Here is a 144,179-nt window from a genome sequence, read left to right as displayed (position 1 = left end):
TACTTGTTTTTAGTAGAAGATTACACTGATAGAAACTGCTCAGAAATGTCAGAATTAGATGTACATATCTGAAGAACTTGGACAGAAAAAGATAACACTGGAAGTTAAGATATTCGAGAAAATCATATAAATGCAAAAATAGGATTTATATGTTAATAAATTCAGTAAATTCATTCAGTAAATCATGAAGATAAAATAAGAGACTTAAGTATCAGAATAAAAATACACAGAGGAGGACATTTTAAGCCTAACAAGAGACTTTATTACTAAATTCAGAATACCTAACACATGAATACTAGGAGTTTCAAACTGGAATAAAAGGACTGCCATAATTAAAACTCAAATAACAGTCCTATAAACAATAAATTCAACAAATTACAGGCTAGATTTATAAGAAACACACCTTAATACATCTTCAGGTAAGATTTTTAAACTAAAAAAAAAAAGATTTCTAAACTCTAAAAATAAAAAGAAATCATCATAAACTTCTAAACAGAAAACAAGTTGTCATTTAAGTCAGATTGTCAGTAGACTTTATGTCTATACTAATGGAAACTAAAAGTCAAAAGAATAACACAAACTATTGGGACAAAAAGATTATTCAGAAAACTTATATACTTGCAATATGGTATTTAGATGTTATGCTAAAAATATATCTTGGTAAATATGCAAAAATGTAGAAAGTATATTAGCCTAGCACACAGGAAAATACTTAGAGAGGGAGGATGGTCCTTGAAAAGTTTAATGATCCAGAAGAGTTTTAACAATGTGAAATGAAAGAGGAGAGAAACAGAAAATACATGACCATAATAAAAGTGCAAAATAAAAAAAAAAAATAGAGACTATTAAGCTAAGCAAAATAAGTCAGAAAAAGACAAATACCACATGATTTCACTTACATATAGAATTTAAGAAAAAAGCAATGAGCAAAGGGAAAGGGAAAGAGAGAGAAAGAGAAACCAAGAAACAGACTCTTAACTAGAAAACAAACTGATAGTTACCAGAAGGGAGTGGGTTTGGGGGATGGGTGAAATAGGTGATGGGGATTAAGGAGTGAGCTTGTGGTGAGCCCTGGATGTTGTGAGGACGTGTTGAATCACTGTATTGTACACCTGAAACTAATATCACACAGTATGGTAACTAACTGGAATTTAAATAAAAACTAATAATAAAAATTTAAAAAAAACTAAACAGACAAGAAATAATGTAATAATAATAATTGGAATAATAGTCTAAAATTTAAGACTGCACTATCTAAGCAAAAATTTAAGTTTTCACAATAAGAAAGGCAAAAGCAGTTCAAGAGATTCATCTAAGGAAGAGGAATATTAATATGAGGGGAGGAAATGGAGGGGTTACTGTAAAAATCCTTTCTTATTGTTTATCTTGTGTTATGTGGGGGAAGAGGCAAATATAGGCATGGAGGTAGAGGAGGTGAATTGGCATCCCTGTGGATCAGAGATTCATCTTGTCTTAGTGGGCAAACAGTCAATATTGAGAATTACTACTTTGTTAAAGAATGATGCATTTCTTCTGAGTTCAAATGTGTACCATCAGGGTTCCCATTTTTATGCTATGTGATTTTAGAATGTTTTTAAAAATTCCCAAAACTGTGGCTAAAATTATTTTCTCTAATCTATATTGTCCAATTTTTCTGCATTAAAAAAAAGTACTCAAGTTTTCAAGGCAGTTATTTATTCATGTTTACAAAGAAATATCTTCTAGATAAATTTGTGCTTTTTATTATTTATTTGTTTTCTATTCAGTGATATCACTTTGTATTAGCAACATCTCTGTTATTTATAACAGTGTTCTCTTTCCTTCTCAATTTGAGTACTTTGTTCCTTTAATTTTTGATCCTTCTTAGGATTAAAGAAACTTTCATTTATATGTGTTTTTGTTGTAGTTGTTTTGTTTTGTTCTGAAGTTTTGTGGTGACAACTATTTTGGTATGTACTAAACTCCATGTCGTTGCTTTCTCTCTAGGGTCTAGATGGTAGCAGTATCTAGTATCTTTCAAAATTCCTCTTTGATCTCAGTTTTTTCAAGTTATGAACTTCTTAATTTCCAAGCAATTTTTTCCTGTGAAATTATTATTATGTATTTCTCATTTGATTATATTTTCATCACATAATTTATCCAACTAAGGGTCTACTTTTGATTAATTATATAAAACTTTTTGACTAGTTATTTAGTTAGTTAGTTAATAATCTATGTACCTATGGAAGTGTATAGGTTCTACTTAGATATGTGAGGCTGGTTCTATAAATATATAATTCAGCTTGGTTAAATATGATACTTAACTCTTCTGTCTTTATTATCTTTTGTGTATTAGAGTCTGTCTAATTCTAAAGCGATATATTGATGTCTTCCACCATACATGGGATTTTTTTAAAGATTTATTTGAGAAACAGAGAGAGTAATGGGGAGGGCAGAGGGAGAGGATCTTCACACTCCCCGCTGAGCACGAAGCCTAACACAGGCTTGGATCTCATGACCCATGACATCATGACCTGAGCCTAAACCAAGAGTTGGCCACTCAGTGGAATGAGCCACCCAGGTACCCCTATATATAATATTTTTTTAATCAAGTTATTTTTGTGATCCAATAGTTTTTGGGTTATGTGTTTCATACATATAATTTGCAATGGTTAACTCTTCTTTAGATTTACATCTCGTTAAATTAATGTTTACTTATATTCTGTTTATTGACTAGCTTACATGTATCCATAGTATCCTAAATTCTTTATTTTCTACTTTCCTTTTCACTTTAAGAATTTTTTTGTGTTTAGCAATTTTATCAGGCTCTCCACTTTAATGTGAGTTTCTAGTCTATTCACATTTAATACATGACAAGTATATTTTGTTTTTACATTTTACAGCTTATATTGCTTCCTTCATTTTTAAAAATCATTTTGATACGACCAAGGTTTTCTGTACTATATTTTCCTTAAGTTAGTTTATGAGAACTTCTCTCCTTTTAAACTTAATTTTCCATATCATACTTATTTACAAGATAAAATCAGTGTAGAATACTTTATAACTGGAAATTTAGGGGGAAATTTATGTATTAGAGAACCTAGGCATGCTTCTTCTTAGATGGATGTCATTTATAGCATTTAAAGATAAATGTTGACAATTCCTTCCCAACCATGATATACTTTTCCAGATACCTCCCCCGCCCTATCATGGGAAAAGATGAAAGATTAATTTTGGCTCTTGAGGTATCATCCTGACAAAATGGTTACCATCTGTATTTGCGATACAGGGAGGCACCTACACGGCAGATTTATAATAACTGTTCTACCCCTTATGTGTTAGCTGTCATTGCCTTAATCCATTCTTATAGGTAAAACAATGTGTTAGAGCCTATAACTGGTTAAAATACATGCTATTCTCTTAAATCTAAAGTTGACATAACAGAATATTAACAAAATTATGTGCTGACCTATTTTTAAAGTCCTCATTTCGAGATGCATCACTTTCAAAGGTTCCAAAGGATCTGCCCTATATATTTTTAGGTTAGAATAGCAGTAGAAATAAAGGTTCTCCTGATGGATGAGCTAATTTTGCATTTCACTAAAACACAGTTATAAATAGTTACTAATGATTTTTTGGAGGCTTTGATGGCTTCTAGCACATTATACATATTAATTATCTTATCATTCCAAGGTCTTTGATTTTTCTCAAGAGTAAGGTGGTACAGGAAGTCCAATAATTTATAGCTTGTGCCTGTAGATGCATTAAATAGACCAACATGGGTCACATGGGTCACATGTGACAGGCAAAGCTGTGCAATGGTGTGTGGCAATTGTGCTAGTCATACTGCATTAATCCAGGTTCTTTGAAAGCTCACGTTAAAAAAAAAATACATTATAGGGACACCTGGGTGGCTCAGTGGTTGGGCATCTGCATTTAGCTCAGGTCATGATCCCAGAGTTCTGGGACTGTGTCCCCCTCGGGCTCCCTGCATGGAGCCTGCTTCTCCCTCTGCCTGTGTCTCTGCCTCTCTCAGTGTGTCTCTCATGAATAAATAAATAAAATCTTTAAAAAAATACATTATAAAACTGTGTTGCCATTCCAGAACTATGGAAGGAATGCTACAAGCTCTTGAGGCAGAGAGAGAAGAAAATGTGAATATATTCACCAGAGCAAACCAGGTTATGCTGTGGTAACAGGCAATCCCTAAATCGCAGTGCCTTCTACTACAAAATATTCTTTTCTTTTATTTCTTCTCTCTCTATTTTTTTTTTCACATGACTTGCCCTGTGCAGTTGCTGAACTGTCATCGATATCATGGTCATTTGAAGCAGTTGGCTAGTGTAAGAGCAAAGTTATTAAATATTGCCTGTTGCCCTGTCAGAAATAAGAGACTTCTGGAGAGTCTCACACTAGTAATCAAATGCTCTGCTCACATCCTCATAATATCCATTTACAACTCTTCTACTAGAAATGTCCATGTGACTCTCTACCCACCCACAAGTGGGTCATGAAGTGCAATTCTTTGGTGATTAGCACTGTCTCACAGCATATATGCACAAGTTGTTTTGCCTTTATATTTTGCCTTTATATTTGCTTCATGAATATACTAGACTGAGTTTTCCGATATGCCTTACTTATGTTAGTCCTTTTTTCATGGACACTGTGTAGCAGATAACTGGTCAAATACGATCCAGATAATCATTACCTGGAAGGACCATGAGATGTTTCCTTAAATTTATCTGAAGTAAATTATGCCTGTTTGATTAATATATGACAAAGAACTTTAGGACTTTATGAAAACAAAGCTTTTGGTAGAAAAGAAAAAAAATATTGACTAAAGTATAAATAAGTGTAATAAAAAAATAAATATAACCTGCATATCTCCTTTCTTTGTTTGTTAATAAAAGACCTAATAACTGTATACTATCTCATTTAATATATGCATCACAATTTATTAGCTCTCTCCTATTTTGATGCTTTTATGTTTCATATTTTCAAGGTCATAGACATTAAAACGGATATGTAAGTGCAAAGTGTTTTTTTCTGAAATTTTAGGTTCTTCACATAAGATAAATAAATAGAAATGAAATTACCGAGACAAATATTAGTATGTTCAAAGCTCTTTGTCAAATTACTTAGCTGTTAAATTACTTATTTATTCAAAAATATTTATGGAAGACAATGCCATGTGCCACTTTCCCAGTTGGCTACACACACACACACATACATACATACATATGCAAACAAACAATAGAATGATCTCTGATGTTAAGAAATTTACATTCCAGTGGAGTAAAACTAATAATAAGAAAATAGATTGTCAAGATCATTTCACACTAGCAAAAGTGCCCCCAAAACAGTATACCAAGATACTACAATACAGACTGGGAGACTCTTTAGGAAATGGGGGCATGGGCCTCTCTAAGGAAGGTTTATTTGAAACTTTGAGCTGATGATAAACGTTCATGGGGGCAGCCATCGAAGTGAAAGGTTTATGTAATATCTGTCACAAATATATGAATGCAAGTTTCACTGTATAGGGACAGTTATAATTATTCTCAGTTATTTAACTTTGTAGATCTTGGGACGCCTGGGTGGCTCAGTGGTCAAGCATCTGCCTGAGGCTCAGGTCATGGTCCTGGAGTTCCAGGATTCGGTCCCACATCAGGCCCCCGCGGGGAGCCTGCTTCTCCCTCTCCCTGTGTCCTGCCTCTCTCTGTGTCTCTCATGAATAAATAAATAAGATAAAATAAACTTTATAGATCTTATGGATGAAAATGTGTGCATGATTGTGTTCTCATTTGACACATAAATAGTCCTAAGAGGGAGAGTAAATCAAATGATCCCTCATTCACATCTGGTGTAAACTGATATATCAAGTCCTAAAATAAAGGACGGGCAAAGTGGGATTCTGATGATAGAGAGTAGGTCTGGAACATGCGATGCAGTGCCTGGAAAAGGCCAGACTGGGAGTCAAGCTGATGAAAAGACATCTGAACCATAGGAAAGAGTGACTATAAAAACAGATGAGAAAGCAATGATTATTTATTCTCTGCCTTGCATTTCAGCCAAAGAGAGGCCTTGCCGCTTAATCTGTTTCCTTTATTCTTTGTCAAATTTTCTCTTTGCACATCTCTCATCATCTCTCCCCCTCATTTTATCGATATCACAATTTCTTCTTAGGTAAAAGTGCACTAAAAACACATCATTACCACTCTGCTCAATTATTAAATTGTTCTTCTACCAATTCGTAAACATCCACCAAAGCAATTATCCTCAGGTGAATAAGCAGTGGTGACATTCTGAGACTGAAAATTTTAATACAGGATTTCTTTAAATGTCTGAATAGCTTCAGGGCATCTTATTTACTCATTACCTTAAGGTATCTGGATGCCTGATTTAACTGAAAATCGTCTGTCCTTCCCATGTATACAAATGACGAACTGAAATATCATGGTAAAATTAAGCCAATAAGTCTTCTCTGGAGAGGCCACCCATCAGTTTTCCTGAGAAGACATGCTCCTCACACCTTCAGAATTCATAATCAGAGATATTGCATGTAGAAACACTGCCCATGGATCCATCAGGCCTTTCATTACTAGACAATGTGAGGCTCTAGGTGGACCAAAGACCTACATGGATTCCCTGTCTGTATCACAGAAATAACATTTCCCTTGTCAAAGTTGAATGCACTGAGTAGTTAAGATATAAAAAAAATTAAAATAAAAATGGTTAAGATAGGCATTAAAACTACAGTAGAATTGCTTATTTTCTTAGAAATAATTTTTATTTTGAAAGGGTTGTGCATATGGATTAAGTAATTGTAAACTTCTGTTTGGTACCTAAAATATTTAAAAATAAGACAGAAAATACTTGGTCAAATTTAATATATAAATAAAAGAGCACATCTTGGAGAAGACCCCTTGAGAATCAGATGTCTTTCGTATATTTAAGTTGTCATTTCCTCAAAAGAGCTCAAATTCAACATCTAAAGTGTACTCACATTCTCCTACACAAAATAAATTTTCATTTTTTATCTCATGTACCATATCCTCCCAATATTTTGAGATACTCTTAGTTAATCATTGAGTTCTTTTTCCTAAAATAGTATATCCAGCTGACTAATTTTTGCTGTAAATCTTACCTTTTTAGTGTATCTAAAGTAAGTACATTCAGTGTAACCAAAATACACCGATTTTTTTTTATCATACAGAAATTCTGATTAAAATTTATTTGGTTTATCTCTTTTGTTTCTTTGCTGAAACTTTCTATATTTTCTTTTACTTCGAGAGTGAGAAAGAATGCATTAAATATAATAGATTTTTCCTCTCCTTGAGAATTTTGTAATCTATGATTGATAGTTGAAACCAAAAAGTTAACATGATCTGAGGGAGTTTTTAATATGAGTCGGAGTATATAAATAGGACCACTGAAACAAGAGGGAGAAAGTAAAAGAATCTGTAGTGTGGAAAGTTTTTTTATATACTATTTAAAGTGGTACAACATTTCTTCTAAATAGAAGGTGAAAATTATGTACATATTTTGTAGTCCTCCATAGAGTCCATATTGTAGTTACTAAATAATGAACTGAAGCAACAACCAATGAGACAAAAAAAATCACTATGCAAAACGGTGAAGTAAATCATACAATGGATACATTAAAATGGAGTACTAAAAACCATTGAACTGACTCAGAATAAGGCAGGGAAGTGGAAATTGTCAGTCAAGAAACAAAGGAAACAAAGAGAAAACAGTAATAAAATGTTAGCCCTAAATTCAAATGTATCAGTAATTCCCTAAAATGTAACTGGTTTAAATGTGCCAATTTAAAGACAGAGATTGTTATAAGGGATTTAAACTATGAACCAACTCTATTTTGTCTACAAGAAATGCAATGCTAATATATACCTAAGCAAGTTAAAAGTAAAAGAATGGGAAAGAGGTATATCATGTGAATTAGTCTGGGTTTTCTAGTGATATAGATATAGAACTAACAGAAAATCTCTCTAGATAGATGATGATGATGATAGATAGATACAGTCATAGATAGATGATAGATGATAGATGATAGATAGATGATAGATAGATAGATAGATAGATAGATAGATAGATAGATGATTGATAGATATCATATAGATGTAGATAAATAGATATAGGGAATTGGCTCATGCATTTATGGAGGCTAAGAAGTCCCATGATCTCCAGTCCACAAGCTGGAGACCCAGAAAAGCCTACGGTATATTCCTGTCTGAGTTCAAAGACTTGGTAACTGGTCAACCAACCAGTGCATGTACCTTCCTATCCAAGCCTGAGTCTGAAGGCAGGAGAAGGCCCGTGTCCTAGATCAAAAGCAAGAGAGAGACTGCTTCCTAATTCAGACATTTTTTTTTTAATCAGACTTTCAAGTTTTGATGAGGCCCATTCACATTAAGGATGGCAATGCTGTACTGTCTATGAATCCAGAGGTCAGTCTCATCCAGAAACACCCTCACAGACACAGCCAAATAATGCTTAACCAAGTATCTGGGTCCGGATATTTTGGCGTAATAATTAAGCTGATAAATAAAACTAACCATCACATTATGCAAATTGTAATCAAAAGTAAGCTGGAGTAGCTATAATGATGTCAGACAAAGCAGATTTCAGAGCAAAGGGAATCACTAGGAATAAAAAGGAAAATTGCATTCACTGTGTTGTACACATGAAACTAATAGAATATTTTATTTCAATGATGCATCATTAAAAATAAAAATAAATTTTAAAAATGAGTAGAGGAAAGCCATTAAGTTTATTGTCACCATTTTTCATGGAGACTTCTTCACTTTTTACGATACTATTTTCCCCATCAGTTTTAGCAACATTGACAGCAATAATAAGTGTAAGTGAAGGGATATTCGACAACGAGAAGTAATATAAATAAAACATAAACAAGTGAAAAATCCAGATAAGTTTAATCTGCAGTCCACCGTGCAGGGAAGATAAAGGTACTAGAGTTAAGACACGAAGTGGTGGAGTAGAGTTTTTGCCTTCTTATTACCTACAAAAGGTAATGAGTGAGCACCCTAGGATTTTGCCTGGAAGTGACTCTGGCTTTCAGATGGGAGACACAGATTCCTGGGAATTTTGCTAATGTAGACTCTATATCTCCTTTCTTTCGACCATTTAAATGTAACCATTGTGTGAAGCATATTGACCAAGACAAAACATGGCAGGTATCTGTACTTGGCCTCAAGAATTCCTGACTCCTTCTGTTCTTTGATACTTATCACGTTAGCTTCTTTAATTCTCCTTCCATATTTAATTTATGTTTAAATTAAAGCTACCGAAGGACTCCTGTCCCTTTGGTGAGGGCTGAGCCCTATAATTCACATTCACTGCTAAGCCTCCCACTGTATGTTGGAAGAGATCAGATGAATCCAGATAACCAAAGATCCATTTTAGTTAATGATATACTCGCCAAAAATATTCACATTCCCATCTATAGTGCTGTGGAATCTGATGAGTCAGAGGCAGTAGCATTATCCTCTATTAATGATGAAGAAAAAAAAAAAAAACCTTTCTTTTCAAACTGAATAATTAATTCCCTACAGAGTAAAAGAAACACGGAATTTGAAATTAGACAAACATGTATTTAAATATAAATTTTGCCTTTCACTTGCTGTATGGTTTTGGAAAACTACTTAACTCTTAGAGTCTCAGTTGCTTCAAGACAATACCATAATAGCAAACGAATTATAGAGTTTATATGAGGATTAAGAGAGAGAATAATTTTACTAAAGAATCTTTGAACAATCTGAACACCAGGTGAGTTGCAAACTATTGTAATTACCATTTTTCTCTGGCATTTGTAAAGCACTTTTCAAAATAATCCTATTAGATTATGTGCTTTCTCTTCCATTTTGTCTAAACAATGTACCTTGCCTCAATAAACTGCTATGGGAGGATATTGGACTTATCCATTTACAGTTCTGAGTATTGATAAAGGTATATTAGAAAAGCCCTTTAATGTTTTTTGCACTTTATAAAAGTGAAAAGCCATAAAAACTTTCAGCCATCTACACAAACTATTTTGAAAAACTATACATGTTGTCAAAAATTTGTATGTGGCATGTTTTAGTGCATTCAGTTTGACAGTCTTGTCTGCTTTCCATGTGATGGACTAGATTTTGTGCCTAAACTTTAAGAATAAATGATTGGTTATCTTCTCTTTAATAGTCTTTGTATAGCAAAGACAGAAAGTTTATGGTAGAAAGAAGGAAAACGTACATTTAGTAATTATGGAACTTATGACATTTGAGCGGTTGAAGAGTTTAAATTTTAACCAGGCTTTATCATATAGCCCAATTTACCTGCTCATAGTATTGTTGACCTGATAATCTGGATAAAATATCAAGTATTTCCATGTTTTTTTTTTTCATTCTTAGCAAACACATTTAAAAGAATAGACTTACAAAATTCACAGGGGCCAACCTGTTAAGAGGAACACATTAGTTATAGAGTAGGAGATAAGGCTTTCTGTGCCATGCCACTGTAACCAATATTAACATTTACTGAGTGTTTAGTTCTGTGCAAGGAGTTTTATGTACATTTTAAAATTTGATTTTCACAATAATCTAATGAGAGAGTTATAGTGATGACCTACCTTTTGCAAATATTTCTAGGGATTTGCAGGTAGTAATTGCCAAAGCTGGGATTTGAGACCCAACCTAGCTGACATCATGTCTGCACTTGAATAAGAGGGTAGAGCCATATGCTACTTCTTACCCTTTTTCTTTAAATATTTTATATATTTATTCATGATAGACACAGAGAGAGAGGCAGAGACACAGGCAGGGGGAGAAGCAGGCTCCATGCAGGGAGCCCGATGTGGGACTCAATCCTGGGTCTCCAGGATCAGGCCCTGGGCGGAAGGCGGGTGCTAAACCACTGAGCCACCCAGGGATCCCCTCACCCCTTTTCAATCCCAGAAAAGTTAGTGGCCTACCTTACAAGCTGGAAAGTACCCGGACAACCATGTGCAGAGGTCCACTACTTACACAAAATTTCCTGTTCATTTGGACATTTGTTAATGTATCTGTTTTGCTCCATCTAAAATTATTTGACAATTTAAGCAGCTCGTCAGAGTAAAGAAAGAGACACTAAAATATTTCAGAGGGAATCATGTATGCACCGAGAGTCTATCTCAGTGTATCTGTGCACAATTTAGTGGAGAACCATTTTACTTCTTTAACACTTTTATGATCAGAAAAACTATGTTAGATGTAGCTGGGAAGATAAATTACTCCAGGTATAAACTACATACCATGAAAAATAGCAGTCATCCCGTCTCAATTGATAGGGATAGATTCCCTTACCATCTTTTCTTGTAGTCTTCTCTCTTCCTCTTCAAAGGCCTGTCACTGTAATTCAACTGTTCTGTAACCCTCGTGACATTTATAATTCCATTGGGATGTCAGGAGCCCATAATGTGTGAATTGGGACAGTTCTACCATATTGCCTTGGGCACTGTCTACCTTGTACCCAGTTTATAGAGTGACACTAACTCTTTGCTTTCTGTGTAACACATTAGTGAAATATTATAGGTTCATTATATAGTGGGTTATATTTTGCTGTTTTTGTTGTTGATAGTAACTTTCTATCCTTATCCAAAATTGCCAGGTGATACTAAGTTATAATGGGAGTGATTTATTTTTTCTTATTTTTTTTTAATTTTGGGGGGGCAGTGATTGATTTTTGAAATGATTTTGTCAATTTGTACCCCATACATTTGAACCAACTGAATTATGATTGGAATAAGACACAAAAATACGGCTCCAGCCTGCAAGAAATTCATCCATTAGTTTGATAAGTTGCATAAAAAAGAAATAAATCTGGTATTCTAATAACTGTTTAATGGTAGAGGGGAGGTAAAATTAATATATGGCATAGACAAGGGACAATCATGATAGACCTCACTGGAAATTTTGCTGGACAGTGGTGGGATTCAATGAAGTCTTACACTATTCTATGGAAAGTAAGTGGTAAAAGTTTGTATGTATTTCAGAAAACTATTTTTGTATAATTAAGGCAGAAAATATCTACAAGGTCAATGTTTTCTCTGTTGCTTTTTATTTTGTATTTTGTTTATGTTTAATTTTTAGCATAATATAAGTCTGCTTCCCTCTTCAATTATGGTCATTATTATCTGGAATACTTGACAAGGAAGACGGAACATGTCCTTCTCAGTAGATTGGACTGAATAGTCAGGTTATCTTCTCATTATCATTTTTAGCTGCGCAGGCTAGCAGATCCTCAACAGCATTACATCTTTGACTAATTGAATTAGTCAATTCATTCAACACTGTTCTAATAATGATCTTGGAATATAACAGAAGAATTAATTCCTTGCTTATAGTCAAATGGAGGAATCAAGTAGCCACAATAAGTCAAGTCTCATGTAGACACTGAAACATTACCACATGCAATGTTAAGGGTGTGGCATTTGCAAACAGAATACATAAATAATATTATGTAAATATCTTTTTTAAATATAGGGAAATTATAACAATTTTTTTCTCCCTTGTCCTCTCAATTTATATGCTAAATAGTAGTAATACAAACTCTTTTCCCACTTTTTGGGCAAGTATTTTGAAAATTTTCATGGAATGGGAGGTAAGATTCTGTAAGAAATGCTTTCAAGTAAAAAGTATGTAATTGCTAAACTACTTTCTAGGGCTAACAATAGAGCCAGTAAAATTCAAGAGTTTGGTCTCTTAAGTATGTATACTTGTGCAGAGAGAAATGAATCAATCTGAGCTGTAAAGAGATTTTTTGGAGAGAATATCTTCTGAGGGAGAAGTTTGAATAGGAAAGAAAGACAAATCTCTCAGTTAAGAGATGATTGAAAAGAGAAGTTTACAGTTGCATATTTAAAATTTTAAATTTAAGGGTGCCTGGGTGGCTCAGTAAGGTAAGCATCCGACTCCATCTCAGGGTCATGAGTTCAAGCCCTGCATTGGGCTTCATGCTGGGCGCGGGAAAAATTATATATATATACACACACACATTATGGGTATATATGGTGTGTATACATATAAATAAGTAAAATAAATATTTTAATTTCATAAATTTTGCACATAACAATTCTCCAGTCAATCCTAAAGAAACTTCAGCACCCTTGCCTTTCAATCTGTTTCGGTATTAATTTGCTTCTGGGAATAAGAATAAAGAACTAAATTCTGCTGTAGGGCTAGCACAGGCCAGATCAAGCACTGTCCTCAGAAGGCTCTACACAAATAGGTAATGTAAAGTATAAAAAGTGTTCTTGGAATTAAAACACCCTATTGTACTGCTGTGTTTAAAGAAAAAAAGGAAAACGCGGGTTTATTTGATGAAGTTACGTCTTAACCTAAAACTTAGTGGGCTTCCTTAAGTTCTGTTCGTGTAAGGTAGCTTAATGATTGTAGATTTTTTTTTAAAGAAAACTGAAGCTTATTTGCAAAGCTAGATTGAAATGCAACAAATTAGTTAAACATACTAGTTTAAGCATAAAACATACGGCCCACGTAACAAAAATGGTTCATATATGTTAAGAGATAATTCGAGAAAAATATTTCCTTCTCTTGAAGAATTTGACTATTATATTAGAAGACATGCAATTCTCAAAACATCCTTAAAAATACTATTAATTTATTGACTCTCCTGCTGTACTCCTAATTTTTCAATTAGGTCATTATATTACCCTTTATGTAGAGCTTATCTTTAGACACTCTTTCCACAAAGCATATTTTATAAAAATGTTATGAAATCATATTTATTTTAATGTATGTTTAAAATTAACAAAAGCACTTATGTTGAATAAATAGTTCCCTAAATGGGTTCTAAAAGAACTCTTATACATAAAATCATTTTTTTCTTCTGAATCAGTTTCATGTCACACACTAAAAATAACATTATAAATAGCATATGGCCACTCTGGTGATAATTTTCAAGTAGACTATAAAATTTCTATTAATTCTCTAAATGTCTAAGATAGAAGAAGTTAACATTAGATATTAAACTGTTAAAATATAAATGGATTTGTCTACTGGCAAATCAATTGTTTAGAGTAATAGCCGATCTATTTGATATACTCTTTGTAAATATAAATCAGTTTATGGATTTTATATCCTAACATATAAAACTTGAAAAAAAATAATTTTAAGAACATAACTTTTCTATTTAAATTGCAATAGCGTTTACAAATACAATAAAGAGTTGAAGTCAGATAACATTAATGCAAAAATTCAAAACGAGAAAGGTATTTCTGGGGACCTGCGTGGCTCAGTGTGTTAAGCATCTGACTCTTGATTCCAGCTCAGGTCATGATCTCAGGGTCTTGGGACTGAGACCTGCATCGGGCTCTGTGCTCAGTGCAGAGTTGGCTTGCGATTCTCTCTCCCTCCCTCTCTGCCCCTCCCCTGGCTCACACACACACACACACACACACACACACACACACACACACTCAAATAAATAAATAAATAAAACATTTTAGAAAATAAAGATATTTCTAAATAATTATAAAGGACAAAGTACTTTTTTTTTTTTTTTTTTTAGGACAAAGTACCTTGATTCAAAAGCTCTAAGAGGCCAACTCCCTTACAAGGAAGAGTTTCAGATACAGTTCATTCTAGTGTTTTGATGGTAAATGAGTATTAACTATGCCCTGTTAAATAATAAGGAGAACTGAAATTTGGACTAAAGAGAATTAAACTCTGATTTAAATAATGCTCAATATACTCTGGAAAGGTCTTTGGACCACAGTTAGTTTGATCTCCATGAAGGTATTTGCAGCGTATTAACTCCAGGAAGTTTAAGGATGTGTCATGGGAATGGTTCTTTGCAGTTACCTGAAACAGTGCTGATGCGTAAATGCCAAAGAATGTTTTAGAGTAAACTATGAAAAATATATTCTATTGACGACTTTACCTTAAGGACACTCATTGTATGCACAGAGATTTCAATTTTAGAGGATATTATTTTTCTTGACGCTTCCCACTGGGGCCGGGGGTGAAAGGAGAGGACCCAACGGTGCTGCTCTGCTGTTTCTTCTCAAAAATAAAATGGCACAATGCAATCATGGACACCTCTCTAACAGGTGCACGGATTCCTTTCACTTATGACTATTCCTGCCAATAAGAGGGTTCTGTCCATAAGAGCGCTCGTGCAAGATTTGTTTTGTCTTAGAACAGAATCAAGTAACAACAGACCTTCAATGACCCAAGTAACTCCCAGGCCCCAAGAAATCCAATCCAATCTGTTCTAAGCATTACAGCCCCTGAGACCTGATGATTTCCTACTGGTTCCTTAAGCACATTGGCACAGAATGAGTTAGGAACCAGGGAAACAGGCCTACTTCTGCGCTTATTGGAATACATAGTCCTGTTTATTCAGTTTCTTGACTAGTACGTGCTCTTTCTCCCCAGCCCTCCCCCTGCTACCTGGGCACATATACGTGGGCTTCAAGTCTCAGTTTAGATAGTTCTTCTTTCTCCTGCAGTTTTCCAGGGACTCTGAAGCTGGGTTCCATGTCCCACTTATGCTTCCCCAGTACCTTGTAATTATCATACTTGCTTACGCGTGTCTGTGTCTGTCTAGAGCTTTCTTCCACCAAACTATAAAGCCAAGTTTACTGCTAGATATTCAACGTCAAGCACTCTGCCTGGTGTCATAGGAATCAACACCCACTGAAATAATATTCACTAAGGGGATTTATAATGATTTGTGCTCATTCAAGAGATGGAATAATTGAATTATCTGGACTGTTTTATGCCATCTGTCCTCTATTACACTAGCTTATTTCATCGTCTGCCTTACTCACAGAAGGTGATGTTCCCAGACCAAGCATGTGACTGATGCTTTTAATCTACTCTAACAGTTAGCGAATGTATACACCAAGGAATAAACAAATGAGTGACTTTTGCTGGATAGCTATAAATAAATAAATAAAAATTTAGAGAATCATACTTATTTTCTTTACTCCATATTGCTTATGTGCAAGCACGTATAAGGTATAGAAACTCACAAGACAATATTTCTGGCTAAGGAAGCATTCAGAAAGAGACACTGCTCTTTTGGGGGAGAAAACAGCCAGTGTTTGGAAAGGATGCAATTAGATCCAGGACTTTTTTTTTTTTTTAATCTCAGCACTTTTTTTAATACTTTATGAAGACAACTAGAATATTTTTTTTGAAAATTATTTAACTTGCAATATTAAATGAGCACAGATCACATATTTGCTTTGAAAAAATAACCTACGGATACATACAAACTCTGGTGTAATTTCTCAGATTCCCTTGAGTATTTCTGAACTTTCAGTGAATCAGGTAGTATGGTACTTTTAAGAAACTTCTGTGTTCTGGGACTCCTGGATGGCTCAGTCTGTTGAGCAACTGACTTTTGATTTTGGCTCAGGTCATGATCTCAGGGTCATGAGATTGAGCCCCAAGTCAGCTCTGCATTGGGTGCTCAAGATTCTCAGGAGAGAGAACTCTCTCCCTCTAACCTCCTGCACACACACCTGCTCACAAATGTGTACTCTCTCTCTCTCTCTCTCTCTCTCTCTTAAAAAAGAAGACTTCTGTGTTATTTTGCTTTTTCTGTTTCTGGCTGTTTGGGGCCAGTTTGGGGATGACCACTTATTTCTATAGGTATAAACTATAACCTAGGTTTTAGGTGCTGAAGAGGATGTGTTTTTGCAAAGCTAAATCCAGTTGGTGTATATGTATACAGAATAGGCACCAGGCTTATGAACAAAAGAACAAAACTGTGAGAGGATCAAGCTTGAGTATGGTAGACAATCTAATGCTAGAGTCCCAAAGAAATAAAGCCAAGGAAGAGGTCTAAAATGGTAGCTTTGGCAAGTGATCCCCTTGTTTCTTGTTTCACTTATAAATGTCTCCTGTACCTGGAATTTCACACAGTGTTGAATTCCTTAGGAATTCCATATATGTAAGTTTTCCAAGAAGAAAACCCGTTTATAGAAGAGATGTGAAGATTCCACACCTTCCTCCTCTTGCCTTTGGATGCTTTTGAATGACTGATATCATGCTGGATTAAACATTAGTCTTCCTTTTCAATAATGACCAGTTATCTTTTACCAAATTTGTATCATCCACATTCTCTACTCCCTTGGCACTAAAGAAAATAGATTTTGATAAATGCAATCCTTCTGTTCCTTCAGAGGAAGAATCATGAAACCAAGGTCATGGTCCAGATCTCAATCTCTACATGTCTCATAAATAGTTTCATTGCAATATGATAAGACTTATTCCTTTACGCATTCTTTGTGACCTTTTACCAAAGACAGAGTTGAGTAGTTGAAATAGAGACTATATGATGCAAAATTCTTTTTTTTTATATATATATTTTACTTATTTATTCATGAGAGACACACAGAGAGAGAGACAGAGACAGAGGGAGAAGCAGGCTCCATGCAGGAAGCCCAATGTGGGACTCGATCCCAGGTCTCCAGAATCAGGCCCTGGGCCAAAGGCAGGCACCAAACCGCTGAGCCACCCAGGGATCCCGATGCAAAATTCCTAACATATTTACTATCATTCTTTACAGAAAAGTCTCAAGCTAAATCCTTTATATCAAGTTGAATTATAAAACATCTCTCTTGAATGTAGCTTCTTTATTTTTCCTTGATGTTCTTTCATCTGGTCACTTCAGAGAGAATAAAATTAAGATAAGAACTGAACACATGCATTTGATACTAATGCACCCATGCACGACTAATGCACCCATGATTAGTATGGGATTATTGAGGATTTTCCATTTATAATATTTTCATTATGTGACACCAGACTGTATTGTAACAGTAATGCAAACTTGTAAGAACAACCCAGACTATATCACTAATAGCTTTCTTTTTTTAAAAAAAGATTTTATTTATTTATTCATGAGATACGTAGAGAGAGAGAGAGAAAGAGAGAGGCAGAGGGAGAAGTAGGCTTCATGCAGGGAGCTTGACATGAGACTCGATCCCGGGTCTTCAGGATCACACCCTGGACTGAAGGCAATGCTAAACCGCTGAGCCACCCGGGCTGCCCCCACTAATAGCTTTCTACAAAGAAATGCCTTCTCATTTCTTTAAGCAATTGATAGTCTATAATTTTATTTGGTTGCACATGGACTGTTAACAGTTGTCAGACAAGCCCACATAAAATGACTCATTAAAGTCATGTTTAAAACATTAAAAAAGGGGATCCCTGGGTGGCTCAGCAGTTTAGTGCCTGCCTTCAGCCCAGATGATCCTGGAGACCCAGGATCAAATCCCACATCAGGCTCCCGGTGGATGGAGCCTGCTTCTCCCTCTGCCTGTGTCTCTGCCTCTCTCTCTCTCTGTGTGACTATCATAAATAAAAAAAAAAAAATTTAAAACATTAAAAAATAATTTAAAAATTTTAAAAAGTAAATAAAGTCATGTTTTAGAAAAGTCTGACCAACTGTTTTGTTTCTTATAGTTAGTTACTGACTAACCATTTTGCCAAGAAATTTCTCTTTCAGCTTCATGGGTTCACAGAGAACACAAATACTCATGTGATACGGGTTTAGTCATACCAGGGATATTTTTAGAATCCAAAGTTAAAATAAGTATAATTTAGATTGATTCGGTAAGCATGTGTGTGTGCACATATGCAAAAGGAAGCTATGCACATGATTTTGTCAACTTTGAAATACAGAATTTTTATTGTAATATTCAGTTGATTTCCATTCAATTCAGTTCTCTCTGTTTAAGAATAACTTATGGATAATTTAATTCATAGTTAATTTTTAATAAGAAAAGTTTAGGTAAGAATGACTACACTGACATTTTGATATGAGATCAGTATTCATTACATGGTGTATTATGATGCCTTCTTCCTTAAGAGTTAGTAATAATCCTTAACTTGTATGATCAAGAAAATTACCCTAAACTGAGTCTACCTTGCAAGCTTTTTGGTGTGTGCCAGGATATATTAATTAATATACCATTTCCTTAATCACATGACCTTAACACTAATAGCAGAGTTCAAAATTTTTGTATTATGCACTCTTTCAAAGTAGTATCTATTTATCATATTTTTTAAATTAATACAGTCCCTATATTAGTCAGTTCAGGCTGTCATAATAAAATACCATAGATTGGGTGACTTAAACAACAAAAATTCATTTTCTCACAGTTCTGGAGACTGGAAGCCCAAGATCAAAGTTCCAGCTGTTTCAATGACAGGTGACAACTCTCTTCCTGGCTTGTATATAAGTGGTTACCTTCTCCCTCTGTGTCCTTAACATGGCCTTTCCTTAGTGCAAGAAAGAGAATGAGTACTCTGGTGTCTCCCCTTAGAAGGACACCAAATCTATTGGATGAGGGACCCACCCTTAGGTTCTCATTTACCCTTAATTATTTCCAGAGAGGCCCCTTTTCCAAATACAGTCACTTCGGGAATGAAGACTTCAGTATAGGAATTCTGAGGGAACACAACCATTCATTCTATAATAGTCCTATATGAAAGCTTGTTTCATTCCATTTGTTCTGCAGAATTGGAGTCATCTGCCCTACTTGCTAATGGAGTTTCTTTTGCTGTTTTATCATAATCTCTATTGAGGATTTGCTATTTGTCCTCTGACAGATGCTTTTGTGTCAAAGATCAAAGATTTGATGGGTTTATAGAAATAGAAAGGGCATCTGAAATATTCACAGACAAGGATAAGTGTTGCCTGAAGTGTATGATGAAAGCAGGGGTCCAACTGTAAAATACCATGCTACTGTCCTGGCGTAATATTAAATCGCCTACTGGAAAAAGTGTCTTGAAGAATTTATTCCCTTAAACATTTTATTACCTCCAAATTATGCTAGAAGACCTTACTGCATTCCAAGCTCTTATAAGCCAAATGACAAAGGTAACACTCTACCATATTTCTAGAATAAAATTTAGGATTATTTCATTCTTTAAGAGTCTTAAGTCTTTGTAAAAATGAATGGAAATACTCGTGTTATGAAATATGCTCAAAAACTGTGAATGATAACTGAAATTAAACTTATCTGTGGGAGTTTCAAATCTGTGAGCATTTTTCTGGGGTAAAACTGCTCACCAATAGAATAATTGAAATAAGAAGACAAATAACTTTCAAGTAGTCCTCTTGGTCACTGGAAAATAAATGCTATGTGATTGGCAGGATGAAAGCAGTTTTCACATTGCTCAAATCACAATTGCATTTGGCTTTCATGGAAGATCTCAAAGCTCTTCAGTTGGAAAAGTAATACTATGGTTAATTCAATTCTATGACTTACTGAGGAATCTTGTACAAATCATTTGATTTAGGCCATATTATTGTCTAAAAAATAGTAGTGATAATGTCTGTGCTAAGATGATATAAATAAAGTCAGATGAACAATACTCAGGGGTACTGTAATATGCAGCTCTTTACAAATAGTTGGTGTTATTCACTTTATCTCACTCAAAATAAATAATATATAGATTCCTGATACCACAAGTCAGGTTTTAGAGTGTTTATTCTCTTTTCCTTCAACTTGTCAATTTGTTCTGAATTTAGGGAATACTATCTCTCTTGAATAATATTGTCTTATTTTGGGTAAAGAACAAAAAGGAACTAAAATTCTAAATTTAAATCCTCAATGACAATAGAGGAAAGACTCATTAGACATTTTTCAAGAACAATAATTTCTTCAAAACCATAAATTAAGTCTTCTATTTAATGTACTAACTTCTCACTCCTTAAAAACATACATTTCCCCCCAGAAATAATTAAAAAAAAACTAAGAATAGTGTGTTTTTCCTTCCTTTTGTAAAATCATCACTTTGAAATAAGATTTAGATTTATGAAAATGTAATCCAAAGTATTTGAATCCAAACCTGGAATTAAAAACAGTTGAAGGTAATCCTTTTGACTGGGTGAAATATGCTTTACCTAATGGATAAATACTCCTATTAAAAGTTTATTCTTAGATTTGTGAATAAAAAGAGAAGTTCAAAGTCGTATAATAACTGCAGAATTGGCTCACTTTGGTACTTTAATTTTAGGGATAAAAAAGGAGAAAAATGTATTCTTATTAAATCATTTCAAGTTTACTAGCATATTAATTTTTGACTGATTTTCACTATAAAATTTAAAAGAATTTAAATACTTATACAAAATCCAAAGTGGAAAACATTTCTTGGAAGTGCAATGAGGATATGCTTGGATAAACTCCAAATATTAAAAAAAAAAATGAATAAGTAGAAAAATTTTCATGACACTCTCATACAAATAATAAATGTATTATTGGAGAAATGACTTAAGATTGCATGCATGGGATCTTTAGGGAAACACGAAGGGGAACTTTTTCTAAGGGAAACATTAAAAAAAAGAAAAAAACAATTAAACATTAAAAATATATTCAGAGACACACAGTTTTATATGACAGTGAATATGTGAATTAAATCCACAAATTGGGATGCTAATTTGTAATTTTTAGATAATTAAAATGCCCAAATAGAAAGACATTTTGCATTTAATATAGCTTTTTTTGCTAAATTAAAAAATAACTTTAGAAATTAAATTAAAAATTTAAGTGTAGAAAATCTTCCCTCCCCTAAAGATAATTGATATATTTGATACAAAAAATATTATACTTTTACTTATTCTTACCTTTCCTTGTATTCTGGGTAGTAATAGGTGACTCTATCAGTAGTAAGATAGTCTAACTTAACTTTTAAAGCCATCAGTAAATCATAATGAGAGTAAACATTAAAAATCATTCTCTTTATAAAGGGGAAGAAAAAGGAAGGATACAATTCATGCTCATTTTCCTTCGAGGTTTGCTATGTGTTATATATCAAACATTTGTATGTAGAATGCTCTGGGGAAAATCAAAGCAGAAACAAATCATGACATTTATAACCATTTACTAACACTTAGCTAGATTATTTCAGGCTGTTGTGAATTTGTAGAGAGTCACCATCTGTGCCTCCTTAAAATTTATAACAGTGGAGAAAGGAGACTAATGCCTCAAGACTTCAGGGCTTACTTCTCAGGATGCCCGGCGGGCTCGGTTGGAAGAACAGGCAACCCTTGATCTCGAGGTTATGAATTTGAGACCCAGGATGGGTGTAAAGATTACTAAAAAGAAACAAATAAACTTAAAAAAATATCTTACAAACTTTACTTCTCTACATGTGTTTGAATCATCTGTCTTTTGCCCCAAACCCAGAGACTGTATGCTTGTGATTTTGCCTACTTGCCTGTCAACTTCTACTAAAACCCAATACAGATGTTTTACAGTACAGAGTCCATGTGTACTTAGTCTCTATTTGACAGTTTAGAAATCATCTTACCTCCCTGCTATTTCATTATTCTCTTTAGTATGCATGCGCTCTTATTTTTCCCTAAGACCATATGCTTATAGGAAAGATGTAATTCCAACTAGTTTGTAAAAAGTACTCGGTAGGTTTTGATGTGACTAATATGCTTTTTAGTTCTCAGTACTTTGAGGAACTTGTTTTATCATAAATGAAATTTTACATCCCTTCAGTAGGAAATGACAGTGATAACAGCTTGAAGACTTTTAATTTTAACCATTTTAACTTCAGTACATAAATTGAAAGTACAGAGACAGAGCAGGAATACGATTTTTCATTTTCCCTTAAACAATTTATCACTCAGATTATTTTTTTAATGCTCTTGTTACTTGTGAACTGCTTCTGAAGTGAAAATGTCTCCTGTGATATGGGGAAAGTGGGTAGGCACTTGTAACTATGCTGAAGAAATGAGCTTTTCAAAGGTCAGTAATTTTAGCTTAGCGTTAGAGGATTATCTGTATTTTATCTTTCTGTATTTTTGATTTCTGTATAATTGTATTACTGGAATAATTTAAGGATAGCCATATTCTATAGTGCCTATGAACAAGGCTCTTTACTTCCAACTTAGTGATCAGTTGCTTAGCAACTATGTGGATGATAAAACCTATCAGATCTGATGTCTGTGTCTGTTCAGAAAATGTCAGAAACTAGATGGAGTAGATTAGATTTTTCAAAATATTTTAGCATTTTACAGTCTCTGAAGGATTAGTAACTAGTTTTATTTTATTTTCCAGTACATTTTATTTTTGTTCTTCAATCTTTTTTAAACTTTCATTACTTGGAAGTTAAGTATAACTTTTTACTCAGTTGTCAAGGATATTATTTCTAAAATTTTAAGTTTTCCATGTGTTAGCTCTTAGAGAAATCAATCAATCTTTGTAGCCAACCAATCAGATTATTTTAATTGAACACCTGCTGTGTTCAAAATATAATGCTAGACTATTTGGTGGAGACAGGCATGATTTCTACCTCCACCAAAGAGGTTTAAAATCTATTTGTACTCACGCATTTATATACTACAATTAACAATAGAAGACAATGTTGATAAGTGATGAAGAAGTATTTCCATACTAACCAAATTAAAAAAAAAAAGGAAGGAAAAATCATCCTTGGATGTATTCAAGAAAGATAATTATGATACTGTTTGGATGCTCCAGATAGATGAGAGAACACAGACTTTTCTAGATGGAGAAAATACAACTTTCCTCAATGCCTTTTAGATGAATAGAGATACATAAAAATGACAGCATTTGTAACAGCATTGATATTTTTCTCCTGAACCATTTTAGTGCAATTAGTATGTTATTTTTTAAAAATTGCTATCTTTTACATGTATTAATATCATTAATGAAATAGCTAAAATGGATGGTTTTTCTCATCAAGTAACACACGGTTCAGATATCTACAGAAAAAAAAAGTGCTAATGTTTTTGGAGATAGATATTTTCTACAAAGTCAGAATATGATAATTCATACTCGGGGTTAAACAATTGCATTCACTCATGTAACAAATACTTACTAAGGACATGGGATCAGGACACCAGGGTGGCCCAGCGGCTGAGCATCTGCCCTCAGCCCAGGTTGTGACCCCAGGGTCCTGGGATCGAGTCCCACGTCAGGCTCCCTGCATGGAGCCTGCTTCCCCCTCTGCCTGTGTCTCTGCCTCTCTCTCTGGGTCTCTCATAAATAAATAGATAGATAGATAGATAGATAGATAGATAGATAGATAGATGATAGATAGATGATAGATACAATCTTTAAAAAAAAGTACATACCATCTACAGAAATTGGTGCAGGCCATGAAGAAATGAGAAGCAGAGGTATGACAGTGTATATGGCATGTTTAAGACTCTCAAGCAACGGCATAATTTTACCTTTCAGCCTTACATCTGGAATATATTACACAATTTTTGTTAGGTTTCAAAACATGTTTTTTCCATATACTGGTCCAAATAATCCAGAACCTCTCATTGAAAAGTATTTTTTTTTTCATTGCACTGTCCATTTTCTCATAAATCAGATCTCTGCTTGTGTGTTTCTTTCCAAATTCTCCATTCTGTTCCATTAGTTGTTTTTTCTATCCTTGTATCTTTGAATCACTTTCCCACCATAATGGTTATTCTTTTCTTTTCTTTTTTTTTTTTTTGGAATAAACCTTATTCTTAATAATAAAGCACTCTTGCCTAAATAATTACAATATATTGGACCTATACTTTTCATCCTACTTAATGTTTTATGTCTTTCTTTCCTCATTTTTAATTTTTTTTGGAGTGAAAAAATATTTTTAAAATGAATTTACATTCATTATTGTGTTAGTTACACATTCTTTTGCTGATTACCTTGGGATTACTCTCTTCCCTTGAATCTAATGAAAACTATTGCTCTTGCTAGTTTCCAGACATTGCTTGATATTAAAATCTTTACTTATTCTGTTCCATTTTGGCATTCTTGCTGTGGTTTTTAATTCTCTCTATACTTTAAATCCATAAAGCATATGATTTTTACATTATCAGTCAACAATTATTTTAAGTATTCACATTTTCTCTTTTCTGGTGTGCTTTATTCTAGTGACATTTATATAATTTCTACAGTAGCATTTATCATCTTCCCAAATTACTCCATTTAGTATTTCTTCTAGCACAGATCTGCTGAAAAATAAAATGGACAGTGTTAGCTTGTCTGAAAACTTTTTATTTTCACCTTCACTTTTGAAGAATATTTTTACTTGATGACAGTTATCTTTTCTGGATGCTGACAGTCTTTCATTCCATTTCCTTCTCTACAGTATCACCTTCTTTGAAGTTTCTCATTTTCCACAGTTTTACTATAACATTTTGTGGTGTGTTTTATTTTTTGTTATAGCCTTTTCTTTATTGTTTATTTATGTATATGTATGTATGTATTTGTTCTATTGAAGTTTTCTAAATTTTTTATATCTGTAGCCCTTTAATGTGATGCTTTTCATTATTTCGTTATTTTGGCCAATATCTTTTTTTTTTTTTTTTTAGCCAATATCTTTTTGAGTATTTCTACTGTTCCAATCTTCTCTTCTCTCATCCTGAACACACACACATACATACACACACACACATGCACACATACTATGGCTCACATGATTTTCATACCCTACTTTTTTCTTGTTGTTTTAAAATATCCTTATAAATATAGAGTCCACTTTACAGGTAGAATGGGAAAACTATCACTTTCTCAGGGGAAACCTGGAAGACTGGTAACAACCTGTGGTCTACATAAGGATGAGATATGCTAGCTAGTGATTTATAATGTGGTTTTACTTCCATCGAAGTTTCCTATGTGGGAATCAATCTTATACTAAAAAGTGATTTGGAAATTTTCTTTATCTATAATCTGGAACAATTAAAGTAATGTTAAAATTATCTGGGGTCTTAATGTTTGGTAGACTTTCCTGTGAAAGCATCTGTATGTAGTAACACTTTCATTGGGAGGATAAAGAAGAGGCAATGAGCAGTTCTTAGATAATTTTACTTTATTATCTTTTAAATTTCATCTATTTATTCATGAGAGACAGAGAGAGGGAGGCAGAGACACAGGCAGAGGGAGAAGCAGGCTCCATGCAGGGAGCCCGATGCAGGACTCAATCCCAGGACCCTGGGATCAAGCTCTGAGCCCAAGGCAGACGCTCAGCCGCTGAGCCCCCCAGACCTCCCGATCTTTCATCCATTTTGAGTTACTTTTTGTGTATGGAATTAGTAGGGGCCCACCTTCATTGTTTTGCATACGGATATCCAGTTTGCCCAGTACCACTTATTGAAAAGATTACCTTTTCTGTATTGAATGCTCATGTCACTCTTCTTAAAAATCATTTGATCATACATGTGAAGGTATATTTTCGGGGTCTCTATCCCATTCTCTTGGTCCATATGACTGTCTTATAACAGTACAATTCTGTTTTGATTATGTAGCTTTGTAGTGCCCTTTAAGTCAGTAAGTGTGACATCCCCAACTTAGTTCTTCTTTTTCAAAACTATTTTGTCTCATCAGACAAACCCTTGAGATTTCATATGAATTTTAGGAAACTTTTTTTCTGATTCTGCCAAAAACATTTGGATATTAATAGGGATTTCATTGAATCTGCGGACCACTTTAGGTAGTATTGATGCTTTAAGAATATTAAATTTCCCAGTCTAAGAACATAAGATGTCTTTTCAGTTATTGGAATCTTCTGTAATTCCCTTTATTAGTTTTTTATTTGTTTGTTTTTCTTTATTTCTTTTTATAAATTTCAGTGTAAAAGTCTTTTTGCCTTCTTGGTTAGGTCTGTTCCTAAGTATTCTATTGTTTTTGTTGTGATTGTAAATGCATTTTTTTTCTTATATTCCTTTTCAGATTTTTCACTGTTAGTATTCAGAAATGCAACTGATTTGTATGTGTTGAATCTGTATCCTGTAACTTCGCAGAACCCACTTATCAGTTCTATCAGGTTTATTTTTGGTAATTATTTTATAGGTTATTTATAAAACTATGTCATCTGTGAAAGATCATCTTCCTTCTTTCTTTCCTACCTGAATGACTTTCAGTGTTATTATTTTATTTTAAAATATCATTATTTAGCATAATTTGTCATTTAATTGATCATTAAAAGTTATATGCAGTCTGTGACTATCACAGGGCACCTAGAAAAAGATAATATTTTTATCCAGATTTAACATACACTTTGAGAAAATGAGTTATAATGTCAAATTATTTTTGCAATCAGATTCATCTCATGAACCTACTTCCTGAAATGAGTTTTTAACTGGTCATTTAAACAAAAAATCTCTACATGTTATCAGTTTACATAAAATGATCACAGCTGCCCTTCTGCTCCATACACAAACATCTAAATTGAAGTAGCCCTCAATTATCATGATTCAGGTTATATTCTAGAAGGGACAGCTGACCTACACTGCATTACTTCACATTTATAAAGAAATCCAAAAGGATTGAGTACAGTGCTTTGGAATTGGATATTCTTGTTCCATTCCACTTCAGGGCCAGATCTTCCCTACCTAAAATTGATAAACATTTAGAACCTTAGGTAGGGTATTTGCCAAGTGGAAACACAAAAATGAACCTACATCATCTACACATGCTTTATCAGGGGATAAAATAGTGGATTTCTGTTATCCTTAAAATTATATATAATTTTCATTATATACTTTTGTGCCTATTTTACTAAATCATACACACTTGTATATGACATTTAAGCCTTTGAGGCATGAGAAGTAGATGCTAAGCTGATGATAAATTTGGACATGCAAAACTTTTTCCCATGAAGCCTTTTTAATGTGTGTGGAAGATGATATGTAGAATAGATCCAATTAACTACATAAATTAATTCAGTCTGAGTGTATTTAATTTTTTTTCCATTAATTTGACTTTCAATAATTTTTCCTACAGCTGCAATAGCATAAAGCATGCAAAGGTATATATATATATATTTATGGATAAAGGATTTCTCTGCAGATATTGTTTATGATATTGATATTTTGAAACTGCTATATAAACAAATATTAAATGGTAATCAACCAATCAATTAGCATATATCTTTAAAATAAAATATTATGTATGTATTCCAAAAATGTGTGCAATCTTGTCAATTTTAAAACGGTTGAGAAAATATGCATTTTCTAAAAAATGTATGTGTTTTGTTCATCTAAATATTACCCACAGGGACACCTGAGTGTCTGCCTTTGGCCCAGAGCGTGAACCCGGGATCCAGGATCAAGTCCCACATCGGATTCCCTGCATGGAACCTGCTTCTGCCTATGTCTCTACCTCTCTCTCTGTGTGTCTGTCATGAATAAATAAATAAAATCTTTAAAAAATATATTACCTACATTTATGTTAATATCCAACACATTATATTAAGAAACAAAAATCTTAGATACATAATATGTTTTAATGTGATTACGTGTCAGGAAAAGTTTTGGTGTGGAAATATTCAGAGCAATTTTGTAATTGAAATTATGTAAAATTTTAATAACTTAAATGTAGCTTTTTAATATATTTTCCTTCTGCTGCTGCTAATGCCATATATGAAGACAGTACCTAAATCTTATACCCATCTACAGGTATGAATATAAATGTACTCAAAATGGATTTCAAGACAACTGTTAAAAATATTTACTCTTCAATACTGGTGCAATCTACGAATAACCTTTACCTAAGAAATATATTCTGAGGCAGCTAGTGTGGCATTTTTTTAAAGTAAAAGATTACAAAAGCAATTGTACCATGAATAAGTTTACATCAGGTCTCTGCTCTACCCTGGATTTAAAAGGATCATTAACTTCATTGCAAATTTTAAGCAGGTGGTATGCATCAAGGATAAACATTCTAAAATATGAGTCCATTGAGGATTCTCATGTAAACACTGTGATCGAGAAGCTAGAAAAGTAAATATAGTTATTTGCTTTGAGTTTGCAGCAAGCCAGGTGGTGCAGCTAAACCTTCTGCCCTGAAGACTACGGGTTCTGCTCCCACCTCATCTGTGACATGGGAAAGCTAGATGACAGCCTCATGGTTTCTGCTTGGGGATCATTCCTGACAATCCACGTTCTTTCTTCCTCAGGGCCTTAAGAAAAGTTTTTGCCCCTTCCTCTTTCTTGAGGAACACTAGTTAGCTGTGATTCTGCTATATTTTAAGCCTCGTGTGCTGGGGAGGGGGGTGAGGGTCTCAAGGAGCCCTGCTTTGTGATGTTAGCTGATTTCTGTGACATTTCCCACAATGGCTACTAGTGTGAAGTCACTGAATGAACACAGAGTTGGAAATAGATGTGAAACATCGGCTTATATAAGCATTTCAAGCTGGCTCCGGCATATCACAAATTTAAGATGCATTTGGTCTCTGCCTCTTAATAGACTCTGAGACTACTGTTTCGTTAGATCCTTACATGACACTTCATTGTACACAGTGGACATTCCTGTGTCCGTGTATGTTTGTATGAATATGTACCGTGTGCCCACGCATGTCTGTATATATACGTGTTTATGTATGTATAATATATATTTTTTTCTCATTCTTTCCCATAAAGAGGCTGCTGAAAACACCTTAGTCCCTAAGTGAAGGGGGCATGGAGTAGGACTGCAGCCGAGCCACCGTGGACTGTGTTATGAGCAAAGATAAGCCTTTGTTGTTGCAAACTAGTACTCGGGAGCTGTATTTTGTGACACCATAACTAACCTCCAGGAATGATACGAATTTATTATCAGACTTCTGTTGAAGCATTTGTTCAGGATAATTATAGATCAATTATAGAAAAAAAACACAAGGAGGAATATATATATAATATAGAAAATTACACACACAGTGTAGTTTCCTCGCCTGCCTTCAAAGTCAGAAGTCCGAAGAAGAGCTTGAGCTTAGCCTTTGCCCTAAATGACGGCCCTCGAAGCAGTTCAGACCACGCCAGATGGTCACTGTGACCTGATAAACTGTCCTGGGTGAGAACAGCAGGCTGACAATGACAGAGATTAGGTTCAAAATTTCCTACTGGAAGAAAAATAATCTTTCTAAAATTGGTTTGTAAAGTGTCTTGCAGTGTGGCCCCTCATATTTTGAACTGTACCTTTCTCCTTGTTAAATATCTGAGAATTAGAAATAACGGTGACAGCTTACAGTATCTTTTTAGGTAGATAAGAAGTTATTCTCATAAAGGGCTTTACAACACAATCCCAGCTCAAGTAAAATTTTATTAACAAATCAGATAACTTGATTTCCTCTTTAAAGCATCTCTGAACGAGGTATGAAAGAAGATCTTTACTTAAGTTGCCATAATCCCTCTTACAACAAGAAGCCTAATGCATAAAATAGACTTAAATGCACTGCTGATCTCTCATCAAGACAAGCTTAAAAGAATTACTCTGCTGTCAGCACTCCCTGGCTACTTTCTCTTATGAAAACCTAGGATTGGTCTTCCCCTGGCTGCCATTCCTACCATGAACCTAGGCCTTCGTGGCTCCATAAGGATGGCAGGTCGGGAGGGTATTGTACGGCTTGCTACATTTAAGAAGGAATCGCGAAACCCCTCAAAACTCTACCAGAAATACGACAGTGTACGTCCAGGCTCATTGAACTAGACTCTTCTTCCAGCTTCCTTTATTTAAACTCTGTCTCCAAAGTCTCCAAGTCGCCCATGTGTCTATACATTTTAGTTTGGCTGATTCCTATTAAGTAATTTTTCCTCTTCAGGGTAACAATTTTTAGTTATTTTTTAAACTTTCTTTCAATTTGCTTCTCCTTTCCTCCAACTTTATTGAGATGTCACTAGCATGGGGGCATTGTGGAAGGGTAAGGTACACAACATGATGATCTGACATATGCCTATATTATAAGATGATTTCCTGTCCGGCTACCGTCAAATAGACAACGCGGTATATTCATTATAGTCATCATGTTGCACATTATATTCCCGGGACTTAATTCATCTTACAACTAGAAATTGATACCCCTTGACCACTTGTACACATCTTCCCTCTGCCCTGAAACCACCAATCTATTCCCTGTTTCTATGAGTCTGGTGCTTTAGGTTCCATATATGAGTGAGATCTTACAGTATTTGTCTTTCTCTGACTTATCTCATCGAGCATCCAGAATATTGCAAATGGCTGAATTTTCCTCTCTAGGGCTGAATAGTATCCCAATGCTCAAAAATGCCATATTTTCTTTATTCTTCCATCCATTAATGGACACGTAGGGGGTTCCCATGTTTAGGCTATAATGAAGAATGCTGTAAGGTTCCTTTCAAGTCAGTGATTTATTTTTCTTTGAATATATACTCAGAAGTAGAATTGCTGGATTTTATAATAGTCGTATTTTTAGTTTTCTGAGGAATTCCCATACTGTTTTCACAGTGGCTGTGACAGTTTACATTCCCACAAGCAGTGCACAGGGGTTATCTTTTCTGCACATTCTTGTGAAGACTTGTTATCTCTTGTCTTTTTGGTGATAGACATTCTAATAGTGAGTTGATACTTCATGTGATTTTGGTTTGCTTTTCCCTGATGATTAGTGATGCTAAGCATTTTTTCATGTACCTGTTGTCTGTTTGCATATCTTCCTTGGGAAAAAATCTATTTAAGTCATTTGCCCGTTATAACTGGATTATTTATTTATTATTCTTTACTATTGAATTGTATGAATTCTGTATATATTTTGGATATTAACCCCTTATTAAATATCTGATTTTCAGTTATTTTCTCCAATTCAGTAAGTTTCCTTTTCAATTTGCTGACCTTTTTTTTTTTTTTTTTTTTTCGTGTGCAGAAGCATTTTAAGTCTGGTATAGTCCTACTTGACTTTTTGTGGGGTGTGTGTGTGTGTGTGTGTGTGTGTTGCTTTGGTTGCTTGGAGTGATTTTTTTGTTGTTGTTTTTAACCTTGTACATATTTAATTTTCTGAGTGATTCCCTCTTTACCTCTACCAAACCTTTAGTTCAATGGTAGAAAAATGAAGGGGGGAACAATAAAATTCATTTATGGATATTGACTTAATTACAAAAATCTTTAAATATTTCCCAAATCTGAAATGTCATCACTACATCTCAAGCTTATTAGGTGTGGGTAAGGTATTAGATGAAATTTTAAGACCTCCCAAGTAATGTTGGTATGCCCATAATTAAGCCACTCTCTTCTCTACTCCCTGAAGCTTCCAGGAATTCTTATTGCTTTAAATTTGCAGTTCTCCAATTTGGTTGCATCAGTCAGCAGGAAGTCGGCCTGAGGATTCTCTCTCCCTCTTTTTCTGCCCCTCCCCCGCTTCTGTTTTTTTTTTTTCTCTCTCTCTCTCTCTCAATTAAATAATGAAATAAATCTTAATGTGTCAAAAATCTGAACAGTTCTTATGTCTACAAATCAGTCCTGAATGCTGAGCATCACAATCTTGGAGAGATTTCAGAGTATCCAAAGCAAATTTATTAACTTCTAGGTCTAAATTTTAACACAGTTCTTTCTACATGTAAGTTCCTGGTAAAATTCATCTTGCCCAATATGCATATGTATCTTTATCCATCAGTCTCCAATGAGCTCATGAAGATCATTGTGCCTCACATTCAATAATTCATCATCTAACACTAATAATCACTTGTTCTTCTATATAATTTTTTTAAAAACTCCTTTAATGCAATGATATTACTCCTCAGGTGACCCTTCATTCAGTTTCATGCTCTCTTTAACCACTTTTCAGGTTCATGCTTAAATGACTTATTTTGAAATCTTACCTCTCTGCCCCTGGCAAGGATTCAGGGATCTCAAATTTCTGAAAATAAAAAAAAAATAAAAAATAAATAAATAAATAAAAACAACTAGAGCTACATCACATTACAACTGATACCACTGAATTTAATGTCTCTCTTTTGGTTACCATGCAATAAAAAGTCCTAAAGGCAGCTGGATCGTCTCTTACCTACCTGAAAGTCATCATGTACACATATTGAAGATTGAATGTTATGCTAGGTATGTGAGAGTAGGGGAAGAAAATCAAAATGTTCTAATTTTATGTTACCTTTATCAAGTATAAAACTAAAATTTTCTTTTAAAAAATCATGGAGTAAATTTTATATTAAAAACAAAACAAAACAAAACAAAACAAAACAAAACAGGGAAGCCTGGGTGGCTCAGGGGTTTAGTGTGGCCTTCAGCCCAGGTGTGATCCTGAGATCCGGGATTGAGTCCCATGTCAGGCTCCCTGCATGGAGCCTGCTTCTCTCTCTCTCTCTCTCTCTCTCTCTCTCTCTGTGTGTGTGTGTGTGTGTCTCATGAATAAATAAATAAAATCTAAAGAAAAAAAGAATAAAAAAAACATAGCATCTTTTTCATTCTGCTACAAGTAATATAACCAACACCACAGGACATTCCTCCCTATGCTTTCTGTCTCAGAGTAGAGAGATATATAAATATATAAATGAAGTGTACGTGTTATTACCTAATAAAGTGGCAGGTGGGGTGGTATTTAATCTATGAAATATCTTAAGATGATTCCATGACTTACGTGAGTTTATCCTAGGAAAGGCGCTTCATAAATACATAGACACTATTTACTATGATAAATCTTTATCCAGAGACATCTTGTTTAAGATTTTATTTATATATTCATGAGAGACACACAGAGAGAGAGAGGCAGAGACACAGGCAGAGGGAGAAACAGGCTTCTTGCAGGGAGCACAATGCGGGACTTGATCCCAGGACCCCGGGATCATGACCTAAGCCAAAGGTCAACGCTCAACCACTGAGCCACCCAGGGATCCCTCCAGAGACATCTTGTTTTGGGCTTTTAAAAGGTAAGGACAATCTTCCTATAAGCTATCATTGGTCTACCTATGTGGAGTTCTAGTTAATTTGTTAACAAATAAATTATGCTGAGTTGCTAAACTTCTTTTACTTTGAACATCATGTCCCTGCTTACCTACTCAGCATCAACAGCAAAAAAAAAAAATTTAAAGTGTCCCAGGTTATATGCTTTAACTCCTTCTTCTCTGTATGAATTTCCTGTGTTGCTGTAACAAAATTACTACAAACTCAGTGACTTAAACCAACATAAATTTATTATCTTAAAGATCCATAATTAGACTTCTGACATGGATTTCATGGGAGAATATCAAGGTTTTATAAGGGCTGGTAAATTTGAAGATATAAAATAAACCATCCAAAATAATATACAAGGAGAAAATAAAATCTGAAGAAAAAATTAAAAAGTGATGTGTGAGAGAAAATCAAGCAATCTATTTAGGTGTAACTGGAGTCCCAAAAGGAGAGAAGAAAGGGGAGAGAGAGAGTGTGTGTTGACAAATATTTGAACAGCCAATGGCTGAAAATTTTCTGAATTTAGTATTATAAATTCACAGACACATGAAGTGCATGAACCCTAAGTGAAGAAACGTAAAATTACACAAAGGCACTATATAATCAAGTCGCTAAAAATCATTGATTTAAAAAAAAAAAAAAGAAATCTTAAATATAGCCATAAAAAGTGTATAGAAAAGACAAATAAATAACGGTAAAATTCTTATCAGAAAATATGAAAGCCAGAAAATAACAGAACAATTGTAAGTGGAAAAGAACCAAAAAAAAAAAAAAAAAAAGCCAACTTAGAATTATATACTCAGAAAAAAATTCAGCCTAATTCAGAACAATAAAAAATGACTTTTTTATTGGCAAAATTTCAGTGCCAGGAAACCATATTTGACAAAGTAGACTTCAAGGCACTAACATGATTAAGGAGAGTGGGTATATGATGATTAAATATTTTTTTTAAAAAATAAAAATAAACAACGACAAACTTTTATAATAAAACTTAGCTTTTTCCTGAGCAAGTGGAAGGATGGCATTGTCATCTTTGTATTGGGAAAAACTACAGGATGTACGGGTTTAGAGACTTTGATAGGAAGTAAATTTATGACTATGTTAACTGAGATATATTTAGACATGCAAGTGGAGGTATTATGTAGGCAGTTGGATTTATGAGTCTGATGTTTAAGAAAACATTGTAGGAGACATGTACTTATCAGCAGGAGTCACCCAGATGGTAGGCAGTGGCTTGAGACCAGATGAGATCAACAAAACAGTGACAGGCTGAGGTGCCTCAGTGGTGCAGCTGTTTGAGCCTTAGACTCTTGGTTTCAGCTCAGGTTGTGATTTCGGGGGTCATGGGCTGGAGCCCTGCACAGAGCCCTGCACTCAATGTGAAGTCTGTTTAAGACTCTCTCCCTCTCTCTTTCTGCCCTTCCTTGCCCCCCCCACCTCTCTCTCTCTCTCTCTCTCTCTCTCACAAATAATTATTAAAAAGAGAGAGATAGAGAGTGAAAAAACCAAAGACATGATTTGGGGCACTTACATGAGAAGAAATCAGATAAAAGAGGTGAGCGTAATAAATGAGATTTGGATAGAGAGGCCAAATAAATAGAAAAAGCAGAATGTGACACCTTGAAAGCCAATTGAAGAGAGTTTTTTCTAGAAGATAATGATCAACTACCCTATGCTGGTGACAGGACAAGTACGGTGTGGTCTGAGAACTAACTGTTGAATTTAACAATCACATTTTATTTATGACATTGACGGAGTCATGGTGGAATGGTAGGAGAGTCGGACTGAAATGGGTATAAAAGAACAGAAGGAGAGAATTTAGGGACAGAAATTGTAAACATCTCTTTCAAGAAGTTTGAAGATGAAAATAATTTATTCAAGGTAGTATTTATAGTATGATTATACATAATGGGAAGAATGCAGTTGAGAGGAAAATTAATGAAGGAATTAAATGGGGGTGGTTGCTGGGACAGAATCATGTAGGGGAGAGGAGATAACAAATAAAATGATTTTCTTTGGCCAGTCCATACATTTCATCTTTTTTGTTTGCTAGTTTCAAGTTTTTGTTTAAATTACAGTTAGTTAACATACAATGCAATATTGTTTTCAGGAGTAGAATTTAATGATTCATCATGTACATAGAACACCCGGTGCTCATCACACGTGCCCCCCCCACCCCATAACCCCCATCACCGATTTAGCCCACCCCCTCACCCACCTCCCCTCCAGCAACCTTCAGTTTGTTCTTCATAGTTAAGAGTCTCTTACGGTTTGCTTTTCTCTCTTTCTCCTATGTTCATTTGTTTTGTTTCTTAAATTCCACATGAGTGAAATCGTATGGTATTTATCTTTCTTTGACTGACAGGTTTTGCTTAGCATAATACATTCTAGCTCCATCCACATCGTTGCAAATGGCAAGATTTCATTCTTTTTGATGGATGAGTGATATACCATTGTGTGCATGTGTATGTGAGTGTGTGTGTGTGTGTGTGCGCGCGCGCCACTTCTTTATCCATCCATCAGTTGATGGACACTTGGGGTCTTTCCATAATTTGGTTATTGTTGATAATGCTGCTATAAACATCAGGTGCATGTGCCCTTTGGAAACAGTATTTTTGCATCCTTTGGGTAAACACATGGTAGTACCATTGCTGGACGATAGGGCAGCTCTAACTTTTAGAGGCCCCTCCACACTGTTCTCAAAAAAAAAAAAAAAAAAAAGGAAAAATGGCTGAAATTAGAGTACAGATGTTGGCACGTGCATAAACGTGGCGGTAGGAATCTGTGGTGTTTCTCTTCCTGCCGCTTATATCTTCCAGTAAAGTGGAAAACAAATGCATTAGCTGACAGTGAAGATGGGGAGAAATGTTGGAAATTTAAGGACAGGACAGATGATGTGAAATAATTGTTTAAAGGAGGAAATATGGCATGACTGCCAGACAACCTTAACGCTCAGTTTACATCCACAGTCATAATTTAAAGCGGGCTAATCAGTGTCATCTTGTGTTTGTATCAAACCACATTGAGCTGGGCAGATGCGGAGTGGCAGTGGATGAACAGTTAAATTTAATCAGGATTGCAGGTACTTCATGGTCACATCCATAATCTATAGAACAAAGACTACTCAGTGTCATTTCTCTTTCTGACTCAATTTTCTAGCTCACTTATTCGAGCCTAGAGTAAATGAAAATATATTTGGGACTAGCAAGTGCCTTCGGTATGGGAAGATAGAAATATCTTGGAAGCCATAGAAAAGTATTTCATCGTGAGCTAAGCCTCATACTTTCTGTCATTTATTCTAAATCCACTGAGCTGAAAGTAAAAGAAATTGGATTACTATTGAAAATTGAGAAAATAATATAGTATTCCAAGAGCAGTATACAGCTCTTAGTTATATATATATTTTTCTGACAAAGTGTTTAAAACAAATAGAAATTTCCCCTCAAGAGTTCATTGTGCTGCAGTGTCGTTTTATTAGGCAGATGGTCAGCAGTAAAAAACAGCTATAGAATATGCTCTACAAAGTCAAAACACACTGCACCGCTTTATCAATTTTCTTCCTACGGTCGTATAATTCATTATTGTTTATTCAAGTGGTGAGAAATTGCATCAAAAAGTTACAGAAATAGCTAACATAAACCTGTAACTTTCTTCTTCTTTTCTTTCCGTACTTTGTCTTACTAATTATTCAGTTATTGCTAAATTCCTTTTTCTTCCTATTATGGTCATATATATATATATAAAAAAAAAAACAACCTCAACTCTACACTTGTATTATGATCCTCTTCTAAAATTTTTAAATTTAAGCCCATCTCTGATGCTTCCAATTTAGCAGCATTGTGTCCCTTCCAATGACATACAAACAGTGGGTAGTTACAACTCCTTTCTGCACAGTAGATACTGTTACCATGGCAACGGTGGACAACAGAACAGCAGCACACCAGTAAGTTCCCCGCACTTTAATAAATGGTTCTCTTTTATCTATTGCTATATTCATAGCCGATTCAAAATTTAAAATCAACAGGATGCTGACATCTGCAATACCCATATAATAGCATAAGAAAACGTCATTCTATTTTCCCTCGACTTTTTATATACCCTCCATACTCGGTGCTTTTCAGTATGCAGATGACTCATCACTACAATATCATCGTTTGCTAAAATAGAAGAGTGGAAAACAGCAAGCAATGTAGACTGAGCAAACACCTCAGTATTTTATGTTTAGCTTTTGTGAGTGTGTGTTTGTGTGTGGGCATAGATCTCTTTCCCTGAAATTCATATGGATAGAGTCAAGGATCCGACTCCATCAGTTTGTTTTTTTTTTTTTTTGTTTTTTTGTCCTCACTTGCATAACATAGGACTTCCAGGCCCCTCAGAGTCTCACTGTTATTTCTGGAGGTGTCCATGAAGGAGTGTCACCTGTACAAAATCACTTTTTTTCAACCGTAACAGCAGCAGTGACCCACACTCCAATGCACTTGAGGTCTAACCCAGTCTGATCCTCAGACATGCTTTGTATGGTCTCATGTACTGATGTCACCAGTGCACAGGGCCCTCCGTGGTGCCTTTATTTCCGTCTGATCTCATACCTCTGCCCTGATGCCTATACATTTTCTCAGTATGAGCTCCCTGTGGTTTTCAAATGCTGATCCTTCTCCCTAGGATGGTGTCCTTGGACTCATATACTTGGGGGATTTTCTGTTCTGCTTTACGAGATCATCCATCACCTCATCCAGGAGTCCTTCCCTGACCCACCAACCCCCTCACCCCTTGACCTGTGAGTGAACACTCCCCTTTTAGACTCATTTTTAATGAGATTTCTACCTCTGTTAGAAGTGGAACCACATTACCTAGCTAATGATTACCTGATGGCCTTAGCTAGAACTTTGCTCCGGTACAATCTTGAAGTGATGAAAATGAACATCCACTTTTTGTTCCTGATCTTAGGGAAAAGCATCCAGTCTTTCTCCACTAAGTATGATGCAGTCTGTGGGTTTGCATAAGTGCCCTTCATCACGTTGAAGAATTTCCTTTCTATTCCTAGTTCCTTTCTATTCAGTGTTTTTTGTTTGGTTGAGTTTGTTCAGTATATTTATCACAAAAAGCTATTGATTTTGTCAGATCATCTATATCTATTCAGATTATCCTGTGATATTTATTTTTATTTTTTTTTACTGTACTGATATGATGTATTACATTGGTGGTGATTTCAAGATTTTGAACCAACATCACATCCCTGGGATAAGCCCCATGTGGTCATACTGTATAGCTCTATTTGCCTATCTATGTATATTTATCAGTATATTTTTGTGGTCATATTAATAAAAGCTATTTATTTGTAGTTTATTTCCCTTTGGCTTTAGGGAAACACTCCAATTCCATACTTTGTTGCTAATGAGGTCAATTCCTTTGAGAAGAGATTAGGAGTTATCTGTTTTATGACCTGAATTTTCCCCCAAACAAATCTCTGATCCAGGGCTCCGAATCTAGAGCTGGGGACAGGAGCAAGCTTCTATCTGAATATCTTCACTTAAAAAACTGAGTACTTGGTTGGGGGGGGGGGGAGAAGGGGCCTATGTTCTTCTTGACACAAGTGTACCTACTTCTAAGCTTATAGAAGTGCTCTTGGGTCCTCACTATTCTCAGCATGTCATACCAAGTGTAGGGCCTCCAGTCTATTTGAATGGAAGAGGGACAGAAAATAGAGCCTTCACCTATTGGCCACACTCATCTAATAATTAGCCTCAGCAATAGGTACCTGGGGGCAGGATGAGAAATGTTGGAATCCAGCTCCTCCTGTGAAGAAAGCCCTCTGGCTGGGAGCTGGTAAAGGGTGAATCTCTCCCTCATGTTGTAGTACTCTGGAGTGCAGTCACCACCTCATTGAGGGAGGCATCAGACCTCATTCAAATATCATAGATTCTTGCTTTTCTTACTGAATTTTTGTAGATATTTTCGATAGTTTTTTTTTTTTTTTTTTTTTTTTTTTTTTTTTTTTGCCATTTGACCTTAGGCTTTAAGTGCTTTTTGTTTTTATTTTGCTTTGTTTTCATTTTTATCAGTTTCACTGGGGAATGGCTCATTAGAATTCCTCACATTGTCTTGCTGGAAGTCCACTCAAAATTAACAACAGAAGTTTAAACAAAACTATTCTAGGTAATAAATACTAAGATTTCATTCTAAAAGAATTTCAGGAGATATCACAACCACAAATATAGGCATTTTACAAAGAAATAAGAAAGGAATATAAATAATGGGAAGTGGTAAAATGACATACGACAGTAAAGTAGGATTTCCTAGGATTAAATTCTGGTTTTGAAACTTATTTGATCTGTAAAAGTTGGTTAGTTAATTTAGTTCCCTAAGTCTTACTTTGTATAATTATAAACTATAGTAATAATAATAACCCTTTACTGATAAGAGTTCTATCTGGATTCATTGAGATAATAAAGATAAAGCACTTAGTATGGTGTCTGGCATAGGTAAATAAATGTTTTACAAATATTATCTACAAATATTTTTAGTAGAGTACAACCAAAGCTTTAGTTAAAGATAAATTTATAGAATTAAATATTAAGTGAATTATTACATTAAGAGGAAACACCAGACTGGTTCAACTCCAGAAGGATGAACACATCACTAAAGTAAAATAATCAATGAAAATTTAATCTGAAATTAACCGCCAGAAGTTTTTAAGTGTAGATAAATCTGCAAGGTGTGACAAATCTAATTAAAAATATTGAGAATGAATACTCCAATTTATGAATGAAACTATGAAATAATTGACCACTGAATATATAAAGGACATTTCTGCTGGGACATAATACAAAACCTATATTAGAAGTAGAAGTTAAGAAAAAAAAGAATAGAAGTAAAATTTGTTCATAATTAGTAGCCAACAGCCCTTAACCCCTTACACCTGGGTATAGTGTATTGGGACGTTTCCTAACTTTAAACCTAACTTGAGTAAAATGACCTAGAAAGCATTTTTAGAGACTTATGTGCATTCTCTTGTTGCATGTTGCCTCTTCATCAAGAGAGAAGTGTTTCATGGAGACAAAGACCACTGTTTGCTTTACTCTGGCAGCTTGAGCCGAGGTTTGGCTGACTGCTGCCTGGAAGTTCCAAAGGAAAGAGTGAGAGACTGGCTGGCTGCTCTGCTGGCAGAGTCAATGAGACTGCCAGATTGAGAGGAGCATATATTTCCTGAGTTTGCCAGGACAAAGAATGGGTGGAGCCTATGGACCAGATATGGAGCCATGCATCAAAAAGAGCCGATATCTTACAACCTGTTGGAAAAGGCTGCCTTTTGGGGACAAATATACATGATCATAGAGAAGATGGAATTCATGAACATCCCTGTGGTCTGAGAAGAAAATGAGTTACTAGAAGAAAAAAATAAATGTATTCATGTCAAGGAGGCTACAGTTGAGAGATCCCAACAGCTGGGGAGAGATTTCCTCAAAACACTCTGAAGATGCTCAGGAGAAAAGAGTCTGGCTATAAGCCTATCAGTTTCAGGGAATCCCAAGGTTAAAACTGTAAGCTTGCTGGCCAAAAAAGCAAATTTCCACTTACCTCATCTATCTTCCTTCCAAGCCTCAATCCTAGTAGGGACAGAAACTAAGGTTAAATGGATGAAGTAGGCAATGGTAGCAGTAAGTGGAAGAGAAAAAGAAACCAATTATACTTCCTTAATAGGAGGCTTGAACTTTATAAAAGGAGGAGGAGCATACTTTGTAAGAGTGAAGAGAGAAGCTATCTTCTTAGATATCTTCTTAGCTATCTTCTTATCTCCTTAGAAAAGTCTAAGAGGCAAAATCAGAACCAGATAAAGAGATTTGAATAAGGTTGACTCCTGGATTATAGAATGTTTATTAACTATACATAGTAGCTCTGAATAGGAAATAAGTTGCCTATGAAAACACATGGAGAGAAGCTTAAAAATTGTGAGACTATTACAAACAACTTCATGCCCACACAATTATCAGGAATTTTATTTAAAAAACATTTTTTGTTGTTAATTTTAGATAATGTTACTTGCTCAGGAAAACAGGCACTCAAAAAACATTTTGATTTAACTGATAAATAAACAAAGAAACTTTAGTGAGATAGTTCCATATTAAAGACATGTATCAATTAATTTAAAATATAGTTAATTTTTAATGTTTCCTAAAAACATTAATTAAACCACAACTTAAAACATGACCAAAAAATATCTATCTTTAAACCAAAAGAGAAACCCTAAGAAAATCTATAGGAATAAAACCACAAACTTCATTTTTAGATGAAAGAGAAAAGCTTACTAGAATGAAGGTTTAAAGAGCATGTTCCTGGTGGAAAAAAATAACACAGTGTTTTTTCATTCTTCACATGTCTGACTGACCTAGAAGAGCAATTATAATCAACATCCTAAAGAGATTCTTCTACCTGACTATATTATTCCACTAAATTTGGAATTTAAAAACTGCAGAGAAAAAGCACAACAAAAATTAAATTTGTCTAATGGGATAACTTCATATAATATATAATTTCATATAATATATGAAACTTCATATATATATAACTTCATATATAATTTCATATAATTAGAATCACACAATATGTAGATTTATGTGTCTGCATTCTTTAATTTAGCATAATCTGTTCACCTGTGATGACTAAGTCATCAGTTTGATTGGGAGATGGGAAAATTGGGGATTTGCAAAAGCAAAGCAAAACTGCTCTGAAGAGCTAAACAGCTCCACATAAACCTATACAATATGTTGTTCCTGTTGTTATAGAGTGTGTTTCTGAAGATTATGTTCCATTTTAGAGAGTGTATTTGATATTTTTTTTTGTTCCCATGGAAAGAATCTATACGATTAAAGATAATAAATTATAACATGAATATCTGTCCCTAGATTGTCTCAAATTATGTCTTTCAATTCTCTACATGGTCTATATTCAGATAATTTAAGGATTACATGTATGGTGAGAAATTTAGCATTTTACCCAATACCTACAGCTCTCCTGGGGAAGGCAGGCTTAATTCTCTTGTTATTTTTGATTTTATACATTTCTCCCTTTGGACACTATTCTAAAGTCCTTATTCTTCAAGCTAAAGTGGGCTATTAAAGGTGACATAGTTTCACTTAATTTTGGGGATTTTTTTTTGGGGGGGGGCAGTGGGTTATACCTCTATGCATCACATCCAAAAGCTAAATGGTGAAAGTTAAGCCATCCATTTTTTAAAATCCATTAGCCATTACTTCCTCCAGGGAATCTTCTTTTGGGGATCATGCCTTCAACCATGTTAATGGGGACATTCTATCTCAATGAACTCCTTTCATCTTTATGTCTCTTAAGACTTTAATATGCTAAGAAAAACATGATACACACTAGTGCTGAATACATACTAGCATTTGGTGGTGGTATGTCTTGCTGCCATGACATGTTAACCATTATATGTTACTAAACAAAGGATTTTTAAGCCTTGTGAGTAATTCTGATATCAACATTAAATTACTTCTTTCCCTTTCTCTGTCTCTCCTTTTCCCTTAGTCTCCCTCACATGCATGCACAAGCCTGACAGTAACTTAGAATAATTGTTTATCATATATATTAAATCTCTATTCACAATTTTTATAATAAAAATGCTTTATTTTGCATTATTTTTAGAATCAGAAAACTGTTCACCTAATTGCGCCAAATGAGAATACTATAGAATAAAGCTTAACAAAATGAAGTCATCAATTTAAGCATCTTTAGGATAAAAATGACATGAATTCCTCCTGCCTCTTCAGATTAGTTATTCCCAAGTCAGTTCGCACTCTGAATATGAGGTGAGCACAAAAGATCTCTAGCTACGTTTTTGCTGGTTGCAGTCTTGAGGTCAGAGCAATATCATCTTGTAGACTAATTGCCTCTGGTCACATGAAATTAGGTTGAGGCCCTGAGGACCACCCCCCACCATTCTTGTTCTAAAATTTTGCTGAACCCTTTTTTTTCCGCCCCCAGGAGCTCTTGATGTTCATTCTTGACCTTATTTCTTAGATTTTAAGGAGAGGGTAGCAAGTTTTACTGCATGCAAATAAAAGATGTTTCAGAATTAATGTACACAACAAAATGTCTTAAAATTATTTTCTTAACTTTTGAATGAAGTTATCCAGTGTAAAAAAAAAAAAAAAAAAAAAAAAACCTGAAGCAAAAAAAATAGATCAAAAAGACCATTTATTAAGGTGAGGAAAAAGTAATATTTATGATTTGATGCTGAAGTATAAGCACAGATTAACAGAGAACCACAACAGATTAGGGTTAAAATATATAAAAGTCATAATATCTTTATTTTTACCAAAGAAGATTTCAGACTTATTTTTTCAAATTTCAGATAAAATTACTCATTTAAGAGTAAAAACAGCTCATATGCTTATGATATATCAGTTTTTGTTTTATTCAGAAATATTGTTTCTGTAGCAAATATTATCTTAGTTTATAACATTATTGAACATATATGTAATATTGTATCTTTTTATCATTCTGTATCTAATTAAAACAATTAACCAAAGTTGAGTGATCCTAATACCCTAATACCTGGTTTCTACATTTGTCACTATTCTATGACATATGGGGAGTTCGGCAATTTTCATTTTCAAGGAGCAAATTTAACCTTACAATATATGTTAGGCATTTTATTTTCTTTGAGAGATTTCTTCCAAAAAGTTTATCCAGTACAATTTAATGAATCCAGTGTTATAGAAGTCATGTTAGGTTACTTAAGGTTTTCCTTTTATACTTTTGTAGAGAATGTATATAAAAGCCCTTTTGAACATACGTAGTTCTAAAATACCCTTTCAAAAGTGTAAGTGATGGGTAAAATCATGAATAAGCCACCTGAGGTATTTCTTGTCTTTAAAAGTAGATCAATATTTCAAAGAGATTATGATTTATAATAATTACTCTGAGAAGCTTTGACTTGTATATAGGATGAGCCCATGTTGAGCTTTGAGCTAAAAGTCTTACTTGAACTTCAGAATGAAAATATTCTGTTTTTCCAAAGTAGCAGATTCACAGCCTCTCAGCATCTGCAAGGGCCTTAGAGATTTTCTCAGAGAAAACTTATTGAATTCCCTTACAGAGTCATTTAAGTTTTATGAGCATTTTTGACAGAATTCTTTCATTATTTTGAGCACAAATATATGTTCATGTAATTTCTAACTACTCGGTGCTACTCTCTGAAGTTACACAGAATTATAACCCTTGTGACAATGTTTTAACGATTTGAAAGTAGTTATTGTTATATATGCCCTACTTCATCTCTTCTTCAATATTTTTGTTATTCTTAATCTATTTTCAGTGCCCTTTCGAATGCCATGATTACTCACCTCCAGATAAGCTGCAATTTATTAATGAAGTCTTAGAATGAAGTTTCCAACAACAAATTGAATAGGGGTACTTAGGTAGCTCAGTGGTTGAGGGCCTGCCTTCTGCCCAGGGCGTGATCCAGGGGTCCTGGGATCAAGTCCCATGTCCGGCTCCCTGCGTGGAGCCTGCTTCTCCCTCTGCCTGTGTCTCTGCCTCTCTGTCTCATGAATAAATAAATAAAATCTTAAAAAGAATTGAATATTTTAGGAATAGCCACACAATAGACCAGAGTAAGATTTCCTTTTTTCTTCATACTTCATTTTCTACTAAAAGATTGATGGTGATAATTCCATTTACTCTGTGGCAACAAAATACAAATTATATCAATCTAAGAAATTGCACAGTAAAAAAAACTAGCAACAAATTGAAAAGACAACCTACTGAATGGGGAAAAATATGTGTAAATCATATATCTGATAAAAGGTTAATATCCAAAATATATAGGGGACTCAAAAAATGCAAACAAAAACAATCAAATTAAATAATTTCAAACAATCTAATAAAAAAAATGGTCAAAAGCTCTAAATAGACGTTTTTCCAAAGATAACATGACTAATGGATAACATCACCAATCATCAGAGAAATGTAAATCAAAACCATAATGAGATATCACCTCATACCTGTAAGTTCAGCTATTATTAAAATGACAAGAAATGATAAATGTTGGCAAGGATGATGAGAAAAGGGAACCCTAGTGTACTGCTGGTTGGAATGTAAATTGCTGCAACTACTATGGAAAACAGTATGGAAGTTCTCAAAGAATTAAAACCAGAAGTACTATATCATCCAACAATTCCACTTCTGTGTATTTATCAAAAAAAGACTAAAACACTAACTTCAAAAAATATATGCACCCTCTTGTTCATTTCAGCATTATTTACAATAATGTCAATAATGTAGGTTGTTTCAATAATGAAACAACCTAAATGTCCATCAATGGATGAATGAATAAAGAAAATGTGATACACACACTCACACACATACTAGAATATTAAGCAACCATTAAAAAAGAATGAAATATTGTCATTTGTAACAACATAGATGGACGTTGGGCATGTTATGCTTCATGATGTAGGTCATGAAGTAGGTCAGACAGAAAAAAATGTCATATTATCTCACTTACCTGAGGAATCTAAAATTAAAAAGGAAAGATAAGCTCATAGATACAGAGAATATATTAGTGACTGTCAGAGGTGGAGATTGGTGAGGTGAGTAAAATGGGTGAAGGGGTGAAAAGTTATAAACTTCCAGTAATAAAGTAAATAAGTTCTAGGAACGTAATGTGCAGCATGGTGACTACAGTTAAGAACTCTGTGCTGTATATTTCAAAGTTGCTAAGAAAGATCTTAAATGTTCTCGTCACAAGAAAAAAATGTGTAATTATATATGGTGACAAATGTTAACTAGACTTATTGTGGTGATTGCTTCATAATGGATACAGATATCAAATCACTATGCTATTGACTTGAAGCCAATATAATGTCATATGCCAATTACACCTCAGTTAAGAAAAAAGAAACGACTGTGATAATTTCATTTACTCTTACTGCGGAAAGACTAACTCATAATAATCCCAAATGTAAAATACAGAGTGAGGTGGAAGTCCACTGAAGAACCATTATGTAGAGAGGTGAAATCTGGTGTGCTGATGAGTGAAAGTAATGAGTGAAACCTGAAATTATATTAAGAGATTTCTTTTAATATTTCCTAATAGTGCTTTGGAATAGTTTTATTTCTAGGAATGATCTTTTGATGGACTCCTATTTTAAACTGTAAATAATGTTTTGTAGAATAGAATCGCATTGAGAAGACCTATTGCTTTGCACAATATTTTTCTAGGCATAACTTTATTTTTATTAATCTCACACCTAGAAAAAATTGAATTATTTTATGTGAGGACATATAAGAACCTATTCTTAAAAAAAAAAAAAAAGATCTTATTTATTTATTTGAGAGGCTCAAGAGCATGAGAGGGGTAGAGGAAGAGAATTCTCAGGCAGACTCTTCGCTGAGTGCAGAGCCAGACTTGGGGCTGGATCTCATGACCCATGAGATGGTGACCTGAGTCAGAACCAAGAGTCGGAGGCTAAAACAACAGAGCCACTCGGGCGCCCCTTTATATAAAAGCATATTCTGAAAAAATTTTCATGTTTTGTAAGATACAGTTCTTAATAATGAGTCAAAAATGGGCTGCCTGGGTGGCTCAGTTGGTTTAGCCTCTGACTCCTGATTCTAGCTCAGGCCATGATCTCAGAGTCCTGGGATCCAGCCCTGCACCTGGTTCCATGCTCAGTGGGGCATCTACTTGAGGATTCTCTCCCGCTCCTTCTGTCCCTCCCCCATTCATGCTCTTGCTCTCTCTCAAGTAAATAAATAAATATTAAAAAATATTTAAAAAAGAATGAGTCAAACACTGTATATTCTAATTCATGATATAAAAATGTGTCAAATCACTAAATTTCCATTTTTAGTGAAAATGTAATTTCTATGAAACCTATCACTCAATAGACTTTTTTTTTTAATTTTTATTTATTTATGATAGTCACAGAGAGAGAGAGAGAGAGAGAGAGAGGCAGAGACACAGGCAGAGGGAGAAGCAGGCTCCATGCACCGGGAGCCTGACATGGGATTCGATCCCAGTTCTCCAGGATCACGCCCTGGGCCAAAGGCAGGCACTAAACCGCTGCGCCACCCAGGGATCCCCTCAATAGACTTTTTAATGAGTATTCATTTACCAAACATTTGATTTCTCATTGATTTTTAAAATTTTTATTTATATATGGATGGTACACAGCGCAGACTTCAATCTGATGCAACATATATAGTATAGTCATATAGAAACCGTGTGTGATTGTTTTTTCTCTTTTAAAAATACTTTTTGAAGAAAGGTACTCTGAAAAGAAGGTTCAATGAATTTAAAATTCGTGAAATATAAAATGCAAGTTTAAGAATATATTTTATTAAAAAATTTGAAAATAATAGAGCTATATTTAATATTCTATCTTCAGAAAAAAAGCAAATAACATACTACTAAAGACAAATAAGTCTAAGAAAATGATTAAAGTATGTAAATGCCAAGTCAATTATTCTTTTGTTATTGCTTTTAAGAAAGAAGTAATCAACTGAATGAAGGTGGATTTTTTTTCCAGGTGGAATATAGACAAATATAGTTAATTACTTATTTTTGGAAATAATTTTAATTCTGAAATGGGATTTGAATAGACTTACTTTATAGCCCCACATCATAATAAAATTAATTTTGGACCATATAAAATATGTTTTAATTATACATACTTATTTTATGACCTCTCATACTTTTAGAAATCTCCATATTTTTCAAGTTACACCGTCACTCTATCTATAGACCAAATATTGTATTTAACTTGTACTTTTATTCTAATCTTTAAAAAGAAATAGTGTTATAGTAAGTTCAAACAAACTTGTGATACTGGTTTGCTTATTCTCTCTTTTGGCTGCTACTGTCCTACTCACAGGCATTAATTCAAACAGTAAATATCCATCAGTTAAACACAGAAAATAAACCAGTAGGCATATAGGAGCCTTTTTGTACATTGAGCGAGAACTAAATACACATTAATGAAGACCTTGGGGAAATTTAAGGTGAAATGAAGGAGACAATAGGATAAGATAAAGACCATTATTAACTTTAAAATGGTATATGTTTATTTTAAGATTATTGTAATGTTTATACATTCCTATTGCTAAATATATTACTGGAGAATACAGAATATTTTTTTAAAAACTAGTTTAAAATAAACAGATTTAACTTTGATGACTGAAGGGCCTGGTAGCCTCTGTGTGAGACAAGTCTGGTGCATTAGCCTGAGTAAATCCCTCAGTGTGGTCCATTTTATTACATAAACTCCTACTTAGAAGCCTGTGGACACTCTTCCCGGATCTGACCGGCAAACGAACCCCAGGTTTTAATGCAGTCATTTAAATGTTTTGTCTTTAAAATATTTTCTGTATAACTTTAAGCATCTTGTTTCTCTCTTTGAGCAATACATTGAGGAAATTCATTCCGCTCAACTAATTTAGTGTAATTCATTTTCTTAGCGTTTCATTATATTTCATGGTGTGGAAGTGCCAAGATTTATACATCCAGTTCCTACTGCCGTACATTCACACGTTGCCAGCTTTTAGGCTGCTACGATGAACAATAAATATGCTTTAACCTATGTGCTTATGTGTTTGAGTTTTTATTTCTATGAGATGGAATCCAGGAATTAAATTGCTGGGTTGAAGGACATATGCCTTTTCTACCTCTTTTTAATTAAACTTGCCAGATTATTTGCCAAAACTACAAAACACATTCATATTACCATCCTGTGCCATATAAATACATTTTTTCTCCAAAATCCACTATCATTTGGAATTTCTTAAACTTTTTCAATATCAAAGGCAAACAGTATTCCTTTTTTTTTTACCTTAGTTTAAATTTATTTTACTAATAGTGAGTTTGATAGTATTTCATATAAAATAACATATAGGCAATCCAATTTGATCCTTTACTATCTATTCACGTACTTGGCACAATTTTCATAATTTTTTTTTTTTTTTGCTTTTGTCTTTGTTTTTATGGATGGTTGGAAAAGCTTTGGTAAAAGTTGTGCTTTGTCTTCTCCATTACAAATATGTTTTTCATAGTATATCATTTCCTATTTACTTTATCTTTTTCTGAAAGATTTAAATTGTACATATAATATAGTCAGGTATAAACATATATTCATTTACATAAATAATATATATTTTTCAGACACATATCTATAAAAATATATATAGTAAGATAAATAAATTTTTAATGACTAGACTTGTATTTTTATCACCTTATATAACAGTCTCCTAGCTTTTACTTAAATTTTAAAATTTCACTTTCATGCTTAGTTATGTCATTGATAAGGACTTTATATAGAATTTGGTGTAAGTGCTCTACTTTCACCTTGGACCAGATAGAGAACCACAAAAGCTATCACAATTCATTAGATAATCCATCCATTCTCTCTGATTTGAAGTCCTTTTTTCCTCATAAATGAACTCTCTTTTCCATAGGGATCAGTTTCTGAAGATTTTTTTTTCCTGCACTATTGATTGATTAGTACTTTTCATTAAAAAAAATATATTTTTATTTCACTATGAAGTTTGCTTTCATTTTTGTCTATTTCTAAACATTTATTCTTCCAGATAAACTTCTGAATAATATTATAATTGGAAGATAAACTCTATTAGAATTTTAATTGAAGTGAATGAAGCTTAAATACTAATTTTAGAATAATAGACATTTCTGTGATGTAGGATCTTTCTATACAAAAATGTGGAATGTCTTTTCATTTGTCTATGTCATGTTTTAAATATTCAATAGCATTTTACACCTTGTTATGAAAGTCTTGAGCCTTTATCACTAAGTGTATAACTTAATGCTTAATCATTTTAACTGACTTACTAGGTGGAAGGCAATTTCCTCTTTCATTTCTTCTGCTTTTTTGTATCATGCTAGAACATGTAACTGATTTTATATTCAGTACCTTCAAAATACTCTCATTCTAATTTATTTTTAATAAATTCTTTTGGGCTTTTGATAGTTTATATATTTATTATCTCATCATAAACTTTCTATATTTATTAAAAATTCAGAGCCAATGTTGAAAAATCATGGTAAACATACCTTATAGCTCCTGTTGGAACTGATTTTTTTTTGGTTCAACCTTCTTTGAGGTTTATGTATTAATGACGTACTTGTTTCATAATAGTAATTAAGCAAGTGCTTTCATACACAATTATGTGGAGTAACTTATAGAATATTTGAAAAACCTCATCTTTGAAAGTTTGGTAGAGTTCCCTTATGAAACCTGTTTCTGGTTTAAGTGGAGGTATAGCCTTGACAATTTTCTAAATTTATTGTATGGAAATAAGATAATTTAAGCTTTATACCTCTGGTAGAGTAGGCATTAGCAATTTGTATTTCTTTATGAAAATATCTATTTTGGGGGGTTTATTTTTTTGCACAGAACTATGCAAATTGACCTTAGATAATATCATTTTAAAAATATTTTGCATTTCCAATGTCATTCCCCTTGTCATTTGTTATTTTCTTTTTTTGTGCTTTGTCTTATGTTTTTCTTCTTTTCCTTCTATGTTTTTCTTAATCTAAATTTGTGATCATCTCTTTCGTTAATTCTTTTTAAGAAAGCCATATGGCAAGCTGTTATGCAGCTCTACTCTTTTTCTATTTTCTGCCTAATTAGTTTTTGTGTTTGTCTTTTACCATACTTTTTAAATTTTTATTTGGTTCTTCTTTTTCTAGTTTTTAAATTAGGCATTGAATTCACTCATTGTAATTTTTCTCATCTTATTGGTAAAGTTGCTAAATGCTGTAAGTTTTTCTTGAGTAAGTGCATCCCATGGGATTTCAGATGTATGACTTTTTTACTATCAACATATTTTAGAAATCCTGCAATTTCAGTTTATTTTAAATGTGTCACCTACCTTGCTTAAAGAAAAGTTTTAAATATTCCGGTGGTAGAAGTTTTTTGTTGTTGCTTTTTATTTTACTTTAATAATATTATGTGTGTGTTTATGTGTGTAGCTGTGGAAAGCAGGCAAAATATAGAAAGCAAATAATTTAAACAAAAATAAAATTTAAAACCTGGTTTTATGATTCATTCCTATTAACAATATGTTGTTTAGAGACAAAATCAGGATTATTAAGTATTTCATAATAAATAATCTCTAATGTAATGCTAGTTTTTATCATTGCAATATATTTTGAATTAAATTCTCATGTATAGCATCATAGATTTAATAAATATCCTTCTAAAACAAAGGAATGCATTACACAATCAAAAGTCTTAAAATATAAATGTTATCAGATTTAATTTCTGCCAAGGCATCAAATTAAATTCTTGGACAAAACTTTCTGATATACCTAGATAACTAAAAAATACAATTTTCTGGCCTACAGAAGCCAGAACTGTTAAGAAAATGCTCATTCATAGGGAAAAAAAAAAAAAAAAAACACTTGTAGATAGTATTTGCCCTGTGGTATTACTGATATCTCATGGCCTACAGCTTGAATTTTAATAGACCATATGCCAACAAAGGGAGTTGGGTGAAATTATACTAAATATTTCTGCATTAAGCTCTAGTATCTGAAGGGGAATCTTTTAATAATTAAACTAAAGAGAGGGGAAAATAGCTTATTCTGTAGGGGGAAATAATTGAGGATAGTTGCCTTTTTCTTTTTTAGCTTTTTGTAGAGTAAAAGATATAACTATTTCCTCAGAATTTCTTAACACAAATTTATATTCACATATGTTTGGGACATAATCCCACTTGTATACTTGGAAAAATCACATAACTTTAATCTTCCTATACTCTGGATATTCATTCATACATAGTCACATTTTGTAAATGTGTCTACATCAGTTAGACAGAGTCACCTAATATGAATCACTACATTCACAGTTCTTGGTTAAAGAAGCCTCAGATATATTTGGAAATGTGTGAGTATATTTCTGGTTGTCACAATAATAAGTGTATGTGTGGCAGGAGGGAAGACTACACCTTGGCCCTCATTGAACGTGTACTAAATATACTCAATAGCAAGCAAAATGAAGTATAAATCTACACAAATGAAGAACTACCCTGTCAATGGCTCAATAACACCCACATGGCAGAGTTTAGCTCACTGATACATCAATAAAATTTGATATCAACCAATATAATCTTGCATTCATATATTCACCCAGAAATCTTTTATCTTATTTTATATTATAAGCATTTAATTATTCAATGAAGATAAGAGAGAGGAAAACTATTCTTTTTTCTGAAGAGACTAAACATTTGTAAGAATGGATGGAAAATGAAAAAATAGTTTATATATAATTTTTTCTTTTTAATAAGAATGATTTAGGCACAATTTTCTTCTCTTTAAAATGTTGCGGTCTTTTTGGTATGTGTAACAATGCATGTTAAGGTAATATACATACATATCCTTTTTATTACTTGCCTCTATCAATCCTAAATCGCGGACTCTCATCTGACAAAATAAGAAAACTTTGGAGTACTTTCATTCTATTAGTTTACAGCCAAAGATGTTGGATTTTCTTTCCAGGTTGAAATATTAGGATAGCACAGAACAGTTTTTTGGATGATAGACCATAATGGTCTAAAGACAAGTCTACATCAAAGTGATTGCTTTTTCTTAAGAATAGAAACCACATCCTATAAGAATATAAAATACTATTTACATGCAATAAATACATTTCTTAACAACTCATTTGTGCCACACAGAATTCTTAAGATGGCACCAAGGGTCATGTCCCTGGTATTCACATCCTATATAATACTGTCTCCTTGAGTGTTGACAGAATTGATGGAGTTTCTTTCCCATGATAGTTTAGGTTATATGGAAAAAAACAAAGAGATTTGCAGATATAATGAAGGCCACTAATCAAAAGTTTAAACTAATCAAAAAGAATATTAGCTTGGGTAGCCTTGCCCTATCAGATATGTACCTTATGTTTAATACTGTTTTAATATTTTTAAGAATTTAAAAATTGTATTTTATTGTGGTAAGATCATTTAACCTGAGATCTACCTACTTGACAAATTTTTAAGTATACAATACATTATTTTTTACTGTATTACAATGTCATACATCAAATCTCTGAAGCTTATCATCGTTGTGATATTCTCAGACAACTCCATAATAAAAGAAATTGGATAATAAATAGAATGTGATATTATTTCACTTATGGAAAGGTTGTTACATAATTAAATAGAACTTTGAGTTAAAATCTTGACCATAATCAATTATTTCCATATAAGATAGTTACTTTATCTGAGTTTGTTTTGTCATTCACTTTAAAAAGTCAGAATCTGGATAAATCAAGTCATTGGGCAGAGTTTCTAGCAAGAATTGGTTAACCTCCATTCTTTCTCCATTGTTCCAGTAGAAAATACTCAAGTATGCATGACCCCCACCAATTTTGGAGTATATAACTTCTAAACTTTTCCTTACTGTGCTCCCTTTTAACATTCTTTTTAGAATCTGTAAAAGCTCTGTACTAGTGGACTTAAGACTTTCAGAAGCTTAGAGTTTTGACAGGCATGCACAATAGTGTTACTATTAAGTTGGATAAAATGTATTAGAGCAACATTAAATACTTAAATTTTTTTAAAGATTTTTAAATTTTTACTTATTCATGAGAAGAGACACAAAGAGCAGAGACACAAGCAGAGGGAGAAGCAGGCTCCCTTCAGGGAACCTGATGTGGGACCTGATCCCAGGACCCCGGGTTGACGACCTGAGCACACACTCAACAGCTGAGCCACCCAAGTGTCCTTAAACACTTCAATTTAATACCTTACAGTTGTGAATAAGTTGATAAATTCAGATACAACTATGACAAAGGCTTTGGCAAAAAAAAAGAAGAAAGAAGAAGAAGAAGAAGAAGAAGAAGAAGAAGAAGAAGAAGAAGAAAGAAGAAGAAGAAAGAAGAAGAAGAAGAAGAAGAAGAAGAAGAAGAAGAAGAAGAAGAAAAGAAGAAGAAGAAGAAGAAGAAAGAAGAAGAAGAAGAAGAAAGAGAAAATAGGACAAAGAAAATAAAAATAAATTGCATAGTATGTAATTGTATATTAGTATATTTATTGATCTCACCACACCACTCTATATTTTAAAATTCTTTTAAATCAATTATGTGTTTTTCATATGCTGTTTCAATAAATCAAAGATCCTGTACTTCCTTTGTCAGTCACTATTCTGGCTACGGCACATACAAAAACCAGACAAACACAATCCCTGCTTACCTAAGTCTTCAAGTGCAGTTGAAAAGACATTTTTATAAAAAGTAACAGATATCTAATTAGAAATTATAAAAGTCCTATGAATGCCATAAAGGAGATGAGCTCCAGAATGAAATAGAATACTGCATTAGGTAGGAAAGTTAAGAAAGATCCATTTGAGGTTTCAGCTTTTAAGTTGAAAGCCTTAGGGATAAGGGAGAGCTGGCTGCAACGCCGGTGTAGGGAATAGCATCTCTAGAAAAAGCAATGTGTGCAAAGGCACTGACATGAGGAGGAACCTGCTGTAACAAGCAAACTGGCTGGTGCGGCTGGAGAAAGAACAAAAAGGTAAGTGAGAAATAATGTCACTCCTAGTATGTATCTAGTATTCAAAAAAAAAAAAAAAAGCAAACTTGTTTATATCTCCAAATACTTCTGAACCAAGGTGATATATCAAAATCACCTTTGAGCCACAAATAGAACATCCAAAGCAGCTGCAGTGACAACAATAAGAAAATGCACGTCATTCCTGAACTCCCATGTCTTCATATGAATCTCTGGGGCAGAAGCTGATGCAGGGAAAGACACAAGAGACCTGCTGTCCTTACACATGGGAGATGCTGAGAAACGCAGGAGCTGTGTGATTTCAACATTAAAGATGTATTTATGTACTTGAGAAAGAGAGAGAGCATGAGCAGGGAGGGCAGGGAGGGAGGGGGAGAGAATCCTCAAGCAGAGCACCTGCTGAACTGAGACTCCGGCTACCCGGGGCTCCATCTCACAGCCCTGAGATCACGACCCAAGCCAAAATCAGACATCAACCACCCACCCGACTGGGTCACCCAGGGGCCCCTATGGGAGTTCAGTATTGAAAACTTACAGCTTTAGTAAATTACAGGCTGTTGTAGGAGGTGAAAGAATCAACACGCCGATTATTATCTTAGCCCCATCAGAGTTTTGGTGAAATAGACCACCTAAGTTCTATACACAAATACGGCCTACATGAAAAATTTGAAAAAGTTCAATGAAAAGAAACAACTAAAAAGATTGAAGCTATAAATAATCTCTGTCTTGGAAAGGTTTATACTTGACAGTAGAACTATTTTCTTTATTTTTTTTTTTTAGAACTATTTTCTTCAATAGTTCAGGAGCTAGGGATTTGTACCTAATCACACTGAGAATTTCCATCCCAGGGAAGCTGATTTGACATCCTCTTTTTTTTTTTTTTTTTTTTTTTCAGATGTAGCTGTAATAATAATTGTTCATTTACACTTATCTCTCCTGAGGTTTAAATTAAGAAGTCTCAGGGTTGGAACTTATGAAGGGCATGTTCCGGCTCCTAAATGTTCAGTAGTCCTTCATGGCTTCCCTTCCTTCGTGATATAGGGTGCTCGCCAGCCTGGCCTTGTAGTCTGCATTACGATGGCAACCTGAAAAGAATAGGACTTCATAGCAATACTGTAGACACTGTTCAAAGCCATAAAGCAAAATTCTTGAAGATATTCCCTTATGGAGGCCTCAGAAAATCACCTTAGAGTTGCCAAATATCTTCTGGATGCCCTCACATGTCGATGTTCCACTGTTTGGGAACATGAAACCAGCATCATTAGTCGGCACCTTGTTCTCACCTGTGATGATGGGACATACGTTGCGTAGGAAATGTTGTCACCAGTACATATAGCACCTGCTGCTGTTTACTATATGAATGGAAGTGTTTATATTCTATGCAACAGCTCCACTAGGCTCGCTATTTTTAAATATTCTACCCAAAAAACAACCCAAAAGGATGTTTATATTAAGACTTTCTCCTGACAACTTACAAACTAATCTAGTAAGAGCTTTTGCAGTTCATCACGTCCGTTTCGATGCGGATGCTAAATGTGATTTCTATAGAATGTGTCCCTTGAAGACGCACATAAACACACACCATACACACATCCGCATATCCACAACAGGATATTTAAATCTTAGTGAAACACCGTGTTGTAGACATAATACATGTACAGGTGTTTTCATGTATAAAGAATTTTCTGCACGTAGAAAACCAAAAGTATGTATGATGCTATGACTCAAAAATAACCACAGTTAACAATTCGGTCTGTAACTCAGTCTGTCACGTAGACATAGTGGCATAGACATATTTTGGTATTATGCTTTCGGGAAATCATACTGCACAGACATCGGTAATACTGTACATGTTCAGAGAGAACATATATAATGGAATGAGGTATATTTATCAAGCAAGCTGGCTCTCTGCATATTTACCTATGTAAATATTTAATTATTTATGTTTTATTCAATTATTACATTTTTTTAGACACTGAGATTTTTTTCAAAATTGTAAGTACAATACATACTGTTGCTCTATTTCTTATTTAGTGTGAAGTATGCAGATTTTTAAGTTTACTTCTTTGAAATAGTTATCACTGTTTACACACACAAAATGATGATTTGCTAATTATATTTTTTTGTCTCAGTTCTGACATTTGCAAAATATGGAAAATTACAGTATTATACAGTTTGTGTGCTGTTCAAATGAGAACACATAGGATGATGTTATCGCAGTGTTTGGTACGTAGTAAACGCTCAACAAATGTTATTTTGTAGTTAATAGTGTTATTATCAGCATATGGATTTTTTCTTATCTGTTATTACATCCAAGTAACAAATCCTTGCATTTGATATTACGAGCACCAAAGGCAGAACAGTTTTTACAGCTATTGGAGGTGTTGCTCAATTCTGTTGTAATCTGTGATTTTGTTGTTTTCTTTTTTAAATGCATGGTACATTTTTTCAAGTCAGTGTTTATTGTAACGTTTTGCAAGTAAATTTTTTTCTTTTTAAATTCTTTTATCTAGAATGTTCCTTTGACAAGAAGCATGGAGAGAAATTAAAAAGTAGAAGCTATGAGAAAAAGAGGGGCACCTGGGTGGCTCATTGGGGTAAGCGACTGGCCCTTGGGCTCAGGTCCTGACCTCAGGGCTGTAGGTGGAGCCTCTGCAAAGGGCCCGGGGCTCCTCTAGGAGCCTCTCCCTCTGTCACTCCCCCACACTTGCACTCTGTCTAAAATAAATGCATCTTTAAAAAAAGAGAAAGAGGGAGAAAGATGATATATTAAAGAGAAGGCATTTAAAAAGAAGTCAGTTCCCGAGATGGAAACAGCAGAAACCGTTAGCAGCATCAGTGTAAGGGCGGAGGACCCAGGTAGCCCAGCGGGGGTGGGCTGCTTGGCCTGGCTGCCAGCAGCGGGAGGCCAGAGGTGCACACAATCCTGAAACAGGCTGCATTAGCTCTGAGCCCTGGTTATTTGGTAGCTCAGACCATTTTCTGTCGTCCTGACTTTCACCGAGAATAAACTTCTATTATCAAACGTAATCCGATTGTGTTTCTGTTTCCTGATACTTGAAAGAAACCGAACTCAGCCAGTGTGCATAAAAGCAGCAGCAGGATATTAGCCAGGCTGATGATAAACAAACACGAGCAGCCTTTTGTCAATACTACAAAGTATGGCTCACATCCTGCGGGCTTTGGGAAGACAATGTACTACTTTAAGCCCAGGACTGATGTGGCAAGATGAGTGGCTTATTCTATCTTGTTTTTGTTTTTTTGTTTTAGAGATTAAACATACAGGCAAAGAAAGATAGAAATATAAAGGAGTTGGTAAAACTGGAGTCAGAAAGAAAGAAATCAGCAAGAGAATCCATCAGAGAGAGATTGAAGAGTCAGAATGATCCAAAATTTGAGCTTGATCAACATCAAAATTAATCCCCAGGTTTCAGGCCTGCGGCGTAGTACAGTGAAGTCTGATTGGACGTAGAAGAGGAGGAAGGGTGGCCTCAAGGTTGGAGAGGAGTGATGATGAAAGAAGGGAAGGCTCAGCTTCGGCACGCTGAGCTTGAGGTATGTCAGGGACACACAGGTGTCAGGGTCTTCTAGAAAGTTGGGTATTTGGAGCACAGCAAAAAGGTTCCCAGAGTTACAGTTTGCCTCTTTACGCATGCATACAAATTGTGACCTCTTTCATGGAGAAGCTACAGTATTTTTAGCAGCAACACAGACCACAGACTATATCCCAGCCTCTTGAATATGTTCACAAGATGAAATATATCACCAGGATACCTTCCGGAAAGAAAACCTACACAACATCTCTAAAAAAAGAACAACAAAGCACCATCTAAAATGGATATTTTCAAAAATGTACTTTTCCAAATCTTAGAAAAAATAACAAACGGCTGGTTGCAAATGTTAAATATTCATTTTATGTAAATAACTTTAGCTGATGACTAAAAAAATAAAATAAAAAACAATTCTGCTCAGACAGGAAAATAACTATGTTTTCTACCTGTCTGCAGTTCGTATTTTTAATCGGTAGTGTCTGCCACTAACTGGGCCACTTTTTAAAAATGATCGGGTGTGGTGGGGGTACATATTCTCTTAAAAACAAAAAAGTTAGCTTCTACATAAGAAAAGTCAGGTATCAAAAGATTGTAAAATTGTATGATTTTCATAAATTCACAGAGTATAATTATAAAAATAATTTCCAACAGTAGTTATTTTTATGTATTTCTTTCTTTACACCTTTGGTTTCATAGAAATGAAATGCTTATAAAAAGACATTGCTTCCATCATAAAACACACTATTCATTCTAATAAATATCTTGATAGAGTTAGCCTGTATACCTAGATATTATTGTCAATTAAGTAAACTGTGTGATACCAAGGCCAGAAGACATGTGATCGAGAAAATACTAGAAAGATAACCAAAAGGACCTCAAAAGAGTAAGTACCTTTTTTCGAAGAATCCAAGAAAGCACTTACAAACCAAGATAAATCCAAGCCAACACAAATCATCTTTTTTAAGTATAATTATTTGTAGAATGTAGTAATTCTAGCCAAAATATTGCTGAAACCACACACATGAAGAACTTAAAACTGTCTTTCACGTACATCGAAACAAATCAAGTGACTAATGACTAAATTTGGCTGATGTCGGCAGAGATTAAATTTAGTTGAGTGTGTATGAAACAAGCCACTTTGGTTTTCACATCTCCTTACTTTGCCTTTACTTGAAAATCATTTTATTTAAATAACAAATGCCTCCTTCTGGTCATCAGAAAAGTCCATCTTCTATCTTAATTAAGTCCAATAAAAATAAAACAAGAACAAGAATATAATAAGACATGTTGCACGATATTCAATTTAATACTAAAATACTGTCCTTTCAAATAAATTGCATTAAGGTCTGACATTCCTGGAAGAACTGATTTTCTTTTGTGATGGGAAAAATGCTGATAGAGGGAACACTGTGGAAAGACATCATTTACAGATAATAATAATTTTAGGAAAGCATATAAGCCTTCACTACAGTGCTTTTCTAGTATGTATGATTATATGACAAAGGACTCTTTATCTTTTGAGTGCAGCCAAATTATGAAAAACAAAGACTCATCACTACCCTGAACACATTTTTAGAACAAGGAGGAGAAATAAAGCAATATCAAATGAATAACACAAAAACAAATTTATCAGAATTTAACTGAAAGTAATTAAATGAAGGTTAAACCTGAGAGGAAACCCCTATAGGCATTTCCACCAAGATCAGAAACAAGGCAAGGATGCCCACTATTATTATTCAACATTAATATTGTTATTATTATTAAATATTTTACTAGAAGTATTAACCAATACAATTAGAAGGTAAAATTAATTAGAAATCAATGTGTAAAAAGAGCATAAAACAATCTCTACTTACAGATAGTATGATCACATATCTGGAAAATTGCAGACAATTGGTGGTAAAATAAAATCAAACAATAATTCAGTGAAGTAGTAGAATGAAAGTTTGTTGTACATAGGTCAATTGCATTCATACACACAAAAAATAAACACCTAGAGGACATAGTGATCAAGAAAACCATCTATATAATAGCACCTGAAAAGATTTACTACTTGGGGAGAGATTTAACAAGAAATATGCAAATATATTTTTGTATTTTGTTTTCCAATACAAGGGAACATTTTAAAACATCCCTGAAAGACAGCAAAGTCAACTTAAACAGGTAGAGATATATCCTTTACTCCTGGATAGAAAAACTCAACATTATAAAGAAGTGAATTCTTTCTTGCTCAGTTCATAAATGCAATCCAATTCTGATAATTTCCAAAAAGCTATTTTTAAAATATGTTTGATACAGAAGTTCATGTGGGGAAAAATAGGCAAAAAAAAAAAAAAAAAAAAAGGCTAGAATAAAGAAAACTGGACAAAGAAAGACCTACAAGGTAAGACAAGCCCTACGAGTTACTAAAGCATAGTGTAGAAACTGTTGTTGAACCCGCATGCAGCTGGTGATGCATGCATTGATACACCGTGGAACAAAAGAGGAAATCCAAAATTAGACCTAAATACACACCAAAATTTAACATATGACCAAGAAGTCATCTTAAATCATTAAGGTAAAGACGGACATTTTAAGAAACTGTTATGGGACAACTGGATGATTGGTTGGGAAAATATCAAATCAAAACCATCTTGTATCATGCATGAGAAAACATTTCAAAGAAATTCAGGATCTAAACGTCAAAAATGAAAACTTATTCACGCTAGCAGAGGTTAAGAATCAATGTCTCTTTAAGCAAGAGTTAGGGAAAGGCTTTCAAACTCTGACTCAAATCGGAAGGCAGGAAAAAAAAGTTTATAAATTCGACTGCATAATATTTTTTCTAAATTTGATGAAGACCATCGTCAAAAAGTCAAAAGACAACCGACAAAACTGGTAGCAAGTATTTGCAACATCGAACACAGGCGCTAATAATATAATCCACAGTAGCCCCTCTCAGTCGTGCTTAAATTTTCTGCCGTTGCAGTTACCTGCGGTCAACCCCAGTCCTGGAGCACAAGGGCTCCTGCAGCCACCAACAGCCACCTGCCAGCACCGTCCACCTCATTTCATCTCACCACCTAGGCCTCCTGTCATCTCACAGCATCACAGAAAGGGTGAGTGGAAAGTACTGTAAGAACTTCACTGTAAGTACTGTAGGAAACTCGGAGAGAGACTACATTCACATAACTTTGGTTATGGTATGCTATTGTACTTTTTCTATTTTATTATGAGTTATGATTAATCTCTTACTCTCCCTAATTTATAAATTCAACTTTATCATATACGTACATATAGGAAAAATATGGTGTATGTAGAGCTCATTACTATCTGCAGTTTCGGGAATCAATGGGGGTTATCTAAAGTGTCCCCTGTGGATAAGACGGGACTATACCTAAGGATATCAGTAGAATTGAGGGTCAGAGCACTAAAACCCCAGGAGAAAAATGGCAAAATACATTAAAAGGCAAACCACAAGAGAAGTCTAAAAATGGCTGCCAAATATAAAAAATATGTTCGTACTCACTCATAATCAGAGAAATGCAAATGGACACTTGAGATACCTTTTCTAATCAGACTGGCAAAAATTTAAAAATTAGATAATATGTTCTTTCATCAAGATCATGGGGAAGTAGCCCTCTCATATGTTACTGGTGGGAATTCAAGGTGATGCATTCCTCTGGAGGGAAATTTGACAATAACAGAAGTACACAGCTTAGTACTTGTATTTCACTTCTAGGAACGTATCTTAGAGATAGACCTACACAATACGAAAATGTACATGGACAAGTTACTCTACTGCAGCACTGTTTGCCATTGTAAACCATTGGAAATATGTTTAATGCCCATACATAGAAGAATGGTTAAATACCTACTGGAGGGATGTCTGGAGGGCTCAGTGGTTGAGCATCTGCCTTTGGTTCAGGCCCTGATCCCGGGGTCCTGGGGTCGAGTCCTGCATCAGTCTCCCTGCATAGAGCTTGCTTCTCCCTCGATCTGTGTCTCTGCCTCTCTCTGTGTGTCTCTCATGAATAAATAAACAAAATCTTAAAGAAATATATATCTAGTGGGGGTCTATATACTAGAATACTATGCAACTATAAAACCAAAGGAGAAGATCTCTACAATTTGATATGGAATGATTTCTAGGCCATACTATTCAGTGAAGAGAACAAAGAACAACACAATATCTACAGTATATACTTGTCTCCATCTAAGAAAAATGGGATGTAAAAAAATAAAACCACACGTTTCTGCTCATTAGTACATTAAAGTTACAGAAGAAATTAGAAACTAAAGAAACTGGTTGCCTATGGGGATGATGTGGGCAGAGGGTGGAGGAAAGGGTGAAATGGTATCAGGGTAGCAGTGAAAACATCACTTCTTTGAGAACATAATTTGTATTGTTTTAATTTTCAAAACCATAGCAGCATTTCACATACTCCCCCCTGCCCCATATGCTAACATTAAAACCAATCAGAATGTAAAGAAAATATATCTGCCTTTGGCCCAGGGCATGACCCTGGGGTTCTAAGATCGAGTCCCAGGTCAGGCTCCTTGCATGGAGCCTGTCTCTCCCTCTGCCTGTGTCTCTCCCTGTCCCTCTCTATGTCTCTCATGAATAAATAAATAAAATCTTAAAAAAAAAAAAAGAAAGAATAACCTAATCATACTGAAGGTGATAGGAAAGTAAAAAAAAAATTGACCTCCATAATACCATAAGGCTAGAAACAAAATAATTGCACATAAATGCTGCAATCAAATTAATAAATGTATCATTGAAAAGGGAATAGGTAATTGTTAACTGTGAATTGCTAGCAGCGGTAAATCTACATTATGTATACCATACAATTGAACAAATAAATATTGTTGATAATAAGAGTTGAGCTTTTCACTGTTGGAGGCAAAAAAATACAAGTAAGGAAAGAGGAAAAGGTAAAATGAATGCTGTGGTATTGAATTGGAATCGGAGATATCCTCATAAATTCATGATGGGATACACACGTACGTGCAAATGCACACGTACACACGGAGAGATGCACATACACGTGTATAAAGGCAGAGCTCGTGTACGTCTTATGTGTCCTACTTTTGTGGACGGAGATGGCCAGAAGCAATGATGCTTCAGTAGCAAGGAGCACATTAGCTCTCTGATCTCCATTTTTAAATATAATTCTCTAATAAAAAGAACCGGATTCTTTGAAGAGAGCTGAGGCAGGGAAAATGCAAGATGACCATGAAATTTTCTATTTGCCAGAAAATGCCCAAGTCATTACGCACATGATACAGAAGCCAAACTTGATGTTTCCAGTGGCCAATTCCGGGATGAATTGCACACACATTAAAAAAATAATAATAATAACAGTAAAATTTATAAAAATTCCTACAATAGAATGTATACCCATGGATTCATGTTGAAATAAATATAATGAATTAATGAATTAACTAGAGCATCTCTCCTTTATTATAGAATAGAATAGAATTATAGAATTATAATTGAGAATCCCAATTAATTGTGAATCCCAATTAATAAGTGTAGAGACAAGAGAATAATATAAAATCTCCATTAGGCAAACACCATGACTATCAGTGTTGCAGGCAAGATGGATGTTAAAGTGTGTTGATGAAGGGGCATTTGGGTGGCTCAGTCAGTTATGCACCGGACTGGATCTCAGCTCGGGTGTTGATCTCAAAGTTGTGAGTTCAAGTCCAGCATGGAGCCTACTTAAAAAAAAAAATTAGTTGGTAAATATATGAGGAAAAATAGTATTCACCGGGCTTGAAGCATTTTGCCCCAAGATATGCAATAAGTATAAAGGAAAATATAGAATTGAACAGCAGAGAAGCCCAACAGACATCAATCTTTGACAAATGATGGAGGGTCATAGATATCCCACATCCTGAAATGTACTGAAATACCATCATCTTGAAATGTACCTTTCATACAATGTACTGAGAGGGGCACCCATATAATTTTTATGGTATCTTTGACAAAAATGTGTAATTTCACAACACTGAGAATACATCAGACAAACCTAAATGGAATGCATTCTGAAAAATAACTAGTCAACACTCTAAAAGTGTCAGTGTTACAAAAACAAAAAGGAAAAATTGAGGAATTCTCACAGATCAGGGGATGCTCAGGGAAGTAACCAGAAAAAGCAACATGGGATCCCAGATAGGATTCTGGACTAGAAAAAGGAAAATGGTGAAAATATTGGCAAATTTTGAGTAAGATTTATGGCTTAGTTAATATGATTTTACTATTGTTAATATTTACTTATCAATAATATTAATACTTATCACTGTAATTCCCCCCGTCTTGGTAATTGTACTATGGATATATGGCATTTTCAACACTAGGGGAAGCTGAGTAAAAGGTAAACAGGAACTCTCAATGCTATTTTTATATTTTTCTGAAAGTGTAAACTTAGTTCAAAACATAACATTAAAAACAGAACAAAAAATAAATAAAAATTAAAAATTAAATAAATAAATAAAACAGAACAAAAAAATAGGTGCTTATTGAATGCTTTATCTTCGTACTTCCATGAGCATAGTGCACATATCAACCTCTTTCTGAGTAAATCACTGCTTTATACATGAACTATATCTTAATATTATTTCATAAATATCATAATGTTAATTTTATCACAGACAGGGAAAATAATTTTGTTCCACTCCCTTATATGCTCATTCCAAACACCTATTGTTTACCAGACATTCTGCTAAGAGGAGATACGTTGCTGATCAAAAATAAGAAATAACTTTTTCATAGACTCTACTTTTAGTAGAGAATAAAGACATTGATCGAGTTATCACATAAATAAATGTAAGTTATATCTACTATACATGAAGAAAAAGATCCATGATTTTGTAGAGTTATAGATGAGGATTTGATATTATCAAATAATTCAGTGAGGTCTCACCTGAAGGAAGTGCAACAATTTACTAAAGACAATGAATTTTTTAAAGTGTAAAGTAAATAAAAATATTTCTCTGCATGCAAAATTTTAAAAAATCTTCAATATTTGATTTATCAGGGATATCATGCATATCATTCATGCATTTTTCTGCAGCTACAGACAATGATGAAATCCATTTTGATTGGTCAAGAAATAAATAACAATGAAACTTTTTATCATACTTCAAGACCAACTCCTGATTAAAAAATTCAAAATAGTACCAGAAAAAGAAAGCACATTTTGTATGCTAATAGCTTTCCTTTTGTCCAATTCCTTTCCTGCACCTTTTTTTTTTCTGTTAAAAAGTGAAGTGCATTAACAGATTTTTGAAGTTAAATCACCTGTGCATTCCTGAAGTAAATCTCATTTGGTTGCCAGGTATTATTCTTTTTATATATCACTGTAGTAGAGGTGCTAATATTTTTTGGGGGGTTCTATGCATTTTTATAAAAGCAGTTTTTCTGTAATTTAATATGTTAATCCTGTCTTTTTCAGTGTTGGTAGCAATATTATACTGGACTCCTAAAACAAAGACTCGGGAAGTGTCTTCTCTGTTTTTATTCTTTAGCAGATTTTATTTAAGAATGGAGGGCGAAGAATCTCAGGGCACCTGGGTGGCTTGGTTGGTTAAGGATCTCTCTTTGGAAAAAAAAAAAAAAAGGCTCTCTCTTTGGCTCAGGCCATGATCTGAGGATCCCGGGATGAGACCCACATCCCCCTCTGCCCCTCTCTCTGCTGCCCCCTCTCCCTCTGCCCCTCCCCGATTGCTCCCCCCACCACTCTCTCTCCCTCTCTCAAATAAATAAATAAAAATTTCCTAAAAAAAAAAAAAAAAGAAGAAGAAGAATGGAGGTATCTCTTCCTTAAATAAGAAAAATCACTAATTGTCCTGGGTTTTCCTTTTTAGGCAAATTTTACTAATGTGTTCTTTTTTTCTTTAATGGATATAAAACTATTCAAATTTTCTATTTCTTTCTCAGTCATTTGCATTTTCAAAGAATTTGTTTCATCCAAACTGTCAGATCCGTTGGCATAAGTTATTCATAACATCTGCTACTGTTCCCTGATATGGATTATCAGAAACCAAATTTACGTCTCTCATTAAAGAATTAGAAAACCAGATATTATGTATGAAACAGTATTTCCAGACATTGCAAAACAGGTGGAGCCGAGCTATGATCTCGGAGAAGGGAAAGAAACCAGGAAAGCCCTTGCTCATCCCAGCTTGCTGCAGGAAGGCACTTTCTAGGACATGGTACAGGAGGGAAAACAAAAAACAAAAAAAACAAAGCCTAATTATTGTGCTGGTTTGGAAAGGAGGAGATCAGGGTTTAGGGAGACCAAAGTGGCTAGAATTTGCACTGAAGAGAAGCAGAGAGGAGTTGGAGAATGCTCTGAGAATCTGCAGAGATCTTGGAGTCTTTGAGCCTTACTACGTGTGCGAACAAAAGGACATTACCCCCCAGGAAAGAACCACCAATGGATGTGATAGCAATGTGCAATTATTGCATTTTACAGGATTATTGGCAATCTATCAAAAAAAAAAAAAACCCACAAAACATCATAATGAAAATCTATCCCTTTACAACAGATATTAAAAAAAATAAAAAATAAAAAAAACTTACTTTAAGGGTCTGCTGTGTGCCAGCCATTGTGCATTCGCTCCTCTCGGGACCCTGCTCAACCAGAGGAGGGTGAGGCTGGCATTCAGAGAAGGGTATTTATGTGACGGAAGCATGTTCCGACCCTTTCCGTGGACCCTGGAAAAGGAATAACTTAGACACTGTGTCGAATAACATTATTTATAAATGATATACATGATATTACAGCTGTGCTATACAAATAAAATGTTGGTTAGGACCTGGAGAAATGTCTTGGTCTAATATTTAAATCGGATTTCTTCAGCTTTCCTCGAGTTTAATCTCATTTCTGTAATACCTCCCCGATAATCCAGAACTTTCCTTGTGACCTGAAGGAGGTCTAGAAGAAGAATATGCTCGCTGGGCCAATTCATGGTGGCGCTTGTTATTTTCAGGTGTTGCATCCACAGGCATCAATACTGACATCTATCCGCAATGACACAGCCCTAATCCTTGAAGCATGGCAATTACCCATTTCTTGATTGATTGCCTCCGACTTTGCCACAATATCTGTTCCTTGCAATAGGCAGAAGAAAATGTGTTCCCTGACTAATGTGCTCTCGTACAGTTTCAAATTGCATTTATTCTTCCAACCTAATACATCTCACTATGACCCTCTAGCAAACATGTGATTTAAGGAAAACAAGAGCAAACATAAATACCAATTCACTCGAAACCGGCCACCGTACAATTCCTGATAATGTAGTACAGTTCTTCACTTTGTAGAATTATATGTGTTCCGCATCTTGGGAGATTTAGAAACACACACAAAGTGTGAATACTTTAGATTTATTTTCATAATGGAGGCAAAGTGTTTCCAAATGACGGTATGGGACCCCCGATACATTTTAACATATGGTAACATTTCTCAAAACCAAGTACAAAAGAGTGTTTTTTGACAAAGCTTAATTGCCCGGTTAAAAAAATGTAATATGTAAGTGGGTTTGAAATGCTCATTTTATATGCAGCCATTTCTGTAATGATAAATAGTTATACTATATGCTTTCAGATTTTTCTTACTGAAATGATTACTTCTTTGAAGTTGCGTAGGGTCGGAAGATTTGTTTTCAGAAATGCTTTCTGACAGGAGATAAAAGATATTGTTTTTTTTTTTTTTTTTTGCAGTGTTTTTCATGCTGAAGTGTAATTTTTGCCCACTTGCATTTATTTTTAGAGAACTTGTGAAGCTTAACTATGATATTCCTTTAAAAAATGGAATACTTACTATGATAAAAATACAGATTTTTCTAAGCATGTGTATGCTTTTAATATCTAGTTAGGTAATGTCAGCCTGTTAGCAAAGCTAGAGCAATACATCTTCATCACTCCATGAAAGCAATTTTTTTTTTCTCTTTTGACCTTAGAGCTCTATTTAATAAGGTATATTTTTAAATGTGGTAAACAAAACCTTATTTGTAGAAGACTGAATTGGTATGTGATTACCTGTTTGTCTGCTTTTTTTTTTTTTTTTTTAAAGATTTTACTTACTTATTCACGAGACACAGAGAAAGAGGGAGAGACACAAGCAGGGGGAGAAGCAGGCTCCATGCAGGGAGCCCAACGTGGGACTTGATCCCAGGACCCCGGGGTCATGCCCTGAGCCGAAGGCAGGCGCTCAACCACAGGGCCACCCAGGGGCCCCTGTTTGCTATTATTTATATGTTCACATGCCTAGAAACAAGTACACATGGAAGCATGCATAAATAAATGAATGTCCATCATCTATGTATTTATAGAGAAGGGCTATTTTTTTTTCAAAAATTATTCATTAAATAATGTTTGTCTGATTTATATAAGTTAAAATAAAGTCCTTTAGGGACACGTGGGTGGCTCAGTGGTTTGGCACCTGCCTTCAGCCCAGGGTGTGATCCTGGAGTCCCGGGTTCGAGTCCCACATCGGGCTTCCTGACTGGAGCCTGCTTTTCCCTCTGCCTGTCTCTCTGCCTCTCTCTATGTGTATCTTATGAATAAATAAATACAAATCTTAATAAACAGATAAATAAAGTCCTTTAGAAATAAAATATAATTGTATACTTAAAATCCCTTCTAATGATGTAAAAGTTCATCAAATTAATTTGAACACTTCAGGGAAAACTGTAACTTCCTAGGACAATGTGTATTACCAAATTTGACCCAATTGATGCTTCAAGTTCTGGCAGGAGAATGGCAGAAACTGGGTTTTCAAACTTTCCCTTTTCTACCAGATACCAGAAAGAACAACTAGGATAATAAAATAAAACAAATAAGCAGACTTGGATGACATCCAAACCGGAAAATTTTGATGGGAAATCCCTTCTGAAAACATGTGTCAGGAGCAGCGAATCACCTAGAAGACAACACGAGCAGAGGGATTTAAAATCAGTGGGGCAAATATAGCGCTAAGGGAATGATGGGTCCTATCAGGCACAGATATCAGAAATAGAAATAAAGATCATAAAATGTCATTATAAAATATTAGAGTCCTATCCTAAAAATGCTAAAGAGATTGACAATTATCAAGCAGTCAAAGTGGGTGCTGGAGAAGTGAGAGCATTCCTCACGGGCTCAAAATGGAGTGGGAATGCCAACACACGCACAGGTGAATGGCATGGGGCGTGACCAGGGGCCTCGAAGACGTGGAGGTGTCCGGGCTGGCACACACTCTGGAGGACTTCAGATCCCTCCAGCAATTGTCACGGCTCACCTTGCAGGTGAATGGAGGCTGCTCAGGGGTGGAAGGGGGACAACATGGAGAAAGAAGGATCAGATCGTCGGAAGAGATGGTTTCGGAGGAAGTAGAGCTGAGAAAGTGCCTGCAAAATAGAGCACTGAAGGTGAGAGCTGACCTTTGGGAGATAAGTCCTCAGTTGACTTAAGCTTTGGTTTCCCCAAGACCAAATATCCTGTACATCTCGATGTGTGACAAGCTGAAGACGAAGTCATCCCATGCGACCAAGTGAAGACCCCGTGATGTGCACCTGAACGTTTGTGGCTGTCTCTGCCTGGAGGAGACATCTCTTCCTACGGCTTGCTGGATCTTCACCTTTCCTACAGCTTTAGGGTGGCCTCTGCAGAGGGCCGCCCGGGGGCTCGGTTGTTGGGCGGCTGCCTTGGGCTCAGGTCATGACCACTGGGGCCTGGGATCGAGTCCTGCATCAGGGTCCCCACAGGGAGCCTGCTTCTCCCTCGCCCTGGGTCTCTGCCTCTCTCTGTGTCTCTCATGAGTAAATAAATAATCTCTTCAAAAATAATAATAATAATTGTCTATGGAGTCCTGTGAGTTGTCTTTCAGAGACTTGTGAGTCCTTCGGTTCTCTGACCTCGTAGTATTGCTACATAAACGTCCATGTAGGACATGACTGAGCAGATGCTGGGGTTTCACGGAGTCTACGGAGCAGGTTGCACAGGTTGGGCTGCATCTGCCAATAGTCGCACTACGCTCGCGACTGCAAGTCTTGCTAGTGTTCTGCTGACTGCCAAATCTACATGCAGAACACAAATCCTTTCCTTTTGATAGGACGGTTTACTGAACACCTTCACTCGGATGTCCTTTGTGAATCTCACATTCAGTGTGTCTAAAACTCGATTCCCAAAACTCCCCCTTGATTATACACGGCTGTAACTATCTGGAATGTCGCCTACAAGGAGTGTCTAGAAGGCCCAGGGATCTTTGAGAATGACACCCAGAGACCCAACCACCTGTAACCCTCCATCCACTCTCCAGGTCTTGGCACCACCTCATTCTGGGTCCCCAAAAATCACAGGGCAGCTTAATCACTTGTCTGTCTAGACTGATTGCTTCCAAGTCACTGATTCCTTCCAAGTCCACCCAGGTCACAGCAGCAAAGGGCATTCTTTTGCACGGAGTGGTCTGGTACCTCTTTCCACTTGACCCGCAAACAGGAGAGCAGTGATTCCCATCCGTGTCGGGCAAAACAACTTATAAAGTGTTCGCAACCTCAAGTCCTTCCATGCCTCTGAGGGGACGCAACCTCTCCGGGCCACATCTCCTTGGATCAGATAAAGAAACAAGTTTATTCTCTAGCGTAGCGCCTCTGTAAGTTAGGGAAATGTGGCTCTAGAGTCACACGGTTTGATCTACCATTGTGATCTTGGGCAATTTACATCATCTTTACAGGTCTGCTTCTCCTTTGTGAAACTGAATTAAATTATATAAAATATCTCATAAAGGGCAGCCCCTGTGGCTCAGTGGTTTTAGCACCTGCCTTCAGCCCAGGGTGGGATCCTGGAGACCCAGGATCGAGTCCCACATCGGGCTCCTTGCATGGGGCCTGCTTCTCCCTCTGCCTGTGTCTCTGCCTCTCTCTCTCTCTATGTCTCTCATGAATAGATAAATAAAATCTTTAATTTTTTTTAAAAACCTCATAAAGTTAATGTGATGAATAAATTATTTTCTAACCTTTTATGGATAAGCACAGAGAAATTTTGTAATAAATTATATGTGAGCTTAATTTTCCCAACCAAAAGAATATTCACTCCTACTCCAATTAGCTACTCAAAATGTTCTGAACATGCCTGAGTACCTAATGCTGTACTGTGAACTGGCTGATCCTGCCTCCACATGCAAGTTGACTTCGATCCTCCTCACCTCTCAGTGTACCGCCCTCTCCCATACATCGAAAGTGCTCGTCAATATACTGAATTTTGGCATCATTATAGTAACTTAGCTTTCCAAGTATATAGACCCGACATATTCCTCACTTAACTGTGGCCTCTTCTAGACAGGGAACTGGCCTCTATTACTTTACTTTCATAGCACCTGCTTAAATGTTTAATAACAGCTGTTCGAAATGTTGGGTTTTTAAATTATTGATCCAGTATTGGATAGTTAGAAAGATGAATTAGCAATTTTTTGAGGAAGCATAGAAAGAAAAACTAGTATAGGTAACCTTTCAAAACACAAGATTAAACATATGAGAATCCCAAAGCCAAAGTTACCAAGAAATTACTGTATTTAAATTATTTTTATTTTTTTAACTTTCCATTTTAAAATAATTACAGAATAATGAAAAGTCTCAAAACTCAGAAAAGAGCTCCTCATATATTTCACAGTTTCCTCCAATGTTCGTATCTTATATGACCATAATGAAATCATCAAAATTAGGAAATTAACATTGATACAATGCTATGAACTAATCTGCAGACTTCGTTGAACCAACACCAATTGTTCCCCTAATGTTCTTTTTCAGGTTCAGGATCTCACACTGCGTTTAGTTTCGTGTCTCCTTCCAATCAGGAAGAGATTTGTCTCTCTTGATCTTGACATGTTTGAAGAGTACTGGTCACTTATTTTGTAGATATTCCTGAATTTGGATTTGACTAGTGTATTTTTATGAATCAAGTTTCTATGAGGTACCACAGGTGTGACATTTTATCCTCCTCAGGACACAGTATCAACCTGTGGATTATACTGTCATTTCTCACTATCGGTGAGATTAACCTTGATCACTTGCTTAAGGGGGGAGTCGGGATGGGTTTCTCTAGATGACTTTTTCCTTTGTAATTAATAAATATTTTCTTGAAAGAGAGTTTGAGACCATAATTAACCTATTTCTTATCATGCTTCATTCATTAATTTTAGCATCCAATAATAATTCTGGCCTTCAGCAAGTGGTGTTCACCAAAGTTGTTTTTTTAGTTCCATTGTTCCTCTCCATTTATTAATTGGAATTCTACTGCAATGAGGAATTGTCCTTTCACTCCCTTTTATTTATTCATTTAATTATTCTTCTTTATATCAGTATAAATTCAAGGATATATTCCCTTGGGGTTATAATCCATTACCATTACCATTATTATTACTCTCTGTCCTTTTCCCTCCCCAGATTTGGCCATTGGGAGCATCTTCAATCTGTTTCCTACATGGTTTTGACATGTCCCCACTATGTTTTGGGTTCTTTTTTAAAGATTTTATTCATTTATTTATTCATGAGAGACACAGAGATAGAGGCAGAGACACAGGAGGAGGGAGAAGCAGGCTCTCTGCAGGGAGCCCGATGCGGGACTCGATCCCAGGATCAGACCTGAACCAAAGGCAGATGTTCAACTACTGAGTCACCCAGGGGCCCCGCCTCCACCATGTTTTGAGAATTATACTTATTGCAAATAAGTTTGAATAATTGTATGTGTGTTCTTCATAGTTTTATTTATTCTTTCATGAACTGCACACTCATATTATTAATAATATCTGCCTTAAGGGAAAATTCCTGGAACATTATGTGTTTGGGGGAGATTCATAGTTATCAGGCCATCTTGGATTTGTATTTCCAAAATTTCATGGAGTCTATAATTTCAAATCCTAACTTCTCTACTATTCTATTTTTCTTCTCTCTTTTTTCCTCTTCTGATCATTACCTTTATATTCTTTGTGAATGAAAACAGGCAAATACACTGCATTTCTGTAAACCTCTATTTGTAATTGGAAAAAAAAAAGTGGTTCAATATATTGTATTTTAATTTGGCTCTGGCATCCTTATATTCTAAACTAATTCTGCTTCAGAAGTTTTTCTATTTAAGAATATTTTTTTCTAATGCATAATTATAATAGTTAAAAAACTATATGTTTATTAAAAACTATATTTTTATTAAAATTATATGATATTTAATTATATTAAAATTCATGGTTATTAGATTCTTCTTTATGAGACAAAAGTGATTCAAATTTTGTTAGAAAAGACTTTTTTCCATGAAATGCTTATAAAATAAACTTAATATGTTAAAGATATTATAAAACATAAAATAAGAATGGAGATGTGTTTGGGTTACTCAGTCGGTTAAGCATCTGACTTCAGCTCAGGTCATGATATCAGGGTGCTGGAATCAAGCCTCACATTAGCTTCCTCACCCAGGAGAGAGTCTGCTTGTCCCTCTGCCCTCTCCCCTGCTCATGCTCTCTCTTCCTCTTGCCCAAATAAATAAATAAAATATTTAAAAATATATATAAAATAAGAATTGAAAAAACTACTATGAATGAACATATAAAGATAGCAAACGTATGTAATTTTGAGCCACCACTTAACCATTTTGAAGGATACATATGCAGACCTAACCTAACACATATAACATAACACATTATATTATTCAGTCTACTTTTCCCTTACCTCAAGACCTATTTGTAAAACAATCTACTACCTAAAATTGTATTTTTATCATCTTTTTCATATCCTTTCCACAATATGGTGGAAAGCTGTCCATCAAGGTGAAATGGACATTAATGGGTTACTATTCTTTGACAATACTGTTGTTTTTATAGAAGAATATTTTGATGCTGCATAAATTTTTCCACATTTATAACTTACTGTGGCCCTAGAAATAGTTTAAATTCAAATCCCCAAAATTAATTAGATTAAAATCTTAGGTGTTACAGACCTAGATTTGTAATAAAAAAATAAAATTTTAAACACATAATGACAATTACAATAATAATACATATAAACTACCCTGTTTTTATGCAAAAGGCAATAATAGATATCAATTGAATATAGTAAATACCAATAATATAAGAGAAAAGAAGTTCCTAAACATTTTACATTCTGTGTCACCTTACTTCTCTCCACTATCACCCAGCAATTGGAAAAAAACTTGTATTTAATGTGACCCTCCTCCAGTTGTCATTTCCAGGTTCTGTCTCACACATGATACACTCTTTCTCTTTTACTATCATAATTTATCTACACTCCCTCCATCATGTTCCCTAACAATTTTTTCATTTATTTTTATAACTTTATAACAACATATAAAAATATATAAAAAGATTCAATATCTTTTTAATTAATGACAAATAACAACTTAGATTAAGAATAATAATGACATTTCCAGCAGAGAGGTTATTTTAGAAATGTCTATATTTAATCTAAGTTCTTGTTTTATAGCAAAAGGATTGAGTTCATATCCTCCAAGTTACCTCAACCTGTAAAAAAACAAAATTCAAATTTAAGGCTTCAACTTGAATGCTACTTGCAGTACCTGCAGGCATTCTCCATGCTCTGTATATTAAGTTAATTCTTAAAAATGCAACATAAAAGAAATTCAGAGCAAGACATGATTGTGGAATAAAACTAGAAAATGAGAAGCTCCACCTAAAATCTGAAAGACCTACCTGAGGGACTATCAAATTGGAGTTGCTTTGTAACTATAATTCAAAAACTATCAAAGACAGGAAATAGTTTGCTGAAACGAAAATAATATACATAATAATTATATATTCTGAACTTAAAATTATTATTTTCCCACAGCTGTTAAATTTGTCATTCACTTTCAAGGTATTCTTGAGCGTCTGTTTAATAAAAGACAAGTGAAGAAGCATATATAAAAATAAAGATAATTGTCACTAACAATAATAAATACCTCAACGCATTTATTAAAATATAGGTGTGAGCATAGTGATTAAATGTTCAGATTCTATAGGGAGAGGGACTGATTCAAAGCCTTTTCTACCATTTACTAGCTGTAAGATACTGAGTATGCTTCTACATTTTCTGTGCCCCTCTTCCTCGTGTACAAAACTAGGATAACAAGAGTAGCAAATTTATGGATTTGTTGAGGAGATTAAAGGAAGTCATACATATGTTGTTGTAGCTATTTGCCATTATTATTATAATAAACCTGTTAAAATACTCCTATTCATTTCCCTAAGAGACTTCTGTCCCTTTAAAAATTAGTTAAGATAATACTTCTTCAATCTTGTCTTCAGTTCCAAAAATGGGTATGAATAGAATAATAATCATGAGTTTGACTGGAATGAAAAGCCAAGTCAGGATCACCTTTTTTAAAAAAGAACTTCAATCAATCAATCAATCAATCAATCAATAAGAAGGGATTTCAAACCAAGGTGAATGGACCGACGACACTCGAGTCACACACATTTCCTGTCACGGAAGCTTATTGTAAGCACTCTGATCTAATGTCCCACTGAGTACCAGACCCATGTTGGCACTTAATAAATGTTTGATTAAAAGGCCAGACTATTTTGCATTTCAAACATTTATTTCTAGAACTTTGTGTTCTTTCGTTTCAGCTACAGGCACTTATTTCTACCCTCTGCATACATATTAAGTCTCAAAAATGCAGGAATTGGCAGTAGGTACTTCATGAATGGTATTATCAAAACTCTTTTAAGAAAATCCAGATACAAAGAGAGAATTGCAACACATGAAAAAGGCTCGCAAGCCATATGGGTGAAACTAAAGTATGCAGAACATTCACAACCGGTTTTTCCTATGAAATGAAGATTTTAAAAGAAATGGAATTATGCATTCACCAGCCAGGTGAATAGTTATAATTTGTACTTATTACTAAAGATTATATAAAAGATCATACACTAGCTATCGTGGTCCTTTTCTACTGAAGCTGCTTGTGTTTTAAAGGAAAATATAATTCTCCTATACAAGGAGTATCCAGTAAATTTTATACCTTAAGGGAAATTCCAGGACTGAAGAAAATAGCGGGACCACGTTATGCCCAAATAATTTATTTTTTGTTTACTTTTCTTGATGACTTCAAAATGAGAGCCTTCTCCAGTTTGTTCATTAAAGGAAATTAACTGGGTTTTTTTGGTGGCTATTTTGTATTAGGATATGGACCTACCAAGGTAAATAATAATTATTTAAGAAGCTGATTATCCAAGACTCTGAGAGCTCTTGTATTTCCTATAACTCAATGCTGCAATCCCTCCACAGCATGGCTGACAGGCATTCTCTTTCTTTTTGGACATTTTGAGCAATGAATAAATCACCACTGATTTATAGTCAAAACTAAATTAGTTAAATGAAGGCCCTTTGAAGCATTTAAAAGAATATGTTAAACTAAACTAAAATCACTAGAAACCTGGTTTTATACAAGCTAGGCAACTTTTATTACTAGATCACTGTAATCATTAGAAGTATTCTTTTTTTTTTTTTTTTTTGCTATTTTATTTTAACAGACCAGAAGCTCAGCCAGATCCAGACTGAGAATCTTTAAAAAATTGAAAATGTGGCAATTATTTTTAATTGCCAGGTTCAGGGCAAAGCAATTTAAAATTACTAGAGCTTCCATTTTGTTTCCAGCACTTTAACTTGGAACTGTGTCAAGTAATTCTCCACTATGGCAATCTAAATTACATTAAGCCAATTTACAAATGGAACATTTTAAGAATCATAGATGAGGAAAAGGCCATTAAAATAAATAAAAATGGATATAGAAGACTATTAGAGTATAACTATTCTGGACTGGGAGCATGGACAGAGTCACGTTTTTTTATCATATGATACAGAAGGAGAAAAATCGTATGTAAACTCTAATCCATCCTTAGTAAAGCCATACTCTGAAAATCATGTTCATTTATAGGTGTTATAATTTAAGAGAGTGTCAATCAAAAGCACATAAAGAGAAGAATAAGATCGATCATTAAAGAGATTCAAAATGCTTTCTATGTTAAAGAAACTGATATGATTGGCGCTATTTAGTTAAGAAAAGAGAAGACCAGGAAATTGCAACTGTTTTAAAAGTTCTTAAATAACTACAGTGTGCGATTGGGATGCTTGTCAATTTCTGAGGAAAAACTGGATAAACCTGGAATCAAAAACTGAATATGACCATAGGGTGGATGCATTTATAATTAATTTGAAAACATTTTTTTATTAATTAAATTTAGACAAATGTGGTTAAAATTAGAGGTCTCCATCACCAAATTTACACTTGTAAAGCCTAGCAGGTTAAATTTTACAGAAATAATAAGGAGGATATATGCATCAAAGCAGAATGTTATATTAGATACGTTACAAAGTTATAACTTGTCTGGTATAAGAAACATAAATGGAGATTCAGAAGCCAGAAATTCAATTTCCTTTCTCCTGCTTTAGTAGTTTTATATCTAGTCTTATCTTTTTATAGGAAGTTACAAATTAATATATGTGATCCTTTTCCCTAAATTCAAAACCAAACCTGAAATTGGAATCAAATATTAAAAAACTATTCCCTTCTTCTTCTTATAGCTACATATACTTCCGTCAAAAATATGAAATTCAACTTAACAATATGCCTGAGCAAAGACTAAAAGAACTTCTTTATAGTAAACAGGCTTTCTCAAATACTTTCACTTGAAAAACACTCAATTATCAGAGACAAGTCAGTATGTACCCCAAGTCTTGAAATTCCCAATTCAAATTTCTTTGAAGATTCATTGTGGGCCTTTAAAATGCATTTGGATGTTTTATTCTAATAGAAGAACATTGTTAAACATGTTATATAGGTTTCTCAAAACCTTTTGAGTAGAATTGATGTTTTAGAAGAATGTTTATACAATATGCCATGTGTAAAAAGCCCTCGCAGGAAAACCTGGTCTATAGTTTGAGAGACACAACATGAAGATTTCAAATATACACCAGGAAATCCAGACTTTTATTTTAAATCATAATACAATTATTGATATTGAATGTATTATTGCTATATTTTAAAATAAGTATAATCAAAACAACCTTTATTCAAGCTAATAAAGGCAAACGAACTAGGGGTGGTAGAAGGGGAGGAGGGCGGAGGGTGGGAGTGAATGGGTGACGGGCACTGGGGGTTATTCTGTATGTTAGTAAATTGAACACCAATAAAAAATAAATTAAAAAAAAAAGGCAAATGAAAAAAAATACATAACTAGAAAAGTCATGAATATGAAACAGAATGTGCTAGCTTTACTCTAAAAGCAATAGTTGAGACTATTTTATATGAACTGGTCTAATCACTTATTTTCATTTAAAAGAATGTAAAGCATTTCAATTCCAATTACTTTGAATTAGTATAAAAGCTTTCTAAAATTGAGTCATTACAGCTTAGACCATTGGTCTGAAGAGATACTCACAGATTTGAAATGAAAAGTGAGACTATGACAAATATGTTCCATTGCTCCCTACTGTCTGAGCAACCAAGTGGAAGATGTGCTTCCAATAAAGTAGGAGGAAATAATATAAACAACAGAATTCTCCAGCCAGTAGACCGAACCCTAAAAGTTGCTTCATAGTCCATCGTAAAACTGAAATATTAGAGATGAGTCCCCAAATTGAGAAATGGGAAACTACTGAGTATTCCACTACTCTGTTTCGTAAGTGGCAGAAGAAGGAGAGGGCTGAGCATGAACAGCATAAGTTTGTCTGATTACAAAAGTCTCTTTTAACCCATTAAAAAACATTAAGAAAGTCGGGATACCTGGGTGGCCTAATCAGTTAAGCATCCGTCTCTAGATTTCAGCTCACATTATGATCTCAGGGTCATGAGCTTGAGCCCTGTGTCAGTCTCCACACCCAACATAGGGTCTGCTTGGGATTCTCACTCTCTTCCTCTGCTTCTCTCAGGACCTCGTGTGTGCTCTTGAGCTCTCTTTGCTTCTTAAAAAAAAAAAAATTAAGAATGCAACTGGCATGATCATTTTTTTTTAATTTTAGACTGATTAACTGACTAGAAATTTAAATAAGAATATAAGGACAGGATTGAATAGGCAATATGGGGTTTTTAGCTAAAGAAAATGAACATAGAGAGTAGCAATAGTATTTACAAGATATTAAGTAAATATAAATGAAAAGTTCTGGCACCAGTTTGATATGGAAGGGTGGAAAAGATGAAGAAACCCCTAAATGGTTAGAGTGACTACATGAAAGGGGATGGCATTTTTGGAGAGGGATTCTAAAGAGAAAAGGGCAAAACATCATTTTTCAGAGAACGGGAGATTAAACAAACAATGCATTTGGATGTGGATTTGTTGAATTTGAGATGTGTATCGAATACTTTGGGAAAGATGCCCAGGAGAAAAGTTAAAAATATCAATCTGAAGCTCAGGAAAGAGATTTGAGTTGGAGACAAGCATTTCCATGTCATCGGATTCAGGTAATACCTGAGTCCAAAGACTTGGGAGGGATGCCCAAAGGTAGTTTGTGGTGTATGTTGTTCAGTCCAAAGATGAAGACTCACAAAACAACAAACAAACAACAGAAACCCCAGCATCATTAAAGGATGTCTCACAGACACTAAAAAACAGTAGTTCGAAAAAAGCGTCCAGTAACAGTGTCCCCCCTCCCCGCCCCCAAAGTGAGAAAGCTTTAACCATAGTCAGGTATTGACTCTGAAAGTCAAATGAATTAAGTGCCGTATACACTTTATGTTTGGTTTAGTAATTTGATGGCTTTTGGGTTATGATTCCACTTTGGGGGAAAAGCCAGATCGCTTAGAGTGAAGTACATACCGAAAATCTATGTTGACCCTTTTCTCAGAACTCTTACTGCTGAAAGCAAAGGCAGGCCCTTAGTATCTCTAGGAAAATAGGGACTGTAGGGAGGCGTCTATCAGAAGAAGAAATTTTAAGATGGTCATAGCCCTCCTCGTCAGGGACCAGTAGACAGGTAGCATTTCTGGGGCTGCTGGGGTGGGGTTTAGCCCTAATGAATGTGATTATGGGGATACAACTATTTCCTGTATAAAATTACTGTAAGGATGCTTTCTTCACAGCTTTTAAGTATATTTATTACTCTCTGTTTCCGAGAACGTTCTTTTTCATGCTGTCTTGACCTCCCAGATCCAACCCCACAACGTAGACATGTTAAAAGAGACATACTTCGCCAGGTCGTCTGATTCAAGAGCATCTGCTCACTGTCTTGTATTCACAAACAAAATTATCTGAAAACATGGGGTCGGTTCTTTCGAGAACATATATTTATCAACATGGGAGAGTCCTCTTGGTCTTCTAGGCCAATTTGATACACAGGTTTTTAATTCTATACTGCTTAGGATTGAAAACACTTCTTCTCAATATTGAATATATATTTTCGTGATAATTTTGTGGGCTAACATATCTGTGCCTACAGGTACATTCTCTGGCTCACCTCCAGACCTATACATACATCAGAATCTTTATCTTAACAAGGGTAACCCCGAAGACCCACTTCTCTAGGCCATAATTAAATCACAACAAATAATCAACACTAAATAAATAGTGTTCTATGAGCAGCTTAAAGGTAAGTCGGAAATGTCAAATATCACTTAAAACGATCTATATGTTTGTGAATTTTAAATCAGCTCAAATTAACTGATAAGGCATAAGTGAAATTGAAATAGAAATTTAAAATGCTTAAAAGATATAAAATGAATTAAAATCCTTAGGAGTGAATAAGCAAAATATTACATGCGGTAATTTAGGGATCAGCTAAAAATATTTAGAAAAAAAAAGGAAAAAAAATTTTAAAAAGAAAAAAAAGAATAAATAAATAAATAAATAATAAAAATATTCAGAAAAAACTATGCAAACTTTCATGTTTATTTTAAAAATATGGAAAATTGAATATAATATTCAACTTAAGATGTTGGGCAAAGATGAGCAGAATCAATTCAGGCAAATTTGTCGGAGGGAGTAATAATGATAGGCATGGATATCAATGGAAAAATGGGAAAGAGGTGACAAAGATCAAAAAAACAGGAGAGTTTTTCCAAATACTGATAAAACAAAGCTATGACCAGATTGATTCAATAAAAAAATGAGAACTAAATAGTATCATGAAATAAAAAGGAACACAATTTGCAGATTTGTGGCTAAAGAGCTACTATTTGTGTCCCTGCTTTACAAATAAGAAAATTCAGATGTAGGATGCATAGGGCCTCGGTGGATGCAGCTCGTAGACGGTGCTAAAACTCGGGCCCGGGTCAGTCTGACCCCAGAGGCCGTAAACTCAGATTTTATGCCGCCCGCTACCCCCTTCCATGGCAAGCAAAACCAGAACTGCCGCTGGCCCATCCTCCTGACTGCACTGGCACAGCTGAGCCTGTCACCTGGAGTACCTGCCCTCCGATGCAGCTCCTGGCACAGCTGCCACAGTGTGCAGATCCTACACACTGGTCTTTAGAGCCATTAATTTTATGTTCATTCATGTATTTATACACACATACCTGTGTGTGTGTGTGTGTGTGTGTATTTATTTGCTCACTCAAACTCACCAGACCAAAGTTCTTGATCCTTCCTATCCCCTCTGGCCACTGAACCGCAGCAAGTCAGACGAGTAAATGATCAAAGCTGTTAAATCCCGGGTATTGCTAATACATATCAATTAAATAAATGAACACGTTAGAAATAATAATTTCTAATTATTAATTAAAATGTAATTATTAATCAATTTAATTATTAATTAAATAAATGGACACATTAGAAAACAAGTAGCACTTGTTAAGTAGAAGTGAGTTTGTCTATTGAACACTATGTCTCTCTGACCAGCTAGAAGCGACTTAAGCGCCGAAGTCCTGCCCGCTTTGTCCCCTATATACCTCCCTACTCAGTATATCAAATGACCGAGGTGGCACACTTGGGGCCATTTAGCAGATAAATACTCCTACACATCAGTTCTACTCAAAGTTACACTGCCTCATGCAGAAAGGGTTAGATTTTTGTCCTGCTCCTCCGTTTATCAGTGTGGAGGCATGAAAACATTTGTCCTAGAGCACTACCCATCTCAAATAGTCACCCAGAAGAAAAGAACGTGCCACAGTACACCGCCCCCTGCACACACACACACACACACACACACACGCACACTTGCCTCCTCTCTACTACCCCTTCTCCAGCTCTTAATCAAATAGTACTGAAGTGGAGCACATCAAAGAAGAACTAGCAACATTCACGATGCAGTTTCCTAGTTTGTGCCCCTTACACTTCGGACGGGCACACTGCCAGAAAGCAACATATAAGGTGAATATGCTAATTAGTAATAAACATTATTCATCATGATAAACATCTCGGTGACTTCTGCTGCCTCCCCCGTAATAACTGAAGCACATGAAATGGATTTCTTTGGAGAAAATCCTTTTAACAACTTAATAGACTCCTTGCTAAATTAGGACGAGCTTTTGTGTTATGAAAAAAAAAATATCTTCCAATACCCCTTTTCAGTTCTAATTGAGAGATACAGTATTAGCTACAAAGTTCGTATTTAATTACATGACATTCACTGACTGAGTTGTTCAACTCAAAATTATATAGATAAGAAGGAATACACAAAATATATGGGGAAAATGACGCATGCTTCGTTAACCAAAAGGTAATAGTTTAGAATAAGAAAAACAAACTGACTTTTACCTCCAAAGAATAATTATCCCTAAACTTTGTCATAAATTTTTATTCATATGATTAGACATTAAATAATCCAAGTCTAGTTGAAAAACACTAAGAAAATGAGATATGAGAATTTTGGAAGTGATTCATTTTGAACAGAGCTTCACTTTAGAGTAAATCTAAGGTACTTTTCAATCCCAAGTACAGAAAGATGAATAAAAGTTTATCCTTATGAAAAGAACACGAATCTACAATGTTCACCTATGATTCTTTTCCTTTAGGATAAAGTCTTTTGAAAAACTAACTTCATTTACCTCTTCAAACAGTCTGTGCAATATGCTGATAACAATGGCAGAGACCACATAGACTTCTGAGGCTTTTGATTGATACAGCCCACCATATTTTCCATAAAAACAAGCAATACTTCCAAACTCAATATGTGATAAAAAATGTAGTGTCTGAAAAAAATTAGTATTGTAATAGATAAATGCTGCTTATTGAAATTACATTATTCTTATAACAATTTACCTGCTGTTTCTAATTAAGTCTTTTATTCTGATTATTTATAAAAAATTGGTATTTTGAGTTTCAAATTCTGTATTTAAGTCAATAAATTCAACATTAATACTGATGCAACATCAACCACAATATTGAAAAGTAATTTGTTCTGTAGTTTATATTTTTACCATTTTTTGAGGACTTGGAGTCAGTGTTTATACCAACTTTAGATTTTGTAGATTAAGAGGCAAATGTCAGGGGGAACAAAAAGTTCTCAAATCTAACCTCTATATTTTTTAAAATGATATTGATTGAGATAAAACTTACAGAGGGCAAAATTCACTCTTTTTAGATATGTAGTTTTATGAATTTGGCAAATGCTTTCAGTACGAGAACCACTCCCACAGTTGAGATCTGGAACGTTTCCTTCAACTCGTATTTCCTTATGACCCTTTATAACTTGTTTCCAAACTCTATTCATTTTAGTAATGTTTATGTATTCATTTTGCCAATACTCAGCTATCTTGATTCCTGTGACTTGATAGTAAGTTTTGAGATCAGATGGTATGACTTCTCCAATTTTTTCTACTCTCAGAATAGTTCTGGGCATTCTGGCTAATTTGCTATTTGAAATAAATTTTAGAATAATTTTGTCTATTATTGCCCCCAAAACTTTTTGTTGAGATTTAACTGGGATCATATTGATCCTATAGATCAGCCTGGGAAGAAGTGATGCCTTAACAATATTGAATCTTCCAAATTATGAACACAGGATTTGTATACAATTCTGTAGGTTTCATTTGGTTTTTCAATGTTTACAAGTTTCCAGTATAAAAACCAATGCACCTATGTATTAGTGCATAGAATTTTTTTTAATATTGACCATATGTTGCAATGTTGTTATATTTATCCTAGTAGGTTTATGCATATTTATCATTTCCAATAGTCTTCCTTTTTTTCCTCTGTACTCAGGTTAACATGTAATGCCATTTCCCAGCAGACTAAAGAACCTTCTATATTAGGTTCTTGTCTTGTACATGTCTTGCTGATGATTCATTCAGCTTTCATTTATCTGAAACTTTCTTGGTTTTACTTTCATTCTTCATGGCTTTTTTTTTTTTCACTGAATATAGAATTATGTCTCAACAGATCCTTTTTCCTCTAGCACTGAAATAATATCCATAAGTTTTGAACATCCATTATTTCTGATAGGAAATTAATCACCATTTATATTAATTTCTAGATGAAAATTTTCTTTCTATCTGGATTTTTAAAGAATTTCCTTTTTAACTTTGGTTTTTATCATTTTTACTTGTATGAGCATGGCTCTCTTTCCAGGGCTTTAGCCTTGTTTTTGGGTATAGATTTTATTTCCATGGGTCTCCACTCAGTACTTAAGCTGCTGAGTGAGATGTCTCCCTTCTGGGTGGCCAAGAGTTCAACATTTCCAGCAGTAAGTGTCTTGTGGCATCTCAGCCTTTTACATTTTCCAAAGTCCCTGGGTAAATCTCACGAAGACTTCTGTGACCTCTTCCCAACTTCCTCCCAGAATCCTTTTCTCTGATAAATTGCTCCATAAATTTCAGTTGTCCTCATGCCCAGAATGGATTATCTGCACTTCCTTAGTGAGTCATCCACTCCACTCAGGCTGTGTCTCCCTGTGTTATGACAAGAAAGGGACCCCAAGTAGGAAACCAAGGCAATCATAGCATCCAATTCCTAATTTTTTATTGTCATAAAGATTACAATAATGCACTGCCTATTTTTAGGCCCTAAATGGTTATCTCATATTCTTTGTCCATCTTTATAATTGCTTTTGCCAGGAAGGTAAATTTAGTACTCTATATTGGCAAGAACCCAAAGTCTATTTCAAGACATATGTTTTGTTTTGTTTTATAGCTTTATTGACTATTAAGCAAGCTGTTAGCTCTAGGTTTTTTGTGTGCATGTTCTTTATTAATCAGAGGATGTTTTGTGTAATCCCTAGTTTGATAATGGACTGACAGACTGAATATTACTAAGAGGTAAAAGTTCCCAGAATTGATCTGTAGATTCATTAAAATCATTAACAAAATCCTAGCACCAAAAGCTTAATAAACGGTGACACTAAATCTAAAATGGATGTGGAAATATAAAAGGCCCAGAATAGCCAAAGTTGATCATGACAATATAGTATGGCTTTGTTCTAGCCAAAGCATAAAGATCAAAAGAACAAAACTGAAAATCAAGAAATTGACTAGCCAAAGTTTGATCAATTTGTTTTATAAAGCTGATGACATCAACCGATAAGGGTAAGAAGTTTTGGGAGGAAAAGAAGAACAACTAGATATCTCTATAGGAAAAAACAAAACAACAGGAACAAAAATAAACACAAAAACCCAATCCCTGGCTCACATTGTATAAAAATTTAGATTTGGTGTAATTCCTACGGGCCTTAGGATTTCTGTACTGGTAAATGAGCATTGGCTTCAACCTACAGTCACCAGCTGCATTAGCTTCTAATGAGAGTCAGCCCATCCTTTGAAGCTTTCAATCCAGGCATTGACTCCTCTCCAGCTGGAGAAGTCTCAGATGACATCTTTCAATAGAAGTTTGCTTTGTGTACACTGGAAATCTCTTGTTTAGTGTAGCCACCTTCATTCAGTTCAGCAATAAGGCTGTTTCACTTTCTCATCATTCATGTGCTCATTGGAGTAGCATTTTTAAATTTCCTTCAAGAACTGTCTGTTTGCAGTTACCATTTGGTTAACTGGCACAAGAGGTTTACCTTTTGACATGCCTTCCTACCTAAGCTGAATTATTTTTAGCTTTTGATTGAAAGTGAGAGAGACATGTAGCTCTTTCTTTCATGTGAACATACTGAGGCGACTATAGGGTTTTTAATTGGCCTAATTTCGATATTATGTCTAAGGGAACAGGAAAACCCAGAGAGGGAAAAGGACAGGAGACTAGCCAGTCGGTGGAGTAGTCAACACACACAACATTTATTGATTAATCTTGCTGTCATATCTGGGCACTATCTAATGTTCCCCACAATAATTATAATAATAACTTCCAAGGTCATTGATCACAAAAAACCATAACAAATATAATGATAATGAAAATAAATAAATATTGCATGAATTACTGAAATGTGACACAGAGACATAAAGGAAGCCAATGCTGTTGGAAAAACAAAAAAACTGATGAATTAGCTCAACGTAGAGTTACCACATAATCTGTTGACAAAAGAAATTTCCAGCTGCCTGGGTGGATCAGTGGTTTAGTGTCACCTTCAGCCCAGGGTGGGATCCTGGAGACCCAGGATCCAGTCCCGCATCGGGCTCCCCTCATGGAGCCTGCTTCTCTCTCCGCCTGTGTCTGCCTCTCTTTCTCTATGTCTCTCATGAATGAATAAATAAAGTCTTAAAAAAAATTTCCAGGAAGTGAATAAAATGAGGTGTGATAAAACAAGACATGTCCTATTTATAGACCTAAAACTCACAACACCATGTTACCTATACTGGAATTAAAATTAAAAACTTACTAAAAAACAAGATATGTCTGCATGTCCATAAAAAAGTTTTATATAAGAATATTTTTAGCAACTATATTCATAATAGCTGAAAACTATAAACAACACAATTGTCTAATGGTTGAATATTTACCATTTGCAAATATGTATTTAAATTATAGTAGATCCATGTAGTGAAATACTACACCAAAAATAAAATATGTATATATATCTACTGTCATATAGAACAATATGGTCAAAACTAGAAAATATTCTGTTGACAGAAAGAAGTCAGAAACAGAAAAGAGTATATGAATACATTCTGTATGATTTTTTTTCATTTGAAGCATAGAAGCATAAGATTATACTATGGTGATGGAAGTCAGAACACTGGCTTCCTGAGGAGCAGGAATTGTTAGAAGGAAGCACTAAGGAAATACCTGAGATGGTAGCACTGTTCTTCCTGGGTTTTGATTTTGGTTTGTTTATTTATATCAGCTTATATATTTGTAGAACTTTATCAAATTGGCTCTACCCATAAGTGGTCTGACATGATCTCTGAAAATGGTTTGCTCTTCAGTTGACCCAGAAAACCCTACAAAATCATGCAAATCAAGATGTTCAAATCTTCATGGTCACTTTAAAAACACCCGTGAAACTGCTCGGGCCATCAAGGGTGTACATGTCTGAAAAGCCACCAAATATCTGAAGGATGTCATTTTGCAGAAGCATTGTGTGCCCTTCCATCACTACAATGGTGGAGGAGGTAGGTGTGCCCAGGCCAAACAGTGGGACGGCACACAGGGCAAGGGGCCCAAAAAGAGTGCTGAATTTGTACTGCACATGCTTAAAAATGCAGAGAGTGATCCTGAGTGTGAGGGTTTAGATGTAGATTCCTGGGTCATTGAGCACATCCAGGTGAACAAAGCCCCAGGATGCCCCACAGAACTTACAGGGCTCCTGTCAGATTAGCCCATATATAAGCTCTCCCTGTCACATCAAGATGATCCTTACTGAGAGAGAGCAGATTGTTCCTAAACCAGAAGAAGAGGTTGCATAGAAGGAAACAATATCCCAGGAGAAACTGAAGAAACAAAAATGTATGGCCCAGGAGTAAATTCTGCGAAAAATAAATGCAAAAAAACAAAAACAAAAACAAAAACAAAAAACAAAAAACAAACTAACCAACAAACAAAAACACTTAACTTATCAAATTATACACTTGAGATCTGTGCCTTAATCTATATCCACACTTTACCTTAAAATAGATAATTCTATGCACACTTATTCATATGCACAAACATACTTCTCAAACCAGCAGTAGAGAAATCTAAGTGAATTATTTTCACATTTTGGTCAAAACGCCTCCATAGCTCCTCCCACAAGTCACTTACTCTGTCCTTCAAGGTCACGTACGTCACCTTGCGCTTTGTCAAACTTACCATTTACGATTCTCTTTTAGGGTCATTACAATCTGTTTCCTCTGGCTGGGCCACTCTTCCCCAGTGTCTGACCAACGCCTTCACCAATCCGAGATCTTTGTTTACATTTCAGCTTCACAATTAGTAAGTGAAGTGTCCCCTCCCTGCCTTCTCTCCTCACTTTTCTCACTTTACTCTTTTCTTCCTGGTACTTCTCAGGTTCTACCATGCAATACAATTAATTGATCCTACTTTTATTGCTTACTTTTGTTTCTCCTGCCTTCACTAGTTTGTAAGTCTTTGCTTTTGTCAGTCCTCTTTACTGGTATATCACTCAAAAACTATGTAGAATTAAATAAAGAGTGATAGTTCCTTTAGTCCAAAAAATAGATGGAATTAAATAAGAAATGACAGTTTCCTTTCATCTCAGATCTTTCTTTTTTTTTTTTTTTTTAAATTTTTATTTATTTATGATAGTCACAGAGAGAGAGAGAGAGGCAGAGACACAGGCAGAGGGAGAAGCAGGCTCCATGCCCCGGGAGCCTGACGTGGGATTCGATCCCGGGTCTCCAGGATCGCGCCCTGGGCCAAAGGCAGGCGCCAAACCGCTGCGCCACCCAGGGATCCCCATCTCAGATCTTTCTGATAAAATCAGGCATTGTTAAATTTCAAGTGGGATAAATGACCCAGAATTTTCTAAAAATTTACCAGTAGAAGCTCCTTTTCTTATTGTCCATTCCTTCCTTCCTCCTTTTCTTCCTCTTCTTCCTTCCTTTTCTTCCTTTTGTCCTTCTTTTCTTCCTCCCTCCCGTCTCCCCTCTTCTCTTCCATCCCTCTCTCTCTCCCCCTCATTTCCATTCTTCCTTTTCTTTCTTTCAATTCACTGTAAAATTTGAAGAAAACGTGATCCTCCTAAAAGAATGGCTAAAAAAAAAAAAAAAATCTTCCTATTAATACTGAATGCAGGTGGAACTAATGAATAACAGAAGAAATAGTCTTCTTTTTTTTTTTTTTAACCCTGTTAACAAATTGCTTTCTGGAGAGATCTGTTGCTTCTTTCAAAGTTTTCTTCATAACAGGGACAGAATATTATTATTAAATAATTTTTTAATACATGCAATTTTATATTAAATAAATAACACAGAAGTCTCCAGTGGTTATTTTCCAAGGCACTTTCCCTCTCTTCATTCTTCACAGAAGTTCACTAGATCTGTTTGCTTTCAAAACGAAAATATAAAGTTTGTAGTTGAGCTAGGTAGGTAATAAACGTTTAAGTCATGTTCGAAGATTGGAAACATTTCATGATTCAGAAAAGATGTATGCTGTTAGAATTCAAGAACTAGAAAATCCATACAGATGGAATGTTCTCTTCCCTAATTTATACCAACTTAATGAAGTGTGAATTTTCATAGCCTCTGTAAAGATCAAACATAAAAGAAAAAAAACAGAAGGAATTCTGAGGTTGCTCCCACCAAAAAGTAAATTGGAGAGTGACTTTGTGATACTTGTCAGTGGTGTCAAATTTACTCAGATAAAACAAAACTTGATTCATATATAGTATAAATTGAGTGATTTGGACTAAGGTAGCTTGATGACAGAATGTTAATGAAATGTTAACCCAATAGTAAAAGAGAGGAAATGGAAGTTATTAGTAAATGTCAAAACAAAATATAGGATAAATAGTAAGTGATATGAAAATATATTTATCTCTATTTATTTATTTATTTTTAAGATTTTATTTATTTATTCATGAGAGACACAGAGAGGCAGAGACACAGGCAGAGGGAGAAGCAGGCTCCCCATGGGGAGCCCAGTGCGGGACTCGATCCTCAGATCCAGGAATCCCGCCCTGAGTAGAAGGAAGATGCCCAACCACTGAGCCACCCAGGTGACCCGATATGAAAATATATTTAAACAGCAAAATGAAATTAAGAATGCAATCAAGTAAAAAGAAAATGAGCTTTGTAGTCTACAATGTGTGTGTGCATATCTATATATATTATTTTATGTTTATATTATATATTATTATATGTAATTCATACTGTGTATTCTTATTATTTATCATATATTATAAATCATATTATATATAGTGTCACATCTTATATATACACATATCATATTATAGTGAGAAAAAATCACTAGAGAAAATAATTGGAATTGTAGAGCACAATAACTTATCAAATGTCCAAGCCATTTTTAACCTGGAAAAGAAAGTCATAGGCGATAAACCTGTCCAACGCTCTAATTTGTTCAGAAGCCTTAGGAAATGAAATAAGGGCTGGAAATAATTGAATTATGCTCTAAATACTCTATTCTTTTTTGTGCACAAAAGCCTGGGAGCCTTGAGCTTCCTGTAATGTGCTTTCCATATAGCTGTAAACAAAGGTTATAGTCATTGAATGATAAGCACTTCCATTATGCAGCCCCTGAAAATAAAGAAACCCCTATTTCAATTTCTGTATAAAGATAGAAATAAATCTTTAAAAACGTCTCTTCTCGTAAGTTTTACTAAATAGCTCTCCTAGTTACTATTTTAATTAAATTATGTACAAATTACATTAATATATATTAATATATAATATTAATAATTATATTAATTATATACATAGGTCATGAGACTCTTCCTACATAGTGCACCAATATTAAATTATCAAAGAACAGTTCTCAGGAACTCAGGTTCTCCAGGACAACGTGATACTGTTCCTGGGGGAGAGACTCTGCATTGTGAAAAGGGCGGTCTCCATCCTTGGATTCCCCACAAAAAACCGTTACACGGGGACCCGCCCTTGAATAAAGGTAGCCGGAAGGAAAGTAGTAAGAACAAAGCAGCTTGTTAAAGTGAGAGAAGGGATGCCTGGGGGGTGCTCAGTCGTTGAGCATCTGTGGTCTTGGGATCAAATTCCACCTTGGGGTCCCCATGGGGAGCCTGCTTCTCCCTCTGCCTGTGTCTCTGCGTCTCTCATGAATAAATAAATAAAATATTTTAAAATTTTTTTAAAAAGTGAAAGAAAGTACACCCTCAAGGTGAGAAAGTGGGCAGATTCTGGGGGCTGAACAGGGAGTCTAGGCTGTTTGGGGATTGGGTCCCTGTGGCCTCTATGTAGGCTGGGAGGAGCTGTAAGGTATCCTGAGGTGGTCTCTAGTGGACGCTGCTTCTAATCCTCTGGGAAACTCCTCCACAGTTTGGGGGGCTGTTTGGAACCCTATGAAGTTTGTACCTGAACCATCCCTCAGGCTTTCTCTTAGGTGCGGGGAGTGCACCTGCAATGCAAATGAATTGTAATGAATGAGTCGAGGAAGAGGAGAGTGTTATGTCCCTCCCTGTGGCTTTTTTTTTTTTTTATAAATTTATTTTTTATTGGTGTTCAATTTGCCAACATATAGAATAACACCCAGTGCTCATCCCATCAAGTGCTCGATGACTCAGCCCCAAGGTCTTGGAAGCCAGAAGGTCCGGATGGCGAGCGCCTGGGCTTTTAGTGTGTGACTCATCTATCACCATCCTTGCCTCCGCTCCTGTGTCCCTCATTCCCCCTCAAGCCCTTGGGACTCTGCCTCCGGGTTCTCCTTCCACGGCTCCCGTCTAGCTTCTACCTAACAATATATATTGCTTCTTGCAATCTGATCCCTTTAAGGTAACTTTAAAGAAAAGCAATATTAACAATTCTCTTAACACCGTCAAATCCCTGTGCTGAATTAACCCTCCCCTGCTTGCACTAATGTTAATTTGGTTTGGAAAAATATCCTTCTTTACGAATGTAAATAGCTTCATTTAAAATCTACGACCTTGTAAGTCTGGAATTTTAATTAGAGAACAAAACTGTTGCCCCATAGTCTTAAAGGGAACTCTTGCTTTGATTGTAAGTCACGAATAAGAGCAGCTATAAAATTATGTCCTTACTTTTGTAACAACAACAATCAGTCAAACTGATTCAAACTGCCTGTTTTGTACTGAGCTGTGAACACGGGTCAACAAGATCTTAATGAGAAAAAGAATGTGTTAACTTGCTTCAAATGGCTAATAGTTTCAACAAACTGAAAACCCATCAGATTATAATTATTTTAAAGTTTCAGTAGGTTTCACCATAACATATCCAATTACCAGTATTTAAGCTTGGCTTAGTCTAAACCATAGACAGCAACGTATCTGTGATTAAAACGAGCAAGTCTTATGAACGTCATTTTATTAAATCTGTCTTCCCAGAAGCCCTGTTGTGAAATGTTTTATATATTTTTTAGATTGCCTTGATTTGTATTTTAACTTATTGTGTGGTTTTGTTGCTTTCTGTGAAAGAGTTCTTGGGTTGCTTGGCCAACATCCTTCCGGGAGTAGTTAATGACTAGATCCCAACAATAAAGGTCTTTGTGAGTTTGTTGCTACCATTGTCACAGGTTAATTGCTACCTCACCCTTTGAAGCGGCTTATTTTCTTTTTCCTATCTAATTTTTATTCTCGGAAGCGGCATCTTCTACTACCAAGAAAGTGAGTTTTACTGTAAACTTAAAGAAAAAAAAATGCCAGTGTAACTGAAAGGTCAGGTTGGATCAACAAGCGATTGCTGGTGCTGACGTTAATTTGATCCCCAAATACGAGGCTACATTTCAACACAACCAAAGTAAAGCAGGTGCTTAACACGCATTGTTAAAGTCAGAATTTTACTCCTGGGGAAAATTCCATTTTGTTTTTCTTTTTCTAAGGTGTGGACTTAATGTTTCTCAAAGACCAGGATAGTTAAAAATATTATTTCAGGTGGGAATGGTCATGGAAGATCTAAAAACAGACCTCAGGTTGAATGAACAAATGGGGGATGCATTGGGATCATTTTGCTGAGGGAATCACAAAATCAACAAAAGACCAGAGGACAAGAATCTGAAAAGGACTATAAACGAAGAGTTTGTTGGAAAGCTGGACCCAAGAAAGCCCAAAACACTGTCCCCAAAAGTTTCATGGCCTTGCAGCCCTCACCTACATTCTGTGGTTTTTACTGGTGCGGCTAAGGCCACACATTTAAACGGGTTACTGATATGGTTATGGTCCCTATTATCATGATATCTGTTTTTCTTATAACTATTTTGAAAAAATAAAAATTAAAAAAAAAACTATTTTGAATCTATCGCACTGTTATTATTTCCATCTCTTTTTTTTTCTACCTTCTTTGGTTTAAACTCAAGTCTTGTTGTTGCTGGTTTTTTTTTTTTTTTTTTTTGGTTTTACATGATTCCATTTCCCTTTTCTCTTAAAATACCAGTTATGCTTCTTTTTAAAAGTTTGCAATATATATTTTTAACTCACCCACTCTCAAATAGCCCTGTTCTGCTCCACCGGTAGCACAGTTGTCTTAAAACAGACTGCTCCCCATTCTTCCCTCCCATCCCTTGTAACATCGCTGTTAACTCCTTTCACCTACACATAGCTGCCATCACCCGGTACATCGTCCCCAATATTAAGTAATAAGTGAGCTTTTGGATCAGTTAACAATAAGAAAAACAGACTTTATATACTTTCATTTATTTCTTCTCCAGCATTCCTTCCTTCCTTGTCTTTCAGATCGGAGTCTCTGACCTTCCTAATCTGCTTGGGCTGCCGTAACAAGGTACCAGAGGCTGAGTAATTTAAGCAACAGAAATGTATTTTTCACAGCTCTGGAAGCTAGGAAGTCCAAGATGAAGGTGCTAGTAGTTCAGGTTCTGGTGAAGGTCCACTCCTCGGGCTGGTGCATGACCACCTGCTTCCTGTTGTGCTCACATGGCCTTTCTCTGATCTGTTCTAATGGAGAGAGAGAAAGATCTCGATGTCTGTCCTCTTCTTACAAAGGCACTGATGCCATCCTAAAGAGACTCCCCTTGTGACAATAGTTAAACCTAATTACCAGGACACCTGGGTGGCTCAGTGGTTGAGCATCTACCTTTGTCTCAAGGTGTGATCCTCGGGTCCTGGGATCGAGTCCCCTGTCAGGCTCCCTGCATGGAGCCTGCTTCTCCCTCTGCCTGTGTCTCTGCCTCTCTCTGTGTGTCTCTCATGAATAAATAAATAAAATCTTTTTTAAAAAAATAAATAAACCTAATTACCTACCAAAGGCCCCAATTCCACATGCTATAACGTTGGGGATAAGGCTTCACATATAAATGTGGAGAGAACACAGATATTCAGCTCGTTATACTTCATCATTCTTTTCTCCCTAATAATGTACTTCTTTTAACATTTATTTCAACTCAGGTTTCCTAGTGATAATTTCCTTCAGTATATTCGTCCTACAACATCTTTATTTCTCTGCCACCTCGAAGGAAAATTTTGACGGATGTAGAATTCTAGGCTTTTCCCTTTCAACACTTTAAATATTTCACTTGACTTTCTTACTGGCATGGTTTTTGATAAGTCTGATGCAATTTTTATCCTTGTTCATAATTACAGACAAGATGTTTTGTTTCTGTTGTTGGTTTTTTTGGTGTTTTGCTTTGTTTTGTTTTTTTAGTTTTTTCCCCCTCTGAATTCTTTCAATATTATCCCTCTGTTTTTAGTTTTCTGGAGGTTGAATATTAGATTCGTACAAGTAGATTCTTTGATGTTTCCCTAGTTGGTAATTGCTGAGGTTCCTGCATCTGTAAATGGTTTCTGTCATTACTTTTATGAAATTTATAACCATATTGTTCCAAATATCTTTTACGTTTGATTCTCTTTCTTTTTTTTGTCTTCTGTCACACATATGTTATATTTGTTAAAACTGACCTATGAGTCCCGGATATTCTGTTTTTTTTTTTTTTTTTTTCCTTTCTGCATTTCAGTTAAGGAATTTTCTATTGGCATATTCTCAGATTTATTGATTCTTTCCTCATCTGTAACCAGTCTACTGATGAGCCAGTCGGAAGCATTTTCCATCTGTCCCATGGTTTTTGATTTGTGGTTTGCCCCTGTAGCACTTTGAGCTAAAATCCACTGTTATTGTACTAGAACGCTGTTGGCATGATGGTGAAGTGTCCTATAAGCTTCTGATAGAATGCCAGTATTTCAGTCAGCTCTTAGCGCATTTGTGACTTTCAAAAGTATTTTCTCCAGGTGGTGAGATATGGTATAATATTAGATTATTTTCACATTAGAGCCAACAGAATTGGTTGACATTTTGGATGACCAGCCTGAGAAGTAGGGAAGGAATCAAAGATGACTCCAATGTTTTTAGCCCGACACTGGGAGGGATAGGGTTGCCTCTAAATGAGATGGAAGCACTGAGGAAGGAGCTGGTTAGAGAGATCAGGAGTTCATATATTTAAAAATCTTAATCAAATTTATTATTTTTAGTTATATAAAGGGCCAATAGGAAAAAAAGATATAGCAGCTATTAGAATTACCTGTTAGGTACTCATAAACATCGGGTAAATAAGTGAATATTTAACCATGATATTTCTTTCATCTAAATAACCATCTGGCTTGTTAATACCATGAAAAGAAAGTAGTCACTATACCTGAAGATAAAAAAGTTAGATTGCATAAAGCTGCCAAAGTACTTAGATATTTTTCTTCTACAAATATTCAAGTTCAGTCTTATATGTAAGAAATTCTGTAAAATAGAGATAAACAAGATAACCATCATGCCCTTGAAGGTGATATGCATTTCTAGACCTTTTTCTTAGGACAAGTCAGTTTGTATATAGACAAGATTACTATAGCTTCAATTTTAGGCCTTGAAAGTTACTTACAACTTGCAAATTCGGCTGACGCAGAACTGTTTTTGTGAAACATAAAGATAGGGAAATTAATTATTTTCATTGTCTTAGCTTCCAATAATATATGACAACACCCAAGAAAAGTTCTGGTAAGAGGTTACTCTTTCCTTGTCCAGGAAAATGCTATTATTAATTTAGCTATCACAGAATGTACAAATTAATTTAAAATGTCATTGCCAGAAACTCCTGTACACCTTAATTGCTCCTCTATTATTTATAAACTGCACTGCAAAAGAGACAGGGAAATGAGAAACTGGAAACTATAAAGCTATTGTGTGTTACAGAAGGCCCGCAGAAAGAATTTGGCATGGAGGCATTTATTTCTTTAACAAATATTGATGAGTACTTACAATGTGCCAAGCAACATTTCAAAAAAAATTTCAATTAAAGGATACAAAGGAGTTCTCCTGACTAAACTATGTGGACAGAATTATTTTATTTTATTTTTTTGTTTTAGCCGTATCACTGGCAGCTATAAATCATTCGATGATCCAATCCCTCCAGTAATTAACCAACCCCATGGAACAAACTTGGAAAGCAAGTTCCCAGTTTTGATCTATTCAACTTTTCTTAGAATCAGACTGTTGAAAGAGAGTTCAAATGTTCTTTGGGATTTGTCCACTAAAATTTACATCTAAATCCAATGCAATTCCAACGTAATTAACACATTAACAAGTATTTCCTAAACAGGTCCTTCGGGGATCTGAATGGCTCCAGCCACGATGTACCTGGCTTATCTCTTAATACTAAGCTGAGGAAGAATTGATTAAAAGTGAATTGACACAGTGAAATTATTATTAATACATTAATACATGTAATAATTAATATGCCTAATACATTAAGACAATCAAAGCCACATTTCCTGGATTTCAACTTCACACGACCAAGCAGCTGGAGAGACATCTAGGATCTGTAATCCTCTGGGCTTCAGTGATACATTCTGTGCCTAACTCCGGTTACAGATCTGCTCCATCTTGAACCTTTTTTCTGTAATTATTTTGGACCACAAAAACTGTTGATTAAAGAGGCAAATTCATGTAAACTTCACCTTTTAAACAACGCCTTCTTTTTGTCTTAAACCAGACCCTGTTCCTTAACAACATTTTTGTTTATTTGCTATTAAACAAATTAGCAAGCAAAAGATTTTTTTTCCAGTTTTCCTCAACTTCCTTTTTTTCATAATTGCATCAGATTCTTCAAAGGGAAAGGTACATTATCTCCATCTTTGTTTCATATTTCTCTATCTCTATACATACGACTCTATACAATAACACTTGTCAACCCTATTCTATAAAGCCAATTATTGTTTATTTTTCTCTGAATTCATTATATCCACATTTCTTAAGCTTGATCACTCCCCCTCCAAGATCTTACAACATGGTCTCTCTACTGGCTATTTCCTTTCTTCCTTTACATATGCACAGAATATCCTAAGCATTTCTCTTCTTTGCCTTTGACAACATAAGGTGTGTTTCAACCTTTTCCATTAGTTTACAATCTAATCCTTCCTTCCTCACTTTATTTTGTCCATAACAATAATCCTATAGTATTGTTGGTGTCCTTCTGTTTAACATTGACTAATTAATAAATGCAGTAATCAGTTCTTTCTGTTCAGTGTCTTTTTTCTTTGACTCTGTTGTCAGATTTTACTTATTTGTCCCATTTATTTTGAGGTTGCCATTATAGGAATGAGGCCTTACTGGTAAATGAAACCCTTAAAGATGGAATCAGCATTATATATATAAAATTGGAAAAAATATGAATTGATCATCTTAAATTGGATAGGTTCTCCCCTCTATGACTTCTAGAAGTGGCCCAGAAGTAGCAGCACTTTTACCCATCACCAGTGCTCAACCAGTACCAAGGTTAATGGCTTAAACTATTACTTAACCTAAGCCAATTAGATCTTTTGCAAGGCAGCTCTTTCCATATCTTGAGTCAGAAATTAGCACTCATGCATGTAATGAAAAGTATTCAATAGTATGTTGCAAAGTGATGCATTAGCTAAGTGCCCTAACAAGCGGAACTTAAGGCACAGGTACATCCCCATCCCCCAGGACATGATTTCTGTGCATAAGATTAATAAGAGACTTGTAATTTTTGAAATAATGGTAATAAATCAAGTAGCTACATCATTATGATAAATAAATCGGTTATACAACAATGGTCAAAGGAGACTTTAAAAAATACAACATTTAATGAGTGGGGGAGTGAACAAAATGATGTGATAACTTAAAGCTTAAATGAAGGGATAAGATTTAAGAGTCTTACTCATCTAACCAGTGAAGTTTACTAAAAAAAAAAAAAAAAGAAAGGGAAGCTAAACTTGATAACATGAAGTTTAACATTAAATGTGAAATATTTAGGGTCAGTGAGAATAAACTGACTCATAACCTGATCTGGCCTGAGAGTATTTTTTTTTTGGTGGCTGAGATGGAATGGGGAGGAGTGGTGCCTTAAGATTACTATAACCCTGGGAAATGTTGTGTAAATATCGTTATAGTTCCTAGAAGGTATAAAATTCAAAACAGAAAAATGATGACATGGATTAAACCACTGGTGTTGTAGTTCAGAATAGACTTACATTTAAGTATTTTTATAGGTTTTATTATTATTTAAAATATTGGGGAAATTTTAAAAATCAGACAAAATAAATGTGTTATTATATATTGAAATTTTAAGAGAATTTAATGAGTTAATTTGTGATCAGTGTTGTCACATAGTTTTTATTTGAACAAGTTTTGTATGTAGTATACATAAATTAAATAAATTGAGATGAAACATAATAGATAGTACAAAATTAGATGAAGAGGCCCCGGTGCAATAGCAAATATAATTAATCCAGTGATGCAAAAAAATACTGGTATCCTTCTATCTTTTAATTTTATTGTCATTTTGCTTTTATTGTATGCTTCTCTTACTTTACATATATCTTCAATTAACTATAATGTTTTTTTTTTCTATTTCAATTCAGTAAGTATAAAAATAAACACACCATTTTCTCCTGGGGAAAAAGTTCTCTCTGTATATACATTTTGGGTACCTATTCCTAGACTAAAACTACAAATCTTGAGAACTTTTTGGCTCATCTCTTTACTTGAGTCCTAATAATCAAGCATGAATTGTTACTTCTTTTTTTAAAGATTTTATTTATTTATTGAGAGAGAGAGAGGGAAAAAAAAACAGTGTGGGGAGGGGTAGAAGGAGAGGGAAACAGATAATCTCAAGCAGACTCTGAATCGAACACAAAGCCCAAAGCTAGACTAAATCTTAGTACCTGGAGGTCATGACCTGAGCCGAAATCGAGAGTCGGATGCTTAACTGACTGAGCCACACAGGTGGCCCTAAATTGTTATTAAAAAAAAAAAAAAATATATATATATATATATATATATATTAGTAACATCTGTATCTTCCTTTATTTTTCCACTGCCACTATTATATTAAAAGTTCCTATCACTGAACAGAGTTTTCTAACTGGCACTTCTTTTTATTCTTCCAGTTTATTGGCATATAATTGACAAATAACATTTTGCCAGTTTAAGGTGTACAACGTGATGGCTTGGCATATGTATATTTTGCAAATTGATTGCCACAATGTTAGTTAACACACCCATCACCTCATATAGTTATAATTTTTGTGCCTGTGGGAAGAGCTTTCAAAATCTACTCTCTTAAGTACTTCAAATATACAACACATAATTGTTAACTATACTCACCACGTTGTACATTACAAACCCAAGATATACTTCTAACTGGAGGTTTATACCCTTTGACTAACATCTCCCCAGACCCCTCTCCAGTTTCCCCTGCAGCCAGTGTCTTTTCTGCTTCTATGAGTTCTGTTTTTATAGATTCCACATACAAGCCAGATGATACAGTATTTGTCATTCTCTATCCGACTTGTTTCACTTAGTATAAAGAAGTTGAATTTCATTTTAGTTGTCACAAATAGCAGGATATACTTCTTTTTAAAGTCAGATTATATTTTTTTTATTTATATTTTTATATACATCCATTCATCTGTTGATGAATATTCAGGTGGTTTCCCTATCTTGGCTATTGTGTATGATGATACAATGAACACGGGAGTACATATATCTATTCAAGATAATAATTCCTTTCTTTCAAATATTCCAGAAGTGAAATTGCTGTATCATATGGTAGTTATATTTTTATTTTCTTGAGGAATCCCCATACTGTTTTCTATAGTAGCTCTATCCATTTAGATTCTCACTAACAAGGCACAAGGGTTTCCTTTTCTCTGCATCCTTACCAAACTTGGTTATGTCTTGTTTTCTTGATCATAGCCACTCTAACAGATGTGAGGTGCTAGCTCCCATTTTAACAGTCCATTTTTAATAATAATAATGCACACTGTGATCAAGTTAACTTTTTCTTGCATGTTTTTATCATATAAAATGTCTCAACTTCAAGTCTATTGCCTACATATTTAGTTCTGTGCTTATTTATTGGCCTTTAAAACATCCACCATCAGTATTATCCTTAATCAGATTAAGTTTATATCTTCTCACACTACAAGTTGAATTGTTCACTTAAATCAAAGTGGTCACACCATTTTGGGTGTATCACTATATTCACAGAGACCGTACATACCAGTTTAGAACATAATGTGTATTCACTACAAGTTTATTTAATGGAGCTTGGTGTGTTTCTCACATGCCATGCTTAGACATGCACATTCTCACCCTTGGGATACATTCCTTCTATATCCTACATCTGTACATTCCACTCAGTCTTTAAAGCCCACTAATTTCCAGCTGATCTAGACACATTCCTATATGGCTATACACCACTATATCTTCTTTATTCACAATATTTTTCCATTTGGAATATTTCACTGTGAGCTTTAGCTGTTTATACAAGTGTATTACAACCTCCCTAAAGAGGACACATTCTCATTGTTTGATGCATTCACTATAACATCTACCAGAGTGCTAAGCTTATAATACATAATCAATAAATTATGCGATTGTTCATTGATAGATAATTTTATATACTAATTACTTCAGCAAATATTGATTAACTTCTCATTGACATATCTGCTAACATTGAATATACAACAAAAATAGGAGACCCTTTCATAGTCTCCTACTTAAGCACTTTGCAATGGGGAAAACAAATACAATTTCAATAGAGTAGGAGGAAAATACACACAATTTACAGTGGGAATATAAAAAAAGAAAGAGAAATGGAATTTCCAGGAAGATGGTCTTGCATGTACAAAATATCAAGAAAGGAATACAGAAAATACATATAGCCTTGCACTCTGCTACTCCTTATCATCTTCTTTTATTTGCTGGTTTGCTTGTTTATTGTCAATATCCCAAACTAAAATGTAAATTCTATGAGAAAACAGACTATCTCGAACTAGCTCTCTATTATAAACTCTGATTAACATATTGCCTTGCACATGATATCACTGTCAGTAAATATAATATAAATAAATATTTACTGAACTATGAATACAATACATTTCCAGTGACTCTGTTAAAAGTCCTTTACTGTGTCTCTTTGTGTTTGGCAGAGGCCATAAGGGTGAGGCATAGGCAGTGGGGACACAGGAAGTTTGAAACAAGTTATACACATAAAGATTTTGACTTCATTCTGAAGACAAAGATGACCCACAGAAAGAGGGAAGGCAAGAGAAGGTATCATAATCAGGTATGTCTTTTGGAATGATCACTCTGGCACTGGTATGGGTGGTAGGACATTAATTAGAAAAAATAAGCTAGAATGCTGGAAAACCTATTGGAGGTCATTGCATCTATAACTCAAGACCCAAACAGAATAAAAAAATAATGAGATGGAAATAAGGGTAGGATTCCAGAAATATTTAAGTAGTAGGAATATAGACTGATGGAGTCATTCTGGAAAACATTCTGGCACACTTATAAGTGAATGATAATTAATGGTCCTGGGTATATATCACATAGAAATGCTCAGTTGCGTAAGTGCAGATGTACCAGGATATTGTCACAGTGTTTTATCTGGCAGGCTGGCATCTTAGTCACTGTTGTTGTCTATGAGTGGCAGAGAGGAGCAGAAAAGTGTGGTGTATGCACACATGGAATATTAGTTATTAAACAGCAGATTAAATGTATTAAATCACAACTTGGATGGATCATTGGATCATAGAAACATAGTGCTTAGTTTCATAAGTAAAGTGAAGAATGCAATATCCAAGTAAATCATATTTGCATAAAAAATACATACATTTTAGAACTTCCCATTCTTCAATAAACAAAACAAACAAAATATACAGTTAAATAGAAGATAATAATCTTGGCTTATTCCAGGAAAAAAAATCTGTGGTTATTTATTGGTATTGCAGCAAATTTATGAATTTCCACTAGTAGCATTAACACTATGATGCAGCTTTCTTACCCAAAAACAATAATACAGATTTTCATTTGTTCAATCTACTCTTCTCTTAAAGGTTACAATTAAATGGCAATGAAAATAAGGAGGCATCATAAATGGCGTTTATTTGAATAAGGGTCTTGTCACCCTTATGGTGAGAACTATAGGATTACCTGTATCGTGGGTTGATACTCATTTCCTGTTATAACTTCGTTGAATGATTCAGAAAAGGGGAAGAAGGAGCACTGGAAAGACCTACCTAGCTTCCTTTATACCTGGCCTCTGGTGCTCTTGTAGGTCTTGTTCCAGAGTCACCACTGACTGAACAAATTCCTGTTGCACACAAACACTATTTCAGATGTTCCTGGCCAGCCCGATAATGTTGAGGTTTTGACATCCAGAGTATTGCATACTAATTAAGTTTAAATAACTATGTCGACAAAAATACACTAATGCAAAAGATCAGATCTTATTTTGAAAAAAAATCAACTAAATTTACACCCTGAAACCTTTCCCCAATTGTTAACACTTCTCTAAGTGAAATTGCTGATGCAGATCTAGCTTCCTTTCTTCCATTCTATTATTATCTCAGAAATTAAGAGGTAATCACTCAGGTTAAGTGGCTCTCATTGTAGATTATGCTCTAACTCCCTGTCTCTATTGATTATGGATTGTGTCACCACTTTGAAGGTGAAACTTTCTCATTCAAATGATCCTGTAATGATGTGTATATCCTCCTGATGACCCTTGAACTATTTCATCCTTGGCAGGATGTCGTAGAGCATGAATAATCCTTGCATTGTTGCAGACTCTGGTCTTTATGCAACTACTCAACACTTACTAAGCCAAGTATTAATGAGCTTCCACTTCCTCAGTTATTCTAGTTATTCTTTGTTTTAAATTCATTTTGAAAATGTTAACTGAAATTTCCTTTCAAAAGAACAACAGATTTCACAAATAATTTCACTGACACAGATTTCATTTACAGTTTTATTGCAAATTAATTTAAAGAAAAAATATAAATTATGCTCTGCTTTTTACAGATGTTATCATTTTTAATTTCTTAGAAAAATTCAAGAGAACTCCTCACTAGATTCTCTGTTTTAATTTCCCTGAGAAGCAACACATAGTCAATGGGACACCTGAGCTGGGGTTTAGTGCTGCTGTTTCTAGTTATAAAACATCATTCAAGTTACTTAAACTCTTTAACATCAACTCTCTCCTTATAAAATAATAATAATACTAGCCACCTTTTATTAGTTAGATTCTCTAGAAAACAAAATCAATGAAATGCAAAGAAAGATATATTGAAAGAGATCTATTATGAGGGATTGATTTGCATAATTATGGAGGCTGAGAAGCTGCATGATCTGCCATATGCAAGCTGGAGCCCTGGGAAAGCCAGTGGTGCAGTTCTGGTTCCTGGCCTATGAACCAGAGAAGCTAATGGTGTAAAATCCCAGTCACAATCCAAATGCCTAAGAAGTAGAAGTTCCAATTCAAGCAATGAATTCAGGCAATTCAAGCAATTCAATCCGATGTCTGAGGACAGAAAAAGATGAAGGTCCCAATTCAAGCAGTGATAAAATTTGCCCTTTCCTCACCTTTTTGTATCATTATTCAGGCCCTGAAGGATTGAATGATGCCCACTTATATTGGTGAGGTTGCTCTTTTTTACTTAGTCGACCATTTCAAATGTTAATCTCTTCCAGAAACACCTTCACAGATACACCTAGAAATGTTTTAATAGCTCTCTAGGCATCTCTCAGCCCAGTCAAGTTAAGACATAAAATCAACCACCACAATCTTATAGAACTGCTAGGTAGATTACAGATCATAAATAGATGGGTAGTGGCCACTGTAGACGCTAAATAACTGGCAGATATGATTACAATGATTTAAAAAATATAATAGTGGAGTAGAAATAAGGGACAAGGATTTGGTTTGATTTGATTTGATTGATTGACTTAAGGTTGAGAGAGAGAGTGTGTGTGCACAAGCGGGAGCAGAGGGACAAAGGGAGAGAGAGAGACAGAAGAACCTTAAGCAGGCTCCACTCGCAGTGTGGAGCCCATTGCAAGGCTAGGTCTCACGTCCCTGAAATCACATCCTGAGCCAAAATCAAGAGTTGGATGCTTAACTGACTGAGCCACCCAGGTGGCTAGGGACAAGGATTTTAGAGCCTTGTCACAATTGGAATCGATCTTAGTTCTGACATATCAGTAATTTAGCTGTTCTCAGTAGTGTGTGGGTGCGTGTGCAAGTGTGTATGCATGCTTTGTTAGAAGAGATCCATTTATAGGTCTTTATTAATATTTTGTTGGAGAAAAAAATGGGAAACCCCAAGTTAAGATTCTTTACACATTGCTGTTTAACTGAATATATTATCATCGGACTGATGACTATGAGCTGTTGGCAATTTTCATCATTCTTCAGAAAGGTGCTTCTTATATATCTTCAAATTTCTGGTCTTGGATGCTCTCACAGGTTTGGGTTCAATAGACACTGATCACAGATAATCAATAGATATTTCAGTCATATCCAACCACAAAAATATGCATTGTGCATCCTCCTTCCAGGTAATCAAAATTTCACCTCTTCCCTTGGTTGTGTTGTTTTCGGCATCTCTATCCTCATTGCTTGCAGGTCGGAAGTCAGTGGCAGTAATTTGAGATGTGTACTTTCAAGCTATTTTCAAGACTACCCACAATTTTCCGAATATGAGCACAAAACCATCCTGATTGGCATTAGCTTTATGTCACAGAATAATCATATATCCAGCTCTGCTTACCAGCTATTGTGTCTACTTCATGCAGCAGTGAAGACCAACAAAAGACAGTTGCCAACAAGTGATTTCTGAAATATACTACAGAAGGAAGAAGAGATCATTATCTCTGAAAACACTTTAATCAATAGCCACGGTAGGTACAAAGAGTCCACTTTTATGAGTAGATATAATAAAATTTGGGGGTTTGAGATTTACTCTTATTTTATACTTGAAAATAAAACGTACATCACCTTATTGTTTCACATTAAAGTAAATTATCATGATCTGTTGATTACATAAGAGGTCACATTTGTATAGTGACAGATGTACAGGTTTTTAGAGCAGATGTATATATATATATGTGATGTTGCTGAAAATTAGTGTATGTAAATATACTAGAAGGAGCAAGTTTGGGCTAAAGGAGCTCCACAGTGTGTTGTCATGTCTAATGCTGCTTTTACACCAAGGTCCTCATGTTATCAGTTGGTAGCTCCTTTCTAGACTTCTCTAAACGTGATTTCTTTCTTTTTCTTCTGCACTCCTTTATGCAGCTTGCTCCTGCACATATCTTCTTCAATCTAGCCAAATGCACAGTCGAACAAAGCCTGGTTTTCTGACAGGGACCAGCAAGTGTCAGTGCGTTTCTGTAGCTGAACACATTCAACTTTGTGAGGGTCATGAACAGTCTCTTCGACAGCCTGGTGTATTTACAGCCACACACATTTCCCCAGAGTGTAGAGTTTGAATTCACTCGATGACCTTGTGGAGGCTGATGGTCATTTTGAGCTTAAAAAATATGTGAAATCACTTATTTAACTTCAGTTCATACAACTCCTCAAGCTCAACAACCAATCGAAGCTCATCCAAAATCCTCCTTCCGTTACCCCCCTCCTGGCTGGGAACACTGTCAGTCTCAGCCCACTTAGTGGAAGTGTCCGTGGTGATTATAGTGTCAATAGGCTAAAGAAGATAAAGCATTTTATTTTATTTTATTTTATTTTATTTTATTTTATATTTATTTCATTTTTAATTTTTTTTAGATAAAGCATTTTAAAGGACATTTTTTTCCTATGTATGTACCACATGCACTGGCCGATAACACATGCGTTTGGGCACTTTAGAGCTTCTGTGGGACTTCCTAATCTTAGGATTTACTGAAAAGACAAATCCTATGTTAATATCTGTCTCAACTGTAAACTATACATTTCTTTCACCTTTTATTTTAAAAAACCTGTAGTAACTACAAAGGACAAGCGTTCAGGGTAAGCAGATTGACAGATTTGACCTTTGACTCGGCGTCTACAGCTACGTCTCAGCTGTCCTACTTATTAACAGGCTATTTATTAACAAGCAATCTGCCACCAGACAGTTCCAGAAGGTTCATCTGGCGTGATGATGATCTATGGTATGTTTAGCTCAACATCTCGCCGCAGCATATTTCTCCAGGGCACTTTCATCTAAGGAAGCCTTGAGATGCCCTGTGGCCGGGGCTCTTCCACGTGCTGTCACTGCCCCGGTGCGAAGGCCAACGCTGCCTACTAGAGGACCAGCTGCCAGCCATCGTGCCACCCCCAACGCAGCGTGGTTCTCACATGTTCAGCTTGGCCTCTCAGCTTTGCACTCATCCTGGAACTTTTTAATTAGCTTCCTGACATGTCCAAGCAGCTGTCTTCTGGATGAGTTTCAACTACCCACAGCTTTTCCCTTGACTGACTGAGAGTCCCTCCATGCAACTATGATCATTATAACATACCCTAACTATCCCTGACGGCTCTGTCTTGGTCCCATCCCCATAGCACTTTGCAGCCAAAGGAACTTACACCAACTACATTTCCCTGGGAAACATATCTTAGACTTTGCTTATATTCATTAATTTAAACAACTGTCTTCAGGCACGTAAAATAACACTAATGTTAACACAGAGTCAAAAGTTAATATCTGTTGTTCCACATTTCTTTTTTAAGGTTTTGCTTATTTATTTGATAGAGAGAGCGCAAGAGAACATAAGCAGTGGAGGGCAGAGAGAGAGAGAGAGAGAGAGAAGCAGGCTTCCGCTGGAACCCAGGACCCTGGGATAATGACCTGAGCTGAAGCCAGTCGCTTAACCAATTGAGCCACCTGGGTGCCCCTAGAATAATTTTTTTATATTTGATTTTATTTCCTTTAGTATTTAAATAGTGCAGGCTACATAGAAAATAATGAAACAAAAATACATGACAAATTAAAACATGGAGCTACACTATGAAAAACAATTACAGTATTAATGTGGCCAATTATTGCTATTCCTATCATTTGCTTTCCATTATTTTTTTGGTAATGGTTTGTGTTTATTAAGTAGAATGAGATAAAAGGGAGCCATTCTTTTTTTTTTTTCAATATTAGCATCAGGTTTCATTATTCAGTTGGGAAAGATGTTAAATATTTTACTAAGTTGGTAACATTAAGATGAAAAAAGCAGCTTGGTTTATTGGGCGTAATCTGCTAAAAATTAATAAGGAATAATTGTTCAATAAGAAAATCAGAGCTCTTTAGGACCTCCCTTTGTCTTCAGGGTATTGATATTTGGGAAGAAACAAAGATAATGCAGTAGAGAAAGAGAATGAGGATGTAGGAAAAGGAAGCACGTGTGAATGAGTAAATATTGGGCTGGAATAGTTGCCAGTGAGAAAACAGTTAAAACTGTTGTAAATGTACACACTCATGATATTGGGAGCTTATAAAACTGAAGTATAATTTGACAATAAAGTTTATTTCCTATTATTTCAGTAAGATTTTCCTTTTCTATTATTTAGCTCAACATTGTTTACTAGAGTTCAGTCTTGTCTCAATAATATTCACTAATGTTTCCTCCTCAGCTGGTAGTCTACAGAATAATGAAAAAATAAAACTCCTATCTTTAACAGCCATTAGCAAAACCTATACTTAAAATCAATTTGAAGAAATAAGTAGAGACATTCCTCCCACCACACACACAGTTTATTGACTCTCTTTAGGACATCGGCCTTCTTTTTGATTCTTAAATGACAGGATTGTGTTTCCTCTTTGCTTGGAATGATTCCTCCCCAACCTTTGCAAAGCTGCCTCCTTCACATTCATCAGTTTCTATGTAATGTATCTGAAGCTTCTGTTCCATCAATCTTTGCGCAATTACTGTTTTATATTCTTCATGGTACATATTGTGTTTAGAGCAACTCATTTGTTTACTTGTTTATTTACTGTTTCTTACATGCAAGAGTACAATCCTGTAAGAACAGCAGTATTATATATTTTGGGGTTTTTTTTAAAGATTTTATTTATTTATTCATGAGAGACACAGAGAGGAGCAGAGACAGGCAGAGGGAGAAGCAGGTTCGTCTCAAGGACCTGATGTGGGATTCGATCCCAAGACCCTGGGATCACGACTTGAGCCGAAGGCAGATGCTCAACCACTGAGCCACCCAGGCATCCCAGTATTATCTATTTTCTATTTATTTTTTTGTTTCTATTGAAGTTTGATTTGCCAACATACAGCATAACACCCAGACCTATATCACTTTCCCTCAAGAACCTTCATATTTTCAACCAAGGTTTGGGTTACTTTATTACTGAAAGTCATATGACTGTTAGAAATATGTGAATGAAAAATAACTCTTATGCTTATAATTAAGGCAAATTGCCAGCACTTATGGCAACAAAACTATGTTACAGAAAAACTCCAATGTTAATTCAATGCATATACCTCACAAAAAGTTAAAGGCATCTGGTCAAAATTTTGTTGCGATTTAATTTTATGGAGGGTTGATGATTCATTATATGATAATGTATTTTAAATTTATTTAAAAAAAATAAAAAATAAATAAAAAAAATAAAAAATAAAATAAAATAAATAAAATAAATAAATAAATAAATAAATAAATAAATAAATAAATAAATAAATAAAAGGGATCCCTGGGTGGCGCAGCGGTTTGGCGCCTGCCTTTGGCCCAGGGCGCGATCCTGGAGACCCAGGATCGGATCCCACGTCGGGCTCCCGGTGCATGGAGCCTGCTTCTCCCTCTGCCTGTGTCTCTGCCTCTCTGTCTCTCTCTGTGTGACTATCATGAATAAATAAATAAAATCTTAAAAAAAAAAAAAAAAATTTATTTAAAAGGGGCAGCCTGGGTGACTCAGCGGTTTAGTGCCGCCTTCAGTCCAGGGCCTGATCCTGGAGTCCTGGGATCGAGTCTTACATCAGGCTCCCTGCATGGAGCCTGCTTCTCCCTCTGCCTGTGTCTCTGCCTCTCTCTCTGCCTCTGTGTGTCTCTCATGAAAAAAAAATTATTTAAAGGCCAATGTTTTTTAAAAAATTTAAAAATTAAAAAAATAATAATAAAGGCCAATGTGTCCTGCATTGTTAAATAATATTTACCTATGGTGCTTAGGTACCTTTCTTATAAAGAAGAGCTATAGTAGGGAAATGATTTCAGGAAAGCTACAGTAGTCTGGTGTCTTTTTCTGCATGAAAAAAAATCAATCAGTGAATAATCATTCAGTGAAAAATGAAGCAATTGACATATTTGGAGCTTAACAATAACCCAATTACCATTGCTTATGCTGCAAATCTCGTAAATTTGTTACAGAAATAATTGGTTTGTCTAAGGCACATCCCCGTTATTAAGTATTCCAATATATGGCTGATTGAGTGTCAAAAAAAAGTGAGGAAGTGCAATATGGACGATGGAAACTAAGAGAAAATACATCAGGTGAGAGCTTGCATAATATTTTTTTTAAAGATGTCCGAGTGACAGGCTCAGTAAGACTATTTTTTCTTCTCATTATTAATAGTTCTGATAATAATAGTACAAACTTCTAACCTAGAAAAGGTGTGAACTTATACCTATATATTCAGATTTGGGGTTAAAATTAGAAGGTTTACATACCATTCTAAAATTTGTTTTAAAAGTATGATAACCCAGAAGTACCCTTACCCATTGCAGTAACTATCTATCAAAATTTGGAAAATGGTTTCATTTTGCATGTAAATTCTTTGGTTGCTTCTAGTTTGCTTCAGTGTCTGAGGGTTTGTCACTTACTAGTCAATCAAGGAATTTAGTTTTGTTTTTATTTAAGCCAAATTTATTTTTTTATTTTTCCATCTCAATGAGCTACCCCATAAATGGAGACAAAAACACAGAAAGGCATATTCAAAATGGATTCAAGACCTAAATGTGAGACCTAAAGCTAAAAATTCTAGAAGAGAACAGACAGTAATTCTCTGACATTGGCTGTGCCAATATTTTTCTAGATATGTCTCCTGAAGCAAGGGAAACAAAAGGAAAAACAGACTGTCGGGACTACTTCAAAATGAAGAGCTTCTATAAGCAAAGGAAACAACCAGCAAAACTAAAAGACGATCTACTAAATGGGAGAAGATACTTGCGAATGACATCTCTGCTAAACCGTTAGTATTCAAAAATACCAAAAAGAAACATTTTTTAAAAAAATCTCTGTTGTTTTAGTTCTTGGACTTAGTAAAAGTCTGACTGCGCTGCTTTGAATATTACTTGTCATCTGCACAGTCATAAAACAGCCACCATCCTGGATGCTGCCACATTCTTTCTTAGCTTTCCCCTGGTTTGGAATGATTCTTCCTTGTTTTGCACTGATTCTTCCTTGTTTTGCACGGCCCCTTTTTTCCCTGATAGCTCTTCCCCCTATCATGATGCTCTTGCATCCTCTCTGTATCACTTTTGCATAAAACTAACAATGTGCAATGCGTAGACTTCATTCTTTCTCATGTTTTCAGTCCTCTATTATTCTATAAAAATCTGTCACAAAACTTAGTGACTTCTATTACGCTTACAAGGTTACCGTCTGGACGGGGCTCGAAGGGTCAGCTTCTCTCTACCCCAACTCCTCTCTACTCCACTGGCCTCAAGTGAAGGCTACAGTTTAATGAAGGCTCTTTCACTCAGATGTCTGGCAGTGACTAATAGGCCCCGGCTGAGACCACAACTGGGACTGTGGCCAACACACTTGTGAGTGTGGCCAAAACACCTTTTTCGTGTGGCTGCTTGTCTCCCCCACAACATGGAACATGGTTACTGGGCTCTAAGGCAAGCGGCCCATGGCCCGGAGGAACCCGGCAGGTGCTGTTTTGCCTCTTATGACCCAGACTCAGATGTCACGTGGCGAGATTTCTAAAGCATTCTAACACTCTACTACTATATCCTTTGACTTTGGCTACACTGATAGGGAAAAGTGGCTTCTGCCACTATTTTTCATCCATGATTTTTTTCATATAATAAAAAAGACTATTCAATCTAACATCATAAAATATAGAGATGTCATTAAATACTAAGTAAGAGGATATAGAAGGTAAGTAGTTGTGCGCTCAAACTATTTTACAAACATACGCTTGCATCTATAAAAGATCTTTATTCTGTAAACCAGACACGATGTGCTCTAGTTAATACGTTTTTAAATGATAGATGTTTAATTTTAAAATTCATCTGAAATTCCATCTAGACATTAGTGACACTTTAGTAAAATTTCTGTCCTTTTTATCTGAACATGAGAAATGAAGTTGTCTTATATTCTTTAAAGATTACTTATTTGCAAATTTTACATAAGCAGTTTCTAAGTTTTACTGCTTTCCAATCATTTTTCATTCTTTTTCTTCTTTTTTTTTTAAGCTGTGATAATTGCTTTCCTGACACTTCCTTTTACTTTGATTAACTTCCGAGAAAATTTCTGTCATAGTGTCTAGACACAAATTCCTAGTAACTCTATGGAATGAGAGACTGTTTATAAGGCAAAAATTTGGGAGCCATGTCCCTATCACTTGGGGTTACAAATTCTTTACTGTTTTATATTAAACTGATATTCTGTGTACTCTCATTTGATGCAAGCGCTGTCTGTCAACTGAATATCACAAATGGCATGAAATTAAATAAAATAAAGGAAATAGCTATTTCATTTTTCATGACTTGACTAAACATATTTGTTAAGAACTCACAGTGTGATGGAGAGGAGCTACTCTTTATTCAAAGGAATATTTAACTAAATCATCATCCTATAGCAAATGTCAGATGCTAAAAAGAAAAGTAGAAAAAAGAAAAAAGAGGATAAAATAAAGATAGAAAGCTTACAATAGAGAGAATTAATCAAATTCAATTCCCTACTAATTCATCTATTTTAACATACCATTTCAGAAACACGTTTGTTTTGAAAAAATTGTTTTTACTAGTCATTACTTTTTCCTCTATTATTCTTTCTTGTAGCATGCAATAAATATGAGTTCTTGAAATATTGATGTAATTTTCTGAAAATATTAAAGTATATTAATAAAAATAGAGGGCTGAGTATTAGCTTTCCTTCTATGACTTTTAAATTTAATAATTCCAATTGACTTGATGAAACACAAGTAAATCAGCTTAACTGAGTCTTGACTGTAATATGTATGTAAATGTTTTTTGCCTTCAAATTGTGAAAGGATCAGAATCTGAAGTGGCCAGAGTTGAATATTCTAATTCTCTGAGGGACTGCTTGGAATAAATAAAGCATGCAATAAACTTCTGTAAAACATGTTAGAAGTCCAGTGACCTTAGTGTCCTGCATCTTAAATGGGTAAATGAAAATAAAAACAAAAACACACAAAACAAAACAGGACTTGTTTTGTTTTTTTTTTTTTTTTTTTGCAGTAAGCTATATGTTCCTATCAATCATCTTCCTGTAACCAAACCTGTACAGAAAAAGTTATATTTAGAATATTGAGTATCATGATGTTGTTGACCTTTTCCAATGCCCTTAGCATATGATAACACTGGGGCATTCTAAATATTGTTAGTTTTTTCAGTGTTTGTTTGCTTTGGTCTGTCTCTATAACCCACAAAGAGAATCAGCCGTTCTTTATGTGAGGAGGAAGAAAAATATCTTTGGTTGTTGCCATTTGAATACTACTATCGAAAGTGCTGGAAAAGTGTGCCCGTCTTTTCTAATTGTTTGATGCGGCTTTATTTATTTTTTAATTTAAGTATAATTAATATGCAGTGTTATATTACTTTCAGGTGTACAATGAAATCATTCGACCTTTCTTTACATCACTCAGTGCTCAAGACAAATGGACTCAAGCACCTTTATCTATTTCACACCCCCACCCCCACCTACTTCCAGTTTGTCTTCGGTATTTAAGAGTTTGTGGGTGTTGTTTGTCTTTTTTTGTTTGTTTGTTTTGTTTGTTTCTCAATTCCCCATATGTGTGATGTCATATGGTATTGTCTTTCTCTGTTGGACTTAAGAATGGACTCATACTATGGTGGCAGGATAAATTAGGGAATCATTTAAACAGGGAAATTCACATCCACATCACTTAATATATGTCTTTTGATCTAAAAATTTGTTTTCCAATAAAAAGAAAATGTTATTGAAAAAGATCACAGTTTTGCACACTTTTATTTATGTAGAAAACTCATTATAATATTGTTTATATTTGAAAATGTTAAATAGAGATTGAGTAAATAATTCCACATAATGGGAAACTCGAAAGACACATATTGGTTATAGATTGATGTATAATATATAATATGAAATTATTTAAGATATGGTAACATATTAAAATATACAGCAAATAACAAGTTAATACACTTGTCATAGTATAATTAATATATTTTTTAAGATTTAATTTATTTATTCATGAGAGACACAGAGAGAGAGAGAGGCAGAGACACAGGCAGAGGGAGAAGCAGGCTCCCTGAGGGGAGCCCGATATGGGACTCAATCCCAAGACCAGGGATCATGCCCTGAGCTGAAGGCAGACTCTCAAACACTGAGCTACCCAGGCATCCCTATAATTTAACTTTGAATCTGTAATATTAATTACCCATCATTGCTTGAAAATTTTATCATATACTTCTTACAGTATTTATCTGTTACTAGATTTTTGTCTCCCTCATCCCACTATAATGTTTTTTTAGGGCTAACGTGTTTTGTCTCTTGTTCATTACTGTACCCTCAAGGTGACACAATCGACATTTAATACTGATTTTTAAATAAATGTATATGAATAAATGAGTTCAGAAACTTCTTGTTAACCTAATAATATCCATAATCTGAAATCATTGTAAAATAGTAGTCTATAGTTTAGCCCTAACTCTTACATCTGTCCATTAAATACAAACTTTGAAAGAGAGAATTTTCCTTTTTTTAAATTTAAATTCCAGTTAATCTACATGTAATATTAATTTCAGGTGTACAGTTTAGTGACTCAACATTTCTGTATGTCACTCAATGCTCATCTCAGTGCACTCCTTAACCCCCATCACCTATTTCATCCATTCCCTACCCACCTCCACTCTGGTAATCATCAGTGTGTTCTCTCTAATTAAGAGTCTGTTTCCTGGTTTGCCTCTTTTTTTCTTCTTCTTCTTACGCTTGTTTGTTTTGCTTCTTAAATTCCACATGTGTGTGAAATCATATGAAGAATCTTTCCATTGTTATCCTACTTGCTATACATCAACTTTTCTGTGGGTAAATGAGTAGATGGGCAATTTGCCTTCAGACAATCCTTCCTTTGATATTAATGTTTCCGAAAGCCAATAGTCATGAAGGTGGTTTCTTATATTCAACTGTTTTATTCACAAAAACTTATCCCTTAAGCCTTAGTAAAATAGCATCATAGTAATCTATTTAGAGAGATGATGGAGAAGACAAGTTATCTTATTAGTTTAATTACTCATTTCCCCAGGACAGACTTATATCCCACTGGGCTATTCTTCTGATACAGATTCATTTCCCTTCTCAATTACTAATTATTTACATCTGCCAAAATCCATTTTCTTCTTGTTCTTCAGAAGTCTCCTCTTGTTCTAAGAATGTAAATGTTGAATATGGTGCGGTAAAGTCAGCGCGCCCCAAGAAATGAGAACGACACTTAAAGAGTTTATTATTCTTACAGATGTCAGAAGGGGGATCCCCACCTACCATGCTGCGGCATCAGATTTTGATGAGGGGGGAGAAGACAGGAGATGGGGAGAGGCAGAGCTGGAGTTTATTGGGATGTCCAATGGAAAAGCAAAGCAGGGTAAACACTTTAGAATGGCCTAGTTTGAGTAATTCCTGAGGGTTTTGGGCTCCATGGGTGGCCTCTGGTTGCCTGGTGCCTCTGGTCCAGAGATGATTTGGGCGCAAGGGAAATATTGGCTTGGTGCCTGAAAGTTGGATAAGGAGGTGTTTGGGGTTATAGGCTGTGGATTGGTTGCTTTGCATATGAAAGACGTGCTCTGAGAAATGGCTAGCTCTGGAAGCGGCAGTCTCTTCCCAGCCAGGAAGCATTTTAAGATGTCAAAATATAAAATACAGAATTAAAGAAATGATTTATACACCTCAACTTAATTTCACTGTCCTCTGCCAAAAAAGTACGAAAGTCTCATTCTCTGAGCCAAGTTCCTAAGTAGAAAAAGAAAAATGCAGATGATTATGCACAGGTTTTGAATTGGATTCTAACCCAGGCTGCAGTGTTGGACTCTGTATGAAGGAGATCAGAACTTCGTTAATCAGAAAATAGAAAAAAACATGCATAAAAATATTCTATCTGAGACATAGTTCTTATTGCTCGTATCTAATCTTAATGGTCTGAATCAGATAAAATCTTTAATTGGTTCTGCCCGATTTAGGTCATAATTTAGTCCTAAATTAATTAATTCCCCCAGTAGTCACATACCTGTAAAAAATACAAAACAACAACGGAAAGTTTTAAGTTTAAGCAGGAAGTTTTCCAAATGGCCCTACTCTCAGTTTACGATATATTTTGAATCCTTGAGATTGAAGTGACTGCCCCCAATCTTGTACCACGTCCAAGCCTGACGTGCAGACCCACTCTCTCTCCTGACTTTCACCTGTATATCTACCTTTCTGTTGAGAAACCTCTTAACAACATGCTGAACAGCTAACTAACATGTTCATTGGGCTCCCTAGTTATCACCCTTCTTCTTTCCCCCAAATACAAAATACCTGATTCTCCTCCTATATGCAGTACCTGGATTTCCATCCTGTCTATCCCACTCTGCATGCTTCGGATCGCCAGTTCCTCCTTTCCCCCGTGCATCCATACTATGTCTTGGATTCTTTAACTCATTCTCATCGCCAAAGTCACTACCTTAGGTCATGCCATCATTATGTCTCACCTGGTTTAACTGGGGGCCGGACTCTAGTTTGTTTCTGATTCCCTATACTGCAGGTAGCATGGTCTTCTTACAGTTAAAAGGATATTTCCTTGCTTAAAACTCTTCACCGTCGGGTCCTGCAAGGTCCTTCTTGGTCCAGGCCCCATTTAACCATTTATCCCATGTATTAAGCTCAAACAATGCTGACCAGTGTTCAGGTTATTAGAATGGCCAGGCTTTATCCAAATTCTCACCTGATACATTCTGTTCCCTCTCTCAAGGCTCTTCCTCACCCCTGAGAAAGACAGGCCTGACTTGTTCTCATACCAAGATGAAGTCATATACTTTTCCTAAGTACCTTCATAGATTTTTGGAATTAGGCCCACAGCAGCCATTACCACACCGCTAAACTGATTCTTTCATTTCAATGTGAGTCAATCAGTATCTTCTTTAGTAAGCAATCAACAAAACAGCAATATAAATCTTATAAAACACATTTATATGAATTCATGTCTTCTGCAATTTCTTAGAACATTTTTAAAAAGGAAACATAAGTAGCTCTGAAAGTTTCAGAATTGACTGGAAAATGGTTTCCAATTAGGGCACCACTTCAGAGGCTAAAGATGAAAACAGCTGCCATTTTGTTGTTATATATATATATATATATATATATATATATATATATATACTAATTATTATAAAATATTGGTTGCAGACTATAGATAGCAATTTAATGCCCTTCCTTTGGAAAAAAAAAAAAAAAGGTCTATGTTGCCTTCCCTTGAATCTTGTGAATATTCTAATAGAATTTATAGAAGTGGCTATTTGTGACTTGTAAGTTTAGGTAATAAAGGGTCTTTTTCACTTAAATGTTCATTATTCATTAAATATTCATCAAATGAATAGTCGTTTAATCACTGGAGCCCTGAGTCTCAGTGTAAGAAGTCCAACTATCCAGAGGTTGTCACACTGGGAGAAAATGCAACTTACATGGGCATGCAACAGGTAGGCATTCTGAATGTCAGGCTTAAGAGAATCCAGGCTTTAGGTTGTACCATCCCATGCACAAAATATATGATTAAAAGTCTTCAGATGATTCCAGTCCCCAGGTGTTCCAGTGACTCTAATTATCTGAATCTTAGCTCCCATTCATCATGGAATAAAGACATAAATCTTTGAAGTCAGAATCCATAAGCATAATATAATATTTTTAATACCACTAATTTTGGGGATAGCTTTATGTGCAGCAGTAGAAAATTAAAATGTGTATGGGTATGTACAGAGAGATAACTATTTCTAGAAAGGTTTATATATTATAATGATTTTCTATATTGTTATACTTACATAAAATTTATTCTACGTCTTTATATATGCAGCAAGTAATAGAGTAATAGTAACAGGAGATATAAAGTAAAAGTGTTAGATGATCCAGATTGCTGTCCTAGTTGTGTGCAAGCTAGTCTTAGCTGTGAGGAAGTCAGTTAACCCCTTAACATCAAGCTTTGCATTTTTAAAATGAGAAAAATGATGTTTCTGCAAAGTTCCTACAGTGCCAGCATCAAATCATATGATATACATGAAAGGCCTTTTTAAATGGAAAGACTGATTGGAGGAAACTATCTTCTTTCAAAACAAACATGTAATTAAAAAAAAAAAGTCATGGTAACAGGCAGGTGCCAAATTAGTGCCCATGTAACAGTTATTTCTATAGATTTGCAGATTGAGAAATGCATATGATGTCATGGACTATGATTATAGAGTGCCTCTCAGATGCACTGCCGGGAAGTGTAAGGAACTCACCAAATCTGTGTTTCTTGTGCCTAAGTTGAAACTAAGTTTAAGAACTAGAACTATTTGGGAGTTTTATGAAAGTGCTACTGAGAAATATAAATTCTTTGCTTTTTCAAAAAAAAAATTTGTTTTGAGAGAAACCCCTCGATACTTGCTACAAGGTAGTCTCTGATTCTTTTCTGCACAGCTCTGGAGGGAGTCTGAAGGGTCATCCTTCCCTATCTCAGAACTGAGACAATCCCACCGCTCTCGCTTTAGTCTTCCTACAGTCTTGTCTTAGTTCATAGAAAAGCCCTCCCCACCACCTCCCATTTGCACAGCACCAAACCCACAATCTCCCTTGAGTCTTCTATCTTTCTCATAAATCACAACTCACTTCTACCCCTTCAGCAAATCTTATTGGTGCTACCTGCAAACATATCCAGGATCTGATCATTTATCACTAACTCCATTGATATCACTTTAGTCTAAGCCATCATCTTCCACACTGTGAAATGACCAACGAACCGGTCCCCTTACTTCTGTATTTACCTCCAGTAGAGTCTAAACAAGGAAACCATCGTGGTGCTTTTCAAATATAAATCAGATTACAGAATTCTCTGCTGAAAATCTCCAATGGCTTCTCCTCTTGTGAGGAAATTCTAGAAATTGCCTACACAATCTAGCTTCTGGTGCTCCCAAATGATGCCATTTAATATGCTCAACTCCCATCAACCCACTCTAGCAACACGGTATCTTGACTTTTCCAGACATGCAAGCATTTCAAGAGTTTGCAATTGTCATTCCTTCATCTGAATATTTCAACTCTCTTACTTCTTCATTCTAATGTCATTTTCTCAGAGAAACACTTTGTGAGTACTTTTATCGAACTGATTATGAAATTTTTCAGATATTTACAAAAGCAGAGAGCATATTATGAACATATTATGCAAGTATAAAAGTTATGAACTCATAATCAATCTTATTTCATCTTTATTCCCTTCCATTTCCTTGAACTGGACTGAAGATTATTTTCAAGAGTATGCTAGATATCATTTCATTCATAATTATGAATGTACGTGGTCATATTTATTCCACATTATTTAAATGCATATATTTCACCTTAGGCAATTCCCTTTAGTTGCTTTATTCTTTTCCAGATCACTTATCATTATCTAATAGTCCATATTAAGCTTTATTTTCTCTCTCCAATCACCATCACAATGTATGCTCCAATGAGGAGTTTTCTATCTTTTGTTCACTGCTCTATCTGCAGTGAATGTTTCGATGGTACTGCCACAATACTTGATGAATATATATATTCATATATATGTTTTCGGGTGCTCAAAAATATAATATTATGTGACTTGTCCTTACTAGACATATATTGCCCCTCATAGCTGCATATAAAATCTAAGAGACTCCTAAATGATAAATCTAGCACTTGAGGGATAACATTATACACTGGTGAGGAATGGAGTTTATTTTTCATTCTCCTTACAAAAGGTGTGAGCCACATCGCATTTATTTTCTAGCATACTTGAAGGTAAGATTAAAATGGTTTAAAAACATTCAATTTACATTTCTAAAAAGGAACTATCAATCACATATTCAATCTAACAATACATGCATGCACCTGCCAACAAACAAACACATTCATTAAGCCTATAGAAGCATGTATGCATGTGGAAACAATACCGCATTCACATCACTAAAAAGGAAAGAGAACTGTTTTTTTGTTTTTTTTTTTTTTTTGTACAAAGATGCCCACTGGTATTAACACTGAATACTAACAACATATCAGTGCCTGAAGTGACTAAATATATGTCAAAATGTGCTTGCAGTTTCAATCATTTTAAATAATTTCAACAAATGCAAGTATTTCATAATTCATCTTTCATTCAGAGAGGTGTTCAGCATGGTCTCCTTGGGAATTCATTTAGGACTAGCTTTTCCTTATTATACTTCGCACATAGCCATAAGCTTATTGTGAGTTTTCATGGTTGATTCTATTTTATATGAATGCCAAGATCATATACTTTCATTTCAATTCATTATTTCTGGCCTTAGCATGACCTTTTGGGTTTATTTTATTGCCCTTTTCTCAATCATCAACAATCTGGTTTTATTGAAATAGTGCAGTTGTGTTAGTAACTTTGAAAAAATAAGGTCATTGAGTCTCATTTTAGTTTCACCATAAGGACTTTGAACCACAAAGGGTACTTTTCAAAGCATTTGAGTGTCCAGTGTCATATATAAAAATGAATATGTGAAATGACATAGATGGGAAGACAGAATGATAGACAATATTATCCCTGACCTCTGTTTCTGTTCAGAATAGACGGCATCTTTGATTCTCTCTTAAATAACTAACTGTGTAAATGATACCATTTCTGTTCCCTACATCCCATGTTCCCAAAGCAGAAGATGACAATCAAACCTTTGAGCATCCTTTTTATAAATATTTATATAAATAGTTAAATTGTTCTCAGATCTTGGTCAAAGGACTATTGCTCTGAATAATGGCTGCATTTATAGCTTTTGCTCTTTTCATTTCTCACTTTAAGGAATTAACAGAAGAGGTGGGGGGAGAGAAAGACACAAGAAATGAGGGGGAATGGAAAATACAATAGTCTAAAAAAGTCATCTTAGTACAGTTTTTAAAGAGATAATTTAACCAGAAAGGCTCAAAAATAAATGAATAAAATAAAATATACATTTATATTAAAATCATAGATTGTTAAAATAATACAGAAGTTCACTAAATCTCTAAAGTCTTGGGCATTTGTGTAGACATCAGGCAAAGTCCTAAATGGTGAATGACAAAGACAAAATTTTACCAAATGGAAATTAATATCTATGAAGTTATATTTTCAAATGTTTGACTACAGAATTGATTTTGTTAAATGTACTTAGTCGTACAATGAATTCAAAGCATAGGGCAAAGCAGAAACGTTAAAAATCATGACCAAATAAATAAGAGCAAAATTCATCAATATCTATAACAGAGACATTTGAATTAAAACTTTTTCTTAAAAGAGTATTCAAATAAGCAATATTTAATATATGAATTCACAAATATTCATTGAGCATCTAAAATAAGTTCACTATTGTGGCAGATTATAGGAATTCGGTGAATAAGAATAATAAAGTGAGTTGCAGCCCAATTCTTCCTTTTTTTTCTCCTTTTTCTTTTTTTTTTTTTGAAAATAAAAACAAAAAACTAACACTTGACCCTTCCATCTGATCCCTCACTCCCCACCCCCCAAGCCCATATTCTTCCAATGAAAGGAGAGATCTAACTGTAAATAAAATTTTTCAATAAAATGGGTGAACAGAAGTAATGTAAACCACAATGGAGATGATGAATGAAATTGTGCATTTTGGAGGGGAACAAGTAACAAAATCCTCAGAAAACAAATATATGTGACTGAAAATTTAAAGTTTAAGCAGAATCCATTGTGCCATTTGAAGGGAAAAAAACATTCTAGTTGTACAGAAAAGTACGAACAGTGCCTCAAGAAGGATTAAGATATTTAGGAAAACATGTTTGAAAGAAAGCATTGCTTTTATAAATAATATGTCAAAAAAGTCTTTGTGACTGAATTTTATTATTTACTAAGAACAGACTCCTAAAAGTTGAATACTGACTTAAAGGATATAGGCATTTGTAAGGCTGGTTAATATTGTACTTACTACTATTGATACTGCATATAGTTTTCCATGACCCTTGAATTGCAACCATTTCTGTGCAACAATATTTACATGATACAATTTTTTGTTTGTTGAACTTTCAAACTGCAAATAAAAAATTGCTAACATAATAATTATTTTCCCTTTGACAGAAATCTGTTCTTTGCAATTGTTATTTCTTCTATGGAAATTTAAATTTTTTTTCTCATCTTTTATGATTATTCTTATATTTAGATTTGTGTCTTTTTAAAATTTTTTATTCCTTGGGATTCAGTGAGACTTTTAAATTAAGATCAACACGCTTCACTTAAAGAAACTTTAAGATTATTTTTTTACATTATTACTTCTCCATCAGTTTCTTTATCTACTTCTAGGACTTCTTATATTTAGGTAATAGTTCTCTGGAATCTTTCCTTGAATTTACTATTTTTTATTCTTTATTTACATCACTTTCTCCTTTCTGCAATCCATGACATATTTATTTTTACTCATATTTTTCACTTTTGTATCTTTATTATTGCCTCAGTTTGAGGAACTATGTTTCTGAAAAGTTGTTCGTTTTGTTAAAATTCTTTCCTTTGAGTCCCATTACTGCTGCTTCAAAAGCATCCTTCTTTGCAAATTTTCAACTTGTTTTTTCTCATTCCTTCTTGAATTTCATTATTCTTTTCTTGTTCACAGAAATATTTCTTTAAATATCTTCAAATATCCATAGAGGGCAGGAGTTCTCGGTCAGTGACAGATTAGCTACAAAGGAATGTATTATTTTCTGAATGTATTGCCAAAATCGAAAGTTTAATAAATTACTACCTATGTGATGAGGCTTGTGTAGAAAAGATCTATTTCTAGAGCCCTTGGTGCAAAGCTAGTGTGCTCTACCATTGTAAGACAAGGGAGAAATTGGGCCATCTAATGAAGTGTCCTGTGGTCTTCCTGAACTGATAAAATTTAAAGCCACTCCCACAACTCATCTGGAGCAAATAGTCTTTGTCCACAGTTTTTCATTTACAGTGGTTCCTCAGCTACTTTGGGTGCCAGGATCAAACTCTTACAAACATTTTTTGTTTTTGAAATCCTCTAAGAACACAACCTCTTCTGATGGATCTTCAAGCTCGACATTATAGCCTTTATCTGTTGCCCTGTTGCAAAAGGCGAGCTGGGAAGAACCAAAACTAATACTACATTCTGTTTAAATGAGATCAACAATTAGTTATTTAGCTTCTATTCCATTTCCCATTACTATCTGGTTGTTGGGGTAAGAATAATTAAGCATGTAATGAGGACTTATTGGGAAGGAACACCAAAAGTTTGGGTCTAACAGCTTCTGTGGAATAAATCTCTATATCAGTGGTTATTGCCTAAGAGATATCAGTTGCCTATAGTGATAAAAAGAGTGATCAGATTGGGTCATGAACTACCTTTTCCTGAGTTTTGTAAGAGAATTGCTCACCAATATAATTAATTATGGCCACTGTTCTCAACTGATTTAAAACAAGGTACCAATTTCAGTAGTGACAAGAAAATAAATCAATATAGATCCAATATGTTCATTTCTTGCTGAAGAAATGTTGCTGCAAGTCCATATTGTGGCTTCATTACTACTTGTTAAAACTTCTTGGTTATTGTCTTTACAACCCTCTTTTGCATTTTGATTCAACAATAAGAATTTATGCAAAAATACAGTTTCTTTGTTTAATTACAAATAAAACTAAAATGCTTTTATAACTAGAGTAATAGTTGAATAGGAACAATAATCAAAATGAGATTGACATGTATTAAAACGAATAAAAACTAGAATGTAAACTAGTTTGTGTAAGTTGCTCTGGTTATAATGAGAGTCATAGAAAGGAAAATGATCAAGGCTCAAACAGAGTTGCTGCTTCTTATTTCAAGAAAATTGACTTCACAATTTATGTTTCAATTTATTGAACATAAACATTCACATACCTATCTATTAATTCTCTTATACAATTTTTCAATTTAATTTTCTTGATTTTATATTATGTAAATGTAAACCATATAATTCAAATATATATATATAAATTCTGGATGAGCATTGAGAAAAAGAAATGCTATGTTTACCAGAGTCACATAAAGTGTACTTGAGATTTTATGTAGTAAATTGAATCTGGAAGAAATTATGTGGAATGCTTCTTTTGAATGCTGAAAATCAAGTAGTTGACAGTTGAAAAGCTAGCCTTTAATCAGTGTTATTTTGATCAGTAAATATACATGGACAGGACATGCATGTTCTGTGTATGAGAACCTTCCTATAACACTACACCACACTAAAATATGATATGGATGAGTTTATAATATTATAAGCCAAAAGAGAAACCATAACATGTAACTTGTGAGATGGAAGTTATTCCTCTCTAATGTCAGTCTTGTAAAAAAGTGCTATTTACAATAATTATATTTTATATTATGTCATATAAAATTGTCAAGTACTTAAACTGTCTTGCTTATAAAATATTTAATCTGATAATTTGATAACATTCAGTCTGATAAATTTTTAATTTGATAAATTTAAGTATTTAAATTTTGCTTCTTCAGAATAAGATAAAATACTATAAAATTATGGTCAATGACCAGATATATTATAAATGTGCAATCAGCACCTTTAAATAGTGGGTCATACTTTAAATATTTGGTGAGGATTTAAGCAGTGGAGTATAGATGTGAATGAGACATTTGCACCAACATTCGAACCACTGCCCAACACTCTGCCTTTACACACGTTCTTAAGGAGAATTATATTGATGGGATTTGGCCTAGAGAAGAAAGAATGCCCCAATATACAAAATAAGACTACAAAAAATAACTGAAGAAATTTCAGGTGTAAAAACAAATGGAAGGAAACTATGTAGTACAACGTGAAACAGGCATCACAAAATTCTGCAGTTGAGTTATAAAGCATAGCCACAGATTACAAAGGCCACCCTGCTGCAATGAAAAAGGGAGGTTGGTTTAAGTGGAACCAAAAGGAAAAAAATAAATAAATTGAGTCAAGAAGAGTCAGCATGATGGCTAACTAGGAATTTCTAGTGCTTGTTCTCTCACAGAAACATTATTTGAACAATTTTCCATTCACGAAAATCCCTTCACGAGAGCTAAGGAATCTAGGTAGGAGATTATAGAACCTAGATGGAGTACAAAAGTAAAAAAAAAAAAAAAAAAAAAGATGCTTTGAAGAAGGTAGAGAGCAGAGTTTCCTCATTACATTACTCAGATCACCCCTAACCCAAGCCCAAGCAACACACTCCAGAGAGAGAGATCCAACTCATGGGGGCAGGGGTAGAGGGGAAGAGTGATGTGAGCACCCAAATTTACCTCAGATCCAAACACCAGTCCTGTCCCAGTGAACCTAATGCCAGACTGACTACCACAGCCCAGCACCAGACTAGACCCCACAGACCCAGACTCCAGGCCCTCCCTAGCACCAAACTGGCCCCTGAAGCCCTAGGTTCTGGGATCATCCCATTGCCAAGCTAATGTCCAGAGATCCAAGGTCCAGAATTTCAGAAAGGAATCAAAGAACAAAGTTGACAAACCTTGAAACCACAGAAACACAGGGACCATAAACCACTACTATGAACAATTATATGTCTACAAATTTAATAACCTAGAAGAAATGGACAAATCCATAGAAATAGAAAAACTATACTTCAGGAGCAAAGACTTTACCGTAATGATACTGTACCCAGAAAGGGGTGTTTCTTCCACTCTAGCACTCCCTAGTTTTCCTGTCTCAACTAATGGAGAAAAAGACTAAAAAACACTTGTGAAGATCACAGTCCAAGAGCATAACCTAGTAAAGACTGGGACTTAATCATAGTATTCCACAGTGGTGTCCTTCCACTATACCTTATCACTATAACAACACATCTCCAGTAAAATAACAACATATTAAAGCTGAAAGAGTTGAACGATAAAGACTCTTTCAGAGGAGAAGTACTTAGGAAAGCCCAAAGTCATCAGGAGCAACAAAAATGAGAAAACTAAAGGAAACTGAAGTCTCTGCACCTACAATTACAACAAACATTAAACATAACCCAATTCTTATGAAAGTTCTCATAAAACCAATACAAAATGCCTATTTAAATCAATTCCTATTACCTGATACCTTATTTGAACAAAAAATTATAAGGAATGCTAAAAGGCAAGGAGGAAAGAAAATGAGTATGGGGAAGTAACGCAAGCATCAGAACCAGAAGGCACAGATAGATATTGGAGTTATCAGAGAGGGAATGTAAAACTATGATTACTATGGTAAGGGCTTTATGAATTTTTTTTAAGTGCAAAAAAAGGGCACTTGGGTGGCTCAGTCTGCTTTTGGCTCAGGTCATGATCCCAGGGTCCTGGGATCGAGTTCCACATCAGGCTCCCTGCTCAGTGTGGAGCCTGCTTCTCCTTCTTCCATTCCCTCCAGACTTTCTCTCTTTATTTCAAATAAATAAATAAAATATTTTTTAAAGTGCAAGAAAAGATGAGTAATATAAGCAGAGAGATGGAAACACTGAGAGTCAAAAAGAAATGTTAGAAATAAAAAAAAAAAAACAGAAATGAAGGAAGCCTCCAATGTATTCATAAGATTAGTAATAACCCAGAGACATGGCCCAGCTAAAATGCTGACATTTTACACAGATGATCAACTGCTTCCCTTATTCCCCATCTTACCACCATGCAGATAGAAACCCAGTTACAACAATACTGGATTATAGCTGAGCCTTCCACAAGGAAAAACTGCAAGTCAAAAACAACAAAGCAAAAATGAAGAATGGCTTTGACAGCTCATCCTAAGACTGGCTATGGCTAAGGAAATAGTAAATTTTAAAAAGATTGATTTAAACTCCCCAAACTAAAATGCAAAAAGAATTTTTCCTTGTTAGGAAATAAAAAAAAAATTGAACAGATAATCTAAGAACTCTAGGGAAATTTCAAAAACTGTAACATAAACGTAATTTGAACACCAGAAGAAGAGACAACAAAGTAGAAGAAATATTTAAAATAATAATGGCCTAAAATTGCCCAAAAGTAAAGACAGACAACAAACCACAAATCTAGGAAGCTCAGAGAATACTAAAAGGGATAAATACAAAACAAACAAAAACTAAAGATAGGCATTTCATAATCAAACTATCAAAAGAGTAAATCTTGAAAAAGTCCAGGAAATCTGTGATTTGTTTTGTCTATAGAGAAACAAGAATTAGAACTACAGTGGACATCTTTTCAGAAATCATAGAGGCAAAAAGAAAGTGAATCTTATTTATTTATTTATTTATTTATTTATTTATTTATTTATTTATTTGAAAGAGAAAAGAGACAAAGTGGAGGAGGGACAGAGAGAATCTTCAAGCTGACTTCCCACTGAGGGCAGAGACTGAGGCAGGGCTCAACCTCAAGACTCTGAGATCATGACCTGTGCTGAAATTAAAAGTCAGATGCTTAATCAATTGATCCACTCAGGTGCCCCAAAGTGAAGTATTTAAAGTGTTGACAGAAAAATGCTACCAACTGAGATTTCCATATACAGAAAATCATCCTTCAAAAGTGAAAGAGAATTAATGACTTTGTCAAACAAAATTTGAAGGAATCCCTTGCTAGCCAACCTACCTTGCAAGAGATCTTATAAGAAATTTTTCAGGGTGAAGGAAAATTATATACACCAGAAACTCAGATCTCCAGAGGGAAAGAAGAACAATATGAAAGAATGAATTGAAGTCAAATAAAATATTTTATTTTTCTAATTCTTGATTTATCTAAAAGATGACTATTTAAAGTAACATAAATGTATTGGGTGATTAAAGCATATGAAAAATAGAACAAATGATAGCAGTATAAAAGGATGGGAAAAAGGAAGTTTATAGTATTCAGTTAGAGGGAACCAAGCTACATGAGAAATAGTGTAGTGTTACATAAAAGACAACTTAGTTAAAAATATAAATTGAAAATTCTAGGGAAACTGCCAAGCAATATTTTAAAAATAAGTATAATACACTGAGAGGATAGAAATGGAATCATATAAGAAGTTTAATTAAAACCAAAAAAGGCATAGAAGAAAGAAACAAAAGGTAAATCTGATAAACAGAAAACAGGTCAAAACAGTAGATATTAATCCAACCCTATTAATCCACTGTGAATGTGAATAATGTAATTACGACTGTTAAAACACAGAGATTATCAGAATGCATGAAACAAACATGATCTAACTATATGCTGTCTATAGGAAACCCATTTTATTTTTATTTATTTTTTATTTTTTCAAAAAACGCATTTTAAATATGAAGACCCGAATAGATTAAAAATAAGGTGACAGAGGGATGCCTGGGTGGCTCAGCAGTTGAGCATCTGCCTTTGGCTCAGGGTATGATCCTGGGGGTCTGGGATCAAGTCCCATATCAGGCTCCCCTTGGGGAGCCTGCTTATCCCTCTGCCTATGTCTCTGCCTCTCGCTGTGTGTATCTCATGAATAAATAAATAAAATCTTTAAAAAAACAGTAAGGTGATAGAAAATTATATATTATATTAAAATGAATCAAAAGAAAGCTGGAGTAGCTGCATTAATTGCATAGAAAACAGACTTCAGAATAAGGACACTGATCAGACAAAGAGGGGGCATTACATGATGATAAGTGGGTCAATTTTCTAAGAAGATATAAATACTAAACCTGTGTATACCTAACAACAGACTACCAAAATGTAAGAGGCCAAAACAGAACTGAAAGAAGATAAAAACTAATCTACTACCATAAGTGGAGACTTACTACTCTACTCTCAGTCATTGGTAGGCCAAGCAGGCAGGAAATCAATAAGGATACAGTTGACCTGAACAGTGCCATCAATCTACTTGGTCTAATTGGCATTTATAGAATGCTCCGGTCAACAACAGCAGATTACAGATCCTTCTGAAGTTTACATGGAGCATTTACGAACATAAGCCATGTTTTGGGCTCTAAAATATACATTAACAAATTAAAGATAATAGAAATTATATAAAGTATGTCCTCAGAATACAATGGAATTAAACTAAAATAATACAAAGATAGCTGGAAAATCTCAAAATACTCAGAGACAAAAAAACACACTTCTAAATAAGACTTGGATCAAAACAGTTATCTTGAAAAAAATAGTTATCTCAAGAGAAATTAAAACATGTATTGAACTACTTAAAAGTTAAAATACAACTTATCAAAATTTTGAGAATACAGCTAAAAAGTGCTGAGAAGAAACTGTAGAGCACTCAATGCATATATTATGGAATGAAGATCTAAAATTAATAATCTAAGATTCCACCTTAGGAAATCAGATTTTAAAAATAACAACTTAAGTTCATACAAATTAGAGCAGAAATCAGTGAAATTAAAACAAGAAAATCAGCAAAACCAAAAGCTTTTGCTATGAATTAATTAAATTGATAAACATCTCGCCAAGCTAACAAGGAAAAAAAAATTAAAAACCCAGAAGGCACATATCACAATGATCGGTAGAGGGGTCATCAGTATTAACCCCACTGACCTTTTATGGGTAATGTATGCTTATCATCTGATAATGTGGATGCAATGGACAAATTTTTTAAAAGACAAAAACCACGAAACACAAGAAGTAGATACTTTGAATAGGTCTATATATCTATTAAAGAAATTGGAGGGATCCCTGGGTGGCGCAGCGGTTTAGCGCCTGCCTTTGGCCCAGGGCACGATCCTGGAGACCCGGGATCGAAGCCCACGTCGGGCTTCCGGTGCATGGAGCCTGCTTCTCCCTCTGCCTATGTCTCTGCCTCTCTCTCTCTCTATCTGTGTGACTATCATAAATAAATAAATTTAAAAAAAAATTGGATAAACATTGAATAGTGTTTCCTGCAAAAAGCATCAGGTTAAGTTGGTTTTACCAGTGAATTCTACCAAATGTTTAAGGAAGTATAGTCTCATTTCTCCAAAAACTCTTCCAAGAACTGCTATAGCTATCTTGCTGGCAAAAAAAAAAAGAAAAAAAATAAGAAAAAAAAGAAAAAAATGGGAGCTTAGAGCCTCTCTGAGCCATGCAGTCAAGTCAGAGGATAAATTCAATATTGATGAAAGTTTGGGTGAACACAAAGAAAAAGCAGATGCCTGGTAAATTTAATGGTTGAAACAAATTTTGTTTGAACTTAGATCTTTTCTTGGTTTTCCAGCTATTTGATATATTTGTGTGTGTGTGGTTTTTTTTTTTCATCTTACTGTTAGTCAGATTGGTTTGTGTTTCCCCACAGTTGCATCATGGAGTCTTAAATGATGCAATTACCTTTATACAATTATTAATTAATCAAGAAACGCATTCCTAAAAAAAGAAAGAAATGCATTCCTAAATATTTATATATTTAATAAATATATAAATATTTATAAAATTTAATAAATTAATCAAGTTATTTCTAGTAATCAAAATAGAAATAACCTGAAAATGAAGACTTACTTTTACGTGACAATTTGTGGTGTAAAGAAAGGGTAGAAGAAAGGGTAGAGGCTTCCATAAAATATTCAACATAAACCAATTCCCATAAAAGAGGTATTGATTATATTTATCACTTTAAATCAATCAATAATAATCTCAATAGTTCTAACAAAGTGGTTAATACGGATGAGCACTTGGGTTTGAGCAGTCACTCTTCTGGGAGTCTTATCTGTGGGAATCTGTATAATTTAGTTCAGAGAATGGAAGGTGTTGCTGGGGAAATTTACTCCTGGGAAACTGTTGTAACTGAGACTTCCAAGACATTGTATTCATAATAACTCTTTAATTTAATGCTTACAGTCCTCCTCAGAGGAATGTGCCATGACTATCTTCATTTTGCAGATGAGGAAACTGAGACAGGGGAAAGTTAAGTAACTTGTTACAGATCATATGGCCAGTAAGTGAGGCAGAGAGAATTTGAATATAGAATCCTGACTCCAGAAATTGGGTTATTAATCTACTTAGATCGCTGTCCACACACAGAGACATATATGACACATATCTATTGAAGACAGAAAAGCTTCTTCTAACATTTAAACTACTGTCCGCATACCTTTAATTCCTGTTATTTCATACACACAAAAAGTTATTTTGTCTAAATGTCTCCTCTCTAAATCAAAAGTTCAGTCAATCTGTTTCCCGGACAATAGATCCGTGACTAAAACAAATGAGACTTCCTGCCTTGGAATACAAAAATAACTATTTCTATTGTCATATGGGCTATTTTTCCCCTTCCCATGATAATCCCTGGGGAGAAACAGATTATAAGGATGGGGGCTACCTCTATGTGCTTTGGACAAAGGAAGGATCAGATAAAATTTTGGAGTGTTGGAGAGAATGAATTACCCCCCCACACACCCACACACCAGGTTTTATAGGGTATTCCCCAAAGTATCTTAACATTAGGAAACTAACGAAGAAGCCGGTCATTCCTCAGCTGTGGGTTAGCACTCCTGTGTTTGCAGGTAGGGTTGACTATGCCACAGAATCAACCCTGGGGCCTCCATAGAACAGGTCTACTGGGTCCTGTAAAGTCCAACGTGGGCCAGGAGGCTCTTCCCTTCAGCTCCCCTGTGCTGCGCTGAAAGGCAGGTGGCATCTATGCAGACCAGCAGCATCTAGAACGCTTTGAAGCCAAAATGGAGAGAAAGAGTATCCTGAAAACCCATATCACCTCCTACCTGGCTAGGACTAGGTCCCGTGGTCCCAGTGTAACCCAAGAGGACCTGGGGACTATTGTTTGCGTCACTGATTCTTGGGCAGTTGCGACTCCTAACACATGAAGGTCCCAACCTACTATGGAGTGTTACACAATTCCAAGGGTTTGATCTGTGACCCTTTACTTAATATGGATTTTTGAAGTGTTAAGTTATAAGATCTAAGCAAAACTTCCTCTCCAGCCAAGAAACTAAATTTAGAGTGATTTCAACACTATTACCTGGAAGGTATTATTAATTCTGACTAGTGAGTGTGACAGAGTGTATAAACAGAATGTTGCTTCGTAGCTGAACATTTCATGGCATTTAAAGTACTCATCAAGGATTTTTGTACTAACTATAAATTTTAGAGTTCCTAAAACCCTATGCAATTATTCTTTCTACCCATCAGCAATTTGTGTACATCAGATATTAAAGCCAGCCTCAGCATATTGCATTTTTATAGGTTTCAACAGCTGAATTGTCCCCATTAAATTAATCTTCCTAAGCATTTTTACATTTGATCATCCTATATAGATATACAGAAAGTTTCTTTGACTCTCAGACTTTTCATATTATTTATACAAACCAACTTTCTAAAACACTACTTTTCTTGTTGTTTGATCCACCAAATAACTTTTTTCTTTAAAAAATAAATGTTTTCCTCTATAACCAAACATTTTCTCTTTTTCTTTAGAGAAAACAGAGACTCAGAGAAGAAAATGATCATTATATATGATCTTTCACAAAAAAACATTCAGTGTTATCATTTTGTTTATATCCTACCAATCACATACGGATGTGTGTGTACAGACACACATATTTGATATGAACACAATCTTTGCTTTTACAAAAATTTATAATAATAGACTTCTACTGGCCTTCTTCAAAAGCTAAGCTTTTAAGACCAAAAAAAAAAAAAAAGTAAAGAAGAGGAGTGAGATCGGAACACTGTTATATATTTAAATATTATTCAAATAGACAACTCTCAGTCCAACACATGCAGGTAATATTCTTTAGGAATAATTTATGCAACATAGGGGCAATCTAAGTTTAAGTGTACAATTTGGACAATAGAAGTTGAAAACTGTACAGTTGTCATTAAATGTATTTAATTTTAAGAGACAATGTTGACCTAACTGAATTTGCAAAGGACAAGACCTCTTTGTATTCTTCCTACGACCACCCGTCCAGCCCTTGACAAAAAATAGAGCATCTTATCTATTAATAAATGTTCAGGAGAGTGACAAGATAACGGATATCATTATCTCATTTTGAACCTCTCTAACTTGTGGGTATGTAAATTGAAATTCGACTCATTTTGCAATTCTTTAGGAAATGTCATCTAATATGGAGAGTGAGTTTTGTTTTCAAATTCCTTTAGTGTTAGAGTTCTGTCAAAAATTTCCAAGTTATAACCTTTTATAGTTTTCATGCATTTTGTTTCACACACATATATACATAAACATATATAAATAGAAAATGTTATACGCATTGTATTTTATGTGTCATATGTGTTACAGACACATTTAAAGTGTGATACATATACATTCATGTCATATGATATCATTTTGATGATAAAGCTGGCTAAGTAGCATAAAAAAATCAGATTGCTAAAAAATCGATTAAGCATCATTAAGCATCTATCTTTGGCTCAGGTCATGACCTCAGGGTCTGGGGATTGAGCCCAGGGGTGGAGCCTCACAGGGAGTCTGCTTGTCCCTGTCCCTCTGCTCCACCCCCACTACTTGTGCACCTGCGTGTGCTTTCTTGCTCTTGCTCTCTCTCTCTCTCTCTCAAATAAATAAATAAAATCTTTAAAAATAATTAGGTTGCTTAGCATTCAAATTCTAGTTCTACAGCAACCTGCTTTGTATATCTAAATAAAACACTTTTGATGCTAACAAAATTTCATGAAGTTACATTTCTCTGATATTCCTTTGGGCTACAAGAGAGTTTTATGCTTCATTCTTTGAACTTTTAAGCTAATACTTCATGTAATCTTAATGTTGTTTACAGTGCAGTTGAATTGAAGATTACAGAAATTGATACACTTTCCATCTCCACTTGCTGTGAGAAATGACTGCTCCAAATAAGACTTTTATAAATCCTGCCATGAACTGAAATCATTCTGCTTTATTCATCTCCCTCTCAGGCAGCAATTCTTCACATATTGTATCACCAGCTGTGTTTTACAAGATTCTCAATTCTGTTGTATAACTTTTAATTGTGTCCTGGGAGATAAAGGTCTATGAACCACAAAAGTCATATTGTCTTCTATTCCCTTATTTCAATTATCTCTACTCATCATTTGGGTTTTTCAGAATCACCTTGTGATAACCAATTTAGAACCCAGTGTGATCATTTCTATATATGAACACTTAATTCTTTTCATCAGCGATGCTTAATAATAATTTTTAAAAATCATTTAAGAGGTCCTCTTTTTATTAAAAAAATGTGGAGATTAGTTATTTAAAAATCATTTTGCAGAATAATACTAATTTATGCTTTCTCTTTCTCTCCACCATACTTACCCAGTTGCTTTTCTAAATATATGAACTTAAACTTTCCTCTATTATAATTTTCTAGAAAAAATAAGTCATTCTCACAATAGTTTTGTGGTCATAGTGTATTTAATTCATTATGACCTTTAGGCATATGAAACTATATGCTTAAAGTAGGAAAATATGCATAAAAATTTGCAGATTACATTAAAATCTTGGAAGTTGATTCAAGTTTATTATGTAAATGGAATTAATATATTCAGAATTTTATTGATTGGAAAAAAGAATTTTATTGATTAAAAATGTCAATCATCACAAAGAAACTGATTCATTGTTTATCTAATTAACAGACAGTTATTCTTTTTAATGAAAAGTATTTTGAGTACTATTGATACAAAGATTTAAAAAAAAAAAAGACATGTTGCCCATCTTCTAAGAAAATCTGGCGAATAGAGTTGTTGATTGACTATTTTAGAGCAATTTACTGAAAAGTTTTTCCAAAATAGAAAAAGCACATGTTAACATTTTGGTTACATTTTAAGTTTTTGACTCTGCCTATTTCTTATTTTTTATTATTTATTATTAGAACACTATCAATTCAGGTTGCAAGGAGCAACATTTTAGGGCAAATTACTTGTATATCTGATATATTTAATGGCACATAATTTTGTTGCTAAGAATCAGCTGTTTCCTCATTTATTAAAGCAACAGATGTTCCACTAGCATAGTAAAGTGCACATGTCTGATTACCCAAACATCCTCAGTATGCATTGGCATATTCAGATAGTAAAATTATTATTACTCTGGATTTTGAGTAGTAAGAAACTTACTTTAAAGAGCAATTTTATTCAGTTCATTTATTCATCAATATAGAGGTGGGAAGATGTAGTCATCGATTATATGTGATTTCTTTTCAAGTATCCATGATATCCAACCATTTTCTATTTCTCACTTTTCTGACTTTTGGATTCATTTGCTTGGACTAGCTGCAATAGAATGTTAAAAAAATCATTCTATCTTACTCCAAAATTGCTATTTTTCCATATATCCCCCCAAGTCCAATAGTGTAATATCTCTCTATTGGCTTTAAAGTATCAGTTACCTACATGTATTTTATGATTATGTCTCTTTCTTTTACTCCAGAACATCATTTGTTTTTTTTATTACATACAGTCTTACAGATACTGTTTTTCTTATTTCCATAACTATGGCCTTGGCACTATTCCCACTCATGATGCATTTATTGTGTCATCATCCAGTTCCCCCAACAAGTTTTCCTTCAAAGTCCATTTACCCACTTAAAAAGTAAGATAATTGGATTTTATTTGCAAAACATTGCAATTAATTATTTTCCATTATTCTGAAATGAAATTAAAATACCAAAATTTGAGTAGTCTTTCTAAGAAGGAATTATAATCGTTAATGGTCACCTTGATGATGAAGCTTAAGTTTTTATTTAAAGGTAATGTTCCTATATCTGATAGGTCCTCCCATCATCTTCAAATCTATGACATGCACATTTCATCAAAAGCAGACTATGCTTCAGACTGTATGAAATGTTTTGTACATCCTCCAGTGTGTCTTTTTTTATGCAGACCAATGTTTTTTCTGAAGATTTTTCCCCCTTGTTTGCACTGATTCCTATGCATCCTTCAAAAACCAATTCAAGGGGATCTCTGTGGGGCTCAGTGGTTGAGCGTCTGCCTTCCAGCTCAGGGCGTGTCCTGGGATCGAGTCCCACATCAGGCTCCCTGCATGGAGCCTGCTTCTCCCTCTGCCTATGCCCCTCTCTCTCTCTTTCTCTCTCTCTCTCTCTCTCTGGCTCATGAATAAATAAATTAAAAAAAAAAAACAATCAGGTCACTTCATGGTAGAAACATTTCCTAACAGCCAGATACCATTCTACATACTTTTTCTTATTCCCCAGGTAGTGGTAATTAGCAATCTGCCTTCTCCATGAGACACGAGGGCTGTCTTTGTCTCATGGCCATTTTTTCAGAGGCTGGATAGCATGGTACATGACATTTATTTGGTACTTAGTAAGTGTTCAAAGAAATGATAATATATGTTATTATTTAGATTAAGCTATAAGTGCCTAACCAATAGAACTCCCTAAAGTTTTTGACCAATGCCTGTATTTCTCCAGACCTCAGTTCAACTCATTTCACTTTAACAGTCCTCATAAAGTAATCGACTTCTCCAAATACCTCAGCTTCCTCCTACACTGATTTTGTCTGCTCTTTGTTTTCATGTAAATATATCTTCACTTTTTAAAATAATTTGGTCCTCTCATATCCCAAATAAACCCAACTACACTGGCCAACAAAATCACGAAAGCCAAATCTTAGCACTGGATGTAACAAACTCTCATTTTTATCTTCTATATTGGTGCTGTAATTATCTTATTTGTGTTTAATTAAAGTCTACATTTTTCTCAGGATGCAGGCTCAGAAAACTATATTGTAGAACCCACAGTGAAAAACACCTTAAGTGAGCATATATCTTTGTTTTAATAATATATTCCAAGCTTTCGTTATTTTAGTGTTTTTATTGTACCTAATATTAAAGCGGTAAAAGATGCCTTCATTATTATGTTTCGGGGTCAAACTAAACCTAACACCGTATCAGAACCAGGAGAGATCTTAGTGTAACACTTGGCTGCCTGTTCCAGTCTCCTAACTTGATACAGATCAGAAGTTTAATCTTCCTTCATCCATAATGTTATACTTACAGCCAGAGTGATCTTTATTTGAGGTACCAACTGTCAGTATTTTCTAGTAGATCAAAATAAGAGAAAACACTTATTTTAAACAACAACTAGCTAGTCTTTTTTTATCCTTGCTTTGATAATAACGATTGACCATTCAATAGTATTAGTGCGATTGTTTAGTGTCGTCCAACAAGGTCAAAATAGTCAATTAGTCAATTAATGATCGTTCTTTCACTGCTTACAACAATGTCCCATGTGTACAAGGGAATAGAAGTATGAAAACTGTGAAGGGGCTGGTGGGGAGATTGAAAGACATAATTAATGTAATGCCTCTAAAACAAGGCTTAGCACTGAGTTTCAATAATACCTAAGTCATCCATTATCATTGTTATTTTTTTCATTACCAATAGTAAGGGTAGGCATTATCACAGTGATAACACGAGCATGAATAAATATTTTTCCAAACTTTAGAAAATATGTTAGCCATATTTAATGGAGAGTTCATATTGTTTTTCATTGGATTCAGATTTAAAATATAATCACCATATTGGTGAAATACGATAAATTCAGTATAGTATTTTCCATAGCAAAATTCTAAGATTCAAGACAAGATTCATTATTCACTGGCAAAATAAAATTCATTAAACTTTTTGATTAAATTGTAGTGTTCAATTAAGGAGAATGATTCTGGAAACCCATCATTCTATAACGGATAGTGATGAAATTATTCTTGTTAAACTGGTAAAGATTTGGGCATGAATTTTGACTCCTATATAACCAACACAAAACTAATGAGGAAAATATTCTACTTAGCACTTGGTTATGGACTTGAGCTTCTAACATTCACAAAGAACATTCATGTTTTGATTTTTTTTATGTTCTTAACTATCAAAATATTTTATTTGACTTTTAATTACATACATTTTGAATTAATATGTAAAGAATAACATAAATATCTTAAAAAACATAAAAGAAGTTTATTTCTTTTAAAAATTTCTTTTATTCTTTCTAATGACAGAGAAAGTGTAAATTTCTTGCTTGCCTGAAACATCCATATCTTGATAATTTTCTTTTTAAGAAAGAAAAACTAGGCTTTATTCTCAAAATGACTAGCTAACATAAAATAATTCTATTTTGTCTCCCTTACTCCATTTTTTAATAGTTATTTCTGTTTGTTTCTAGTCATTCTGGTTTTCTTCTATGGGCAAGCTATAAAGTTTACCATATAAGTAAGTTGACAAGTCTAAAAAAAGAAAATTTAATAGAAAAAAAAGTATTAAATAATTATAGAGGTGACATGCAGGGATGATGAAAGTGGTGGAAATATTTATGAATAATGTTTGATACTTTTATTAGAAAAAGCTGATTAGTGGATATTATAGTCAACAGTATGAATGTAAGAAGAGAATTTTTTCTTTTATATAGGAACCAAATTTTGGGTGAGTAAAAGAAACCTTTGTTGTGTATACTTTTATTTGTTAAGTTTCTATCATTATGAGATAATTGTTCCATTTAGGAAGTAAATCTTCCAGTCATCTTAAATGGTATAAGAGTAACCTGGGCTATGTACATATTCTATTAGAAAAATGTATTTAACTTGTTAAATTATTTCTGCCATAAATGCATCTTAATTGGGATTTTGATTATTTTTCATGCCATTTGAATGCATAGAAATAGATTATTGACTAGAAAAATATTTTTATTTTTTATCATGATTTCAGCCATGATTTATTATTAGATTAGAAAATATGGAGACCTTAATTCTTCAACATAGTGAATGGAATTGAGATTATAAAAACTGGAGTTTTAATGCATTAAGTTGATATAAAAATACATTTTCTATATCAACACACTCATCTGACTATTAAATAGCATGACCTGAAATTACAATAAAGCTTTAAGACTCTGTTTTCTCTGACAGCAATTTATAGAAATAATCCAGTCCATCAAGCAATTTGTAGCTAAGAAATTAGTCTTTTAGAAAGGATCTAGTAATTACCAATGAGAATTTTCAAAAAAATATATTTATGCTAATCCACAAATAATTGAAGCTGAGTTAAAATGTTATATTTGGGAACACTAATATGTGCTGTGGAAGATGCATTATGGCCTGTTTTCATGGTGGTGACTTCTTTTGTTTAAAGATTTACTTACTTACAACTCAGATATCCTCAGGAACTTTTTTTTTTTTTTTTTTTTTTTCTTTCTTTCAGGACTAGAAATTCTAACCATAATTCTTAAATACATTAGCATGCACATACAGAGATAGGAGTATAGCATGAGAATGCTGGATTCTTTCCTACAAAATATTTTCACTTTATATTAAATCAAATGATTTCTTTATTAAGTAATCAGCATATTTCAGAAAGTAATGTTACATAGAATAAAGAAGCCAAAGACTATGATATGAAACAGTTTAAATAAATTACATCCTATTAAATAGTGTTTATTTCTTAACTGGAAGTAGATGAACATACCTATATTTAATTTTGCCCCGACATTGTTAATTTCAGAAAAAATCAACTTCATGGAGTGATTCCAATGTAAATCAAAAATAATTAATGTAAATACAAAAATTTGAGGTTATAAAATCATCCCCGATCTAAAATAACATAAGAAGCTATTAGCATTTATTCGACTATTCTGAATTAATTAAAGAGTAGGTGTTTTTAAGTGGTGCTATCTAAATTAAACTTTGCAATAACCCATTCAGAGGGACATAAATGTTGCTATTTTATATTCATGGAAAACTAAGATTAAAACTATTAGTGTGTCGACTAATACTAATGCAAATACCACAAAACTAGTAAACCAAAGATTTGAGATTGAATCACACAACTCCAATTTCTGTGTATTTTTTGTCACTTACTGTCACTAGCTCGACCCCAGGACCAGGCCTTTACTGCCCACCTGCTTGTACTCACTAACCTGTATCTTACATTTTTCCTTAAGCTCTTCTTTTCAGCTTATCTCTTAACTCAGGCAAATAAAACCCCAAACAACCCTTCGGATGATGGTGACTATCCTGCTACGACCTCTCACTGGCCCAGGCCACCCACCATTTGAGCTAACCCCCTGACTCACACTTGTGCAGACTGTGGACAGACCCCTGGAAAGACCAGTAATTACACTTACCCCGGAGCCTCAGCCTCATTTACATGACATACAATGTATGTGTAGGCATGTTTCCTTAAGGTGCATGTGTGGCTTATGCCCACCTCTGCATACAATGGCAAGGTTTCCCTACCTCAATACTCATCCTAACCCTAAACAAAAGGTATCCTTTACTGGGGAGTCACAGCTTTTGAAGCCATTCCAAGTGATGTCTCTATTTGCTACAAATAAAGTTTTCTTTGTTCAGCAAAAGAGCAAACTAATACTGGTTCAGTTACATTTTTATCTCTACTTTTCACCTATTTTTTTCTGTTCACATTTTGACTGTGATGCTCTTTCTGGGATGGTGTTACGCATTGTGCAATCAAGCAGTATAAAGTGCACCATTTAACACAGTTTTGGACAAGAAGAAACTAGGATAAGCTAATAATAAATGAACCACCAAGGGGAAAAAAAGTCAATGTGAATGGTTTTAAAAACATTTTGCCATTTCATTTAGTTGAGATTGGAAATTGACTTAAGCAACGTTCTCCTGTCAGAAGACTAAAACATGAGAAACATCCACTTATGTATATTTGGATAAAACCCTCATATTCCACAATTCTTCCAGAAATCTGCAAGATAGGTCTATGCAAATAGTCGTGAAAGGTCTTTGGCTTTAGCGGACTAAAGTTGCTCCCACAAAGCTGGCTTTTATTGAGCTCAGAACCATAAAAATCTCATTTCTCTGGTGTGCTTTATCTTCAAACATATAGGAAGGTTTATGGATAATAAAAAAAATCATCTCAAGGGTTTGAGAGGCTGCTGGGGTAATTTGCATGCAGATGAGTTTGCCATAATTTTTTTACAATGAATTAGAAACCATTCCTGGTGGAGACATCACAAAGCAATGAAATTGAACAGCTCATATTTGCAATGCTCTGCTCTTCTTTACCGGTCTCTCTCCCACTCTCACTCTGGTAACCAATGAAATGAGAGACCTAGAATTTCAACCACAAGGCAAAATGCCAATTTATTGAAGTTAGAACAGAATCTTCCCTACCACGGTCTCATTCAGAAGTGCACTAATGGAGCCTAGAAAATACCACAAACATACAGTAGAAAGGTTGGTAAGACATCATGAGCCAGATAATGGCCTCACACCTGGCATTTCTCCATCCTCTATCCTTCATTTCTATTCATACCCACCGGGACCTTGTAGTTCTGTGTTCTTCCCTCTGACCTGACTGGAGAAGTGCTATTTCTCACTGGATTATTGGTCATGAGCCTCACTTGGATTCACATTGCTCACTTCAACTTTCAGCAAGGTGACATTAGCAGGGCGTCACCATTAGTATTTCTTCTCCCTTTCCTAGTCAATTTCCATTAAGTGCCTCTAGATAATCCAACATTTTAACTTCGTATCGCTGAAGTCCACTACCATATTTTCCAAGTTTTATATTAAATCACACATTTTGCATTGTGTTTGAATAACATATTTCCCTGTTTGTTGGCAATGACCCATTTCCACTGATTTATGTTCAATAATAATGCAAATCAAGCAAATTTTCCATTTGCTTCTGAAAATACATTCTGGGGAGGACAGACTCATCTCCAGAAAGTAGATTCCTTTCAGATACACAGAGTGTGGTCCTATTTTGCCATTGGTTTAAGAAACTTTTAGTATTCCACTTTTCACATTCTCTATAAATGCCATGATCATCTCCAAATTCACAGCCCTACACAGTGAATTCATTCCAACCTCAGAAGTTGTATATCCAAAAATACAACGTGGTTGGGGCAAAACTCTGACAGAGGACATGAAGAAAATGGGTGTTTAGAAAACAAAACAGTCATTCACTATAACATGATAAGGGATTTCTTTTAAATGATATCGATGGTCCACACGTGTTTATTATAATTAATCTCTCCTAAAATCCAACCCAAATGATTGTTACAGGGGGCACACGTCATCAACCAATGAAGTCAAAGAGAACAGGAGAATGCAACATCACCAATATTTCATGAGCCAAAAGCAGGTATAATGACATGATACCAGCAGGGAGTACTGATACACACACTCAGAGAGGGGAAGCCCAGAAGCAAGCTGGCTGGTGCAGAGGTCACCCATGATGTCAGAATTCACAAGACACAAGTGTTTCCCAAAGGAAAAGGCAGGTGGAACTTGGGAAAAGCAGTCTGACCTGCCTTTCTACCAGATTCTCTTTCTCTTCCAATGCAGTTGGATAACTCCTCCTTCTACAATCCCAGCAGAGGATCAGAAGTGTCACCTCTGGGAGACACTCAGCCCCAGTCCTTCTAAACTGTGCAGCAGCAAGCTCATTGCCCATGGTGGCTCCTGAGCTGATAACAGAGGAGTAAATAAAGACTCTATATATTAAGCAGTGAGATTCCCATCCTCAAACTTTTGCTTGGCTCTAAGGCATCTGGACAACTAGTTTTACGACCTTTATCCAGGAAATGGGAGAATTTCTGTCCAGTAAAATTGGCAACCCCAAGAGAAGAAGCTCGGAAGCATTGAAAGTTGGGATAGTCCACCAAAACAGCAACCCAAGCTGATCACACTGCAGTGCAGTCCATCAATAGATTTTTAACATCTATAAAATTCATAGAGGGTAATGTAAAGAGAGGAGGAAATAAAAAAATCATATATTTTTATTTATATGCATATATAAAGCATATTATTTGAAAATTACATTTGGTAAAATTGATGAGTTTATGATTTTGGGTGAATATGTGTGGTTTTATTTCCATGAGCTCCTTTTTTTTTTCTTACCACTTTTATTTCTCCATGGCCATTACTATTTCAAAATTGCATTCAATCTTTTTGGACCGGATGGCTATTAGCATCATCTAAAAGTTTGGTAATAATTAAAGTAGCATAATATGACATTTAATAAGTCACACAAAACTAATATTCTCAAATTTGCAAAATAACTATTAGTATGATTAATACTTAGGTTATATTGATAAAAGTCAAAGGCTTAATATAATAGCTTATTACAAAATACAAATTTTCTATTAATTTTTACTCTGCCTTAAAGAAATCTGTTAGTTTCATACTCCATTCAACACCATCCCTTCCAAAAAAAGAAAAAGAAGATGTAATATAAACCCAAACGGAGAAAGATACTGACTTTTGTTATTCTTTGACCCAGAAAGCAAACACACTTGACTTTGGATAACTTTAGAGTATCACTGTTTCATCCTGGGTTTCTATCTTGAATATTTATTTATAAATTTAAAAAAAAAGATTTTATTTATTTTTTTGAGAGAGACAGAGTGTGGGTATTAAGGACAGCACAAGCGGGGTGGAGGGGCAGAGGGGAGGGAGAAGCGGACAACCCCGTAGCCGGGAGGCCCAACACAGGACTCTACCCCAGGACCCTGGGATCATCACCTGAGCTGAAGGCAGACACTTAACCAACTGAGCCACCTGGCACCTGTATTTATGAACTTTTATTACAAATACTGAATATTTTGCTCTTTCCTTCTTTTGCTGTGTATGAGCCAAGCATACCTTTTTGCATGTTATTTTGGAACTCTCTAAAGTGCTTGGTAGTACATTTATGACTTGATCCTCAGTCTTATTTTCTTTGTACGTGGTACACAACTGAGAAAGTTTAATGTTCTTTTACAGAGGAGTTTTTACAAAGGAAGAAAAAAAATCTCCACTTTGGAAATGTGCATACCAATGAATACAGTAAATGAAATTCTAAGTACTTTTCTGTGAAAAGATATTCTTCACAAAGCACAAAAGCAAAATTTCTCCTTCTTTGGTGATAAATATTTTTTCCTTCAGTTAGAAAAGCTGAGCTTTCCAAATTGTCATCTGAACACCAATGCACTTTCTGACTCGTGTTCCACACTTTCCCAACACCAGACTTTG

General features: G+C 34.7%; 1 protein-coding gene across 5 annotated transcripts; it reads left to right on the top strand.

The window, feature by feature from the left end:
- The first annotated feature begins 37,577 nt into the window (after positions 1–37,577).
- Positions 37,578–114,026, top strand: LOC144281704 (uncharacterized). 5 transcript variants are annotated; one of them, XM_077844415.1, is made up of 9 exons: positions 37,578–37,610; positions 57,733–57,816; positions 58,490–58,774; positions 61,739–61,868; positions 102,091–102,227; positions 105,573–105,847; positions 110,292–110,414; positions 110,972–111,112; positions 113,721–114,026. In XM_077844415.1, exons 3-6 carry the CDS (start codon positions 58,730–58,732, stop codon positions 105,591–105,593), a joined length of 333 nt encoding a protein of 110 aa, XP_077700541.1. In that variant the 5' UTR covers positions 37,578–37,610; positions 57,733–57,816; positions 58,490–58,729; the 3' UTR covers positions 105,594–105,847; positions 110,292–110,414; positions 110,972–111,112; positions 113,721–114,026. The 5 variants fall into 5 exon arrangements, 4 of the variants coding, with proteins under 4 accessions (XP_077700541.1, XP_077700539.1, XP_077700542.1 ...); XM_077844413.1 differs by having other exon boundaries at positions 110,957–111,112; XM_077844414.1 differs by having other exon boundaries at positions 37,579–37,610; positions 58,647–58,774; positions 110,957–111,112.
- Positions 114,027–144,179: the final 30,153 nt, after the last annotated feature.

This window comes from Canis aureus, chromosome 13 (assembly GCF_053574225.1).
Source record: "Canis aureus isolate CA01 chromosome 13, VMU_Caureus_v.1.0, whole genome shotgun sequence".
In the NCBI taxonomy this organism is placed as follows: domain Eukaryota; kingdom Metazoa; phylum Chordata; class Mammalia; order Carnivora; family Canidae; genus Canis; species Canis aureus.
Note: the sequence above shows the minus strand (reverse complement) of the source record. Positions and strands in the feature narration are given on the sequence as shown.

Bases quoted from the DNA above. Each gene is read 5' to 3' on its own strand.
- LOC144281704 (XM_077844416.1), top strand. From the start codon at position 58,730: ATGATGAAAGAAGGGAAGGCTCAGCTTCGGCACGCTGAGCTTGAG. The intron at 58,775-61,738 runs GTATGTCAGGGA...CTGCCGTTGCAG, and splicing joins TTCGGCACGCTGAGCTTGAG to TTACCTGCGGTCAACCCCAG. The intron at 61,869-102,090 runs GTGAGTGGAAAG...TGTGTTTGGCAG, and splicing joins CTCACAGCATCACAGAAAGG to AGGCCATAAGGGTGAGGCAT.